We start from the raw sequence: 141398 nt of genomic DNA on the forward strand, positions 1-141398 counted from the left end.
ATCTCATCACCGCTCTCCCTTCTCAGTATCATTTTTACTTACCCACACTGTAGACGTATGTACACAATCACGAGATAAAAGGAGTAGTAGAAAAAGGATATCTTTACGCCATGTTTTAGATATAAAAGCTGTCGTTAATTAGTGGAAAAGAAGAAGAAGAAGAAGAAGAAGAAAATAATATGTTGATCATTCGAGTGGATGATTACACAAATAATGCGTCAAGGAGGTGCAAATGAGGATGGAAGGAAGATTCCAAACCAAGAACCAAGCAAGCTTGAGAATAAAGTTGAGCATTCGTGCATATATTATAGAAGCAACATAGGCCGGGAATGTCGTGAAAGCGTCGGCATCTTTAAAGATTAGCTGAAGAGAACAAGATGAATACTAATTTTAGTTCTGCAACTTTCGACATTTGGTGGCACGTCTCTTCTATTTTTCGATATTCTGATCAAATATTAGCACATCGAATTAGTATAAGGAGTTTATCCAAGTCAACAGATAGATCAGAGGTGGTCTTTCCATCTCAACCATTCCTATAGCACATCGAAGACACATTATTTCTGATCCTACTCAAGCCTCGATATTAACCATAAGCTTCCGATGGTATACAGGTAATCCTCGATGACACCGACCCACCTGGCCATGCAGAACAATTGTTGCCTGCTGCTCATAAGCTCTCGTTATGTTGTTAGAATTATAAGCTCAACTAAATCTGTATTATTAGTTACGTAGAGTTAATATTTTGTCAGTAGAGATATTTTTGATCCTCGCCGATGGGAGCATAAAGCTTTCTTGTAAGGTATATTATAGTCACTGGTTATCTATCTTTTGAGTCTAATATTTTTGAGATCACATCTTTTACTGTGCCTGCGTTGCAGTGATCGCCCACATGCGTGTCGTCGTTAGCATATTTAGTGAGCCCTTACAAGATGAGCTGCCACACCACTCCCGTCGATGCAATCAAAGACTGGACGATCATTAATATGCACGCACCGTTTCATGAACTTGCACCGGACGCCGCCCACATGCCCGGCAAGACAGGTAATCCGGAGGAGGGATGTGAGCGTTCATTGCAGGAGTCCGTCTTAGGATGGTTGGTCGGAGCTCCCCTGCCACATGATAAATTCACCGAAAGAATTGATCGCCACCCCAACCACCTCCTCTTCCTCCTCCTCTCAGAACATTAAAAACAACCTTCAAGCACCATCAATCTCCCAACCACACCAGCTTATCACCAAGCAACATTTTCTGCAAGGATTTACCGCACCGACGATCGCATTTCTAGCTCTCGAGTGCAGTATGGAATCACACTAACATGCACTTCATGTCTCCGTGCATAAATGGTGCTCACCAACTCCCCATTTCTAATTTTTTTCACCTCGACCGAAGCATTGAATAAGGTTAGGTTAACAAGTTACTATGAGCAAATGATTGTGACACCACCAGACGACTTGAGCTGCTCCGCATCCATCCGACTATATAAACAACCCTTTGCTAGTTCATACACCAACCGCAGAGAGAGGCTCCCGACTCAACCGACACGATGGTTGGCTCTCACCCCTCCGTCACCATCACCATCTCTTTCCTCCTCCTCGTTCTACCACCGACTTCTTTCTGTTTCGTTACTGGTTCTGCAACTGGTGCGACGCAGCGGCGACGCCATTTCTCAAAGATCTATGCCTTTGGAGACTCCTTCACCGACACCGGCAACACCCACTCGACCACGGGTCCATACTCCTTTGGATACGTCTCCTCGCCTCCCTATGGCACCACCTTCTTTCGCCACTCCACCAACAGGTATTCCGATGGCCGCCTGGTGGTCGACTTCCTCGCCTCCATGCTCTCGCTTCCGTTCCTGCCACCATACCTCGACAGGGCTGCTGATTTCTCCCACGGCGTCAACTTTGCGGTTGCTGGATCCACAGCGATCGAACATGACTTCTTTGTGAAGAACAACGTCACGATCGATATCACCCCCCAGTCTCTAATGACACAGCTCATGTGGTTTGACAAATACCTCGAGGAGAAAGGCTGCAAGACGAGGGGATCACGTCGGTGTCGAGCAGCGACAGCAGACGCTCTCTTCTGGGTGGGTGAGATCGGAGCCAACGACTACGCTTATGGTTTTACATCGACCCTGTCCCCCACCGTCATTCAGCAACTTGCCGTCAAGAAGGTCTTCGACTTTGTAGAGGTTTGTACATTCCGACCCTTTTGTCTCGTGACCGGTAAATAGCCTTTTAAATCTTTTTCTTACACAACACCATCTATAAAGCAAGAACAAATGAGAACAACAACTATTGTACACAGCATACCACCACTCGTTTAATACTAGCACATTCATATGTACATATCCTAATAAAAAAATATTGGTTTGAGTTTTTCTCTCTCTTTTGTTTTAGAAGCCTACAGAAAGGATATTTCATCTGTTTCTCCATCTACCTACCGGTACTTGCAGAAACTCTCTCCGCCCACCAACACAAGCTACTCTTTTTGCTAATGAGCAACTTCCGATATTAATATGAGATAGAAACAACTGACCACTGACCATTGAATTCTTCACCGGTCTATAAAATGCTGCCTCTGACGGTCAACAAAATCAAACTATGGAACTGTCTCATCAAAAGAAAAGAAAATCTTATTAAGATCGTTACAGCAAAGAACATTCAGATGACTTATTTGGCTAAAGAAGATGAATGTGGGTTTTGTTTCCCAACTCGATGAAGATCATGAACTCTTCTTCTTCTTCGGAAAATGAACATATATTCTCATATTTTTATTTTGCATTGGTCGACAGGCTCTGCTAATCAGAGGCGCCAAGTACATTGTGGTTCAAGGTTTGCCATTGACAGGGTGTCTACCACTAACCTTGACGCTGGCACCGTCAGACGACAGAGATGACATTGGCTGTGTTGCAAGCGTGAACCGCCAAAGCTACAACCATAATGCCATTGTTCAGAACGAGTTACAAGAACTAAGGGACCGATTTCCTGAAGCTATCATCTCATATGCTGACTTCCTGGGTGCACACCATAACGTGATGAAACACCCAGCAGCGTATGGTTTTACGGAGAAGTTAAAGGTTTGCTGCGGTAGCGGGGGTGATCCTTATAATTTTGACCTATTTGCCACATGTGGCTCCCCAAATGTTACCACAGCCTGCCCTGAACCTAACAAGTTCATAAACTGGGATGGAGTCCACCTGACCGAAGCAATGTACAAAGTTGTGGCCGACGTGTTCTTCCACCATGGTTACTGTAAACCATCCTTTGATGTGCTACTTACTGCCAAGAGTCTGGAGAGTTGAGTGGAACATCTGTAATGCTTGATATGGAGGCCCTTAATATTGGTTGATGCATAAGTTGCGACCGGATAAATCTTAGAGCTAGGTATGTTCTCCCGGTTAATGCTTGCAACCATGCCGAACAGAAAAGCTCAGAACCTACGTCACCCTAACACACCATACTATATCCCGACTTTCATGTTGGGCTGACAGCACCCAAATTCAGCCTACAGTGACAACTCACCTCTTCTTAATCTAACCCTAATTAATATTAGGGGGTGTGATGGTTACGTTTTGGATGCAGAAAAAGGCATAAATCGGGTAGCAATGTGTGTGAAGAAAACAGCCACGAGATTCCAAAGAAAATAAGGAAAACAAGACATAAAAGGAGAAAAACAAGACATAAAAGAAAGAGAAAGAAACGAAAGAAGACAAGGACAACGCAGAGAGGCTGTTCTCAATCATCTAGTAGTGTTCTCATCTCAAGTTAGATCAAATCTACAGACTCTTGCTATGATTACTTGGGGAGGTTTTAGATATCGTGGACAATGACATGATCATTGTATCCCAGTTGTTCTCTTGTGATTTTTGCTAGGGTTTAGGGCAAGGGATTGAGATTTATATATTCATTATTCTCATAGTGGATTATCTCTAGTTTGCCCCGTGATTTTTACCCTTCATATTAGAGGGGTTTTTCACGTATATCTTGGTGTTCTATTTGATTATGATTTCATTTAATTCTGTTGCATATCATGGCCTGCTAGTATTTATTCATATACAAAGGTTATTCTATTTTATATCCCCATCATTTCATAGCATTAACACCTCCTGATATGCCATGTAAACTATTGACCGGAGTCAACCCGATTATTTTATTATCAAATGTGCAAATGTATGGTTGTCTCCTCCTCGCTTATGTGAGGGGTTGACGTGATAAGCCAATATAGGAGGTCTACTAGGGAGATGGTTTGCTGAGGGCGATGTCGCATTAGAACGAAGATGTCGGAATAAGGGTCTTTCTTGCTGTGAGGTCATCTCCTAACTATCAGTCATCTTGTGGCAGCATGGTCGTCTCCTAACAGCGAGGTCATCTCCTAGCATTGGGGCTATTTCCTGGCCGCCAATGGTCCTGCACAAATAGGTCTATGCCAGGAGCTTTCTAACTCGGCCCCTTTGATGCTTAAGTCAACGCAAGGTTAAGGGGGAGAAAGACTATAGCATGAGATGTATAAATGAAAGAGTAGAGAGATTATTACCTGCTTCCCCCTCCTAGCGCTTAGCCATGAGCATGGTTTTTATACCTAGGCCTCGAGCGATCTGGACATACTTTTAATCAAGGCCCATCGTATTTTAAATGAGAGGCATTAATAAGAATGACTTGCTGTCAGCTATTTATGCAGAGGCATTAATGAGATGTCAGCCAAGAGGTGGTTAGGGAGGCTAGGGCATGCTATCATTAGGGAGCTAGAGGGTACCAATATTATCCCTATCACCTCATCACGAAGACCCAAAGGGTCGTGTCGAGAAATCATCCCCTAGCATTGACCTTTTATGCAAGGTCCATGAGGAGACAAGGCTTATCTCGGCTTAACCCTAGAATCTTGAGGAGGTTAGAGCATACCTCAGTTCGACTTAGGAGCTACCTCGGATGCTCACCTACCACCTTGAGATCGCTCTTGCTGAACTCTCCGTAACTCTTAACCCTTTCTCTCAACTTGCCAATCGAAGACATTAGGTACTTTTGAGTCAACAAACTTATCGGGTCAACAAATCATCTAAAGATATAGATGACTTACTGTCAGAGGAAACAAGATCGCATTTAATAAAATTTTAAGGGTGAACTTTACTCAGCGAACTTGCCTTATAATGATCTATTTCAATTATAATCATTCAATCCAAACTTATTGTGATTTCACTATAGTGTCATTATGCTTTATAGCACAATATCATTATAATTAGTATTATTCTAAAACTTAGTGGAACTTAGCATGCATTTATCAAAACTAAAGAAAATAGACATGTTAAGTTGTAGGTCTAATTCATGTTGTCTCAATTGGTATGCCCTGATCTCGATGGGAGATTAAATAGTTGGCTCTAGAACATATTGGCTGCAAGTGCCAACAAGTTAATCACATGTGAAGGCACGTGTGACACGTTGTATAATTTTTTTAGTTATTATTATTATGATATTTTCTTACTTTATATATATATATATATATATATATATATATATATATATATATATATATATATATATAATGAGAATTGGATCATTATGAGATTAATTAGCCTTTAAATATAAATCTTAGATATTCCCGGTTATAGGTTACTCGAGAGGAATATTAAGATAATTAGACAAACTGGTATGCTATATACCCATCTATATGATAGAAATAGTTGGTCTCATAGCTGCTTGTGTGGGGACACTAGGGATATAATATAGGTACTCATTGAAGAATTAGTTCACTGAATGTTCCGCTTACGAAATATTGGATGGTTAATGACACATCATTGTCAGACAACGATTTTATGGTCCTAATTATGTATATGGTCATTAGACTTGAGACACCAAGGATGCCTTATTTGAGTACTTCATTCTTTAATACTAGACTCATATGTTTGAAAGTTTCATATCTAACACAATTTATCATTAAGAGTAATAGTAATCGACCTTACGAATGCTATTGGGTGTTAATAGAGAAACATCCACTATCGGTATCATGAGATGAATACCCTAAGTACTCTCAAATAAATCCCTAGCTAGGGTCGATCGGATCATGATGAATCCAATAAGTGTGAGACTTGGATTGAGAGAAAAGTTCTCTAGGAGAATCCAATGAGAATAAGACTCGGATAAATTCCATATAGGCTTGACAGCACCAGACTCGGTATATGATATCTAGAATAATAGATAAATGATGAACTTTATATACACGGTAATTGAGAGCAGATAGATCCAATGGATTATATCCCTTTGTACCATTTGAGGACTATAACATAGTGGTCTAGTATATCCATAATCGATATATTGAGTGAATTATTATGAGGATAATAATTCACTGAATCAGGAGTTTTGATAGGTGCAACTCAAGCTAGCTCGATATTGGGACTAAAGGGTCACACACATATGATACACAATATGACCTATAGATGATTGGATATGAGATATCCAATAAGTCCTTGTTTTATTGGATAAATTGGGCGAGACTCGGTAGGGCTTAGAGTGGTTATTGGATAAGAATCTAACATCCATTAAGCAGGATAATTTGATGGGGATCTTACTAGTAATAGGTGCCCTGTAGGCTAATCACATGAGTGATGACACGTGTGACACGATGCATAGTCTTTTTAGTTATTATTATTATTATTATTATTATATTTTTTATTTTATATCGCCTAACTAATATATGTATATATATTTGTACAATAGGAATTGGATCACGATAAAATCATGATAATAAGATCAATTCACCTATAAATAATGACTATAATTATTCTCGGTCATAGGTTACTTGAAAGGAACATCGAGATAACCAGAGAGATTGATGTATTATATACTTGTCCATATAATGAATGTAGCTGGTCTCGCTGCTTGTGTGAGGACACTGTGGATATAGTGCAAGTGTTCATTGGAGAATAAGTTCACTAAATGATTTACTTACGGAATGTTGGATAGTTAATAATACATCATCATCAAACAACGTTTCCGTAGTCCCAGTTGTATAACTGATCCTTAGACTTAAGATGCTAAGGATGCCCTGTATGAGTACTCCACTCTTTGATACCATACTTATAGGTTTGAAAGTTTCAAATCTAGCACAATTGGTCATCAAAAGTGATAGCCAACCTTACGAGGGCAATTGTGTATTAATAGAGGATCATCCACTCTTGGTGCCATAAAAAGAATGTCACATGTGTTCTCGCTCAGGAAAATCCCTAAACAGGGTCGTTCGGGTTGAGAGAGAATGAGTTCTCAAGAAGAATCCGATTAGAGGGAGACTCGAGTAGATTTCGGATGGGCCTAATAGCATCATGCCCAATATATGGTATTTTAGGATATTAGATGTATGAAGGACTATAGATACATGATAATTAAGGGCAGACAAGTCGAGATCCCCCTATACCGTTTGAGGACTATGGCGTAGTGGCCTAGTGCATCTATAATCATGAGTTGAGTGAATTATCACTTATAGTGATTAGGCAAGAGCTTTGGATGATAGAATGAGTACTTCAGTTGATATTTTTAACCTCGGATCAAGAGCTATATCTTAATAAGCAACAATTGTGTTATCGACATCGGAAGCATAATATGTAATTACAACATCAATAACTTATCAAGCAATATGGCTTAGAAGACTTCTTTGAGAACTTCATTAGAAAAAAAAAAAAAATTAAAATAATTTGTGACAATAAAGCCACACTTATAAAGATGAAGAATCTAACATTTCATAGAACGAAGCATATAAAGATATATAATCATTTCATCTAGAATATTATAGTAAGTGGAGCAATATCAATGAAAGATTGTAGAACATATAAACAAGTTTTAGATATTCTTATCAAGTCACTTGTATTTCGGAATCATGTTTATTTAATATCTCAAATCGATATATGTGACTATAAATCAAGATAGAGTATTGAGAATTAATTCATAGGTAGTTATCATGTTTTCGGTAGTTCTAATCATATTCTAAGTAGTTTTACTTAAATGATACATGATCTAAAAAGTTATAATCTTGAGATAGTTCTTTTACCTATCTTAATCATAGATAATATGTTAGGATGGGATAATTAACATTTGATCCTATAAAATAAGATCATAATTTATGAAGTGAAAGTGTGTCCTTAAAATTTTATAAGTGTTCTTAATCTTACCCTTTGTTTAATATTATTTTAATACTCTATTTTTATCATTTTCTTATCCTCCATCCCCAAATCTTCTTCGTTAGATAAGCAAGCTGGCATGGCTTCGACTTCGAGATGCACCACCACCCACGGTCACCAAGTCTGAAAGCTTAATGCTAGTTTGCACATGATAACATTCCCACAATAGGAATACGGTAGATGCAACTTTCAAAGTGAGAACGAGAGCTGGGACCTTGGTCTCTTTCGCCAACTCCGACGAGCAACAAGGTAGTGTGGTGGGAAAGTGTGTGGCCTCAGAGCGAGGGACAGCCCACCAAGCAACACTGTGTGTACTGCGGGGGGGATATCATGTCGACACCATGTGTTCATCTCCCATTAATTGAAGTGGACTGCTTATATCTTCATTCCAGTACAAAATATGTCATGCATTGACCTCGTCGAAATAAAAGAATGAAATAATGGTTGGTCACTTGGTCTAATTCTCGAACATGGTTTTTGATATACGTGCCACCATCTTTTTCATGGATGCATGGATGTACGTATTGCCTGAGTTAGCAGACACCGAGAAAAATGACGTCTTAAGCATCACGCCATGCTCCGAGTTGGATCAGCTGATGAACTAATCATCTTTTCTTTCGACTTTCCAAGTGATCAGCCTTACTTTTTTTGGTCCTTTCTTTCTTTTTGGTTTCCCTAGGACTACGACTGAAAAAACACACTGCTCAAATACACATATTATGATGGCTCACCATGATGCATACTATTGCAAACTCTTTCTTTTGTACAAACACCCAAATAGATTATGTGAATCGCAGACTTCCTTAGGTCACTAACTTTCCGGTGTATCTGCAATCCTCGAAGGATATTATCTTAGAAAAACTCAAATCGGAGAGGAATATATAAATATATATATATATATATATAGTATTTTTAATCTTCCAACATATATAGACCATAGCCTGTCTGTCCTCAGGATAAAAAGCCATTGATGCGATGACAAACTTAGATGAATATAACAACAATAAGCTGCGCTGCAATCACGTCTGACAAGCTGGATTTCGTTGCTCGAAGCGCTTACACAGCTGGTGGTCACCAAAGTGTGGCAGATGCTGCTCGTGCATGCGCCTCTCCTGACGTGCGCTGGGCCATGCAGGATGTGCAGCGCTGCGGGCGGGCAGGCTGTATGCGTGCAGGGTGGGCAGGTGGACGTTCGAGCCCGCCAGCGCAGGCAACCAGGCATACCCACGCCGACGGAGAGCGTCAGGCCGGCGTGTGTACGTCCGAGGCATGCACGTGCCTTCCTCCCTCCACTTGCACTGCAGTGACTGAGCAGCTCCAACACTGTTCCCACTGCCAAGTTCGTAAACTTTTCTCTCCCCCTCATCGTTTTTCTTACAGCCAATATTATATATCTGAGTTGCTCGCAGGCAGACATTGGACCATTTCGTGAGGGAATAGTGGTCATAATCTATCTCGTATGCTAAGGCCAATTAGCTGGCTCTGTAGACCAACCTGTTAGTGGGTGTTCGAAATGCACATAAAAAACGAGGTTGAGTTCGATGGAGATATAGGCGTAAGTAGGTAGTGCAGTCTAATCAGGGATGAGGTGAAGCCAAAGCACGTCAAACCATGTGAATCATTGTCCTGTGGCGTCCTCTCGCATATGCATGCACAGTTCTTCCAGCAACAACCTGCGAATGTGCAATTAGGGTGCTGGTCTGATATCACCAGCAGCAGACTTGGCCTGCACTTATCCGCCTTTAGTCTTTGATCCTTAACGAGCTGATAAGATTAATCTACTCGATGAAGATTAAAGTGTGTGTCGCGTTAATGATCTCAGCAGTGCATTTAGTGCGGCATGTACATCTCCAGCAGAATTGTCTCCGTCAAATAGTGTCCACCTTGCGGGAGGATTCACGGATATACGTACGTACACAACCTCGGAAGGTTTAATGGCCGAAGCGGTAAACGACTCCAAACAAAGTGAGGTAGTAGATTTAGTTTAATATGCTCGTTTCAAACAAAGTACCGAGTTCGTGTACGCTTATCCACACAACCTCGCAAAATAATTTCTGACACCATCGCCTGCTGTCTTGTCCTGTACCGAGCTCAAGAATCTTGTTCTCAAACCAAACCCACTGACGGGTGCAATTTGTCCGTATCCTCTCGGAAAAAGAAAGCATTCAGTGTTGTCATCGTTCATCACTCACTTTCTGCTCATTAGTTGAGCTGGGCGAAGAGAAACAAACCATGGGTGGCTCAGAATTTCTAATACAACTACAACTCAAATCGGGTTCAGCGTGCTGAGTTGAAAACAGATCCAGTAACTCGAGATAGAAGAGATACGCTGCTGTGACTCGATTAATGTAACTTTGTGGAATCTTATGCACAAGTGCCGAGGCATCTCGGTTTATGGTTTCATCCATACGCAAAAAGTTGAACCAGGAAATCGTCCCAAAGCGGCACATCCAAGTACTAGGATCGGTAATTCATCTCAAAGGATGCAATCAATCCATGATGGTGAACTCATCGACTCCGGGCACTCACTTTCACCTGTTCCATCCATACGACCAAGATTTGATTTCCATTTATAATCCCATCACACAGGAATTTGGAACTTCCTTCATAGTTCATATGGGACCTGTCAAAACTCCTCTATTCTGACCGCTACCAGGAGGAGTTCCAGCAGCGGGCACATCCACCACAAGTTTTGTGTGCGAGGCCTGCTCTTGTTCTTTTTACCTTCTCTTCTCCGTTGTCTTTCAGGAAATTGGAATTTGAATGTTTCCAGCCTTCTCTTTGCTTGCTTTTCTTTTCTTTGGATTAAGACTTGCATGTCCGACCCATGAACACATGGATGATGACATCTTACACAACATTGTTGGCAGCTTTTACTCCCCAAAGATGCCTGGACTTTGTGCCCGTCTCTAGGCGGTGGATGGTGTGGACAGAGAGGCCGTGACTCAGCAGTATAAATAAACCAACCCGCTCATGTAGAGAGCAAGAGCAGCCCCCAACTGTTGTGCGCAGAGCCACGTGCTCTCCTTCTGATAGAACTACTAGAATAGAGCTACTCAAAGATTCAAACCACCTAATCACCTTGGTGGTTCCTCAACACTTCTCCTCTTTTCATCTTCTTCAATCTACTCCTGTCAGCTTCGCCAATAAACAATTTCTGCGACTGCCCGATATTGATTTCCTTGTTGAACGATGAAGCTTTGAAGTTTGTCTTCTTACTCCTTTGTTACTTCTCTGTCACTGCCAATTCTTCAAGGAGATGATGCTCATAGAATACCTTCACATAGTCACTTTCTCACTGCTGTTCTGTTGGATCCTCCTAGACTTTGTAGAATTAAGGAGGTCCTCCATGGTAGCTGGAGAGATTGGGCAAGTGTTGGTGCACAAAAAGACAAAGATCATGGCTGAGATTACAGTTGCCTGTAACATCTAAATCTCCATTCTTTACCTGGGTTTTTGCATCCATGGAGTTTGGAAACTGGAGAGGATTTCTTTGGGATATGTTCTCTTAACAATGTCATGGCTTCTGGTAACTCTCTATGCAACTTACTGCAAGCAAAAAAGAGCAGGAGCAAGCTGCAGTTGGCCTCTAGTGCTCGTTTCCTGGTGGGTCTTCTCTAGCTTACTTGATCTCATCTCCATCTCGGTCTACCTCATCAGCCTTTGGAACAAAACATCATTGCGTAATACTATTCCAGCTGCAAGCATTGTGGAGTTCACTTCCTTCCCCATATCTGTTTTCCTCTGCTTCACTGCTCTTTTCATGTGTTCCTCGAAGACAAATCTGGACCTGAAACAATATCTACTATTGAATGACGAAGATTGTGCCGGTAGAGATAACTTCTCCAGAGCTGGCTTCTGGAGCCGCCTCACATTTCGATGGATGAATCCAGTCTTTGAGAAGGGTCGAGCTGAAAGGCTCGAGCTTTCACATATACCCAGAGTTCCTCCATCTGAGACTGCAGAAAGTTCCTTTTCTTTTTTGCAGGAATCACTTCGTGACCAGAAAACCGAATCAGCTTCACTTTTGAAAGCAATCATTCATGCTGTTTGGAGGCCTTTGGCTGTGAATGCAGTCTTTGCTGGTACAATAACTTTACATGCTTTGCACTAACATTCTATTTGTGCCAATTCAGAGTAAATGATCTGACTGTGTTTAGACAATCATACAGGCCTCAACACATTTTCTTCCTACATCGGTCCTTTCCTGATCACCAACTTTGTGGAATTTATCTCTGGGGAAGATTCCAGCCATGGACACTACTACGGGTACATACTGGCTTGTCTATTCTTTTTTGCAAAGACAGTGGAATCACTAACTCAACGGCACTGGTACTTCGGTACACGCCAAATCGGTGTACGGGTTCGAGCAGCCCTTATGGTAGCCATTTATAACAAGTCTCTTCTGATGAAGCACTCCGGCAGGAGCATGGGAAAGATAATAAATTTCCTCGATGTAGATGTAGAAAGGATCGGTGACTTCTTCTGGTATATACACGGTATTTGGTTGCTCCCCGTCCAGGTCTCTTTGGCTCTACTTATTCTTTACAGAAATCTTGGTGCAGTAGCCTCATTCTCGGCACTAGCTGTGACAATCCTAGTGATGGTGAGTAACACACCACTGGCAAATCTACAGGAGAGGCTCCACTCTAAGATCATGGAAGCAAAAGACTCGAGGATCAAAGCGACAGCAGAGACATTAAAATGCATGAGGATATTGAAACTGCATTCCTGGGAAACCGCTTACTTGAACAAGCTCCTCCAACTTAGAGATGTGGAGAGGAGTTGGCTCAGGAGATATCTCTACACATGCTCTGCTATTGCCTTCCTGTTCTGGGCATCTCCAACTTTGGTTTTGGTCATTGCCTTCGGTGTCTGCATTTTGGTGAATACACCCCTGACTGCTGGCACAGTCCTCTCAGCTCTAGCGACATTCAGAATCCTACAAGAGCCAATTTATAATCTTCCTGAGCTTGTCACCATGATCACGCAAACAAAAGTATCGATCGACAGAATCCAGGACTTCATAAAAGAAGAGGAACAGAAGCAGTTGAGGCCAAGCTACAAAATGAAAACCTCAGGCATTGCTGTAGAGATTGAGCCTGGCGAATACAACTGGGATGCTGATTCTAAATCGAAAAAACCCACACTCAAGATTAATAAGAGGATTCAGATCATGAGAGGAGAAAAGATAGCAGTGTGTGGGACTGTTGGATCAGGTAAATCAAGTTTCCTGTGTAGTATCATGGGAGAAATTTCGAGAACTAATGGCAGAAGAATTAGTGTCTTTGGGTCAAGAGCATATGTTCCACAAAGTGCTTGGATCCAGACTGGAACAATTCAAGAAAATGTGTTATTTGGGAAGGAGATGGATAGGAGATGGTACCAGCAAGTGTTGGAAGCTTGTGCTTTGGATAGAGATATTGGAAACTGGGCTGATGGGGACTCAACTGTGGTGGGAGAGAGGGGTATTAATTTGAGTGGAGGGCAGAAGCAGAGGATTCAACTGGCAAGAGCAATCTATAGCAATGCAGATATCTATTTGTTGGATGATCCCTTCAGTGCTGTCGATGCACACACTGGCACGCACCTCTTTAAGGTATGAGTATCTCCATATTTGTTTGGACATCTTCTGACTGCACCATGGTAGATAATTTGGTTAACTGGTCATATAATTTAGTCCTGCATACTCACATGATAGTGATTACACAATCTGAATCGGTGCCCACAGTTCAAATGTAACAGAGATAACAAGATATCAGAATATATTTATTATTATCACCATTTGGTCCATACATTGCAAGGATTTTGCAAGAACTAAAATTCTTGTTTATGTAGTTTATGTTGGTCTAATGTCCAATTTCAAGCTTTCAATTTTTATTTATGATGTGAATCTCTATGTTAATAATTAATCTACAGCACTATCTAGGTTTCTAGATCTGAGCTAAACTGACTAACCATTTTGCTGTTAGGTTACAAGCTAAGTAGAAGATTTCCATGATAGATATCCCTGCATTTTGATATAACTCATATATACAATTGCTTCTTTTCCCATGACTTCTTCTGAGAGTTACTTAGTACTTAAATACATTGTGCAATAATTCTTAACCCCAAGTATATTCATTTCTTCACACCTACTAATACCAAAATATTGCCCAAAAATTTGATGATCACCTACATATCAAACTAAAGAACAGGAGCAGTATATTTGAGGAACTCAACTATGATTTTGCTCGTCTTAATTTTTGTATTTTGGAGCAAAAGGAGTAGAGGTTCCCCATTGATTTATGCATGATAACCGTTTGTTATTGACAATTTTACCTGAGCCTAAATTACAACATGTCATAATTTTATAATAATTCCCTAAAAAATATTTGATGTGAACAATTTAGCAGATACAAGAAAATTTCTGGTTGATATACTTAACCCTTCCACTTTTATCCATTCTGATATTGAATATATGTCTTTTACTTCCAGTTATTGCATTTATATTTCTGCAGCAAGGTCTGCATAATGAAAGGACCTGTACAAGGGAAAGCTAAGGAAAAGATGATTCAGTGATGATCCTTGTAAGATAGGATTTCAAAGAATATCCAGTTTCTTCAAATCATAAAGCAAAAATTACTTTTGCCTCTTGCTTTTTTTGTTTTCTTGATATGTTAGTTTATATTTAATGGAAGAACTATCCAAGTTCATTCAGAACTTTCCAAAGATGGTGCATCTGATGAAGGCCAGGATTTGTGTGCAGGAATGTTTAATGGGGCTATTGTCCAGTAAGACCGTCATTTATGTCACGCATCAACTGGAATTCATAGATGCAGCAGATCTAATTCTGGTAAACTTCAATTTTTTCATAACATCGAGCAAACTATTTGGTTGGCTAATCACAAGCCAGTGTATGCCTTTTGCATCTGGGGTAAATAATAGTGTGAATGTGGTTGTAGTAGCACTAATATAGTATTCCATTTTCATGATTAAGTAGAACTGGCTTGAATAACTAATTATGATCCATGAGGATCTTATTTTTAACGAAAATGTGTAGAGTAAAATCTGCAGCAGGACAAAAGAGTCCGAACAATGTCCTACCTGAAAATACTGACTAGATTTTCCTCAAACACTAAGTCCTTTACAAACATTTTTCAGGTATTGAGAGATGGAAAGGTGGTCCAGTCTGGTAAGTATGAAGATCTGCTGAAGGACACTAATGGGGACCTTGTACAGCAAATAGCTGCACATAATCAGTCATTAAGTCAAGTCAGTCCATCAAAAGAACATGGTCTATTGATGAGCACCAGATATAGGATGAAGCAAAAGGATCTTAGAGAAGTAAAATATTTTGAGAATAGTGGAATCTCCGAGCTTGCAGAGAGATCATGTGAAGAAGAAAGGGAATTTGGAAGAGTGAAATGGCATGTTTATCACACCTTTATGACTTCAGCATATAAAGGAGCTTTTGTCCCGGTACTACTATTATGTCAAATTCTCTTCCAGGGTTTCCAGATGGGCAGCAACTACTGGGTTGCTTGGGCAACCCAAAAGGAGGCTCAAGTTAGTAGAGAACAACTAATTGGAATTTTTGTTCTACTGTCTGCCGGCAGCTCAATGTTTATCTTAGGAAGGGCAGTTCTGCTTGCAACCATTGCAATTGAAACAGCTCAGCAGCTATTTCTTGAAATGATAACAAGCATTTTAAGAGCACCCATGTCATTTTTTGACTCAACACCTTCCAGTCGCATTCTTAACAGGGTCAGTTCCTTTCTGATAATTCCTAACTTACTATACTAATTTTCATCTAAACAAACAGTTACATTAACTTGCAGAAATTTCAAACTGTAAATTTAACAATTTACCTTTTTCAGTCCTCAACAGACCAAAGCACTGTTGACACAGATATTCCATACAGACTGGCTGGGTTGATATTTGCACTTGTTCAGCTTCTTTGCATCATCATTCTCATGACTCAAGTGGCCTGGCCAGTACTCATTCTCTTCATTATCGTATTTGCAATCTCCATCTGGTATCAGGTAAGCTAAATTAGGCTCTTGCAGAATGTGTAGCAATAACATATACGAGGAACTATCTGTTACCATCTTTTGGAGCACTTAGCAGAAACTGTAGGAAAAAAGTAGTGAAGGGAACATTTTGGATGATGTTTTTTTCACAATTTGGTCAATGGCTGCTAAACCTAGACATCAAAAGTTCATCAATCATGTATTCTGTGACTGTAAAGCATAGAGCAATCACTAAATGTAATAGCTTTTAATAGTCCAATGCCTAATGGAGTGATTATCTTTCTGCAGAATTACTACATCAGTGCTGCTAGAGAATTAGCTAGAATGGTTGGAATTCGAAAAGCTCCTATCCTCCACCATTTTTCTGAATCACTTGCTGGAGCTGCTACCATTCGATGTTTCAATCAGGAAGAGCGCTTTTCTAAAAGGAACCTCACATTGATTGATGATTATTCTCGAATTACCTTTCACAACTATGCAACTATGGAATGGCTATCAGTTCGAATCAACTTTCTATTCAACCTTGTATTCTTTGCAATGTTAACCATCTTGGTCTCCATGCCCAGAAATGATATTGATCCAAGTAAGTCCTGTTTCAACCTTGACAACACTAGATATATTGGGGTATGACCACAGAGGAAATAACTAACTTGATTTCATTTCAGGCCTTGCAGGACTTGCTGCAACATATGGTTTGAACCTAAATGTACTACAAGCTTGGGTTATATGGAACCTCTGCAATGTAGAGAACAAGATGATCTCTGTCGAGAGAATTCTGCAATTCTCAGTCATACCTAGTGAGGCTCCTTTGGTAATTGAGCACTTCAGAGCACAACAAGGCTGGCCCACATCTGGAACCATTGAACTTGATGATCTCAAGGTTCGTTACAGCCCTAATCTTCCTATGGTCCTAAAAGGTATCAATTGCACTTTCCCTGGGGGAAAGAAAATTGGAGTTGTAGGCAGGACAGGAAGTGGAAAGTCGACGCTCATCCAAGCTCTTTTCAGAGTATTAGAACCATCATCAGGAAGGATTGTGATTGATGGCATAGATATTAGCCAAATTGGTCTCCATGATTTGAGATCTAGGTTGAGCATAATTCCACAAGAACCAACACTTTTTCAGGGAACTGTGAGGACAAACTTGGATCCTCTGCAGCAGCATCCAGACTCCGAAATCTGGGAGGTAAAGAACAAAGTATGGCTCATATTTATTTGGTACTTTATGAAGCTATAAGTCATCTAACTCATATCATATCAGGCACTCTATAAATGTCGACTTGGAGAGATAGTAAAACAAGATCAGAGACTGCTTGATGCACCAGGTAATCTAATGTCTTGACAAGCAATTGCATACAAGTTTCACACAACTAGCACATAAAATGTGTCACTTTTTCCCTCAAAGGGGAATAAGTTAACAATATGGGGAGTTACAAAAACATTGTAAGAAGAAATCATTACTGGGATACTTCATACAATGTTATCACAGTGTGTTAGGATTACATCTATGGTAAACTTAAATAAACGCAACTGTTAAACTTTGTGGCATTCTGCTAACACAGTTTTTTTAGTATCTTCTAGCAACCATGCATGTACTACAAACCTACTGCTGCACAGCATACATTCACACTCCATTGAGAAAACTAGCTTATAGTTTAGTTCCCTCTGTTTTTGATGTTTGTCTTTAATATGAGATCAAGGATTATCATGCAGTTGCAGAAGATGGAGAGAATTGGAGTGTTGGGCAGAGGCAACTGGTTTGCCTGGCAAGAGTACTGCTGAAAAGGAGGAGGATTCTAGTTTTGGATGAGGCCACAGCTTCAGTAGACACCGCAACCGATAATTTTATTCAGAAGACCATAAGAGAAGAAACCAGTAACTGCACTACCATTACAGTGGCACATCGAATACCCACTGTCATTGACAGTGATCTGGTTCTGGTGCTCGATGAAGGTATACAATAGAACTCGAGTAATACTGAAAAAAGGGAATTCACTCCCCTCAAAATAATTTTTAAATTTGGATTTCTAAGAAGTATAAAACATCTGAGATTCCCATTAGATATATTTGTTGTATAGCTCTATCTACATAGGATTTTTGAATTCTATGGCATGAAACAAAAGAACTTATCATCACTTTTCTCTTTTGCTGTGGTTGGTGCAGGGAAAATTTTGGAGTTTAGTTCTCCTCAAGATCTTCTAAAAGATGAATCATCAGCATTCTCAAGATTGGTGGTGGATTTCCTGGGGAGGTCCAAGAACCATCATGCAGAACTTGAATTAGAGTAACCACAAAGGTGGATCATGGATTAGTACATGAACATGAAAATTTTCTCTATTCATTCCGGAAATGCAATCATCAAATCCACATGAGGATTTGTGTGGCCAGAGAAGAGTCAGCAACAGCGATACTGCCACAAGATACATGAACCGACATGTATAGAAAGAGAGGAGAAAAGGAAGAAAGAAAGAAACAACGAAAGGGCTATGAAGTGTACAGGATTATACTCTGAGAAATCATAAATCTAGAATTAATGATATCAAGTATGTTTCTGCTACTGATTGTACCTCGATCCTAACAAAAAGGCAGTTCAGTGCATGAAGTTTCTGCTAATTTTGAGGTCTGAGGGAGGTCAATCAACCTGGTCTCACCCCTGCAAGAAAGGTAATTATATCCATGACAAAAATTTTGCTTACCCAGGTCGCAGAAAAGCAATTTTACCATGGCACTGAGGGTCATTTTCACACTTATACTACAATGAAAAAGATCACATTTATTCTTTCAATTGCTGAGATGATCATCAGGGTTTCTTTTCATAAAATAGTCAATTTAATAGCTGAAATCATGTTTAAGCATTTGGATATTCAAGTCCTGGAAAGAATATTGAAGTGGTAATGAACAAATCCATGATATAGAACAAATTTTGTAATTGCAAGTTCATGTCAAATTGATTAATGGGAGGTTTTCGTAAGTTCATATGGTTAGTTGCTTCTTTGTTTGTTGTTTCTTAGATATGTCCTACAATTGAGAAGGCATGGAGGATTTGAACCTTTTGATCTAATTCTAGTCATTATGGTTAGTTGTAGTTATCCCGATACCATTATTTTAAAATTAAATGTTTCTCATTCATCAATCTTTTCTATGATGGAATTACTTCCAGAAATGAGTTGACAAGTACAGATAAGCAAAAAAGAGAAATTTGATCTTGATGCTAATATTTTGTAAACATGTATGATGTGATGTTTGCATGTGAGTTAGTTGTTAAGTGATATTGACACAGGAATAATGAAATCCATGGAGTATTATAACTATTTTGGTCAATGTAAGTTAACCACACAAATGATTGAATAGATGCAACTTCAATAACTATCCAAGCTATGCATGATGGGTTTACCTAATGAAAACTTTGTAAAGCAATGAATGATGGCCACTTTGTCACGCAGGCCAACTAGGAGAATCATGAATATATTATTCCTTTCGGCAACGATTAAATAAATGAATAATTGATTAGTAAAAACCCACCAGGCATATATCTTAAATGAGAATAAACTAAATCTACCAACCCAAACATTTTACGTTATCCACAGAGAACTTGAGATACTGAGTGAAAGCTAAAGATACTACAAGAATAGAACTTCATTAAATAGATGTAGGGACAAAAGATAACTCCATTTGTCGGTATATTTACCATAACAACATAAACAATTCTTCGAAACAACATAGAGTGATACAGAGTTGTACAAAAAATGGAGATCAATCCAGCATAACCCTTCATTTTGGATCTGAAAAGAACTTGTTCACAGCAGGCATGATTTCAGGGGCTTTGTTCCTGACAAATTTTTGCAGGCTATGTTCTGCATACTTCTCCCCCTCACCAAAATTCTCGAGCACACCTGCAGCTCTGTTTTGTTTGTTAACCCTGTTGACAGAGGCACCATGGTTAACAATGCTATTCTTTTATTTTTTTTACTATTAAGCCCGTTAATGACTTGGAAAGTGCAACCAAAAAGCTCCGTTACTGCATATGATTTATTCTCCCACCATTCGTAAAACAAAAGGCAAATGTTCATCCAGAATCTGAAAAGCTGAGAACCAACTAAAGAATGAAGCACGGACTGGAAAAGAGAAGAACACCCAAGCATGGAATAAAGTGAAACCGCTGATATAATAAACAGTGTCAATTAGCTGAAAATGTATAAAATTATGATTAGGTCTTCAAAAGAGATATTGTGACACAGATAACAAAAGATACCTAATTATATAGATTTACCCTTGTACCTCAAGAGCAAAGCATTCCCCACTTCAAGAAGCTCAAAAAGATCAATGGAAACGGATGCGTACCTAACTTGGGGGTTGGTGGAGATGTTTCGCACCAGTTGCACGCCACGGATACCAACAGCAACACCAACTGCCGCAAAGAGTGGGTACACCTGCACAGCCCAATGCAACAAACGGCATGACATCTTATCTTACCGAAAGTTAATCTCATGCATCCAACGGTAAGAAGTTGTCAATTTTACAACACGGGCAAAACCACAAACAGGTCTTCGGCAACACTTGGTTGCCGGAGAAGGGCTCGGCAGCGTTATTACATCTGGCCTCAACCATCTGCTGAACGTGGAAGAAGCCATCGGAGCTACAGCACGCTGCGGAGAAGGTCAGAGAGGCAGCGCAAATGCAGACAAGCCAAGGCTTTTGCCCCTGCCATCTGACTCCACCGATAACCCCATTATATACTGCTACGATGAATCCAGCCCAAATTTGGTGCACCCTAAAATGGTGAAAGGCGACATAGAGAAAGCAAAGCAAAGGGAAGGGAAGGAAGCTGGGCTGCACGCCAAGAATTCTTTCGAGACTCTTGGAAGATGGATCATTGTGGGGAAATGGATGGCAGAAAGGAGGAGAAAAGCTCTACCACGATCGACCCAAAGAGGAAAAAATAATGAATAGCAGCAATAGGAAAAGTTCGATACATGTTTCTTTGTGTAAAACAAAAAAAACAAACAAAAAAATTGATGATATGATACCACCAAGCCAGTAGTGCATGATCATGAAAGACTCGGTGAGATCACTAGTGCTGTTCGAGTACGGAGGGCCTTCCTTTCACTCCAATGACGGCACTATGGTGTTGCAGCTTCCTTTGAACAAGCAACCCTCCCAAAAGGAGGCTCAAGTTTCACTCCAATGACAGCACTATGGTGTTGGCAGCTTCCTTTGAACAAGCAACCCTTCACTCCAATGACAGCTTCCTTTGAAGTGCTGATGACACCATTGGTTGCTGCCATTGTTGTTTCCCCGCTTGCTACCCCTATTGTTAATTTTCATACTTATTTTTTTTTATATATTATCAACGATGCCTGAGAGCCTTTCAACGAAATCTATCTATGTAAAAAAATAAATTAAAAATATAAAAAAAATCAGAGTTCAAAAATAAATATGAGCCTCGATAAGATTGAGCTTTACTATACATGGGATTAAGATTGCAATCAAAATTCAAAAATAGAACTTGTTTATTCTTTTTATATTATCAACCATATAGGAGGTATTATTCAAAAATATGAGCTCGATACTACTCAAACTTTATAACCATTTTGATTCGAGCTAAATGAAAGTGAGTTGAACCCTTGAAGTATATATTATAACATGCATGCAATAAGGTGAGCGTTAGGTAATGTTAGTTGACTAATATAAGATAACACTATAAATTTGGTACCGAGCTCGTCTCTGGTGCATTCATATAAGTATAGTAGTTATGATTCAATATTATGGCCAATCATCAAACTATAAGCTCAAACTATAGTAGAATGAAATACTCATGCCAAACATGATTCATGTCTTCAGCATTGATACGAGTAAGACTCAAAAGAATTAGGTGTAGATTATTGGGCTCCACTGTCCGAAGAAATCATTTCAAAGAGGATAGCATCCCTCATCATAATGACTCTGATCTCTTTAGAGGAGGAAGTGAGGCTAGCAAAAACTAAGACAAGGGTGGAAAATCGATGATTGACACAAAGTCAAGAAGATAACAACGAAGAAGAAAACAACTTAGACCTTTCAAGAGAGAGGGGGGCAGGAAGTGCTCACTTATATAAAGGTCAAGTGACCCTGAGTTGAGTTCCGATGCTAGTCCCTTTGTTTGTCTCATGATTCAACTAAGGTAACGATGTATCAATTATATTATATTAGTTATTGAAAATCGATCAATAAGATCACTATTAAATATCAATGTGAAGCTCTCTAATTAATCTATAAAAAAATAATAATTAATCATAAATCGTTAGATAGGTCACACATTTGGACCAACTACCATAAATAAATTTGAACCACCATGACGCACAAATAAATTTGACAGGTCACATTAACGCCCATTATGCAAGCTAAATAGAACCCAAAGTGATAAAAGACCAACTACCACATTTGGCTCACAAGTTGATGAGACATGTATAATCCCATTAGCATGCAATCTAACTTATTCGTGATGCATCATTAATGATGATGTGATAGAACCTAATCATGAAGCATCGTTCGATGATAATGTGATTGATTTCATCCATAAACTATCTTTTGATCATGATGTAGTCGAATTCAATGCATAAAATATCGTTTGATGATGATGTAGTCGAACTTGACCATGATGTATTATTCGACATGACAACATAATCAAATCTAATCATAAAGTATTCCTCAACCATCAAATATAAACCATGAAATGTCATTCAATGATGATATAGTTAAATTTGACTATAAAATATCCTTCCACTACGTGTGATCGAACCCGACCATCAAGATCGTGTGACGATAATATGATCGAACTTGATCATGAAATATCTTTTGACAATAACATGATCAAATCATGTCTCTCGATCATAATATAATTAAATTAAATTATAAAATAATATTCGACGATAACACAATCGAATATGTATGTACAGTGATCTGCACCCACATACTTAGTTATTAATATATATATATATATATATATTTTTTTTTCATTCAAAAATATAAGTAAATCATTTAAGGGATTGTGATAACCAGAGAGTCTTAGACCTCAGATTGAATAGAAGTGGAGTTGGAAGTAGCTTTTTATCTGATAAGGTCTGACAATGTTATAATCTTTTTAAGTTGGAGAAAGAAAAAGATGACAGGGCCAGCCACCTACTTATCGCCGGAGCCGAGTGCTGTCACGGCCCGGTTTGACTGTAGTGGAGGTCAAAAAGGCTTCTTAAGATAATTTGTGTTGGCGGGCTGCCGGTAGAAAAGTCAAACCAAGCAAATAGTGCGCGCATGCTTCGGTCTCCATCTTTGACTAATTCTCCGTTAGCCGCACTTTCCACGGTCTTCCCTTCCTATGGTGAAACCCTCCATGGAAATAGGAATGAATAGCGTCTCTTTCAAGTTTTATCTGAATTTAATTATATATCTAAATCCCCAAATCAGTTTGAAACCCGACTCCAATACTTACTATCTTTTTTGATCGGTGTGTATGCTCGTATCTTATCAACAAATATCTTAGATCTGACACTAATTGATTGAACTGATGTTGGATTCTATATTTTCTAAAAAGTTCAAAAAATTAAATTATGCCGATCTGATTTCAAAATATGTACGAATATTCTAGTCAACCTTATGTTATGATGGGATTCAAACATCACCCATCATCATCGATTCTATGGATGTTTCAGTTGCCATTACAATGCACCATCTTTATGACTTCCCTTCAAGTAAATGATCCAAACTACGACGTGTGTCCACCATACCAGCCAATATTATCATCCGGTCTACATCTATCTACCTATTTTATCACTATCTGTCCACATTGTTTCCGCCACTCCTCTCTTCCCCTCTCATCTTTCACATCTTTATCCAATAGCTTCGATGTGAAACTGCATACAGCTGATGCATTAACTAGCAATATCGGTCTAATTTTTCAGAAGAAGAAGAAGACGAGAAAAGCTTGTCATTGGCTGGTGTTATGATATATGGCAAGAGAATTTGACGGTCTTCTCTGGCAAGTCAACGGAACCTCTCTCTCCCGCTCCTCTTCCCTTTTTATATAGTGTAAGTAGTCTCCGCCTCCACTCTCAGGCATCCCATTCCCACAGTCTCTGCAATCTTTTGTCTTCCTCTGCGGTGCTAGTCTAGTTCACCAAGGTGACCATGGGAACACAAGCTCCTTCACCCCCCGAGGCCTACCACAGCAGCAGCAACAAGGCATGTACAATCGATCTCACTCTCCTGATTCTTTCTTTTCTTCTTCTTTTGATCGAGCATGAATCCTTGCTCCCTGCTTCTTCATCTTTCAGTATGACGGAACATAAATTATGAACTGTCACAAGCCTATGTTTATGGTCTTACCTCTTTTTTTTTTTCCTTCTCTGTTTTCCCGTTAATTCTTATTATCTTTCCATTTTTCCAACTCTTCACTATGCACGTACGCATGAGTGGTTACATGTTTTCAGGACTCGAACAGCAGTTTTTTCCTTGCAAACTTTGAATCGCTTAAAACCAAAGTAGTAAATGAGTTCGACCAATCTTACTCTTGTGATATAAAAAGGTAAATAAAAGTCGCTGTTATCATCACATCTAAAGCTTAAAAGTCATTAGATGAGACATGATCTGTTCCTTTGTCTATTCGATAAGAAAGATGCCTTGATGATTCTTCAAGTAGTAGAGAAGTTGCAGGGTTTTAATATAGGAAAAAAAGAAAAGTTTGAACACAACGGTAACTGACATAGAGAACTAAGGTTAAGTGTCTCTCGGGTGATGGTCTCTCTGATCCATCGATGGCGAGTTTCTTGAGGACTGCACACATAAAATTATCCAGAGGAAACTTGCATCACAAATATTAATTTCTATTTTTTTGGTGCAACTCATGTGATCCTTGAATCCGGACAAATCCAGAGTCGTATGTCGCCTAGAAAGCAGTGAATTATTTTATCAGTTGTTCAACACTTCCAGTGAATTATTTTATCCCAGATGACCCTGCAAATCATATTCCGGCCACGAGTACCAATTAGTTCTGAAACGTGTGGAGGCCGAGAAATTCGAGTCGTTCTTCTCCTCATCCTTAAGTTTGAGATATAGCTTGTTGTTCATAGTGTGGCCAGAGTCCAGGACATCGTTGCTCTGATTACAGTCACCGGAAAAGGTAGACTTGCAAGCACATCATGTAGGAAGCCTCATTTGTGCAGAAGCATTAACTGTTCATTAAGATATCATGTGGTAAGCATCAAAAGAAGGGTTTCCTTTTATTTCTTTCTCGAGATGATTGTGTGGAATTGCGACTCTCAAGACATATCACCTAACGAAGAACGTGTCTTCGTTCCTCTGCATGGCCACTGTCTCTTGGTTGTTAGTCGAAATGTTTCTTGTGATCCGTCTCCGCAGTTGGTTTCTCTACTTGGGCCTAATCGGTGACGGATTGTGCAGACTGAGAAGGAGAAATCGATCGATGACTGGCTCCCCATCACGTCGTCTAGGAATGCCAAGTGGTGGTACTCAGCCTTCCACAATGTCACGGCCATGGTTGGAGCTGGCGTCCTTAGCTTACCCTACGCCATGTCTGAACTTGGATGGTAAGAAACAGCAAAGATGTGACCGATTTAACTTTGCTCTCGAGACGTATTGCAACCGTGCAAACGAAAGAAACGCTTTGCTCCTGTTTGCTTCAATCAGTATATATGTATATATAAGGAAGGAGAAGTAAGATGACGCAACTTGTTGCCTTGCTACCGTAACAGGGGTCCCGGCATCGCGGTGCTGATCCTGTCGTGGATCATCACTCTGTACACCCTCTGGCAAATGGTGGAGATGCACGAAATGGTTCCCGGCAAGCGCTTCGATCGGTACCACGAGCTCGGGCAGCACGCCTTCGGCGACAAGCTCGGCCTCTGGATCGTAGTGCCCCAGCAGCTGGTCGTCGAGGTCGGGGTCAACATCGTCTACATGGTGACCGGCGGCAAGTCCCTCAAGAAGTTCCACGACGTCGTCTGCCCCGACTGCAAATCCATCAAGCTCACCTACTTCATCATGATCTTCGCCTCCGTCCACTTGGTCCTCTCTCAGCTCCCCAACTTCAATTCCATCTCAGGAGTCTCCCTGGCCGCAGCCGTCATGTCCCTCAGGTGCTTGCTCCGTCGGCATGCTTGGATCTCCCAATATAATCACGCTTGCTGTTTCGGCTGACCCTTTCTCCTCCTTCCCAGCTACTCCACCATTGCCTGGGGAGCCTCGGTGGACAAGGGGAAGCAGGCGAAAGTGGAGTACGGCTACAAAGCTCGGAGCACGGCGGGAACCGTCCTCAACTTCTTCAGCGCGTTGGGGGACGTGGCCTTCGCGTACGCCGGGCACAACGTGGTGCTGGAGATCCAAGCGACCATCCCGTCGACCCCCGAGAAGCCGTCCAAGAAGCCCATGTGGAAGGGCGTCATCGTCGCGTACATCGTCGTGGCGCTCTGCTACATCCCGGTTGCCCTGGTCGGCTACTGGGCCTTCGGCAATGGCGTCGACGACAACATCCTCATCACCCTGGAGAAGCCGCGGTGGCTGATCGCCGTGGCCAACATGATGGTCGTGGTTCACGTCATCGGGAGCTACCAGGTAAGGAACTTACGATCCATATGTGGAATCGCTTCCGCTTTCTCAAACACGTTTGTATCGACGTCGTTCCGATCATCCGCGCGCAGATCTACGCCATGCCGGTCTTCGACATGATAGAAACGGTGCTCGTCAAGAAACTTGATTTCCCACCGGGTCTAACTCTTCGTCTGATTGCACGCACGGTTTACGTCGGTAACGTGGTGTCTCGAACCATTATTCTATCTATCTTCACCTCCTCGTCGTACCAAAGAAACATATATATATATAGGTGACACTAGTATTTCATATATATATATATATATAATTCCATCCTGCATGCAGCATTCACCATGTTCGTCGCCATAACATTCCCCTTCTTCGGAGGACTACTCGGATTCTTCGGAGGTTTCGCTTTCGCCCCAACCACGTACTTCGTGAGCATCGACTTCCCTTTGGCATTTGCAGCGTTACGTCTTACGGCAATCATTGTTCGTAGCTGACAATAAATAAATACATGTGCTCTGAATTATTTTCACAGCTTCCTTGCATCATGTGGCTGGCTATCTACAAGCCCAGAAGGTTCAGCTTATCTTGGACGACTAACTGGGTAAAATATTCACAGAACGTTCTTTATTTTTGTTTTCTTTTCCTTCCTTTAGAAAAAAAAAAAAAAGTCATAATCTCTTTGTTTCTGCAGATCTGCATCCTACTCGGGGTCATGTTGATGATTTTGTCGTCCATTGGTGGACTAAGGCAGATCGTTCTTCAAGCAAAGACCTACCGGTTCTACTCGTAGGATGTATGTTTTAAAAATGGATGCACGACTATAATGAGTTTAAATGTGTAATGACATTAAAAATAGTTTATATAAAATTGAGCTAAATTATATAAAAAATGATAATCGCTTATGGTGTCAAACATTATGATCGTCCCTTCTGTTGATTTCTCGAATAAGAGATTATTGTCTTTACAAATCATCGATACATGCTTAAGCTTACATTAGTTTAGGGTTATGTTCCATCTAACTTTATCTAAAATCCATCCTCCTATGATTTAGGCTTGCTCCGCAACTACCATTGATCCTTGAATTACTAGTATTTGTCTTATAGTCATTGCTAAAATTTAAAATATTATGGTGTCGCCACCATCATTCCATAATAGGATTGATGGCTTCGATGTATAACAATAATGAGTCTAAAAACATAATGATATAAAAAATTAATATATAATTCAATCAAATTATAAAATTTTAATCACTTCTAATGTCGAATGTTATGATCGTCCCTTCGGACGATATGTAAAATAGGAGATCGTTATTTTTAAAGACTATTTCTTAGTTCTATTTTATCGTCTTTGTTCAATCATTGATGTATATGCTTGAGCTTCCGTTGATATGGGGGTTATGTTCGATTTAGTTTCATCTTAAGATCTGTTCTCTCGTATGTTAGGCTTACTCCATAGCTTTCATTGACACTTGAGTTACTAGTATTTATCATACGGTCTGCACTAAAACAAAAAATATTGTTATGTTGTGGCCATCATTCTAATAATAGGAAACTCTATAGATATACCAAATTCAAAAAATACATTTGAAGCTTGAATTTGGAGCCTAATGATCCCCTTGATCTTTTTTCTTTGTAATAATATTTTTTATCCCTTCAAAATTTGATTACACCCACTTCATTCATATACAAGTTTCGGAGGTAGAATGTTCTCTACTATAGTTAGTACTACTATAATGGTTATATAAGTTAATGATCAATTTTTAATTTCCCTAATTTTATCACCAATATCAATGTTTACTCCTAAACTTTTATAATAATTAGTTAGATAATCACTTAAGTCATCTAATATAGTACGAGGATAAACAATACAAGCAACTAAACAAACCAATAAAATTAAAAAAAAAATAATTTGTCTATTTTGATTTCATAGCCATTATAGTCGGTCATATTTAAATCATTATCATATTGAGATTGCTCTAATGCACCAATAATATTAATACAAATATCTTAAAAAAAAAAAGGGTATTGGGATAATAAACACCTGAGAAACCAACTTGCTTAACATTAGTTGTAATAAAATATATAATAATTTTTAATATTCAAAATAATCTTTAAGCAATTCGTAGAAGATTTCTATGAGATAGAAACATGAAAATCTTTTAGGTCTCTTATCATTTAATTTATAAAATCTAGCCTGTTCTTTTATTAATCGTGGATGACATAACAAGAATGAAATAGCTTACTTAATGGGAGAAAAAAATTTCAAAAGATCTAAGACCTTTTTTATACATAAATTCAAAACATGACAAGCACATCTAATATGAAAAAGGACACCACTAAAAGCAGGTTGGCATATTACTTATAATTATGAGATAAAAGCAATATTTATTGTCGCATTATCAAAACCAATAGAAAAAAATTTAAAAACCAAATAATATTCTTCTAAAATTATTTTTTGTCATTATATAAATATGTCATTCATTAAAAACTCTAAAATTAATAATTCATTTTTGCATGGTGCAATCACTGTCGATTCAACGACGAGTGATTCTTATGTCAAATTATATTTGCTAGTGATCACTCCAAATATCAACACAAATAAGAAATATGATCATCTAAAAATTTTTAATTTTTTTTATTTTTTATAAAGATCATGTAAAGTGTGAGTAATAGTAGTTTGAGGAACTCATGATTTAAAGCATCTTGATAAAAATCAATAAACTAACTTTTTTTATTGAAAATAAAAGATAAATATTTAACAGAAATTAATGTAGCTAATGTTTCATGATTTCTTTCAACAAAAAAATAAAAATAAAAAATAGGATCAGTAGAGTGCTCAAAAATTTAAATTTGACTTTTCTCAATTTCTTAAACCTAAAAATCGGAATCCAGTAGTTGATGGGTTTAATTCATGATTTTATATCTCGAGTTGGCTTATAGCTTTTCAGGATGGTATCTCAAGTGTATCCATCAAGAATTTCTCTCTTCAAGTAAGTTTCTTAGTGAAGTGAACATTACTTCTCTTGCAACTATTAATAAGAATAATATACATATATAATTGTTTTCTTAATCTTTTACCACTGTGTATTTGCAAAGTCTTACATTTGAAAGAAAATTTCAATAATAATCTTATAGATTCCGATCAATGAGGCTTTCTTCCTAAAGGATGGATTGATTCATAAAAGCATTGTTCTCTTTCGTGAAATAATGCACAAGGGGATTCTCACACATGTGCATTAATATTGATTTGATGATTCTGCCAGACGATCGCGTGGAGGAGCGAGCATCAGGGCGGACTGCACCAAAAGCTTTCACCTCGGCCCTCACTTTTACCATCAACCGGAATGGAACGCTTATCTAAAGGAACAAGAGGAGGACTACGACAAGACCGCCTTGTGGATTCGTACCTATTTTGCATTAGCATGCATGCATGCAACATGCTTCCTCTCAACAAGGAGGAGAACTCACGCCGCATTATCATTATCATCCTTCTTCCTCTCTTGATTCCTCAGACTCTCTCTCTCTCTCTCTCTTTAGTATGTCCACAGCTGAATTTTCTTCTGTTGGTGGAATCCAACAAATCCTACTACAGCGGTGACTCGGAAGTAAGTGGTGATTCATCCGAGTCACAGTAATTGGATTCGCCACGGAATTGACGTCGAGGCACACCCATGGACCCCAAACCTAAACTCGGGTGACCAACTCCAAGTGGTGGACCGGTGGTTGCCCCGTGACATCCATTCAAATCTACAAAATTTGGATCATTGGGGCGATGTCAAAGATCAAGATGCGTAGGGAATCCTCGGCGTTTGACCTGCCAACCGAGGATGGGTTGGAATGTTGTGAGCCTCCCTGTGAATTCAATCCATGGGCGAGGAGGATATCTAGATGCCATCTCGAACTACTAGATTTGATGTTGACCTTTTCCAGACTCGGGTGGTGGTGGTGAGCAGTAATAATCTATGTGTGTTGGAGATGTTTGATAGATCGTTTTCTTTTCTTTTATTCTTGGAAATTAAAATGTTGACTTAGGGTGAGGACTCGAATCAGATCCCTGATGAGATGTGGTGCATGACATCGGGGGGGATGTTTCTACATCAACTATTGTTGCACAGTCTGGAAGAAGGGTACTTTTTGCTGCCTTTTTTTTTTTTTTTTTTTGCCCTCCATATATTATTTATTATTTTGACATCCATAATAATTATACATGACCGATTTAATTAATATATTATTGTAAACCATAGAGGTTGGTTTTTCCCACAGGTGGCTTAAATTGATAGTAATCATTATGGTCACCGAGAGCTTTGTTAACCTCCTGCCTGACTCGATCATAATTGCCGGTAATTCCAAGGAGAGATGGATCGAGATAAGCTCCGCCAAACATTCTTGGTTTGATCGCTACACTAGGCTTATCCGAATAGCATGTAACGATTGTCGGATGTAACATTAATGAAAATGATTAATTGCATCCATCCGAAGCGGAATTAAATCTCCCCTACTAGCAGAATTCATGAAATTTCTAATCATTGCTTGTTAGCCTTATGACTCTCTCTCTCTCTCTCTCGCTCTCTCTCTCTCTCATTCATGCACCTATTATATCCATCCATCCATCTCAGATTTGATTCCGGTGGTTCATATAGATATGGGTATCCCAAAAAATGTGCGCTCTATCCTCTTAATTTCTCTGGTTATCTATTCATGTCTCTGTGTGTTTCTGATCGATCCATTTAAGATGGACACACACATCTGTTGATGGAACAGTTTGGTAATGTGTCACGTACACGTGCATTTGTCTACGTTAAGTGACCGAATGACAACTGTTGGAGCCAATCAATGTAGCTTTTGCGCTGATCTCTCATCCAATCACCCCGCCAGACTTCTTCGTTAGGTCACACGTCCATTCTAAGAGGTATGTGAAATGATAACCACCTTGGACCACACTCCATTGCACTTCCTCTCTCTCCACTAATCACATCAAACTTCTCACCGATTACTTGGCCATCTTCTTCTCGCTAATTACACCCTCGCCTCTCTCTCTCTCTCTCTCTCTCTCTCTCTCTTTTTCATCAGAATTCCCATTAGTCACTTCTCAATCTTGTCTGTTTAACGTACGAGAGTCAAATTTCGTCGATCGATGGATGTTGTCGTATATCTACCTTAGTTTTGTACCACTTCCGTCATAGGAATAGTGTATGGAACAAGCGGGGAGGTCATCTAAATTGCAAAACCTAAATTCAGGCCACACTCGATGAGGATTCTTCATTGCTCAAGTTAAATACATGAAATTATAGCTTGTTTGGAGGGTTTTTTTAACGTAGGAGCTCTTTTTTTTCCTTTCTATATATATAATCATGAGATATATAACTCCTCACATTTAGTTACTAGTTTTTTCATATTATTTGTATAGTTTCGCCAAGACTTTGGATATTATTTGAAGAGTTGCAGGGAGTTATTGTCGACCCAGACGTCCGATTTTTGAATTGGATTAGTAGTACGGATGACAATCATACGTCCATTATTTCCTCTATATTCTTTTATCTTTTTTTAATTCTATCATTAACGGGAATAATCTAATACATGGATGGAGAAGCCGACTAGTCCCAAGACTTAATTAAGCAACCTTTAACTCCTTAATGCGAGGCGTATGTTTCCTCCATTGCCTCTCCCCATCAGATTTAAGATGCTGATTGATTCGTGATTCGACGAGGATGTAGGGTGTACCACCTAAGATGTAGATCATGGTTTAGTTGTCGACTAAGCCATGTGATTTGCGATTGCCATCTTCGTCTCTTTGTCGACGATGGGTTGCGATCGTCCTGTCCATGGCACCTACGTAGATCTTTAGACAAGATTCGTGATCATCAAATCCGCGCTCGGATGGGCAAGTAAAAGTGATCACATTCTCATGCTAATACATATGTATGTTGTAGGTGATCATTAGGAAGCGACACACGGGTGCATGGTTGCAAGAGCTTCCGTAAGTGACGGGGAATTGCTTACGTGCTTTCGTCGATCCTTGGCGTTCTATTCCTTCTCGACGACTACAATGACACGTGTCAACGTTGTTCCTTCTTCCTCTGGGCCCTTGATTCACCATGTCGAAGGGTGTTCATTCTCACGTTAACCGTCTCCGGCAAACTGGCGTCTTGTAAGGTCTGTTCCTCTAACGCGTAGATTATGTAACATTTTTGTATTCCATGTTGCCGTGCACGGCTGACCTTTGCAACTCAGGTAGAGGCCAAGTCGGGAGAGTGTAAAACAGACGAGACGAGCCAACTCGTGCAACGCAGGTTTCCACTGATGAGGACCATCGAAGAGACGTTAATCGGAAACGATAAAACTCTGCACCAAGTTTAAGACATCATTTTTGGACCAGACGTGTAGTGCCTTTCCGAGACAGCTTCGTTCAGCTCTTATTCACATCAGTCGCATTTTTCCGAGGCAGCAGATCTCAATGAGGAACTGACTAGAAACAAATTGAAGTCGACTCTTCATGTGTACTGCTCTCGGGTTCTCTCTTACCGACAGTTCACACACCCAACGAGTCCTATCCATGGCAAATGGCATCTAAATGCCACGTCGGTGGCATACAAACCATGCGAACCTAAGAGAAAAAACTTGTAGCATATTATCGATACGATTTATTTATAAGGCACTTAATCTCACATGTACTTTTTGAATTAAATTGATCCGAATAAGGTTTGTTTGTCTTTTAATGTTGGTCAATGAATTATCCTTGTTATGCGAAGGAAGAGCCTATTCAGGCGGCAGATACGGTTTACTTGTGTTATTTATGTCACATGATACGCGTAGAAAAGTATATGCACCACAGTCAGTCCCTTCTTATTCTGACATGCAGGTTTGTGTGCATACACTTTTACGACGGAGGCAAGAAATCTACTGATCAAACGAGCCTTCTCCTTTTACAATGGAGGAATCGTAACACTTGGGAATTTTGGAGTATCGATAAACAGAATGATATTTTGTCACGCTCCTTTTCCTTTTCACTCGAGCAATAATATCGTACGAAGAACTGAATAATATGGCAAGGTGTGTTTGGATTTTATGTATTAGAACCATGGTGGTGCTCGAAAGGAGAAATATTTCTGGTGCTTTTGTTACATAAGCTCAAGCATACAACCATATACAAAATGCCTTTCGTGCAGAGTACTAGCATACGTATCAATCAATCCAAGACGGGGGGGCGAATGGGATTCTTGCTTATCCTCGTGAAGTGAAGAGGGTCGACATTCATGAGAAAGAGCGGTTGGCCCGCCGCGGCCTCCTCCTCCTTTTTCCTCCTGCTTGTATAATACATAACAAAGACGAGAGAAGGGTAGAAACGAAGGGACTGCAGCAGTGTCATGGAGGTGAGAACATGCTAAAAGCCAAGAAGAGAACAAGCGCCAGGAAGATAAAGGAAGGAAGCAAAGAGGGAAAAGGTTCCCATCACCATCACCTCCGCCAAGTGGGTCGTCTGATCCATGTGCAGTCATGTGGTGGTTTGCCCTCCCATGTCCCTACCGCATCATTCCAGCCTCCTCCTCCTCTTCCTCCCTCTCCTCCTCCTCCACCTCCACCTCCCTCTCCACCTCCACCTCTACCTCCACCTCCCTCCTTCCCATCCACCGCAAATCCCTTCCCTTGGCTTACTAGCTATATTGGCTGACAGATTTGTAGTGTCTCTCGTATTTATGAACTCTGTGCGATCTTTTTGTCAATCTTGCATCCATGTTTTAGGGAAACATTGCAGTGGATCTTTGCATGTTGACGCTCGTGCAGCGTTGCGTTTGCCCTCCCCTTTTTTTTGTTTCGGAGATCACAAGCAGGCCCCTCTTCTTGTGTGTCGGAAGAGCAGAAATCCCATAGAAACCGTACCTTAAAATGACCCCTTACTTCGTTATATATCCCACCACCCTATCCTGTACTCTCATCCGTTTATAACCACCACTTAACACACTGCCATATCCCATCTCTCTCTCTCTCTCTCTCTCTCTCTCTCTCTCTCTCTCTCTCTCTCTCTCTCTCTCTCTCGCTCATGGAATCAAAGAGCTCCGATGAAAACTGTAACAACCCTAATTCGGAGTTACACCCATCCAAGCTCATCATGGCTTCCCACTTCCTTCGAGCCCTCTTTCGTATACAGCATACGACGACCGACTCCTCCTTCGCTGGCCGAAGCCGCAAGATAAGGCGTGCTGCTTATGCGTCGATGGCTTACTCCGTCGGGACAAAGCGAGCGTGGAGCTCTGCTTTGCTCCGTAAGCTCCGCAGCCGCTCTCGGCTCCGGTTTCCCAATCCTCGGAGAGAGAAATATGCGGCACTTCCGGGAAGGCCAAGGGTCGCGAGACCCCAGCAAAGGGAGATGGACCAAGCAGAAGCTCTTCGCGAGTTGGTGCCAGGAGGGACAAGCATGGACGACTGCAGGCTGCTCGAGGAGACAGCGGACTACATACGGTGCCTTAGCACGCAGGTAAGGCTCATGCAGGCGATCATGGAATCGGTCTCTTTTTAGGCTCAGACGATAACTCGAGCCAGAGAGATACAAGACATGAAAAGGGAAGTATATAGTCTGGTGGGTAAGTATAGCTCTATCCACATCTACTTGCTGTTGTAAATTAGACCGACTTATGGTTGTCTGATATATATAGCATCTGATCACGAAGCTTAAAACTCGTACGTAAATGTTTCCTTTCCAATTAAATGAAACTTGATGAGATAAATTGCATATCGCGTCGTACGTAGAGAGATCAAATAGCTACCTCTCTTTGTCCCGGACCGGGGTGCTCGCTTACTTGTTATGATGGATCAGCTGCTATATCTACGTCTTTCTGACGGATATTAGCGAGTGTTGCAGGTCGATCGGAAGATGAGCGGAAGAAGGGGAAATGTTTCGCCTTGGTGGGTCCCCGGATGCAATTGTCTTGAGAGAAGGTAGCTGATGGGTCCACCATCGCGGCCAGAAATTAATGGTTGCTTCATGTTCTCAATGGAATGGTTTCCCTGCTTACGTTCTCGCGATCTTTAAACCCACGATCGGAATTCCTTGCTTTTTTTTTTAGTGGTTTTAAGTGTGATGTCAATCCTATTAATACTAGGCGTTGATTCTCCGGTGGGTGGTGTCATTTAAGCTCGTCTTTACTGCTTCCTTCTTTTCTAGACATGCATAGGGTGAGTGTCACGCATACCCAGGACACCTATTTCTTATATGTTTTGAACATCCTTTTTGAAGTTGTTGTCTTCATCACCGAGAATCCGGCATGGAGTCCCATCAAGCTATCCTATCTTGTCGTGCCCTCCGAATCTAAGCCATTTGAGAGGCCGCCTCTTTGTGGCTACCATAATCTAATCATGAAACTGAAAGCCGAAGTTGAGCGAGATAGGGAATCTTAATTGGTTCGGTGGGTTGGAAATTAGCCGCCGAGTTGAGTTATTCTGCACTGATTAAGTTTGTTCCAAGTCAAATTGAATAAAAATATATGTATAGTCATAAGTTATTTGAAAGATAATGTTATTGAGTTTCTCCTTGAAATGATAATGGATGCCATGCAGTAATAATTTAGCTTGCGTACCGTACCGTACCTTTGGCTGTTGTCCAAATTCTAATTTTCCTTATTAAGCATGCATTTTAGGCTCTAGAAATTCTAGTTATTAATTTTCACGGGGTTAAGTAATGATGGATAGTTTCTTCATCATCATCATCATTTAAGTTGCTATATTAGTGATGATCTCTCAGCTTAATTCACTCTTATGTTGTTATCAGATCCACTTGTGTATTATCTTTCATCTTGTTAAAAGAACATGTATATGCTCCTTGACTTGGATGAAAATGATCAAGACAACTCATACTATTTTCATCTCCTACTCCTATCCTCAATATGGTGGTATTACAATATTTATAGACATGTTTGGATTCAGTGTCTTATGTACATCATAATTTATTTTCCTAATACTTTGGATTCTAAAAAGAAGAAGATCATCCTACATAACTCGGTGCATGAAGTCAAATCGTGATACGCTCATTTAAACCTGAGTGACAACGGGAGTTCTTTTTCGGAAAAGAAAAAGAAAAAAGAAAAAAAAACCTTTTGTTTAAAGTAGATGTTGAGATGTATATATTCTTTTGGCTTCACAAAAGAAAAGAAACAATTTTGTGCCGCTTAATTACATAGCAAATACATCGATAAGGATTGTGAATGGAGAAAGTTACCACTTGATAAACCATCCATTATATGCATCTTAAAACTGTTGATCCTTTGCATCGCCTTTGATGTACTCTCCTGTACCCTTTTGCTGCCAACTGATTGGGTAGACGCGTCGAAATTGCTTCCCACCTTGGATGTTGCTTATATCAATGAATTATTCGTAGTATGAGAGACGGAGCATATATATATATATATATATATATATATATATATATATGTATATATATACTCAAATCTTGTCTCTTTGTCTTCAACTTCATCAGCTCATCGAAAATATTATTTATAAAAAGCACCTATATATATATATATATATATATATATATATATATATATATATATATATATATATATATATATATATATACCCCCTCCTTTGAGGTCAGTTCAATCTCTGGTTGGATCGGAAGGCATTACTTCCAATCATCGGTCCAATGTATGTGTAGCAATGATCTTCAACTTGCTCTTTGCACCTGAATTAAGAATAAAAACTGGGAAGATTTATAGCTTCTGATTCTACAAGCTCTTTTACCTTAATTTATGGTCCTCGAACTTGATCAAAATTACCTTCTGTTTTCTTTTTTTTAACGAGCTCAAATATATTACTTGGTGTTTACACTTCTCTATGTTTTTTGCAAGTACAAGGGTTTATGTGAAGCTTTCCTTCTGAGCAATCAACTTTTTCTTTCCATGTACGTAAGTGATCTTGCTTGCTCAGGGAACAGACGGTGCTTGACATCATTCTAGTGACAGTTCGTCTCGAGATCACTCGACCAGAATGATAATGTGAAGGTATATATGATCTTTTGCCGTAATGTATGTACTATTATTACTTCTTAAGTGTCATACTCGTCACTATCAGCTACTACTCATACACATAATGACATGATGATAAAGCCAATTCTTTTCCGTGACAGCATATGCTGAGGAACAACCTCTATATATCTTCTCTGAAACGATCTCTTATATTTATGTCTCCTGTTAGTGTAAACACCTTTTTTATAGTATAAACACCCTTTTTTCTTAGCCGTGACCCGGGAGGTCGTCTCGGCTCGTTCGGGGGTCCGAATGGCGGGGATCTCCCTGGGGCGGTGCTCGTCTCCTCCGGGGTGGTCGGGTGCGGCCTCGGACTCGGGGCGATGCGGCGACTCTTCCCGAGCGGGGATTACTGGCACGTCCCGGTCGGGAGACCTCGGCTTGATTCCCGCACGATGGTCGGGTGCGGTCTCGGACTCGGGGCGATGCGGCGACTCTTCCCGAGCGGGGATTGCCGGCTCGTCCCAGACGGGAGACCTCGGCTCGATACCTGCACAATGGTCGGGTGCGCTCGACCCGACCCCTCCGACGATCAAGTTAGAGAGATGCGATGGTGGTTGTTCGGGGCTTTTAGCCGTTACCTCTCCCTTCTGGCTTGGGGACGTTTATAGGGGAACTCGGCGTCCTCGGCTGCGCCATCCCGTCGGTCGGGGCCGTATCTCTGATGGCGTCCGACATCGCTGAGGACGTTGCGTATGGGAACGGGGGATCGCAGGGTATGGGCGAGCTTCAACCGCTACCCACTTCTGTCTCGTCCTGCTGTGCTGGGTCAACGGAAGGGGCTGCGGGCTCCGTGAGGCTAACGTCCGGACGCAGACTGTTGCCCTCGTTGCTCCTCCTGGGGCGCCGCGCCTGTCCACGTGCGGGGGAAGTCGCCGGGGGTGGGGTTTACCATTTTTTGCCATATCATATCCCCCCCCAAAGGAAGCCATGACTTGGCATCGGACGGTGGGGGTTCGAGGCATGGCTTTTGATCGGTAGGCGACGGTTCTTTTCGTGGGTCGCGATCGGGACTCATGTTCGGGGCGAGCAGGCTGTAGGTGCTTTGGTCGGGGAGCGCGTCTCGGGCGGGCTGGCCGCACCGAGGAGGTGGTCTCGAGAAACATGCGGCCGAGGAGCACGTCTCGGGCGAGCCGGCCGCGCCGAGGAGGTGGTCTCGGGGAGCGTGTGGCCGAGGAGCACGTCTCGGGCGGGCTGGCCGCGCCGAGGAGGTGGTCTCGGGGAGCATGTGGCCGAGGAGCACGTCTCGGGCGGGCTGGCCGCGCCGAGGAGGTGGTCTCGGGGAGCATGCGGCCGAGGAGCACGTCTCGGGCGAGCTGGCCGCGCCGAGGAGGTGGTCTCGGGGAGCATGCGGCCGAGGAGCACGTCTCGGGCGGGCTGGCCGCGCCGAGGAGGTGATCTCGGGGAGCATGCGGCCGAGGAGCACGTCTCGGGCGGGCTGGCTGCGCCGAGGAGGTGGTCTCGGGGAGCGTGTGGCCGAGGAGCACGTCTCGGGCGGGCTGGCCGCGCCGAGGAGGTGGTCTCGGGGAGCATGTGGCCGAGGAGCACGTCTCGGGCGGGCTGGCCGCACCGAGGAGGTGGTCTCGGGGAGCATGTGGCCGAGGAGCACGTCTCGGGCGAGCTGGCCGCGCCGAGGAGGTGGTCTCGGGGAGCATGCGGCCGAGGAGCACGTCTCGGGCGAGCTGGCCGCGCCGAGGAGGTGGTCTCGGGGAGCATGCGGCCGAGGAGCACGTCTCGGGCGGGCTGGCCGCGCCGAGGAGGTGGTCTCGGGGAGCATGCGGCCGAGGAGCACGTCTCGGGCGGGCTGGCCGTGCCGAGGAGGTGGTCTCGGGGAGCATGCGGCCGAGGAGCACGTCTCGGGCGAGCTGGCCGCGCCGAGGAGGTGGTCTCGGGGAGCATGCGGCCGAGGAGCACGTCTCGGGCGGGCCGGCCGCGCCGAGGAGGTGGTCTCGGGGAGCATGTGGCCGAGGAGCACGTCTCGGGCGGGCTGGCCGCGCCGAGGAGGTGATCTCGGGGAGCATGCGGCCGAGGAGCACGTCTCGGGCGAGCTGGCCGCGCCGAGGAGGTGGTCTCGGGGAGCATGTGGCCAAGGAGCACGTCTCGGGCGGGCTGGCCGCGCCGAGGAGGTGATCTCGGGGAGCATGCGGCCGAGGAGCACGTCTCGGGCGGGCTGGCCGCGCCGAGGAGGTGGTCTCGGGGAGCGTGTGGCCGAGGAGCACGTCTCGGGCGGGCTGGCCGCGCCGAGGAGGTGGTCTCGGGGAGCATGCGGCCGAGGAGCACGTCTCGGGCGAGCTGGCCGCGCCGAGGAGGTGGTCTCGGGGAGCATGTGGCCGAGGAGCACGTCTCGGGCGGGCTGGCCGCGCCGAGGAGGTGATCTCGGGGAGCATGCGGCCGAGAAGCACGTCTCGGGCGAGCTGGCCGCGCCGAGGAGGTGGTCTCGGGGAGCGTGCGGCCGAGGAGCACGTCTCGGGCGAGCTGGCCGCGCCGAGGAGGTGGTCTCGGGGAGCATGCGGCCGAGGAGCACGTCTCGGGCGAGCTGGCCGCGCCGAGGAGGTGGTCTCGGGGAGCATGCGGCCGAGGAGCACGTCTCGGGCGGGCTGGCCGCGCCGAGGAGGTGGTCTCGGGGAGCATGCGGCCGAGGAGCACGTCTCGGGCGGGCTGGCCGCGCCGAGGAGGTGGTCTCGGGGAGCATGTGGCCGAGGAGCACGTCTCGGGCGGGCTGGCCGCGCCGAGGAGGTGATCTCGGGGAGCATGCGGCCGAGGAGCACGTCTCGGGCGGGCTGGCCGCGCCGAGGAGGTGGTCTCGGGAAATGTGAGGCAAGATCGTTGTTCTTTTTAGGCGTTGAGAAGTCGTGGCGGCCGTTCTTGACGTTGCTTCTTGCAGCGGCTTTGGGTCCGCATTTATGATGGGGTGTCCGTTGGTCTTCCCTGACGCGAGCGGGTGTGCGGATGAGCTGTCGGCCGCTAGGGGGAGACGAAGGGACGTCTCTTTCGGCGGGTTTTTCCTTACATAAATGGCGTATCCTGCCCGTTTTGTGACTTCCGCTGCTGAGTCTTGGGCCTCGTCGTTTCTTTCTGCCATCGCTCCTTCTCTTCTCCCACGCTACCATCCCACCGTCGCTCCCTCGTCGTCTCTCTTGTTCGTTCCAAAAGCCGGTAAGGAATGTCCTTCTCACCTGTCTCTTCGCCTTCGTCCCTCGACAGAGTCCGGGGGAGCATGCCTCCGTCTTCCCCGGACGAGGAGGCGGCGCGAGCCCTTGAGGCGCTAATGTGGCCGCACGACCTCGACTCGGTGGTGAGCGGGTCGTCGCTGGAAAAGCTCCGGGAGCGTTATTACATCCCGGAGGAGTTTGTCCTGGTTGCCCCCGATCCGGGGCAGCGGGCATACGACCCGGTCCCCCGAGGTTTTGCGCTGACCCAAGATGCCCTAGAGGCTGGGTTGCGCCTTCCCCTTCACCCCCTTATTGTTTCCTGCCTATCTCTCTGGCGGATTTCGCCTTCCCAGGTGACGCCTAACTCATGGCGGTACCTGGTAGCGTTCTTGGGGGAGTGTTACTATGCTAACATCACCCCTACCCGAAACCTCTTTCTTTCATGTTTCCGCCTTCTCAAGGGGCCGGGGGGCTATTTCGTGTCGGCCCGGACTGGCTTTCGCGTCGGGGGAGCCCCTTCGAGTAATAAAGGGTGGAAGGGGCGGTTTTTTTATGTCAGCTGGCCGAGGGATTGGGGCTTCGGGGTTCGGTGGGCGGTGAGGGTGATAGATAACACCGTCCCGGATTTGAACGACGAGGAGTGTCGGGATTTGAAGAGGCTTCGGGCAATCCTTCCCGGCTCTCAGGCCATCCGAGCTATGACCGAGGAGTGGCTAGCCGAGGCGGGTCTTAGCCCGGCTTTCGGGGGTACGTTTATAGAGGGTGTTCTCCACGTTTTTATTTGTTTCCACAGTTTGTGACGGTTTCGCTTGTTTTCTTTGTAGGAATGAAGCTCCTGTCCCTCCGTGGTGGTCGCTCTTCGTCGGCTTCTTCCCCGCGCCAGTCCGCCGCTTCCCCTCCGCGTTCCCCAGCCGACCTGGTGCCCGGTTCGGCGGGTGCCCCATTGGAAATCCCTGCGGGACGTCCGTCCAAGAAGGCGAGGACGACGGGTCCAGGGAAAAACAAGGCGGGGACCGCTCCTCCAACAGTCGTGGGTGCCAAGCGGACCTCTCGGGAGGAGGGGCCTTCCCGATTTGAAGGGCCTAGCCAGGGGGCGGCCGGGAAGAGGGCGAACCTGCCTACGGTGGATGATCTGTGCGGGCTACGCGCGGGGGCCGACGAGCCCCTATGGGCAGCGGTGATGGGCGAGCTTCCGACAGGGGAGGCCTCCGACCCGCTGGTCGCCCGCTGGAAGGGGCTGTCCCGAGGGGACCGGGTATGGGCCGGAGGAGATCCCTCGGCCGCCTTCCTTCGAGGCGTGCTCCACCCCGACCTGGCTCGGGACCTGTACACTTTGCCCTCAGAGACCATGCTCAGCAAGGCGGGGAGGTTCCTGACATTGGTAAGCATTTCGCTAATCTCCGGGTATTCCGGCGACCGTGCGCTGACCCTTGTTTTCTTGTGGCAGGGCCTCCATTATTCGACGGCGCTGATGGATCGAGTGCGCGACGCTGGCCAGATAATCTGGGACTTCAGCGAGCGCAACTCCGAGTTGTGTCGTCAGCTGGAGGAGATCCGGGCTGGGTCGGGCCCTGAGGCGGTAGCGGCTGCGGAAAAACGCGCGACCTATTCCGAGGAAGAAGTGGCGCGTCTACGAGCAGAGCTCGAGCAGTCGGGCGATTCGGTCAAGGAGCTCCAGGAGTTCCTTCGTTTGGATCGGGCCGAGCTCCGCCAGTCGCGGTCAGAGGCGCTTGGTCTCTCCAAGAGGGCGGAGAAAGCCGAGGCTGAAGCCCGTGCTGCTTCCGAGGTGTTGGCTGAGGAGGTTCGCCTCCGCCCATCGAAGGACAAGGAGGCGATCGAAGCTTACAAGAAGTCCGAGAACTTTGAGCTCGGACTGACCCGAATGGGGCGAGTATCCTACGAGTATGGATACAGGATCGCCCTGGGTCGCTTCGGCTCGTGTCCTCCCGGCTCCGAGGTGGAAAGGGATCCATTCGCCTCTCACCCTGTGGATCTGGAGGTGGATATGCCTGAGGACGTGCCGTTCGACGACCGCCCGAAGACTCCGGGTGAGGAGTGAGGGTCGTTTCTTGTATGTCGGGCCGAGGGTGCGAGGGTTTTGTATATGGGTTTCGACTTCTGTATCCCCTCCTTTTTAATAAGATGATCTTTTACTTCGATTTTCTGTGTTTGCGTATTGTCTATTTCTTTAGACGAAATATTTCCTAAGGTTCTGTATGTTCCAAGTCCGGGGCACGGGGTCGCCATCCATTGTTGCGAGCCTGAATGTCCCCGGTCGGGATACTCCGATGACCCGATAGGGTCCCTCCCACTTTGGGGCCAGTTTCCCCCTTACTTGGGTGGGGTGGCTGACCTCGGTTTTGCGCAGGACCAGGTCCTCTAACTTTATTGACCGGGGTCGCACGCTCCGGTTGTAGACCCTCGCTACGGCTCTTTTGTAAGAAAGGGCTTTCCGGTGTGCGTCGGCCCGTCTTTCCTCGAGCAGGTCCAGGTTCGATCGGAGCCCTTCGTCCGAGGCCTCTTCGCTGTAGTTTGCCGTCCGCGGAGTCGGGACGGCTACCTCGGGTGGTAACACGGCCTCGGTCCCGAACGCGAGGCTATAGGGAGACTCCCCGGTCGGGGTCTTGGGGGTAGTGCGAAGCGCCCACAGGACGCTCGGGAGCTCGTCGATCCAAGCCGATCGGGCAGCGGATACCCTTCTCTTGAGTCCGTCGACGATGGCCCGGTTGGTTACTTCGGCTAGCCCATTCGCCTGGGGGTAAGCCACCGAGCTGAACCTCAGTTGAATTTTGTGCTTGGCGCAAAACTCTTGGAATTTCCTGCCGGCGAACTGCGGTCCATTGTCAGCGACGATGGACTGGGGCAGGCCGAAACGGGTTATGAGGTTTCTCCATACGAATCTTTCCACTTGCGACTCCGTGATGGTCGCTAGGGGCTTGGCTTCGACCCATCTAGTAAAGTAGTCCACTCCCACGATGATGTACTTCCGCTGGCCGGAGGCGGGCGGGAGAGGCCCGAGTATGTCCAGTCCCCATTGCGCGAATGGCCAGGCACAGTCGACGGGGGTGAACAGGACCGCCGGCCGTCGGGTAGTACGGGCGTGCTCCTGGCACGAGCTGCATCGCCGCACGAGAGCTTTTGCGTCCTGGCGCATGGTCGGCCAGTAGTACCCCTGTCGGAGTACCTTGTGCGCCAGGGCTCGCTCGCCTATGTGTTCCCCGCAAGCCCCTTCGTGCATGTCGGACAGAACCGTCCAGGCTTCGCTCGGCTCCAGGCAGCGCAACAGGGGGCGCGAGAAAGACCGTTTGTATAGCCGTCCTCCTTCCTCGGTGTACCACGCCTGCGTTCGACGCAAGCGCCGAGCTGTAGTTGTGTCGTCGGGCAGGGTCCCGTCCTGCTTGAAGCGTAACATCTCCTGTACCCAAGTGGCCGGCGCGCCGTGAGCGACGGTGGCGATGACCTCTATGGCTCGGCGGAGGAGTTCTTCGGTCTCGGGTCGAGCCCGGGGGGACGGGCCGGACGCCAGTTTAGCCAGGGTGTCGGCTCGCTGGTTCTCGCTCCTGGGAACATTCGACAGTTCGAAATGGGCGAACTTGGCGGCCAGGCTTCTTACCTGCGCTAGGTATTTCGCCATAGTCGGGTCCCGAGCCTCGTATTCGTCGTCGAGCTGCCTAGCCACCAACTGCGAGTCGGTGATGATGCGTATGTCGGTCACCTGCATTTCCAGTGCCAACTGGAGCCCCGCCAGGAGAGCCTCATATTCTGCCTCGTTGTTGGTGGCTCTGAACCCGAAGCGGAAGGAGCGCTCGATCGAGCGGCCGTCAGGTGTTGTCAGTACCAGACCCGCGCCGGCGCCTTTCGCGTTGGCCGAGCCATCTACGTGGAGGGTCCAGGTATCGCGCAGCGGCTCGAGTTCTTTGCCGGTATTCGGCGTCAGCTCCGCAATGAAGTTTGCCACGGCTTGGGCTTTGATGGCGGTCCGAGGTATGTATCGTATGTCGTGCTCGCCGAGCTCCACCGCCCATTTGAGGAGACGCCCTGCAACATCGAATTTGGACAGGACAAGCCGAAGCGGCTGATCGGTTATTACCTCTATCGGGTGGGCCTGGAAGTAGGGGCGGAGTTTCCGCGCCGACAGGACGAGCGCCAGCGCCAGCTTTTCGATTGGCGGGTAGCGTTCTTCTGGCCCGCTCAGCATGTGGCTGACGTAGTAGACCAGTAGTTGGTCGCCGGAAATTTCTTTGACTAGAACCGAGCTGACCGCGCGCCGAGAGATGGCCAGGTAGAGACTCAGCTTCTCCCCTGGGGAGACCGAAGCGAGTCGAGGGAGGCTGGCCAGGTGTAGCTTCATCTGCTCGAAGGCCGCCTCGCATTCCGCTGTCCATTGAAAGTTCTTCGGATCCTTCAGGGCCCGGAAAAAAGTGTGGCAGCGATCTCCCGATCGGGAGAGGAAACGCGATAAAGCGACTAGCCTCCCGTTAAGGCGCTGCAGGTCTCTGATCGTCTGAGGAGGCCGCATGTCAATGATGGCCTGTATCTTTTCTGGGTTGGCGTCAATCCCTCTTTCGTGTACGATGAATCCGAGGAATTTTCCCGAGGTCACACCGAAGGCGCACTTGGTGGGGTTGAGGCGCAGGCCGAACCTCCGCAGAGTGTCGAATGTTTCTGCCAGGTCGGAGGGATGAGCCTCCGCCGTTCGGCTTTTTACGATCATGTCGTCGACATATACCTCCATGTTTCGTCCGATCTGGTGGGCGAACATCTTGTTCACCGTCCTCTGGTAGGTTGCCCCGGCGTTTTTTAACCCGAACGGCATAACTTTGTAGAAATATATCCCTTGCTCGGTGAGGAAGGCCGTATGTTTTTGATCTTCGGGTGCCATCCTGATCTGGTTGTACCCGGAGAAGGCGTCCATAAACGAGAGTCGGGCGTGGCCGGCCGTGGCGTCGACCAGCTGGTCGATCTTTGGCAGGGGGTAGCAATATTTTGGGCAAGCATTGTTGAGACTGGTGTAGTCAACGCACATTCGCCAGCTTCCATTAGGCTTTTTGACAAGGACTACATTGGAGAGCCACTGTGGGTACCTTGCCTCTTTTATGAAACCGGCCGCCAGAAGCCGGTTTACTTCTTCTCGGATGGCCAGTTGCCGATCCGGGGCCTGCCTCCTGGGCCTCTGTTTCACCGGCCGGGCGTCGGACGAGATGTTCAGGTGGTGTAGCGCGACTTCTGGGTGGACTCCTGTTAGGTCGGCTGGCGTCCAAGCGAAGATGTCGGCGTTGGCTTGCAGAAGGCCGACGAGCTGTTGTCGTTCCTTTTCGGGGAGTCCCGACCCGATTTTGACTGTTTGATCGGGCCTTCCTTCGACCAGTGGCAAGTCGACAGTGGCTTCCTTTGGCTCGGGGCGGGGGGTTGGTTTTTTTCCCTCCCGGGGGTCTTCCAGCGGGGATTGGATCCTTGCTCTCTTGTTTAATGACACAGCGGTCAAGTAGCAGCGCCTGGACTCCCAGGAGTTCCCCGCCACTTCCCCGACCCCATCGTGGGTCGGGAACTTGATGGTTTGATAGTAAGTTGAGATGACGGCTCGGGTCTTGTTGAGGGTTGGCCGTCCTAGGATGGCGTTGTATGCTGTGGGGAGGTCGACCACCAGAAAGGAGGTCATCACAGTTTTTGTCTTCGGGAAGGCTCCCAAAGTTAGGGGCAGGGTGATGACCCCTAGCGACGAGATTGAGGCGCCGGTGAACCCCGTGAGTGTTGAGCATACCGGCTTCATGTTCTCCTTTACCAGGTCGAGCTTTTGGAAGGCGTCCCAATAAAGTATATCGGCCGAGCTTCCAGTGTCGACCATGATTCTTCTCACTTGCGCGTTGGCGATTCTGGCTGATATCACCAGTGCGTCATCGTGCTCGGCTAGTTCGGATCCCTCGGTCGGGAAGGTGACTTCGGGACCTTTTTCGGGTTTGGAATCCTCAGCCCGGTAGGCCCTGGCGTATGCCCTTCCACCCGCCGCGGAACTCCCTCCGGACGCCGGCCCGCCGGTTATGACATCTATGTGTCGCTCGATGGGGCCCTCCGGGCGTGGCGAGAGCTCCTTGTCTGGTCGGAGGTGCTAGTCATAGGTGCCCAGCAAGCCAATCACGTGAGTGATGACACGTGTGACTTGATATATAATCTTTTTGCTTATTATATTTTGGCGTATATCACTTTATAACTATTGCATAAATGCATATATATTGTGATGTCCTTGGATTTGTGCAATGGGAATCGGATCGTGATGAGATCACGATAATAAGATCGATTCACTTTTAAACACATATCCTAAATAATCCCGGTCATAGGTTACTCGAGAGGGACATCGTGATAACCGGATAGACTGGTGTGCTGTATACCCGTCCATATGATGGATGCAGCTGGTCTCATAGCTGCTCGTGTAGGGACACTAGGGATACAGTACAGGTGCTCATTGGAGAATGAGTTCACTGATTGATCCGCTTACGGAATGCTGGATGGTTGATGATGCCTTATTGTCAGACAACGATTCCGTAGTCCTAGTGGTGTATCTGGTTCTTAGACTTGAGACACCAAGGATGTCCTGTATGAGTGCTCCACTCTTTGATACCAGACTTATAGGTTTGGCTGTTCCCAGATCTAGTACAGCTGGTCATTGGGAGTGGTAGTCGACCTTACGAGGGCTATTGAGTGTCGATAGAGGATCATCCACTCTCGGTATCATGAGAGGAATATCCCATGTGTTCTTGCTCAGACGAATCCCTGGCCAGGGTCATTCGGGTTGAGAGAGAAAGAGTTCTCCGGGAGAATCCGATTAGAGCAAGACTCGAGTAGAAACCGTATGGGTCTGACAGCACCATGCTCGATATACGGTCTCTGGGATATTAGATGGATGAGGGACTATAGGTACATGGTAACTGAGGACAGACAGGTCCAATGGATTGGATTCCCCTGTATCGTTTGGGGACTACGGCGTAGTGGCCTAGTACTTCCGTAGTCGATGAGTCGAGTGAATTATTACAGAGATAATAATTCACTGAGTTAGAAGGAGTTCTGACATGTATGACTCACGGCCAGCTCGATATTGGGCCTAGAGGGTCACACACATATGATAGGCATTGCGATGAGTAGAGGTTCGGATATGAGATATCCGACGGAGCCCTTGTCTTATTGGATGCAGATCCAATACCCACTAGGGAAGGACCCATTAGGGTTTTTGACACGGGATCTCTATAAATAGGAGGGATTCACAGCCTCATAGGCTAGAGTCTTTGCTTGCCCTTCCTATTCTCCTCTCCCTCTCCACCTCAGAGTAGGCCTGGAGTTTTGAGGAGCGTCGTCGCAACCCTGCTGTGTGGATCACCGCTAGAGAGGAGGACGCTTGACCTCCTTCACCCTCTCCTGAGGATCTGCAAGGAAACAGGGATATACGATCTCCCTAGGTAACACAATCTCTATACGCAGTTTTGTGTTTTTGCGGATTTTGCGCACCAATCCTCGCACGACGATGAACATCTTTTTGGGAATCGGGGATTTTTGTTTTCTTGTTCTTCCGCTGCGCATATGATGTCGCCCCCTATGATTTCGCAACAGGAGGTACGACCCGAGGTGTCCTCGGCGGATGAGCTCCTCAATTTGCCTTTTTAATTCCCGACACTCCTCGGTGTCGTGACCGGGCTGTCGGTGGAAACGGCAGTATTTGGAGCGGTCCGCGAGCTCGCGCGGACTCCTCATCGGGTAGGGGTCTTTGAGGAGGCCTTTCTCCTTAATATGGAGAAATATCTCGGTCCGAGAGGAGTTCAGGCCCGGAAGGGGGGACCTAGGTACCGCATCGTTGAGGGCGCCGGCCCTGCGCCGGGAGGTGGCGGGCTGTTGCTGTTGGGGCTGCTCTGGCTTGACCCTTTTGCGCTCGTCACGCTTCCCGACCTTCCATGCCTCGGCAGCGATGTATTGGTTCGCACGCTGCAACATTTCGGGAACCGAAGTAGGGGGTCGCTCCACCAGAGACAAAAAGAATCGGGTAGGGCGCAGGCCCATCATGAATGCCTGCATCATCAAAGAGGGGTGAGCATCAGATAGCCCACGGATTTGTGTGGTGAAGCGGTTCACAAAGTGAGAAAGGGGCTCATCCTCCCTCTGGTTGAGCCCGAGGAGCATCGCCACCGACGGTTTCGGCTTGGCATGAGCCAGGAAGTTAAGCTCAAAGTCCCTGGCCAGCTGGTCGAAAGAGGCGATGGTCGCGGTCTTCAGATTGCTGTACCACGCTCGGGCTGGGCCCCGCAGGGTCGTCGGGAACGCCCTGCACATCAGGGCATCGGACGTCCCGTATAGCGCCATTTGGGCGCGGAAAGCAGCCACGTGGTCCGCCGGATTGGTGGCACCTTCATAGGCATCTAGTGACGGGAGCCGAAAATGCGGCGGGATGGCCTGCTCTTGAATCTCGGGGATGAAGGGGGACCCCTGGTGTTGTTCGGCCCCCGGGTCTCCCCCGGTCCGGCGGACCTCGCGCTGCACCTCGTCCAGCCGGCGGCCTACGAGGCGTAGCTGGGCCCACAGGCCCTCCGTTGAGTCTGAAAGTGGGGCTACGGGCGTCGGGTGCGCCGCTGGTTCCTCCGCTCCTCGGCTCCCAGGTCGGGCCGATCGGCGCGGTGGCGAAGCGGGAGACTCGGGGAGTGGTGCGGCGTTTTGAGCACCGGCGGGCCGTTGCCGCGGTAAGGTTGAGTATGAAGACGTCGGGGGAGAGACCAGCGGGATGATGGTCTGCATTACTCCCGTAAGGACCCGAACCTGGTGCGTGAGGTCGTAGAGGGCTTCGGGTGGCACGTGCGACGGACCACCGGGATTGGCGACGGGAGGCGATAGGCCCGGATCGTTGAATAATCGCCAATATCGCTCCGAGGTCGCGGCGGGGCGCTCGTCCCGAATTCCCTCCTGTTGGGGGTGATCCTCCGTTGCGTCGGTCGTGTGCGACCGGACGGCTGGGGGTTCGTCGGAGTGAGCCTGTGGATCGCTTGACATTCGGACCGGCCCTCCTTCTAGCGCCATTATGTTAGTGTAAACACCTTTTTTTTAGTATAAACACCCTTTTTTCTTAGCCGTGACCCGGGAGGTCGTCTCGGCTCGTTCGGGGGTCCGAATGGCGGGGATCTCCCTGGGGCGGTGCTCGTCTCCTCCGGGGTGGTCGGGTGCGGCCTCGGACTCGGGGCGATGCGGCGACTCTTCCCGAGCGGGGATTACCGGCACGTCCCGGTCGGGAGACCTCGGCTTGATTCCCGCACGATGGTCGGGTGCGGTCTCGGACTCGGGGCGATGCGGCGACTCTTCCCGAGCGGGGATTGCCGGCTCGTCCCGGACGGGAGACCTCGGCTCGATACCTGCACAATGGTCGGGTGCGCTCGACCCGACCCCTCCGACGATCAAGTTAGAGAGATGCGATGGTGGTTGTTCGGGGCTTTTAGCCGTTACCTCTCCCTTCTGGCTTGGGGACGTTTATAGGGGAACTCGGCGTCCTCGGCTGCGCCATCCCGTCGGTCGGGGCCGTATCTCTGATGGCGTCCGACATCGCTGAGGACGTTGCGTATGGGAACGGGGGATCGCAGGGTATGGGCGAGCTTCAACCGCTACCCACTTCTGTCTCGTCCTGCTGTGCTGGGTCAACGGAAGGGGCTGCGGGCTCCGTGAGGCTAACGTCCGGACGCAGACTGTTGCCCTCGTTGCTCCTCCTGGGGCGCCGCGCCTGTCCACGTGCGGGGGAAGTCGCCGGGGGTGGGGTTTACCATTTTTTGCCATATCATCTCCGATATAAATCATATGAGCGACGAGACTTAACATGGCGTTCTTGACTGAGAATGCACATTCCATTGACAAGTAAGTACCAATATATAAAATCTGGATCGGAGTAGAAACATTGTCGAAAAGGAGAGGAAAAAAAGAGTTTAAACGGGTAAATTTTTTATCGATAATATTAATATGTAGATTTGAAATGTGCTTAAAATATGCTAAATCATACATGTCAAAATATGTTTTATATTAATGAAAAAGAATAATAATAACATGATTTAATACCATTTGTGAGGATTAGAGTATACGATGTTAATATTTATACAATTTATAACATTAAATAGTACTCCTCCGGTCCGGTTTAGATGACGGAGGATATGGAGGATTTCGGAGCAGATGGAATCATCTCTAAATCAAAGTCAAGACTCAAATATACGTCGATTCTTGAGTGACCATCTCAAAATCTCAGTCGTAGTATTACTGTGGTTCATAATAGACTAATAAGTTTCTTTTGCTCGGTTCGTGATGTTTATCATAGTATCATAATAAACTTTGTTGGTCATTATGACGATTGTTACGGTGAGTAACTGTTCAGCCGTGGCCTTGGGCCGTCACGGCTTGGTCCGGGTCCGGAAGGCGGTGGTCAACGGGTGGGGGAGCCCCTCGAGCCCGCTGGGTCTCCGAAGGCGGTGATCTCCGGAGGCTTCGCACCTGCACGAAGGTCGGGTCGGGGTGCTCGACCCGACCCCTCCGACGATCCAGTCAGCGAAAGATGTGGAGGAGGTTTAGGAGGAGGAGAAACCTCCGTGTGTTGAGTGTGTGATCCCTCGTGAACGAGAGGGTGGTTGAAGGGCCAGTGTTTCTGTCTCGGTCTCTCCCCTTCTTCTAATGAGCAAGAGGGTATTTATAGGGAAGCAATCTGCTTCCTAAGATGCCCACTTGCAGGGGGCAGGTTGGGATTGATGTGCCTCGGTCAGCGTGTCAGACTTGACTTTTGGCAGGGGACAGGCTGGTATTAATGGTGCCTCGGTCAGCGTGTTAGCCAGTTTGACCAGGTGCTGAGGCGTGATGGGACAGGTGACGTCAGCCAGTCTTGTTGCCATTATTTTCCTCATCATTACGCGACCGAGGAGCAGGACCCAGGCGGGCTGACCGCGCTGGTGAGCCTCGGGCATTACGCGACCGAGGAGCAGGACCCAGGAGCTCGGCGCAGGCAGGCTGCGACCGAGCGGACGCTGCTCAGGAGGGCAGGCCGCGTTGAGGTAGATCTCGGCAGCGTGTTGGCTGCGCATGAGGCCGAGGAGCCGAGGCAGCAGGTTGCGCCGTCAGCCGAGGAGCTGACGCGGGCTGGCCACACATGGGGCCGAGGCAGCTGAGGCAGCGTGTTGGCTGCGTACGTGGCCGAGGGGCCGAGGCAGCGGGCTGCTTGCTGCGCATGAGGCCGAGGAGCCGCGGCAGCGTGCGGGCTGCGTATGAGGCCGAGAGGCCGAGGCAGCGGGGCTGCTTGCTGGCTGCGCACGAGGCCGAGGAGCCGAGGCAGCGAGGCAGCAAGGCAGTAAGGCAGCGTGCTGGCTGCGCCTGAGGCCGAGTGGCCGAGGCAGCGTGCGGGCTGCGCATGAGGCCGAGTGGCCAAGGCAGCGAGGCTGCTTGCTGGCTGCGTGTGAGGCCGAGGAGCCGAGGCAGCGAGGCAGCAAGGCAGCGTGCTACTTGCTGCACATGAGGCTGAGGTAGCAGCGTGTTGGCTGCGCATGAGGCCGAGTGGCCGAGGCAGCGTGTTGGCTGCGCAGGAGGCCGAGTGGCCGAGGCAACGAGGCTGCTTGCTGGCTGCGCGTGAGGCCGAGGAGCCGAGGCAGCGAGGCAGCAAGGCAGCGTGCTGGCTGCGCCTGAGGCCGAGTGGCCGAGGCAGCGTGCGGGCTGCGCATGAGGCCGAGTGGCCAAGGCAGCGAGGCTGCTTGCTGGCTGCGCACGAGGCCGAGGAGCCGAGGCAGCGAGGCAGCAAGGCAGTAAGGCAGCGTGCTGGCTGCGCCTGAGGCCGAGTGGCCGAGGCAGCGTGCGGGCTGCGCATGAGGCCGAGTGGCCAAGGCAGCGAGGCTGCTTGCTGGCTGCGTGTGAGGCCGAGGAGCCGAGGCAGCGAGGCAGCAAGGCAGCGTGCTACTTGCTGCACATGAGGCTGAGGTAGCAGCGTGCGGGCTGCGCATGAGGCCGAGTGGCCAAGGCAGCGAGGCTGCTTGCTGGCTGCGTGTGAGGCCGAGGAGCCGAGGCAGCGAGGCAGCAAGGCAGCGTGCTACTTGCTGCGCATGAGGCTGAGGAGCCGAGGCAGCGTGTTGGAGTGAACAGAGCTTACCTTAACAGGGTTCTTGGGGGAGAAGAAGGGCGACCTCCAGTTGTTGACGAGGCCTTCACCAATGATGACGAAGCCTTCGATGTAGTCGAACCTTTCGCTCCGGTGGGCGCTGTGGAGCGAGACGAGCTGCTCCTGGTCTCTGGTGAAGGCCGCGAAGTCGGAGTACAGTACTCGGATCCATCTCACCCTGTGAGGAGCTGTCTCCAGTGCAATCCGGGCTCTGATGATGATCCCAAACTGTCCTAGACCACCGAGAACTCCATGGAACAGCTCTGAGTTCTGATCTTCTGAGCATTTTATCAGCTCGCCCTTGCCTGTGACCATATCGAGCTCGTGGACATTGCTGATCTGAGGTCCGTGGTGAAAGGCTTGCCCGCTTACGCCGGCGTTGGAGAGAGTGCTGCCGACCGACAAGTAGAGGTAGTCGGTCCACGACTTGGGCGCGAGGCCGCCGTTGGCTAGCGTCCAGTTCAACACATCGACCTGGAGATCACCCCCCGAGGCGTCGACATAGTACTCGCCCGTGGACGGCGAGCACGTCGGCTCTGGGCGGGACGCGATCCGGCCGCGGCTCATCTGGACCACGACGCCATCCGGCGAGAGCGTCTGGCCCTTGATCGAGTGGCTGTGTCCCTTGGCGGAGACCGGCAACCAGCGGGCCGCGCGCGTGGGACCGAGGGGCCGACGCGGGCGGAGGCGCGTGGGGCCGAGCCGCGCGCGTGGGGGCCGAGGAGCCGGGACGCGCGGGCTGAGGCGCGCGGGGCCGAGCCGCACGCGTGGGGGCTGACGCGAGCGAGTCGCGTGGGGCCGAGGGGTCGACGCGGGCGGAGGCACGCGGGGCCGAGCCGCACGCGTGGGGCCGAGGCGCTCGGGGCCGAGGGGCCGAGAACAGCCCCAGAAGTCGCTGCTGCTGGTGCAGGTCGGCTGCAGTGGCGCAACCAAGGAGAAGACTAACCTACCATCATTCCGGGTCCTCCTTCTAGCGTCAAAATGTTACGGTGAGTAATTGTTCAGCCATGGCCTTGGGGCCATCATGGCTTGGTCCGAGTCCGGGGAGGCGGTGGTCAACGGGTGGGGGAGCCTCTCGAGCCCGTTGGGTTCCGAAGGCGGTGATCTCCGGAGGCTTCGCACCTGCACAAAGGTCGGTTCGGGGTGCTCAACCCGACCCCTCCGACGATCCAGTCAGCGAAAGATGTGGAGGAGGTTTAGGAGGAGGAGAAACCTCCGTGTGTTGAGTGTGTTGAGAGTGTCCTCCCCTTTGCTTAGGGCTCATGGGTATTTATAGAGGAGATTAGATGTTACCTGACGCAGCTGTCTACAGGGCAGGACTGTACCTTTGGTGGCGTCTGACATTGCCACTGGGGTTGCGTGGGAGGCTGAGCTGCTGCATGGTATGGTGAACCTTGGGCAACGTGTCGCTCAGGGGATGCTATCATGGCGTGTCACATCGCCACTTTTATCCCTATCAACGATGACATTTGGTGGCATTCTAAGTTTAGATGATAATATCTATTATGGTAAAACTTTGGCATTCTAAATTGTTGCAATCGATATTGGCGGACATGAGAATCACGAGGATAAGGTTAAATCGAAAAATAATAATAATAATAATAATAATAATAATGTTTACCTAGAGGCCGCACAATAATAATAATAAATCTCCTATATATATATATATATATCTTGGAATGTATTTTATTATTATTTATTTATTATTATTATTATTATTATTTCTTTCTTTCTCATAATGTATCCATAAATAATAAAATTGAACAAAGTTTGTATATGATACACAAACATAAAACACATATTGTTATATATGCTATCCCGAAAGTTGCATCTCGAACCACTGTGAATTCTTGAGGATTCGTTCTCACTTACACTCTTTAAATAATATTATACCATGAGGTCGATAGACGTACTACTATGAAGTAATTAACTTAATCTCACTTTATAAGAAATCGAATGTGTTCTTAAATACAAGTTTTCCACTTTATCCCGATGTAGCATCTGAATTATATATAAAAGATTAAAATATGATCTTAAATATGTATGTAGTGTCATAAGAATGTGATAATATCCTATCCGGTGCCACATCGGATGAGAAGCTGATGACAGATGAGTCATCATCAGATGAACACGACTATTACAACAACAGCAACAACAACAATAATAATAATAAGTTCAACGTGGCCACGAAGAGCGAACGGAAGGCCGCAATGTCACCTGCCGCCCGTAATCGCCCGCGCGCATGTCGCCTTCACCTCCGCCGCCATCCTCTCTCTGCTTCGTGGCTCCCCGTTTCCCTTCTCTTTCTTTTGTTTTGACCCATTCTTTCCCTTTCTTCCAAAACGGAAACCCAAAGAAGAAGAAGAAGAAGAAGAAGAAGAAGAGATTGAGAGCGCGCTCGCGTCATGTGCCATCTCGATACGTAGTGTCGAATGACAATTACAACAATCGATGATGATCCAACGAGAGATGTTTGAAATATGGATTATATAGATTGGAGTAATAGTACTGAAAATATTGTCTTCTTCTTCTTCTTCTTCTTGATTAATGGACGAGAGGAGGAGGAAGCAGGAGGAGGAGGAGGACGCCGAAGCCGCGGGGCGGACCAGCGGCGCCCAGCGCAAGGGCAAATCCTATAGCCAGCCCCTCAGCCGCGACGCCATCCTAAGCAGCGCCGCCCGCCGCCACGCCATCCGCAAACACAGCCTCGACGAGGACGCCCTCTCCTCTTCCTCTCCCTCCGACGCCTCCGCCTTTGCCCACTGCCACTCCTCCCCTCCGCCTTCCTACCATGACCGCCATAAACACTCCTCCTCCGTCGAGGACATCGGTTCGCCCCACCTTCGGTCCTTCCCCACTTCCGGTCCCTCCCAATCCCACCACCACGCCACCGCCGCTACCGCTGGCTCCTTCGGCAACGCCTTCTCCCTCGACCTCCGCCGGGGCGGCTCCTCCCTCTCCGACAGCGACGGCTCCCTCACCCTCGAGCGTGCCATGTCCGAGTACGGCGGCGCACCCGGGACGATCCCCGAGTTCATGGGCAGCGGCGGGGGGGTCGGCATCTTCCGCGTGCCCCACCGCGCTGCCATGCACCCCGGCCGCCCCCCGGCACTCGAGGTGCGCCCGCACCCGCTTCGCGAGACTCAGGCCGGCTCCTTCCTCCGCACTATCGCCTGCACTGGCTTACAGCTCTGGGCTGGCCAGGAGTCCGGCCTGCGATTGTGGAACCTCAAGGACGTGTTTGAGGAGTGGGGGGCCGGTGCCATGGTGAAGAGGGGTGATGAGAAAAGTGCCCCATTCTGCGAGTCATGTCGCACTTCTCCCACACTTTGTTTGGTGGTGGACGCTGCCAATGGCTTGATTTGGAGTGGGCACAAGGACGGGAAGATCAGGTCATGGAAGATTGACCAGGCGACCACCGCAAATTCGGCTCCCGATGATGGTAATTGTGCTTCTGCTGTAGGTGGTGCTCCTCCATTTAGAGAAGGCCTTTCGTGGTTGGCACATCACCGGTCTCCTGTACTCTCCATGGTTATCACATCTTATGGTAAATACCACCCAACAACGATAGCTTTGCAATTAGTCCTGTCTTTTTTGGTGAGATTTGATAAAGAAAATGCTTGCATTTTGTGCTGCATTCCTTGGTTAGATTCAATAAAAGAAAAAGTACTTGCATCTAGTCCTGCTTGCCTTGATGAAATTTGCTGCCATATAACTAGTTATCTCAATGATTTTGGCAAGACAAAATTTTTTTCTGTACAACAAAACTCTAGTAGGATTTTCCAAAAGAAAAATGCTATGCTTGTGGGACAAGGGCATGGGAATAGCTTATGGGTTGAGGTGGCAGCATCAGCAGCCATTGGCTGAAGTACCAAAGAATTTCCTTTTTCTTGCAATAGGACTTTTAGTTTTGCCAGTAACTGAAGTCCATAATTTTCATCCATATGTGCAACATGCTTTACAAAAATGTACCACACACTTGTATCGTAAAAGCTCTTTCTAGCTAATAGGGATAATACAACATGTACTGTTAGTTATATATTATGAACTCATAGTCATGCCAGTGCCATTGTGCTGCATGTGCCAGAATATGTGTCCTGCATGTGCCAATGTTCTTAAGAAACTAGGTGCAGTTCTAGTACTTGTTATGCATTGACGTACCACCATTTATGGTACCTATATTTTTACAGGACACACCATATGACAATCATGTGGTATGAAATGTTACTTAGATCCATGTTTTTTAAACTTTGTAGGTGAATCAAGTTTCAATGGTGAAGCAAGTTTCAAGTTGATTTCTGAGACTATGTTGATCCTGAGAGAAAAATGCTTCTCTACTAAAAAAATAGGTAGTTGCTTTATTCCAACAATGCTGAAAGAAAAGTGGTTCTTGCTAAAACACAAAATGTTCTTGCCTTCGCTTTAATAGAGTGCTCGGCTTACAGCAGAAAAATGGAACAATAGACAAAATGAAGGTACCTACTATAAGTTTAAACCTAACATTTTATTAGCTAGAATATGTAGTAAAAAAAACAAGTAGTTGCTTAAAAAGGATGACACCTAATATTCTAATATTTATCTTTGAAGAGTAGTCTTAAGGATATTTACAAAACAGGTCACTGTTACTTCCAAAATCATGCTGTAACCTTACAAAAAATACTGCCATGGTGCATGACCTGTCCTTAATTTTAGCTCCATTACCGAGTCTAGAATTTTTGGAACATGTTTTCATCATCCTGATCTGGTTGACTTATCATTGGAATTAGTGATCGCCTTTACCGGAATTATTCTCCATTTTCTGGATATCCTTTGCTTATCTCAGAATTTGACTATGAGACTAATTTAAAAATTTGTCATCTGTTGCTTCTGGGGTGCAGAGAGAGAGAGAGAGAGAGTTCTAGTGGCTTTTAACCTTAGATATTTTACATGTTAAGGCTTACAAGTTGATGTTTGTAGAAAGTGTTTTATGTTGATGAATTTATAATTTACTACAGATCTGTTAATAGGATCATGTAGGTTCAGTTAAAACTAAATCAATTAGATCACCCTTCTATAATTTGCTAGTGTTCCAGTTATTTCTAGTAAAAGCTATCAACCTGATGACACGCTGAAATTTTCGAAATGTGCACACAAGTACCATTGACAGATCCGTAAATAGTAATAGTAAGGAAGTGCTTACATGAATAGGCATTTTGGTTAATTATAGGTTCTCTTAGAAGATATCTGGTTAAAGAAGGCCAAGGAAGGATAACAAATAGGAGAATATACATTGAAACTATTAGGGAGGAGTAGAAGTTCAAAGGTATCAATTTACAGCAAGTAATGCATAAATGACTTAACAGAAACTAGACAATTATTAATGCAAAAGTGATGGGGTGTAAGCTAATCCTTACTGCAGTGCACAATGTGGACCTACATGACTTCGAAAACTGAAGTTATATCATCTGACCTCCTGTAATTGCTTAATATGCATGCAATTTTGGCATGAGGAGAACCGTGAGTATTTCTGAGATATCTTTAGATCTAATTCTATTTATCAGTTTGTGCACTACTTGCATCAGGGCTGGGTTGAGATAGTCCATTTGAAGGAATAATGTTAGATAGGTCTGATGTAGATGATTTTACTAAATCTTGGATGTTCCTTGGCTTTTTGAATCTTCTTTGTGATAATAGAGTCAGCATAAATCTCATGACTCGTATCATACCTTTTCAAAACTGCTAGCCTCCAAGCTTCCAACCTTTGAGCCATGTGCAAAGCTATCATATGACCTTAAACAAGTGCACATATATCTAAGTAATTATATGCAACCTTCAAATGCAAAACAGTGTCCCCTCTTGCAAAATAAAATTTGTTTGTCATATATTTTAAGTCAATCAAAATTAAGTTTTACAGTTTGTTTTCAGTTTTGACATCAATAGCAGTACATTGATAATTTCTTTGTTATTGTCCATTCCCAAATTCCAAGTATCTGTTTTATGTTTCCTGCTTCAAGTTTCTTGCTTCATAGGAAAATTGACATTGCTCAAGCTAATAGACTGTGATTCTGAGGAGAAGACCTCAAGAATAGCATGTGTTTAATCTCATTTATTGACTTGTTTTTGCAAAGGATCCACTCCACCTTTGCAGTGTCCCTGCAGGTGTTTAGGGATAATATCCACTTCATTAAGAAGTGTTAAAGTAGTTGTTGACAGGATTCAGTGAAGCAGTGGAAAGACACCACTATTGCAGCATTGTACCAGTACAACAAGTCATTTCCGTTCTTCTGTCCTGTAAATCCAATCGATTAATATCTAAGACTTCCATTCTCTATTTTAAAGCATTTTAAAAAGAACAGTAACTTTATTGGCTATTGGACAATGGCTGAAATGTAACTTCCGGATGGTCTTCCATCTATCTGTTTATTTGATTTACGTATAACGGTCTATAATTTAAAACATTAAGAATGGATGCGTTAGTCTTACTTTTTATCTTCGTTGATCTGAGTGAAAATTAATGCCTGAATGATTTTGGAGCTTCACTCATTTCGACATATTATGTTTTAACTTTCATTACCAGGTGAAATATGGTCAGGTTCTGAAGGTGGAGTCATAAAGGTCTGGCCTTGGGATGCCATTGAAAAGGCTCTTTCTCTTTCTGTTGAAGAAAGACATATGGCTACTTTACTAGCTGAGAGGTCATATATTGACCTAAGGAGCCAGGTCACTGTGGGTGGGGTTTGTAATTTGCCTGCTGCAGATGTGAAATATATGGCATCTGACAATTCTAGGTCCAAAGTGTGGAGTGCTAGTAGCCTATCCTTTGCACTATGGTATGTTCACTTGTTTTATGCTTTTGTTGAATTTGACAATGCTGGTCAGTTTTAAGCTTAGCCTTGTTAATGTTTGGAAAATCTATTTCTTATCTTGCAGGGATTCTCGTACAAGGGATCTTTTGAAAGTGTTTGGTATTGATGGCCAGGTAGAGACTCGCGTTGATATACCCTCTGCACAAGATCAGTATGTTGAGGATGAGATGAAGACAAAATTTGTTTCATCATCAAAGAAGGAAAAGTCACAAGGTTCAGTTAGTTTTTTCCAACGTTCTCGTAATGCCTTGATGGGAGCAGCTGATGCAGTTCGCAGAGTTGCAGTTAAGGGAACATTCGGGGAAGATAATCGGAGAACAGAAGCGTTAGCTGTATCGATGGATGGTATGATCTGGACTGGATGCACAAATGGGTCAATGGTCCAGTGGGATGGAAGTGGAAACCGATTGCAGGAAGTTCAACATCATTCTTCTTCTGTTCAATGCATCTGTACATATGGATCACGGGTGTGGGTAGGCTATGTTAGTGGTACAGTTCAGGTTATGGATCTTGATGGAAATCTTCTTGGAGAATGGGTTGCACATAACAGTCCAGTTATTAAAATGGTTGTTGGAGGCTCGTACTTCTTCACACTGGCACATGACGGTGGCATACGCGGGTGGAATATAAGATCTCCTGGACCACTTGATGATATACTGCGAGCGGAGTTGGCCAATAAGGAGCTGTCATATACAAAATATGAAAATATTAAGATATTGGCTGGAACTTGGAATGTTGGACAAGAAAGGGCATCTCACAATTCACTTATATCCTGGTTGGGTAGTGCAGCATCAGAGGTTGGATTAGTTGTCGTTGGATTGCAAGAGGTAGAAATGGGAGCTGGATTCCTGGCAATGGCTGCTGCTAAAGAAACTGTAAGATACTAATGCACTGTCCTTGTGATGCTATCACTCTTTTGTGAGTTTGACCTACTGCAGCATATAAGGACTTGCCCCATATCTAGTTTAAAATATCACCAATACAATGAAAATAGCTGCAATTCCTGTTCCATCTATTTTTGCTAAGTATTATTACATGATCAGTGATTGCTTTTTTATCTTTCTTATTGGTCCATCCTTAGTAGACCACTCAAGTAAATTGATGTTCTTAGAGATGATTTCTATTCTAAGTATTTAGTGAAAGTCACAAACTCACATCACTTCTTTCATATAATTCATTTAGTTGTTTGAAAAGCAATTCAGGAGCCTAATTAAGAGGAAAAATCGATTACATATCTATTGAACATGCCACCATACTTTGCCATCCGTCTTTGTTGACTGAATCAGAGGTTCACTCTGCTGGTTTGATGCACTGTGGTACCTATTGTTACTTTTGTTATCTATAATAGTAGAATGATGAGGAGAAACAAGAGTAGGGCTTGTGCACCAATATTGTTTAATTCTTTGATATAAAATTATCATATTAACATTTTATTGTGGCCAAGGCCCCAGATGTAAACTAGATTCTTGAATCAGTTGGAAAGATCTTGCCAGCTTTTTCTGCCTTTAGAGTTCTTTATATAGAATGCACATGCTAATGCATATTTGTATGAGGAGAGGATCCATGATTTTATTGTAGATATCAACTTGTACTAGATGCTGAGAAACGTAGCCACTATTAACAAAGATTTCTCCACCTAATTAAGAATGACAAGCTAAATTTTTTTTGACCAAATTTTAGCTTATAGATGAAAATAACTTTCTAGTTGTTTACTTGATATTTTCTCATCAATAATGATTTCTCCATCTAATCAACGGCTTTATAAAGTCACAACAAAGTCATAAATTTTGTAAATTTTTTGGTTAATAAATCTACAGAATGTTAGGGTTTCTTGTTATGTTATGAACTGGTTGTGAAAATATGTTAAGGCCTTTATGATTCATAGATGTTCTCATATCACATAATGCTTGGTTGTTATGATAACTTGCAGTACAGCATTGTGACATCAGAAAAGATAAGTGAAGGTCGAACCATTTGAATGTTGGTTCAATACTAGCTTCAATAGCCGCTTGGATTAGTACAGTTCGATATATGAGGCGGTGCACTAACCCATTCTGTTTGGTGTGACTAGAAATTGATAAAAAATTAAACATCAACCAGTGCTGGAGTTTGTTCAGACCACTAAATATTAGTTGATGCATACAGGTCCAGATATTTCATTCCTTCTATGTAACGATTTGTGTTCTAAGGATCTTATATGATTCTAATGTCAGTATGTAAATTTAAAACTCAGGTATCTGAAACGGTTGTCGTTCTGAAAAATTATCTATATTCATCAACTAATGATCTGTAGATGTTTTCAGTCTTACTGATGTTATCAAATTTCACTTGCCCATGGTGTTATTATGCCTTTTATCCTATAGCAGGCAAGTTTCTTTGAACTTATATGTTGTACTTTTCATATGTTTATGACTGTTTTAATGATCTTAGGTAGGACTTGAGGGGAGTGCAAATGGGCAATGGTGGTTGGGTAATATAGGAAAGACCTTAGATGAAGGAACATCTTTTCAGCGTGTTGGTTCTAGGCAGTTGGCGGGGTTACTCATTGCTGCATGGTAAGTTCTCATCACAAGCCATTATGAAGACAAAGTATATTCTTGACTGTGGATTACTTGATTTTTTCTGTTTAAAACTTTTGAAGTACATGATGAGATATCTAATTCACATGTCTTTTTGTCCTTATTAATCCATCATATATAACATAGTTGTTCTATAATCTTATAGGGCTAGGAAGAGCCTTCGACCACATGTTGGTGATGTTGATGCTGCAGCAGTACCTTGTGGATTTGGGCGTGCAATTGGTAACAAGGTACTTCCAAAATCTCTTGCTTTCAGTTTTTCTGATCTTGCCTCTTGTCTTGGTTTAATTTAGGAACTAGGTAAAATATTATCTTAGACATTGTGTGATAACTTGCATGGATAAAAAACATAAACAACATACATGGGATTAAGACTTGGTGCTTCATCAGCATAAATCTGTGCTAGAAAGACAAGTCATGTCTACTACTGTTAGCTGTTTCCAGATTGATCTTGTAAAGTCCATAGTCTAGTTCTATACATCTAAGGCAGTGTTGTTAAAGGTGCTAGGAGCTAAAAGGCGCCAACAGTCCAAATTGCCCAAGGCACTAGGCACCCGCCTATGTGCTTATTAGAGTGAAGCAAGCTGCTCACCTTACGAAAATTATAAAAATATAATTAACAATAAAGATGACAGTTAGAAGTAATCATTTTAACTTGGTTGATATCTACGAGTAAAATATTACTTAGCATAAAAATGTAAATTCATGTAATCTAATGGTATAGGAGTATTTAAGAAGCAACATAAGCTTCCAATTTTCATGGTTTAGCTGAATGGTCAACAAAACTTATATCAAACTTAACAACATACAATACCAATGGATTGGACGTAGCAAGAAGAAGAAGAACAGGAAGTGGGAGAGACAAAAAGGGCACTGTGTCTATGGCACAGGCGGAAAAGTGGCAAAGATTTTGACTTCGACAAGTCCAAATGAGTATGAGGGGTTGGGGCTGCTTGGTTCGAGGGTTTATTACATGGGTTGGCTTTAGTGGTAGAGAGCCAAGCAGAGAGGGCATCGGAGATCCGATGCAGTAGAGTGGAGAGTGGAGGCAGAGAAGGTGGTGGATAGTAGATGCAGCAAAGAGTTGAGAATCAGGGCTTGGGGTCCCTCAGGCCATTTAGAAGGGGAAAGGGGGTGTTGGGGTCGTGGTCGGGATGTGTGAGGGGAATTGATATATATAACATTTAAGTTTACTAACATTAACCAGGTTCCAATAGTAGGGTGTGATTTGGCATAGTTACTGCCGAAACAAGTTTCGGCCCGATTGATACTAGCCCAAGCCTACGCTTTGATGCCCAGCTCTCAGGCTGAGGTTCTCATCTTGGCAGAGCCTAGGCAAGTCTCTTCACTTCAAGACATTTTTGCCTTGCCTCACCCCAGCACTTCATTGTGTGCCCGAATGCCATTTCTGGTCTAAAATGAAGATCCTAGATTCAGGGTGAACCACGAATGCCTCAACTCTCAAAGTGATGTAGCACTTGATTCAGTATGTACTTATCAATTTTATTTGGCTATTTACAACTCTGAAGGTTTATTCGAACCATTATGTTTCTTAGTCTTAAGTATTATATTTTCTTTCCATCATAGATTTATAATTTTAGATTAGTTACAAGCAATAATGCTTGTAGAGTCTAAGTTCAAATTGATGACCATGATCCACAGCTTATTAAACATTTAGAGTCTAAGTTCCAAAGCTCAAAGAATAACATGGGGGATGACAATATGGATGACAAGTACAAATTCAAGGAGGATATTTACTCATTCATGAATCATAGTTAATGTTATCTTATGCAATTTTGGTTCCTTCAAAATTTATTCTATACTGTGGTGTGATTTCCTTTTGCAAATATAGTACCTATTTAAGAATTTTATCAAAAGTAAACAATAATTGGATACTAAAATTCAAGCTTAAAGCATAATTATCCAGATTTGTACAAGTATCAAGATTGAATAGAGATGAGATGATTAAGATGAATCAGATTGGAACAGTTGGATATGATCATATGAATCAGTTTAAAAATAAATGTAAAATACAAAAAAACATTATATGCTAAAAGTTCTTTTACCTTTCATGGATTATCTAATTTTCTGAAAAGGCATATAAAATCAAGATTTAGAAGATAAAAGTTGTACTAAAATACTGGTTAAGATCATAATGAATAAGTCATTAAGATAATTTTATATATTTGTTAGAAAATAAATATTAATCATCATAACTATTATGTGTATCATACAAAAGTGTCAAAACTTCTTTATTTGCAATTCTAAAGTTAGTGATGAGTCCTATTGTAGTCCTGATGTTTTTCTAATTACTATGTGAATGAAGTATTAGGCAATCCAAAGGGAAACAAAGAAAACCTTATTCAAACAAATTGGTCATATAATTTAAAAATAGTGGCAAACCCATGAAATCTTCCTTATGATCACATACTGATTATGTTACAAGGTTAAGGGATTGGTCATAGTATCCTTTCCTCCTTGTTTTACTAGTGATCGATGCAATATAGAAACAGTGGTGGTATAGAGTAAATGTGATGGTTGCAACAAATAACAAACAAAATAGTAGCAATGTCTTCACTATTCCATAGTCATTATTGTAGGTTTCTTTTCTTTCTTGTTTTCCATTTTGACTTGTCTCTTCATCTCCCTGTCTTCCTTTCACTTTATCCTCATCCTTTTCTTCTTCTGAGGCACAAAGTGCTTAGAGATGGTCAAAATTGGCCTACTTTGATGAAGTTTGATCAATTGTAATTAATCTTGACCAACTTATAAACTGAAATCAGCCGAATTTTGATTGGTCTTAGATAATACCGGTATGAATTGGGTGCATCATATCAGGATGTGACTGATACCACAAATTATGGCTTAAAGAAGTTGTTTGGTTTCATCACGGATGATATTTTCTTTGTGGATGTTTGAATTTTCATAATGATGATCTTGTTATCCTTGATATTAACTTAAATAAACCAGAAAAAGAAGAATGATATTTTAATACAAAATCAAGGCATTTGTTATATCATTGAAGAACTTGTAATCTTTAAATTGATTTTGCAGAACATATTTTGTAGCAGTTCCCTTCCAGATTACTTTCTGATTTTGGGTTTCTTTTGGAAAAGCTCTCAATGAAATAGCTTCGCACTAAACATCAACTAAATTTTGCACATCTATAATTTCCTTAAATTATTTAAAGGAACAAAAAAAAAAAGAGTTCTAATTTTTCATTTATCTCATTCTAAGAAAAACCCGTAGGAATCAATAGAAAAGGCAAATCCCCCATGATACACTAGATTTGACTCGGTTATTTATAGAGTGAATAGATCTATCATTTCTTGAAATCTCTCTTCTGATTCAAAATCGTTGTGTAATGTGTATCCCCTTTTGTTCTAATTATGGAATAGATAAAATAAATAAATAATAGATTTTTGTTCAAAAATGAAATCTTATTGAAACTATCTGTATCCGGTTTATCCTTCAGAACCATATCATATCCCGCATCTAATGAAATAAGATGAATTGAGATGGTATTTTATTAATTTGTAATTATCTTGAATACATCAACCATTTCTTTATTTTCCGATCACTTGAAAGGGACAAAAGAAACATCTTGTTCTTTCTAAAATTAAGCATTAATATAGATCAAGGTTCGCCGTATCGTACCGTACCGGTATTTCGACTTGAGCTCGGTACGGTACGGTACTGGTGTACCGGGCGATACATCAGGGTGTACCGAACAATTTTAAAATTTTTTCATACTGTAGCAGTGATACAGTATAGTACTGTAGCACTGCAGCGGTACTGGACGGTCCGCGTACCGGTAACCTGTCGGGCCGGTACGTACCGCCCGGTATGGACGGTACATTTCGGTATGGCAGACCTTGATATAGATAACTATAAGAGCTAGTTTTGTCATGCCTCGATACAAATTAGCTCACATGTCGAGAAAATCGCACCATGCATGAATCTCTCTTCAAAAATCCATCATACAGAGCTGGTGTGATTATTAAGCGGCTCATAAATAATCCATTAGACAAATTAGCTCTGTGTAGCCAATAGATTTGATGATTATCACACATAGCTGCTTAATCTCATAAATAATCATTATATATATATCAGCTACCTAACTATCACCTCATATCAGATGCTCGCCCAATAGCAGATTCAGGTGTTTTGCTAAATCAAAACCATCATCATACTATCTTGAAATATTCTTTACTGTAATCTGTAATAGTAGTTTTGAGTAAGAACAAATGCCCAGTAGGGAATAAAAATCAAAGAAAAAGGTAATAACAACATGCTGATCAAATATCATAATGAATTAACTGTGTATATACTATATAATATGTAAGTCAGATAACAACAAATAAGAGTACAAAATCATTAAAGTAATCAGTGATCATACACAGGTCATAAGAATGTATGCAATATGCTTTTATGCAATATTATTCATAAATACAGTTAGTTATACATATGCATTGCATCAAGATTCGACATTCGAGTCAAACATCTGATGGTTACTTCTCTCAACAGAGGATGGAGAATGACTATCCAATGTCTCATAATTTTCACATGCACTAATGCAACATGATATATATAAAATCTAATTATTAATGCATGTCATCATCGATATCCAAGCATAATCGGACACCCAATAGTGCAATATCCCAACAGCAAATAGAGAGAACCTATATCAAACTCCCAACCAAGGATTGAAATATCGTATCGTACCAGAGTTTTGAGATACGCTCGATACGGTATGGTACTGTGTATACCGAGCGGTATGTTTCAGTATACCGCTCGGTATATACATATATATATATATATATATATATATATATATATATATATATATATAAAGTAAAAAAAAATCTCTTCTCCCCACACGAGGCGACGTCGCCTCTCTTCTCCCCAGGCGGGGCGACGTCGTATATATATATATATATCGCCCGGTAACAGACCCTCCATGTATCGGTCTGCTGACAGACTAGTATGTACCACCCGGTACGAGCAATATTATTCAAAATTGAAGACTTTGCTCCCAACAGCAGATGAACTTGTGTTCCTCACCTGCCAAAGTGGGGATATGTTCTTCCTAATAGTAGATGAAGGAACCATCTAACTGTCATATCTGACAGCTTGTTATATCCCCGAAGGGAATCACTCTTCAGTATACTGACCCTCTTGCAATTGATAGGGATAATCCATGTCCTTTCATTATATCAGAGTCATATGTCATTTCGTAATATGTCATCATATCATTGTATGATCATATCATAATATCATCAACTCAATCAATCAGGCACACAATCACAAGACAATAGATCATACTAGGAGGATAACATAGGGGATTCAATCTAGTGGGTGCTACTTGCTGCATGATGAGCCTGAAGCGCACACAATTACAAGACAATAGATCATACGAGGAGGATCATGCATTGCCACATGATGGGTGCTACTTGTTGCATGATGGGCCCCAAGCTCCTGTCATGTGGGGCACAACCTCATGGAGATCTTACATCTAACCTAGGTAGATCACTTATTTGTCTGTCAAACATGCATCAAGTATGCACATGCATATACAAGGTTCCATAAATGCATTGATAGGGATATAAGAACATTCATCATTTACCATGCATCAAATGTGTACGTTCGTATGCGAGATAATATAGATGTATCAGTAGAAATGTAGGTCAATAGTGTAAGTATCACTCAAAAGGATGACATAATCCTTTTAAGACTTCTTTTTACTTATTCTTTTCATGGGTCAGATACAAGTGCAGTGCGAATCATAAGCCTAGCTAGCTATGGCCACTCACTTGTATAGTGTAGAGTCTGTAGACTACATAATGTGGGTCATGTACAATAATATGCATCATGGATCATGTAGTGGGTCAGTACCTCTGACATGCCACATCTTGTCATCAAACAACACCCTACAATCAAGGACATATGACAATCAATTGTTACAAGCTCAATGCTAGCACATAACAGTACCTGTAAGATAGTTGTGTACCCTAGACATGTAAGCCTTGCGATAGGTGCGAATTGTAACTCTAGGTATACCATGTCTTGGTTGGGCCCACACATCATATGACAAACCTATTTATGATGGTGTACCTCAAGTGACATAGTATTAACAATTAACAAGTTACTAGTCTGCATATGGGAAGTGATACCATATGGGTAAGTACTTGGGTCAATGGGCCAAGTTGGCTGCCTGTTCTACATATAGTGTGAAGTGCAAGCTATAGTAGGTTATGTAACATCTAACTCACACATCGTTGTATGAAGCTAGGTAGTGTCACTTATGCACTCTTGGGTTTAGTCAAGTGGGTCATGTGCTCATGCGGGTAAAGGTAGTGTAGACTTGTGCTTGTGTTGGCTTGTATTTGGAATTGTATAAGTATGGGCCACAACAACTCTAGTGCAAAGGGCAACTTGTGGTGGCTTGTAATAATTGGGGTGATTGTTGATATGATGGGACATGTTCTGCTACAGTTGCAAGGCCAGGTTTTACGTTTTTGTAGGTTCGCAGCCTTCATCCACCACATGTGGACTTATGTCCTACCACCTATTAAATCTTAAAGTTGAATACAAGGTAAAAATACTCTTTTATCCTTAGATATATGTTTTGAAATTAATGGGTTGGGTCAGTGTTTTCTAGGCTTGTTGGTCGTTTGAGCCGCTAATACCTGTTCAATACTTAACAAGTTGATCCTTTGTTAACCTTATTGGGCCTACTCAAATTAGAGTTTGGTTCATGTTACTCTTAGCAAAATCTATATCATTAGATTTTAAATTATATTGTGTAACATATACAGGCTAGTTCTTAACATATTCATGTCATATTATGGATTCAGTTGAAGCTCTTTGCATAGTCCAACAGGTTTTGCTTGAGGATCTGTCCAACTAATCTCATGTTGGTCCTTATAAAGTTTTATTAATTATTTTGTTTTGCTATTTACTATATCCCAATCAGAAGAGATCACTTCTATTGGGTGAGCATCACCTTATAAGCGACAAACCCCAAATCCAGTATGGTTTCGGTTAGAGACTAGTTATTGCTTTTAAAGACTAATTACAAATCCTGTATAGCTAGAGGTTTTCATTTCGTCCTATGGAAGTCTTAAATTCTTCCGTTAAATACCCTATATTACATGGATCATTTTAATGAAGGCTCAGAAGCTTTTGCTTCAGTATGAATTCTTGAAGTCTGTGTCATTGTGGAAGATCTGTTAGGAGTAAAATATTCAGTGAAGACATTTTGGGGCCAAGGATAGGAATAGAATGCAAAACTTCCACTAATTTATGCTTCTTTATTATCAAGTGGACAACAAAGAACCTAACGGGTGGCTTCGGTGCAAACTGCATCATCTTGAGGGAATAGTCCAGCAGTTAACAACTAGTGACTTGGATCTGAAATTTTTGACTGACTCTTGCTTTCATGATCTGTTCCAACATGATTAATATATTGACTTGGGTTGCATCCTACCATCCCACAAGTCTTGGGTTGGTTGCCGCATGCAGTAGTCCACATGGTTTAGGCTGATTCAATAGTGCGAGGTCATGTGCTAGGCTGGTTTCCCAACCATCTATGGCATGGTGCTAGACAGATTTTTGTGGGTTGGTCCACAACTTATATAATATGAAATACAACCATCTCAATTTCTCTTTTCAAATCATAAGAAAAGATCTTATACAAATCTTGATTCGATTATAAATTCACAGATCACGAAAGATAAGTCAATAGAACAATATAGGTTGACACAAAGATAAGAGGTTAATCAAAGGAATTGAAATATAAACGGGCAAAAGAGAAGGATAACTACCAACAAAGGTGATGTCCACCATTCCCTCCTCTCTCCCATCGTCGGCACCTTCTCCGCCACAGGCCTCGCATCCCATGACGGCTTGAGAGAAGAGAGAGATCATGGTGTATTTATAGGATAGATATCCTATCTCTCCAAGGAACTATAATCCTAATCTATCTGGGAATCATAATCTAATTAATTTAATTTGATTTGATTTCCTAATTCAATTAGGATTTTCTTTAGATTTCCACCTTCACTTTTAATCAATATATATTCCTAACCTGATTAGGAGAGATACCATGTGTAAGATAAATTATAAAATTCCCTTAATTAACTTTAACCTCGATTAAATTAGTAAATCCCTAAAATAGCCTTAGGTAAAATCCGTGTCTGACAAGTTTCATCCAAGAAAATGTATTTTGTTTATACATCATCTCAAATGGTGCTCATTAAGTTATAAAAAGATATTAAGTTTTGTCGACAGAAATAAGAGTGACAAATAAGGACATTATTTGTGGAACAATTTTATTACCTCAATTTGGAAACTCATTAGATGGTAACAAAATTTTCTTGTGTACAAATTCAAACATAGAAATTGTCACTTTATTATTTTCATGCAACTCCTTGTTAGCAAGTAGGAATAAAAAAAAATTAGTGAAGAAATAAATTGTCACTTTATTATATGTTCCTTAGACTCAGTAGCTTTTAGTGAAAGAAAAAAAGAAATTTTCAATGCATATTATACCAAAAGCAAAGACTTCCAAATCATATAGAAGCTAGCAAAATATTAATATGACCTCAATCAAATATTTGAAGTAATAAAAATCATATTTTGTAATACTGTACCATCCTACTCGGTACAGGCTGTACGTACTAGTTCGATAGAAGATCGGTATGGATGGTATATCGATACACCTTAGTGTGTCATATTGTCACGGACTTAGTTGGTTTTGCCTAAGTCGTGCAGCACCCTTGCATGTCCATCCGCAAATGTCAGCCTCCCCGAAACCTCCCATGGTCTCTTAGGACCTACAAAAGAGAAAACGGGTTAGAGAAAGCGCCTTACTCGAGATCCACAAGCAAACATTTCCGAAAACACCTTATAGACAATGCAAATTACAAACAGACTTTACAAGCTCTGAACGGTTGCACAAAAAATTGTCAAAATGGTACACTACAGATCGAATATCTCTCACAAGTGTCCACATGACACAACATTTATTTACAAGCCTAAGAAGGCCACCAAACCCAACTAAAATGGGGCTGTTAAGCCTTCGACCGTTCCTCTACATGCTGTGCAAAGCATGAACAAACAGAAAGACACGGGCATACATAAGTATTACATCAAACATCATGTTTAGAACTTTGTCCGTGACATTCTCCCTCACTTATTCCTTCGACGTCCTCGTCGAAGCCTTTGCCAACTCTGCAACTCCTCGTCTTTGCTGAGTCTTCAATCTTCTGCTCCAGCTGCAATGCACCTCTTGGCTCCCAGCTGCTCTCCACTGCTGTTTTTGAGTAGTCAAACATTTAATCCGCTATGATGCTTTAACTCGCCATTGACTCTAACTCTAATGTGGGGTTGGCTGAGTTGTGTTGATCCCTATTGGTTCCTGCGGATCCTCCAGATGAAGGAAAAGACCATCCTTAGTATGCGCTAGTCTCTCAAATGCCTCATGTTGCTTGAACTGGGTGGATGCTTGTTAAAGCTTTAACGAGCATCGCCTCACAAACTTCTGAAGTTTTGGGTCCTTCCTCCACAAAATTTACTCATCAACTCTTCTTTCAATTAGTTGTCACTTCCAAGTAGAATCGCATCACTTCCGTTTTCGATTGGCATTCTGTTGGGAAATGAAGCGGATAATGTACCCTCAATAGCACTGATCATCATTGGTGAGGATTTGACAACTATTGTCTTTTAATATCTTCGAAGGGTCTTTGAACCTGTGCAGAGCTCCTCTGCTAGATAGATAAGAGAATTGGGGTAGTCGGTTTCGCCTATTCTCTTAAGAGTTGAGAAGGCAATGGTTATTTGACTTCGCCTGCCTCCTCAAGGGTTGTTTTCCATGCATCGAGCTGGTTACTAGCCTTCGCCTGCTCTTTGCTCACACTTCTGAAGCACTCAAAGTGTTTTCACTCCTTGCATTGAGTTAACTATTGTGATTCACCTTCTCAATGTCATCGAACTTCTGGAATGCAGGAAGTTTTCACCCCAACTTGGAGTAAGTCTCTAATAGTTTTGGTCGCCTCTGGGATTGTACCGTCTTCTCCATCAACTCGACCGCCTACTCCACTGAGTAGCAAAGGTACAACACCGCGTACTGCCTGCTTTATTCCTTGGTCGTGCACTCTTGCATGACTCGAAGTCCTTCACTTTTGGCTATCTTGATGAGAAGCTCGTTGACACAGGTCTTACGAAGTTCCATGGCCTCTGCCCTTCAGCCTTGTCTCGGTACTTGGAGTTTGTCTCCATCTCCTCGGCCCCTTTCACGACCAAGCGCTCTTCTTCCATGAGAGCAAGGGATCAATGACTTTCACGGAAGTCCCGCCTCTACGGTACTATGGCGCTGTAATGCCCAGGGCCCTACTATCCATCGCCTCACATCTACATCCCTTTTCTTCACGATCAATAGATATATCTCTGTGACACTCCTCCGAGTCCACCTCAATTCTAATTGATGCTTGATTTTGGGTAGTTAAGTCCATCTGGACTCATCATCGTTTCCTCGCCCCTTTCGACCTCCTGCTTCAACACTTTTGTGTTCTCCAAGCAGCTCCCTTTGGTCGATGGAAAGACATATTGCAACTCCCATGCATGACCTCTGCCATCACGTTGTAGGGTTTGCACCGATTTTGTTCTCCTTAGCTTCCTTGGTAGTAACATTCACTTACTCGACCTTGTCCTCTGACTTGTCGGGCTCCCTTAAGCGAATATGGGCTCTGGAGCAGTCCAACTCTCCAACTGCTTCCATCATACCTCTGCATGATCAAGTCCCTCCCATGGGACTCACTGGTACTTGTATTCGAACTTTTCCCTCGGTGAAACACAGCACCCATATGCTGATGACCATGGTTTTCATCCGATGCAATATTCGATGCATGCACGGAAGACCCACCTCTACGGTACTATGACCTTCACTCCTTGAATCCATTGTCCTTCTTGTCGTCGTGTTGTTCACCGAAGTGGAGCTTCCAGTAGCTCCCGATCATACCTCCGTGTGATACAGTCCCTCACGGGACTATGTTGTGTGTATCGCATTGCCACGAACTGTTCCACCACGATCCGCTGCACCATGTCGCCTCCTTGTGATATCTCCATTGCATTCTGATCCTTGTGAGATGAACTCGAATTGTGATCCCTCAATGTGTGGCCTATGCCAATACATCGTAGGGTCTCTTCCACGTTCGATTTTGTTCGCTCCTTCGGCAATCGACCTTCATCCATCCGCTCTTGGGTCACACCTAGATGAAGCACCGCTCTAGGACAGTCCGTCGCCTAGTAGCTCCCGAAGTCCACCGACTTCGCTGAAAATGGTGCACCATTGTTTGGATCCTAGGCCTTTGCCCCTACTAGCATAATCTCCGCTGCGAACCGTTTCCTTCATCGCAACTTGAATGGCAACACTGTGGTATATTCTTCAAGAGTACCCGCCTCCGCGTCCTCTTGCCCTGTGCCAAGGCCTTCTGAACCCAACTTCGCCTCCGCAAGTTGAGTCGCATTAGTTTCTCCGTCAAATGCTTCTCCGAGATAACGTGCATGTGCCTAGAAGCTCCCTTCGTCTTTGACACCATGCAAGATGAGTCCGCTCCGTCAGAATGAAGGACCCATGGAACAACATGATCCTGCTCTTGCCTTTGCAAGAGTTCATGTCCTTGACCTCTGTCCAAGGAAAGCTCTGTGCCTTCGCTCCATGTTCCATCTTCTATGCTGGCTCCCTTTATGCGGCTTGAGTACTTCGCCAAGTTACACCCAAGTTGCTTCGCTCCTCATTTTGTATTGAGTTGATGGTGGCCCTCGCGCCCACCATTCCACTGGTCAGCCCTCCCTTGAGTCCGATCTCCATATCGACTCCAAGTGTGCCTTTATTTGTATTGCTTTGGTCGCTCCCCTACTTGATCTCGTAATGCATCCACCAATACATTCTCTCAAGCGAGATCATGCGACGACTCCTCGTCGCTTGCTCGGTCCATTGAGCTTCGTGGAATTGTTATTTTTGAGGTACTCCTCCTCAACATGTGTGGTTTGTAGTACATGATTCTCCCTCTGGAGAACCGGGACCTATCCCTCCTGGATATTTGTCTCGTTGGAGCAACATCTCTCTATGCTTCTTTCTTTCTAAAAGTTTCGGAGATCGTCATCCCCTTGGACTACTCCGATTTGCTGAACAAACTGTGCATTGTTCTGCCTCCTGCAAACACACTTGCTAGATTGCGACTCCACGTCAATACAGTCCATACTGCACCACTCAAGGCCTAGCAACATGCTGAACTCGCTGCACACTTCAGCCTCCTACAGACGTATCCTTCTCATGTCGAAGAGAAAGTTCCAATACTCTATGACGTCGAGTTTCGATCGCCTTGGGATGGCCGCGAACATTCCATCGTCCGTATACAAGCCCATGTATGAGTACCGAATTCTTCGAGTTAGCAATTCCTCTCGCCTCTATGAGCTTTGCACAACTCTTTCGGACGCTGAGCAACTCATTCCACCTTGCATGGTCTCATCCTTTACCAAGCGCCTCACTTGCCTTGAGCACCATCAAGTATAGTTGTCAACGTCAAGTCGTAGCTCGAACTCATCCATCCCAACCTTTGTGCGCTTCGTATTCTTTCAAGCTTGCTTGTTCTCGTGGTGCCTCTTGCGCGAAGGGTTGGCCATTCCTCTAAATGTCAATCTCAGATGCCCGCTCCTCCGAGTGACTCCTTTTCCCAACATCTCCATGCTCGTTTTCCTCCAAACGGTCGCGCGTGTGCTGACTGCTCTCAACGCAGCCCCGCTAGGTCCCCCACATTTGCATGTCAAGTGTTTCTATGAGTGCTTGTCCCGCTCTAATACCATTTTGTCATGGACTTAGCTGGTTTTGCCTAAGTCGTGCGGCAACCTTGCGTGTCCGTCCGCAAATGTCAGCCTCCTCGAAACCTCCCATGGTCCCTTAGGACCTACAAAAGAGAAAACGGGTTAGAGAAAGCGTCTCACTCGGGATCCACAAGCAAACATTTTCGAAAACACCTTATAGACAATGCAAATTACAAACAGACTTTACAAGCTCTGAACGGTTGCACAACAAATGGTCAAAATGGTCCACTACAGACCGAATATCTATCACAAGTGTCCACATGACATAATATTTATTTACAAGCCTAAGAATGCCTCGAAACCCAACTAAAATTGGGCTGTTAAGCCTTCAACCGTTCCTCTACATGCTGTGCAAAGCATGAACAAATAGAAAGACACGGACATACATAAGTATTACATCAAACATCATGTTTAGAACTTTGTTCGTGACAGTATGTTGGTATGCTCGGTACAGCTCGGTATGTACCGTACCGACAGCTGATCGATATACCAATATTGTACAATATTCAGAACCTTGATAGAAATTTGAGTTATAACTGCATAGAATAATGAATGTCAACACCCAAAATATGTACACCGCAATGTGAAGGTGATAGGCCTACATGCATTGGTTACTTATGAAAAATCAGTAAATTTTTGGTTATTTTCTTGTTTAAAATGGTTAAGTTCTGTGAATGCATATTCTACTATTGAAAATTTCCGAAGATAAAAATCTGTCGAGACCAATTAGAACAGAAATGAGAGGATTAATTTTCATTTAGACAAAGGACTTTCAGTTGTAGATCATTGTTATTTCTAGTGACTACTCTGTGAGGATAACTTACTTGGATGTATTTATCTCATTTATATTACAGAGTTCATATAATCACTAAGGCAATTATGTTAGTAGTGTCTTTTTAACTTTTTGCCAAAATGTTGAAATAAAAACAAAACACTGATTACTTATCAATGCTGTATGTTTGCAAGTTTTGCATCCTAAATTTTCATTTCATCCTAATAAAGTGGTTTAAAAATACAATAGAAGACATTTGTGTTTACAAAGTTGTTGCATCAGATCATTTGCATTGTTGCTCATAAACGTATCACTTAATTATGTTGGAAAAGATTGAGCACTGAGATATCTAAATGGGAAATCATAAATTATGTTAATCATTACATTATGTTTGCCATGACTGTATGAGAGATCTAACTGGGAAATCATAAATTCTGTTCACCATGACTCTTATCAATTTGTTCTTCAGTGCTTCCATGAGTTCATGTATGATGCTTTATTCATTGTTGGAGATATCTAGTTACTGAGTATCGATGTATTAATTAGTATAAATAAATATATAAAAAAAAGATTCATGGTCTAAATATTTTATACAGGGTGCTGTAGGTTTGAGGATGAGAGTCTATGATCGGATGATATGTTTTGTAAACTGTCATTTTGCTGCACATTTGGAAGCAGTTAGCAGGCGGAATGCTGACTTTGATCATGTTTATCGAACAATTTCTTTCAGCCGGCCAACCACTGGACTTCATGGAGCTGCAGGTTTGTCAATTCTCATATCTAAGCACATAGGGGAGATATGAAGTTAGCATAGATATGTAATACATTCATATGTACTCCTGTGCAATTTTTGCAGCTTCAATGTAATATGTATTTTACATCTGTTCTGCAGCTGGTCCTACGTCTGTTCAATTGCATCGTGGAGTGAACGTATGTAGTTAACATAAATCATTTTAAAATCAGTTGACAAAAACTTGCAGCTAAGCATATATTTAAAAAATAAAAACTTGTGGCATTGGCAGGCCATAGGATCTCAACCTGATGATGGGAAACCTGAGTTATCTGAAGCTGACATGGTTGTTTTTCTTGGTGATTTTAATTATCGGCTTCATAGTATCACTTATGATGAAGCCAGGGACATGGTTTCTCAAAGATGCTTTGATTGGCTTAGAGAGAAGGATCAGCTCCGAGCAGAAATGAAAGCAGGAAAAGTGTTCCAAGGAATGCGTGAAGGGCACTTTAAATTTCCTCCAACTTACAAGTTTGAAAGACACCAAGCAGGTTTATCGGGTATGCCTATAGCATAATTAATTTTGCATAGACCAGTTCTTCTGGTTGAGAACATAGAGGTTAATTATTAATTAATTTTGATTAAGTTTATACCTTTATAGTTTCCTGAGAAGACATGATTGGATGATTTGTTGCTTACTCTTTGTTTAGTAAGCAACTGGGGCTGAATGATGTTCCTACAATGTTCAATGAAGCTAATGTATCAATTGCTTTCTTAGGATATGATTCAAGTGAGAAGAAAAGAATTCCTGCTTGGTGTGACAGAATACTATATCGTGATAGCCGTTCAATTTCAGTAGCTGAATGCTCCTTGCAGTGCCCTGTGGTTTCATCGATCACACTGTAAGATTCCGTTTCGAGTAATACACCACAGAAATAAAAATAATAATGCCTGTCACTAACGGACTTGCCATTTTCACTTGCTAGGTATGAAGCATGTATGGATGTTACTGACAGTGATCACAAGCCTGTCAGGTGCATTTTCAGTGTAGAAATTGCACATGCAGATGAGTTGATAAAGAGGCAAGAGTATGGACAAATAATTGTGTCAAATGAGAAAATAAGATCTTTTCTTGAAGAATCCTGTGCTATTCCAGAAATTACTGTCAGCACAAACAACATCATCCTGCAAAACCAAGACACTTCTATTCTTCAAATCACAAACAAGTGTGAAAAGTACAAAGCTGTCTTCCAAATTGTTTCTGAAGGCCACTCAAACATCCAGGGCAGTGCAAATGCATCTGAGCTTTGTGCTAGATGTTCCTTTGGCTTTCCTTTCTGGCTTGAGGTAGATCTCTGGACTTCTTAATTTCTAGTTAATAAAAGTACAAATTTATATCACATTTGGGTGCTATTTATTTTTCCTCACACATATGATGTGCAAGATTAGCAATTAAATGGATGTGTATTAATTTTGATGCATTGTTGGAGTGTCCTGTAATTTACTTAATAGATAAAAAGGTGTCAGATATCAATTTTATTTGGAGAAAAACAACTTTTATTAAGATATGAGACCTTTTTTTTAGATTTAAGTTTAATTGCCATATTGCATTTATAATTTTTTTTGTAGTATTCATTACTGTATTAAATTACATGTGGGTCCTGCATACTAAGATCTGAGATCTTTTAATGCATTTTGAGCTGTGAGATTATGTTATCACAGATCATTTATGACAGCATAACTGAGATCTGATCTGTTCAGAATCAGGGATGGATTGAGATTATGAGACAACAACCTGAATAATGAGCTGATCCAATAATGTCCCTGTATATACCTAAGCGGCCCACAAATGAGGCTCCCTGTCGCATATGTGGGTCATTTTATTCTTGCAAGCAAAGAGGGTGTTTCTGTGAATTGTCCATGGTCACCCAGTTTGCAAAGTTAAAACCTTATCGGCGTGCTTATGCTGGCCCTTTGTCTGACAAATGTAGTAATAATAATTATGAAAGATGCAACATTGTATAATGCTTCATCCAAAACTTCAATCAATTTTTTTTTTGAATGCTATGCTTTTATCCAACTTCATTTTTCAGCATATAATTAGCACAACTAGTACCTTATTTGAATATGAAAATGAGGGTCAATGGTAATAAATTGATTGATCTTTCCATTACAAATCATGGTTGCTAAACAATTAAACAATTTAAACATTCTTGTGTTACCTTCTTGTAATGGAGTTCTGCTAGATGAACACAACTGTTGGGTTTGCCTTTGCCTCTGCATGAAACGTCAGAGATCTTCCAGCTTACCGTCATTGTCATTTTTCTCTAATTAGGTCAATCCAGCAGTTGGAATTGTGAAACCTGGACAAACAATAGAAGTTTCTGTCCATCATGAAGATTTGCACACTCAGGAAGACCTTGTCGATGGAATCCCACAGAATTGGCAGTGTGAAGATACCAGGGACAAGGAAGTGGTAATATTGGTAAACATCACAGGCACTGGCTCAACCGAGAGCAAAAGTCACAGGGTACATGTGCGCCACTGTTTCCCATTCAGGTCGGAAGATAGAAAAGGTTCTTCGAGAAGAAACCAATCAAGCCAGCTACAAAGGTCTGATGTTAAGACTGGAAATTCCTCAGATGCAGATCCTGGGTCGTTTCACTTGCGATGACCATGAGGTTTGTGTATGAAAGATAAGATGGACATTGCTTTCAGTCAGAAAAGAATGCCAGGGTAAAGAAAATAAATTCTGTTTTTTTTCATGCTTGTTCATCACCTGCACAGCTCAAAATACATTTCCTGGAGAAAAGAAATCCATCACCTGCACAGCTCAAAGTTTTACACCTCACCAGCAATTGTAAGGTCTTGGGGATGTACTTTTAAGGAGTTAACTTGTTAGAGGATTTTTCCTTTTTTGTGTATGTTCTGTAGACACAGCATTATGCATCTAGAATTTGCTTTACTTAGATCTGTGAATTAGGTTGATGGGTTTAGTTTTGTAGTGCTCGTTTTATGCTTATTTGCTGATAATGTAACATTGTTTGAGATGTTAACTTGTAAGAATATGGTGTGCTGTGAACAGGTGATTGGTGCTATTGATTTCCCACGGCTGCATTGAGCAATAATAACAGCAGATTTCGATTTCGTCTTGATACTTGTGATTTCATCTATGATCAGTTATTGATGCAATATAAATACTACCATAAACTATCGTATCAATCATAATTAGAGTTTTTTTATTTCTTTTGGCTTCCAGGAACACTTGGGGACTTTTTTTGAACTTTTTAGTGTGTGCTTAGGTAATCGTTGAATTGAGTCATGGTTAATGTCTGGAATAGTTACATGGGTCATCCAACTATCAGAGTCACATTTATAATAATAATTTGCTTTAACATTGGGATTGTCTGTTATCATCCCTACCAAATAGACTATCATGTTGGCATTGAGTCACTATCCTTATCAATACCATGTTGTCAAGATAGGAATTTAGCTAATGTGTTGATCGGGTGGATGTGATGTGTCATCCGATTGCCTATATGTCATACCTTTATATCATTTATCTTTTATTGTGTTTTGACAAAGAATGGGTCGAGACATTATTTTGTTTGGTAGATTATTAACCACGTCACTCATGGTTGCCTATGTTCAATGGTCATTTTGAGGTTGACTATAATGGCATCATCATTGAGCGATGCTTTATGATTAGATTCGTTGATCTTGATTTGCCAAGGTTCAAGATATGATGGTATATGACAGATTTGGTTATATTGCCATAAATAGGTGCTTCATTATTGGATTCAATCACATTGTGTAGATGAATACTTCATGGTCGAATCCGACCGCATCGTCGTAAATAGACACTTCATAACCTGATTTGATCGCATTGACTTAGGTGAACACTTAGTGGTCGAATTTGATTGTATTGTACTAGGTGGATGATTCATGGCTAAATTTGATCACTCATTGTAAGTGGAAGCTTCGTGGTCGAATTCAGTCATGTCATCATAAGTGAACACTTCATGATTGGAATTTGGTTATGTCATTGTTGGTTGATGTTTTGTGATTGAATTAAATCACATTATCGTAGGTGGATGCTTCACATGGATTTGATTGCATTATCATAGATGGATGTTTTATGTTTGGATTTAGTTGCATCCCAATGGATAGACGCTTTATGACCAGATCTAATCGTATTGTCATAGATGGACGCTTCATAGTTGGATTCTATCGCATTATCTTAGATCGACATTTCATGGTTACATTTGGCGACATCATTACATATGGAGGCTTTATGATTAAGTTTGATCGTTTTTTGGCAGGTGGATGCTTTATGGTTCAATTTAGATATATCATTATACATGGATGTTTATCATATGTGAATTTGATTCTGACTTCACATTTAGGGTCAAATTTGGCTATCACAGGGGATGCTCTATTGCTAGAGTCAGCCATGTCGTCAATACCTCTTATTATGTGCGCCACGCAGCATTAGCTTTTGTCACTTGGACTTTGGCTTACGAAATGGACACTATAGCGGTTCATAGATGCTCAAGCAAACCATTATCATCGTATCAAATTTCCTCAAGCGTGCCGCCTTCATATTCCTGATGGTTGGATTTTGATGATTCTCAATGATTGTTTGATGGTTGGTTTTCAAGAGTAAATTGGAGAATTCTACATCAACATCCAACTGAAGTGAGGGGATATACGGAGATAGCAATATGAGGATTAGCCTTCCTTGTTTGACGAGTGAGAGGATCGACATTAGACCTCAAAGGTCACTTGGCTACCATACAAAGAGGTTATCTACCATTCATTCCTTCTATATCTTTATATGAACTTTGAGCTTTAACCTTTCGGATTGAGTGTTCGGCTAATTATATATTACCTTCTATTATTTGTCCATCTATACTTAACTGCTTAGTTTAGTTGGTTTTCAAGGATTAATTAGAAATTTTCATATCAACATCTAACCGAAGTGAAGAGATATAAGGAGATAACAATCTTGACGATTAATTTTCCTTGACTATATGCTATATTATCCGAATTGTTTGGTAAATGAGAGGATCGACATTAAAGCTCAAGGATCACTTGGCTGCCATACAAAAGGGATATTCACCCTTCATTCCTTCTATATCTTCCTATAAATTTTGAGTTTCAATCTTTTGGATCGATCCCTCTATGAGCTTTAGGTTAATTACAAATTATTTTTTATAATTAGCTATATTTAATATATCGATCCTTATACCTTTAAAAATTACATCGAGATCTCTATATTTACGAGTGAAACATTTAGCTTCGTCACTCCAACAAAACCTCTTTTCTCTTGATTTTTAATTTTATAAAATTATCTTTGTAATCCTATATAAGGATTTCAATGTTTCACTTTAGTAAATATATGGATCCCAAAATAATTTTTAAAAGTATAGGGATTAAAATACTAAAGATAACTAATTATATTAGATAATATATAATTATCTCGTGAGCTTCTTAATCATATTTTGAAGGCCTAAGAGAGATTTTTTTTTTTATTCTCTTCCTCCTATCTTATTTAGGCTTAGACTGCTCAATAAGAGTCACACTGGGGTCCCAACCCTTGGGGACAGGCTGGAACAAGCCCTTCTCGACTCCTCCAGGGAGGCAGAAAAGGCTCACCCGACACGCCCTCGGGTCTGCCGAAGCACTTTGGCCCCATTTGTCGAAGCTTCGTTCCACCGAGCAAGACAAGATTACATGCGAGGCTTCGAATGATTGTTCCGACCACACAGAGAGGACCCTCCACTCGAATGGGGGCTCTAAGTGGAGTCACGCTCATGGGAGCTCTCGTTACAGGCCATGTAGTGGAACCGGGGTGATGCACCCCAACTTGGCCAAGGGGCGTTATGGAACGGACACTGAGCCTCTTTTCGGTGGATCTCAGACACAATTGCTCATCGTGAACGCTCGAACTTTTGTATGCTCCAAGTTTTTTATGTTGGACTTTGTCGATGCCTATGTTCTTGATTGCAGGGACACCACCTGATGACTGCGAGACTCGACAGAACCCACATTACCTGGGGCGGGGCATGATGAACCTTCTTTGGGGAGACGACCCGGTTCCGAGCTCAGCTGGAGGTGTCTAAGAGGCAAAACATCTCAGCGGTGACGAGGATCTCAGAAGTTAGAACTACAACAATAGTTGGAGAATAAGAGATGCCAGCTTGATGAGATCAAGATGGACGGATGATGCTTTGTTGGGTTGGTCCTTGAATTGCAGTCAGTGATCAAACACCGATCTCACTCGGCGAGCAGATGAGCTTCACACAGCGGCTCTGCATTGAAGAAACCCTGTGTCCCCGGTATAACACTGCCAAGTACTGGGCATATGTATGGAGTTTGGGTTTGAGGCTTCATCCATCCGATACCATCTCTTAGATAGAAAATTTTTACGGAAGAGTTAAATAAGAACAACTTGAAAATTAATCTATTCTCGTCATAAATTTATAGTGTCTACAACAGAAAATTAAAACAAAAAAAATTCGCGAATGATAATTGCTCGAAAGTTCGAATGTGACAAGTGTAGATAAATCATGCTAGAATGCTTATTGTTAGATTTTCCTCTCTTTCCTCCTTGATCACTCACCGACAATATCCCTATTAGGCACTACCGTAGAGGTTAATTCTATCATAGTTGCTGTTACGTCTTTCAATGTCGAGAACGAAGATGAAGTGCTATTGCGATAGCTCTCCTGCACACAAACGTGCAAGCGACGACTCTCGAAGATGAAGTTTCTACGCTGCCAACCTCCACATGAGGTTGCGGCAGAGGGTTGACAGGTTCAGTATAAGGTCGAGGCTACTAGATGACGTCGAAGAAGATGTTGCTTGGAACGCTGAACAGAATTGGCAACTGCTGGAAACAGAGCAGTAGTGCCACCCTCTCTTCCTCTCCTCTTCTCGACAAGAACACCGGTTCTAGGCCAGGTAGAAAACTTGAGGGATTGTTGATCTTGTTGGCGAGGAAAGTTGGAACTCTTCTTGTTAATACTGATCGTCGAAGAAGGTGCAACAACGCTTGACGTTAGTTGATCTCTCCTGGACTCTCTGATCAGGAAGAAGACAGATCGAAGATGTTGCTACTGCTTGTTGTCTTCTTTTTCTGCTCTACTTCTCTTCTTCTTCTTCTTCTTCTTCTTCTTCTTCTTCTTCTTCTTCTTCTTCTTCTTCTTCTTCTTCTTCCTCTCCTTGATCTTTCGCTCTCCCACTCTTCATCGAGGAGAAGTAGGGTGCCGCTGCTGCGATGGAGAAAAGAAGTGGTGGGGAAGTCGCGAGTTCTACTCGGACGCTGGCGACTTAATGAAGGCTGCAATTCTTTGATCTCTCGATAGATTAGGAGGGGCAGCGACTTCCTTGCCTCGCAGGCTGTGATTGAAGGAGTCCTCGTATAAGATTGGGTGACGAGGTAATTCTTAGGCATGCAAGTAGTTGCACGTACACAACGAGTTGTGCGTCTCCTACCCACGCAGCTTTGTTTTTGGCCATCCATTTTTGCTGGGCCCGAGTCTTACTTGGACTAGGACTTAGCCAAGTGGTGTGGTGATAGAGGGCTGATGCGGATAAATCCCCCCTTGCTTCGACGACTAAGAATGAATATAATATGGATGAGCTACATCTTGCTTCAATGGTTGAGATTGGACTTAATCTCGACTGAACAAGGTTATCCCTAATCATAGATCACTCAATTAGATGATTCATGTCTCGAATCTTATTTTAAGATTTCTTTTCTCTTCATCTATAAGGTTAGAGTTTTAGTTTTAGTTTGTTGATGATGTGGTTGATATCATCATGCTCGACTATGTTGTCTATGCATATCGTTTTGATTGGGTTCTTCTTGTTATCAATCAACGTCAGCCCAAAGGTTTTCTTTCTCTTATTGAGGCTTTGTGATCACTACTATCTCTTTTGGTTTCTCTTTCTCTTTCATCGTGTTAGAGGTAGACGTTGATTTTTGCATGCCAAAATGAGAGCAACAAGCTTTTGGTAAGCATTGATTATCCTTTTTGCTTGGCTAACGGATGTCATCTTCCGTTGAACTAATCAAATCTTAAGTGATAAGGAAATTCTTTCTTTTCTTTTGGAGTTGATACTTCTGAGATGAAAGTAAACAATATCTTGATCCCATAAGCAACGACTCCCAAAGATCACTTAGTATATGTTAACCAGAACCACCTTGCATGTCACCTCATCGACGAATTCTTTTATGATGATAAGCATATCTTGCATTATTGGCTTATCTTTATCTTCACATCATCATAAAGCCATCTAACAAGATGTGAATGCGGATGTAGTGTCATCTTTCGACTGAGCCTCTTGACAAAGCTCATTGAGATGATGTTCTTTTAGCACCTAATGTTGAAAATCACACCAACAACTTCTTGCTTCACTTGGAACTTTCTGATGAAGAATTCTTCTCAAACCTTTGGACTAGGGATCAAACTCGAGTCCATAACCTTCAATCTAGTCATTAAGGATATACTCGAATTTGAGTGTGAGACCGGTGAAAGTTCGATGGACTTGTCACTTATAGTCGTGGTTGCGACTCGTTGACTTTGATTGTTTTTCAACCATTTTATTGGGAAGAGTTTCGAGTGAACATTTTAATACTTTACTTTGAAGTGACCAACAATTTTATAATGTTTACAAAAAAGATCATTTCGTTTCAAGAAAAAAAAAGTTCTATCATCCCCAAGTTCTCTTGGGCCTTCGAGTGGCTTCTTTTCACTTTCTCTATGGTCTCGTTATAGGTGTAATTCTTTCTCTTGATCATCATCATCATATTGCTAGCAATTGAAATATCATATACTTTAAAGAGACTCAACTCTTTATAAATTTATGCATAAAGTTTGAAGGTATATTTCATCACCATCGAGTGATTGTTGAGAGAGATTTTGCTTGTCATCAATGATATACTCTTACACGGATTGGTCCCTTCCTTAATAATAGGTAATGTCACTTCCTCTATCTTTCTTTGAAAACTCCATCCGATAGAATTTTTATCGTATAAATATTTGAATTATGTTCATTATATGTCTTCATCACCGTTGGTTTGGAGATATACTTTCAACTATATGAGTGTGTATCCCGTTATCTAGTCATGCAAGTATCACTCTATTCCCGTTATTGTAATCATATAGATCAAAGTAAATGTCAAGTTAATCTATCCAGGAGTTTAATACCTTGGCATTGATCTTCCTGGGAGGATATGTTCTATTTGACATCTTGGCTACACATCTCGAATAGAGATAGCTCTCCTTTACTATGATATTTTTTACTTGATTGTTGATTGTTGAAAGGATAGCTAGGGTTTGCATCGAATCCGTCATGATCTCCATCCGTTAGGTCAAAACTACCGTTTAAACAATAAAGTCAGCCAAAGCTATTAGGATGTTGAAGCTTTGGCAAAGGAGTTATACTTTTTTCTACAATAAATGTAACTTGGAAAGAAAAATTAATCTACTCAAAACAAAGAGCTAAAGCGAAAGAGTTTCTAAGAGACAATTGCTCATAAGTTCTCATATGTCAAACGCGGACAGATCATGACAGAATAGTTGTTGCTGATTCTCCTTTTCTTTTTCTTTGTTTCCTTTTTAATCTCTAAACAAACAGCACCCATGTTAGGTTCTATAGAAGAGGTTGATTTTAACATAATTTGCTGATAGAGGACAAAGATGAAGCGTTATTGCAATTGCTCTCGTGCACGGAAATGCGCAAGCTGTGACTGTCAGGAAGAATATTAATAGAGGGTTGATAGGTTTAGGATGAGGCCAAGGCAGTTGGACAACATCGAAGAAGATGTTGCCCGTGGAGGGAATAACTTCAGCACTGGTTGGAAGATTGAGCAGAATCGGCAACAGCTGGAAACAGAGTAGAAGTGCCACCCTCTCTTCCTCTCCTCTTCTCGACAAGAAAACAGGTTCTAGGCCGGGAAGAAGACTTGAGGGGCTGTTGATCTTGTTAGCGAAGTAGGCTGCGCTTCTTCTTGTTGCTACCAAGCATCGGAAAAGGTGCAGCAGTGCCTGATGTTAGCTGATCTCTCTTGGAATCTCCTGGAAGCTCCGATCAAGAAGAAGGCAGTTTGACGGTGATGCTACTGCTTGCTGTCTTCTTCTCTTCCTCTTCTTCCTCTCCTTGATCTCTCCTCTTCTGCTTTCCGTCGAGAAGTAGGGCTGCCATTACTGCGATAGAGAGAAGATGAGATGGGAAAGCCACGGGTTTTGCTGCGACTTGAGGAAGGCTACGATTCTTTGATCTCCTAATGGATAGAAGAGGGGTTGTGGCCTCCTTACATTATAGTTGGGAGGCTTTTTTTTATAGTGTATTAGAGTGATAGTAGTGATTGACATTGAGAATGGTTATGAGCGTCATTCGACTATCATTAAATCATAGGATCGTATATAGAATCACTGTGGTTATCAAATAACGACTTAGCTTTAACATCCAGAACTACCCGTTGTCATACAGTCCGAATGGACTACCATGTCGATGTCAAGTTACCATATTTGTCGACGCTACATTGTGATTCTGACAGAATAGAAATCCAGCTGACGTGTTGGCTGGGTGGATACGACGCGTATCGCGAATCAAACTGCAAACATGTAAGTGAAACCGGAAGGGTTTATCTCCTCCATCTCTATGGGCTGATGATACAAACTGAGGTCACATACGAAGTGAAAGATGAAGCCCGCATATGTACATCCAGGAACAGTCAACTTAGACAGCATGACAAAGAAGTAGGGAAGGGACTAAAGACGAACTAGGGGACAGGCCACAAATCTTGGATCTCGAGTCAAAGTTAAGTGAAGCGAATCATTGATGGGCAGTTCGGTAAATGAAGTCGTGTCGGGAGTCACAGATGATGATGAGAGCTCACAGTGTGGGGGACCTGACTCTGCTTTTGGTGCATGAACGGGCTACATAGGGACATGAGGCCTATTACATCACGACAGTGTCGTACCAGTATTCATCCTTATATGCTTCATCACCTTGTTCCTATCCACTGGACTCCCACCTCTCCCTTGCTATCTGCTTCAAGTTGAAACTGCCATGGCCTTGGCAAACCCCACCAACGGCACCTTGCTTTTCTTCTGCTTCCTTTTCTCCTCCATCGTAATGTGCGCTCTCTGCCGACCAGGTGACAATTTCTATCCATCAGAGCTCACGCTAGTTCTGCAGTCTTCGGATATCTTTGGTTACACCGGATCCTGTTCTTGTCTTTTGAGTTTGCTGCAGTAGCGTCTGATGTGCAAGTAATCGTATTGCAGATCCTGGAGGAGTATTTTCTCACTCGAGTTTTCCACCGCTAAAGAGGGGCAGTCAATCACCGGTAAGACTGAAACACCGTGCGTATTTTCATGTTGCGCTTGCTGTGACAAGTTGCTTGCGTTTCGAGTGTTCAGAGCATAACAAACGAAGAAGGATCCTGGAGATGGAGGGATGCAAGCGGAAGGAGGCTGCTGATAGGCTCCACGGCTCCAATTTGCACTTACAACGAGTGCAGAGGTTGTCGATTCAAGTGCAGCGCTGAGCAGGTTCCGGTGGACGCCAGCGACCCCATGAACAGCGCCTACCATTACAGATGCGTGTGCCACAGGTGATGCAGCTACCCAAAGTTCAGACGAGTTTTGGATGGTCAACTCAAACGAGACTGTAGTTGGCTTTTCTTGTCCATGTACTTGTTCATCAGGATCGAGGATCTCCATCTCCAGAGTGTTCTTCTTCACTTTGCTGCTCCATGATTTTTCGTGTTCTCATATTCCATGGTGTTGATAGTATGGTAATTGATAGCAGCATTTGGTCTTACACGTACGCTTCGGCTCAGAGTAAAAAGTCATCTTAGAAGCCTAGGTTTTCAACCTTACAGGTCGGCGTACTGACGGGCAGTAAATCCATCTGGGGAAAAGAGTCTTTCTTTACTCCTACTGCAACTCCCTCTGGTTCTGAACCAAAGGGATGCATGTGATACCTCGTAACGGTGGCGATGTAGCCAAAGCAATTTCTTTACCTTACGACTGTTGCTGCAAGGATGAACATAAATCGATTCAGTACCCGTTTTAAGAGCTCGTCAACTTCCGGACATCAATTTGCTCACGAAGCATGGTAGAAAAGAAAAGAGGAAAGCCAAGAGTAAACGGAGGGAACACCAAAGACGTGGAGACAAGTCCCAGTGAATTGTTTTGACATTACAATTTTTTGTTCCCCCTATGAAGCATAGCGTATGAAAGAAATACGTGCGTCTCTCAAATCTATATCAACAACGACAAAATCATACGTCTCTGAAATCTCTACACAAAAAATTTCGACACGGTTCAGCTCTTATTTTTCAGTACCAATATTTTCAAGATCAAGTAAATGGAATCCTATAAAATTTTCATACTCTCTAGTTATACATACAATAATAAGATTTTATTTTATTTTTTTTCACATTAATATTGGTGATCGGAAGTCAAGTTACGAAAAAAATCTCTTGAACTGGAAGGTAACATTGAGTGCATTTTCTCTACCCCACTTGCAATTCGATCCCACGGATAAGGAAAAAATAAATTATAAAAAAAAGAAAAAGAAAGCATTTGCACCAGAAATTTCCCGCGGACTTCCTTCAACACAAGTCAACAGACACGCCAAGCACGAGTTATGTTTATCCTCTAACCCTTCTTCATCGTGCAATACTTTTGATCTAATGTAGCCACCAGCCAGCAGTGGAACAAATGTTATTGGAAGGAACAGCAGGCCGAGTACAGGTAGTAGTAGTAGGTGCACTGATTGTTCTGGGGCGAGGAGCAGAAACATCTAAGACCAACATTCCAAAGAGGGACTCGGAGAGCCATGCATGCATGCACGTTTAGTACTGGGGGAGCGCGCTCTCTCGCTCGCTCTTCCTGAACGCGGGAGGCCATGCACGAGAGTGGTGGTCCTCGTGGAGCAGAGAATCGTCACCATCACATGGGCAGCCCCCCCAATGTTTCTGAAAAGCTCCAGATCTCATGTCTCGCCTGCACCATAAGATGCCTGTCGTAGGGCATGCGCGTGGGTCATGATCTCTAAGGGACTTCCCCGGTGCCCCATCTCCATCCTCATCCTCACCGTCCTCGTCTGGATTCTTGGCATGCACTCAGCCACTTGTTCTTGGAAGCGGCAGTGAGCATGCTTCGAGCCACTGATACCTCCAAACTTCTGTTCATGGACGCAGAGGACGGGGCCCGCTTCATACTGTGATCGTGTTGCTTATGGGATGAGGATTCGCGCCCTTTGGCGTTATCTGCTGCTTTTAGTTCAGAAACCCTGCCCAAGCTTTTTCTAATAATAGAGATTCCATGGTAAAACAGTGGCATGCAGATAAGAAGAGTTCTTGTCCGGTAGCAAAGCAGTCGTGTAGTTACTAGAACCTCAAGGCACGTATCTTCTTCACCTTGCAGATAACTCTTCCACGGTTTTTTACCATACAACATCATCAGGCTGAGCTGCCCTATATATTTGTCTTCTATTCTAACCACTGATTCACCTCACCAAATATTTGGACACCACCACCATCACAAGATAAACAGGAAACCCATCGCTACTGTGGACACAAAACCTTGGCTCGACAGCAATTATGCTGCATGCAACAGCTGGGCTCCAGATTGTTATTGTTCTCAATATATTATTATATCCTGCTCTTTCCGATACCCCTCCCCCTTGTAAGCTTGCTGTTTCCACAAAACCATGTCAGATATTTCGAAAGATACCGAGGCGATGCATCCTTGTTTGTCACATATTTCACGCGTGGACATCATTCTTCCGGTGCTTAATCAAGAAAAAAGGAGTTCTCGTTCCCTCCCTTCCCTACAAGACTCTGCTCAATGGAGCACACATCTCAGTATGAAAACTACATCATTAATCATATAGATAAACGTCCGGTTAAGAACAAAACCTAGTTCAGCATTCACCCACATTAATGATCAAAATGAAAAGTTTTTGCCATAAGACCAATCAGATTGTTGTGATTTATCTCAGAATGATTATATAACAACGTGAAGTAGCTGCACGCAATGATTATATAATTATTATATAATAATGATTATAGAAAAGAGAAAAAAGGGGAAAAGACGGTCGTTGTTCAGCGCGCGCAATTCGAGCTACGTGCGTGTGACTGGCTGGCACCACCCACGCGGGCAGGTAGGCAAGTGGCTCGGCCAGCCCCGATCTTGCGCTGCAGTTCCAAGCCCTCGCTGCCGGTTCGTTGCGGCCCGTCTCTGCCCATACTATTAGTATTGGGCTTTTTCCTACGCCCTACAATTGATTTTTGGAGCTTGGAGTCTCCTTCTTAGAATTTATATTTTTTTATTTATTTTATATTTTTTTTAAAAGTTAATAAAAAAATATTTTATTATTTATAATCTTTTTAATTTTAATTTTATTCTCTGTTTTTTCTTTTTCATAATCCTTTTTGGTGTGTGTATTATTTCTATCGACTTCCTTCACGTCTGCATATCTTATTAAACAGTTTGCAAAGACCTAAAATATATTAATACAACTAAAATATATATAATATTAAATATATTAAATTATTATAATAAAAATTAAAGATTAATTTAATCTCCTTCTTTTCGATATTTGATTTATCTTATTTTATTATTTATCTTGTTTTATTATTTTACATCGAGTGGAAGAAAAAACAATATTTAAAATTCTTAATGTAAGATTATAAATAATAATAATAATAATAAAAACTATAAATAGTAAACTCCTTGTTTTTTTACTAATGGTGCTCCTGATTGAACAAAAATACCCATCACACTCCACCAGCCATCAACCGTGAGTGGCGCCGCCGTCGCCTCCGCCTATCACGAGCAGCGCCGCCCCTCCTCGCCACTACCGCTGCTCCTCCTCGCCCCTCGACTTCCAATGTCGCCTCCGCGCCGCCAAACCCCACCCCTTCCTCCCTTCCCTTCCCCATTCCCCTCCCTCCCCGTTCTCCTCCTCCCTCCCTCTTCCCTGCCGCCCACCCTTCCCCGTCGCGGTGGGAGCAGTGGGCCTCCACGGAGGCGCCCTTGCTGAGGGAGGGAGCAGTCGCGGGCAGAGCTGCACGGCCATAGGCGGCGTTGCATAGCGGAGGGCGACGGAAGGGAGGAGGGTGTCAGCGGCGAGGGGTTTTCCGCGGAGGCGGCCTTGCTGAGGGAGGAGGCAACCGTGGGCTGCGCTGCACAGCGACGAGGGCGGTGGAAGGGAGAAGGGCATCAGCGGTGAGGGCCTCCGTCGCGGTGGGAGTAGCGGCGAGGGTGACGGAGGCCCTCGTGGCTGATGCCCTTGCCACCCGCCTCCGCTCTACCCGCTTCACCCACCGCGACGCGGAAGAGTGGGTAGGGGGGAGGAGGAGAACGGAGGGAGGGGAAGGGAAGGAAGGGGGCGACGGCGACGGCGGAGGAGGGGGCGGGGGGAGCCAGAGGAGGTGGTCGCAATGCTGCGACATTGGCGAAGAGGGCCAGCAACAGTGGCCTGTAGGGTGGCGCTGCTTGCGATGGGTGGAAGCGACGGGCGCCGTCGCTAGTGATGGGCGGCCGGTGGAGGAGTATTTTTATCCATTCGATGAAAAAGGGGCACTCTTTATCACGGACGGTTGCCCCAACAATACCTTCTATCATTCGTCATTTTTATTTATTTATACATATATTTGATAATATATTTTATCTTATTTTTATATTTTTTTTACTTAAAATTAAGTACCAGAATAAGTAAAGTTATCCTAGAATTACTTAATTTTCACATACCATTGCATGTGGTTTTTGCATACTGGCATGTATTATAGAACTTAAGGCCATCTCAATATTCTAAAAACTATTTGGGTGACATAGGATCGGATTAAGATTTAGGATACTGGTATAAGAATTTATAAATTCATGGACGTGCTTGACACTCAATAAGTAATCATTTATAGACTTATAATTATTCATTTATTATCTAAATTTTTTTTAATTTTTTAATTTTTTTATTTTTTCTCTTGCACACAAGTGTTTACTAAATTGCTTGTAAAGTTATCCTCTTTGCGAGATGTTAAGACTTGTTTATCGTTTGTTTTTGGAACTAATTAATTTTCTTTTTTATAGGTTCTCGAGGACATGAGAGAAGTTGTAACTAGGATGATCTTATATGGACGGAGAATGCAAAGATGCCTCACGACTTAAGCAATTTCAGTTAAGTCCGTGATATTTTGGTATTAGAGTCGACAAGCAATTGGAGCAAACAACGAAAGTTTACAATCTTATTATAGCGAAGTATCATGGTGAATCAAGTAAGGTTAGATGAGCTAAACTATTAGCCCAAGTAGTCATAGATAGATTACAAGTGCAAGCTCACTCTTAGGTTATTAGAGCTGCTTAAGAGGAGTGTGATAACAAAAATGACGAGTGAGAAGTTGGCTATTTTCCGTGAGCAAAAGAAGCACAATCCAAAGTATCAATCAAAAAGAGAAGCTATAAGAAGAGGTTTACAATTACAAAAACCTACATTAATATTCTCAAAGCGAGTCTAGAGGAAATCTACCAAGGCCAGCAAAAGATATCGTAGTTAGAGAATTTGCAAGAGGAGTCAAAATCTAAGATTGATAAGGTTTAGTCCCAAGTTAATCGATTGATAGAAGACACTAAAGATTTTGTGCCGCACCTGCATAAAGTTATAGTGGAACTCATGTCCAAAATTATGTTGCTCACGATAACTCTTAATGTGGGTAGGAATAACACCCGTATTGCTCCGCCATAAAACTTATTCGGGCATCAAAATAATTGGACAAACTGGTGTGTTATATATCCATACATATGATGGAGGCGGTTGATCTCATAGTCGCTCGTGTGAGGATATTGGGGATATAGTGTAACTGCTCATTAAAGAACTCTCTCAATCCGAATCTCACGCTTATCAAATTCATCACTATCCGATTAATCTTGACTAAGGATTTTCTTGAGTAAGAACACATTAGATTTTTTTTTATGATATTAAAAGTGGATGATCCTCTATTAATACTCAATTACCTTTGTAAGGTTGATTGTCATTCCTAATGATCGGTTGCGCTAGATTTAAAATTTTCAGATCTATAAATCTGATATCAAATAATGAAGTACTCAAATAAGGTATTATTGATGTCAAGTCTAAGCACCAAATACATAACTGGAACTATGAAATTACTATGAGGTATCATTAACCATCAAATATTTCGTAAGCGGATCATTCAGTAAACTCATTCTCCAATGAGCACATGCACTATATCCTTAGTGTCTCCACACAAGCAACTATGAGATCAACTACCTTCATCATATAGATATATATATATATATATATAACATATCAGTCTGTTCGATTATCTCAATGTCTCTCTCAAGTAACCTATGATCGAGAATATTTTAGGTCGAAGACGAATTGGTCTCATTATCATAATTCAATTCTCATTGTACAGATTCAAGGATATCACAATATATTCATCTTCTAATATAAAGTAAGAAAATATCATAATAATAACTAAAAGAGATTGTACAATGTATCACACGGATCAATCCTGATGATTGACTTGTAGAGTACTAGTAATTAGCAACATTGATTAAGAAAATAAAATTTATGAATATCATGCAATTGAAAGGTGAAGGTCAAGTAAATTAGTAACCCTGATGTAATTATTCAGTGCTTTTTAAATAGTAACCCTGATGTAATTATTCAAATAAGACAAGACATAATGATTTGTCAAGTCATGCAACGTTGACTAAAAAGCTAACTCGATAAGTGATTACTATGTATTCTCAGTTCAATATGTGATTTTATAGTCCATCGAGGGTCAAATGATGTGCATAATCCTTCTCTATATTTACTATGCTCTTAATCTAATGATCACCTATAATATTATAAAAAGTCAGATATATTTTTAAGCTAAAAATTTTAAGATTACTTTTTTTTATCAATATTTAAACAAAGCGTGAAAGACTAAAATATAGATAATAACTTTGAAATGTCAATAATATCATGTAATCTCAAACAACTTATAAACTCGTACAACTTAAATTTAAAATGATACAATGAACTAAATTTGTAGGAGAGCTTAAAATAAGATACTGATAGCACTATCCACATATGTCGATGGTATCATCACCTAGACAATGCGATGTCATCATCCTAAGGACGAGTAAGCTTAGTACCACCATGAGTAAGAACTTAAAACAACCCTAAAATCAGTCGACAATGATATAGTCTCAACCCATTTTAAAGCTAATTAATAACTTAATATATTAAAGTTTATAGCATGTTCTCAACATCAACATATGGCTGGACAAACAAGTTTGTGAACTAGAGTTGCGAGAGATATCGGCCATGATATATGATGATAGAATAATTTATTATAATTTACATCATAAAATTTTAGTAATATATCGTAAGATTTTGGATTTGAATCGTGTCTTCCTCACACATTTTTCTTGTTTAATAAAAAAAACTTGTCTAGTAGGACATATGAGTCATTTTAGCGATGGATCGATGGGAGGACAAAATAAGTCAAAGCGGAAGACCCATTCCCGTTCCCGACAACTGTCTCCACCACCATCCGCAGAGTGAGGAGAGGGCGGAATGGCCAATGGCGTACGTCTCTGTCTTCTCTCTCGCCGTAGGATTTAGAACGAGGTAGAAAGCCGAATGAGATAGGGAGGAGGAGGCGGAAGGCGACGGCTGGAGACAGGAGGAGAGGGGCCAGAGCCGCTCTTGGATCGGTCGACGCCGATCCCAAGAGCGCCACTTCATATTATCTCATCTCCTCTCTCTCTCTCTCTCTCTCTCTCTCTTCTTCTTCTTCGGACAGAGAGGTTCGAACTTCCCCTTTCTTTCTCTCACTCTCATCCCTTCTTTTGTTTCCTTTCGTCCTTCTTGATCTCTGTTGTTGTCGTTTTCTTCTGTTGGATGTTGAAAGGACGGATTTCTTTGGCACTTCTTCTCAACGAACCATCGACGTCGGAATTCTTCGCTTGTAGACTGAATCGGCACACATACGGTCTTTGTAGATCCAGACTCATCGATTCCCGGTTCTCGAGCTCGATCGTTGGCTTTTTGTTGTAGATTTTGAATTGCTGGACATCATCGTTTCAAAGGCCACAACTTTTTGGAGAATTTTGTTGCAAAGATCGGATCTTGATATGGAGGGCAGGGAGCTGCGGCGAAGCGTGACGCTCCCGGAGCAGTTATCTGTCACCGATTCCTCCAAACTCGAGGACCTCCTCAAGGTCCGGGAGGAGGACGATGTGCGTGTTTCTCGCCGCCGGGGCCGCGACTCGCTGACTCTGCGATCGATTATCGCGGGCGAGAAGAGGGAGGACTCCGCCGCGGGAAGGACGCTGCTCGAGATCATCCAGCAGGATCGCGCGGCGAATGGAAACGCGGCGGACAGGAACTCCAGTAACGGCGACACATGGAAGTCGCTAAGGGACCTCCTCCGTCACGGCGACGGCGTGGCCTTGGGAGCAGCGACACCCGGCGACCTCCAACCGGTCTCGGCAACCGAGCTAGTCATCTCCACTCGCCCCAACCCCGTCCTGGCCCTTTCAGTCTCCGTTGGGAATCCCGACTTTGCCGCCTCAGAATCCACCGCCGTGGCGGCGACGGCTGCGACTGCGACTGCGACCACAACGCCGGTGGAGCTACCTTTAACCAACGAAGGAGAAAGTGAAGAAATCAATGGCAGTGAAAACTCCAATCCTGTGGGCGCCGCCGGGTCATCCTCGCCAGAGGCAGTGCCGGCGGCGGAGGAGCAGCAGTCGGCGAGGGTGTCCCTATTGGCGTTACTGGAGCAGACGGACAGACAATGGGAAGGAAGCGGACAGGAGGGGCTATCGTTGGTCGCAGCGGCAGTGGACGAGGAGGTGGTGGCGGAGGACGAGATGAAGGGCAGCGGAGGGGTGTCGTACATGTGCTGCGTATGCATGGTGCGACACAAAGGGGCGGCGTTCATACCGTGCGGCCACACCTTCTGCCGGCTTTGCTCGCGGGAGCTGTGGGTCAGCCGTGGCAACTGCCCTCTCTGCAATGGCCACATCCTCGAAATCCTTGACATCTACTAGTGCCGTGCCACCTTCCATTCTCCGGCTCTGGCCACCGCCACCGCTCGTTATTTGATCTTTCTGAAGAAAACATTGCATGACGAGTGATTAATCATTAAAGAGGACATTATTGATGCCGAACTAGATTTCTGGATATGCTCGTCCGATGGTAGAGAGACTACTGACTGGCTGGCTCATCAGCAAGTTCCAAATTATCTAATGTATGTCCATTTTGATAGACAAATTTTATATTTGTGTTTCTGCGTTGTCTTCCTCATACAGAGATCTCACCAATTGCCATATTCAAAATGCTCTCTTTCTTTTATCGAACCACTACAGAGACTGATGATAGAGTACCAAACCACCACCGAGGAATTTGTATACTGAAGTTCTTTCATATTTCGACAATTACATTTTATTTGCATCCTTTCTTTGTACCCTTTTAGAAGGTGCAAGTGATCTAATATGCCCCACTTGTCATTCATCCATCGTTTTCCTTATTTGGGCGTCTACTACAACTTTCTCTTTTCCATCCTCACACGTCAATTATACTATCTTCTACTGCATATCCTTTTCACCAGCAACCATTGCACCGATCGCTAGGTTATAATGCAGAAGAGAATCTGAGTTCATTTTGGGAAGCGAGTTGATCAAAAAAATTGGCACATTTAATAATGATATGAGGATAGAGTAAGTAGTTTCTTGCAAAAGCACTAGTATTATGTACTTCTCCCGTTCGACCTTATGATCGAGATGGCGTTCTTCGATACGACTCTGCACGTCTCCGATAACAACCGTGCTTTGTTATCCCACATGGCAAGTTTGGTTTGCCGGTACAACAGACAATGCCCAAGCCGACAAAGATCCTACACTTGCAGTGCTCCAAACGACAACATACATTAGCGTACTCCAAACGACAACATACATTAGCGTACGTACCTTCTTGGTATTCCTCAAGAGTGCACCACGAAGACGAGTCATCCAGGAAAAGAAGGCTACAATCGAACGTTCCATTCCACAGTGGAGATACCAACCGGAAGATTATATAGAATTCAGGGTTGCACTAATCCGCATCACCAGGCTTGAGGTTGATTTCTTTTACAAAACCAAAAAAACAAATGACATGGCCACTCTCAAGTAAGATTATCCATCGAGATTTTGTAGAACGCACATAACCAAACTCTAGTGATGATAAACCAATCTCCAGTAATAAAAACACTAGCCCTTTCTTTAATTTGGAATTAAGAATTCAAAGTTCACTCGTTGCAAAGCCAACGCAAGAACAACACTTGAATATTGCACATGCGAAAGTAGTAGTCAAAATTAATCAGAAAAACAAAGGAGCTATACTTATAAACCAGAACCACGCTAGCTTTTGACATTACCAGAATGCACCGACTCCTCATGAATTATAAACAAAAAATTTATGTATTCATCAGAAACAAAAGAAGATGCTAGCTTAGAAACAAAAAAAAAACTGGAATTTGGCGATTAATGTGGAGAATGCATACCACCAAGCATTAAGCCTGATATGCTAGCACTGCAAATTTAATCTGATAAAGAAACCTCAGATTACTGACTAACTAAAGAACATTTTAGTTTCAAACGATGAGATATGGAATTAGGAAAAGTTCCCTAGAGATCGAAGAGTTCAAATTTACCAGAAAGATAACTAAATTACACCTTTCCAGTGAATCTGTCATAAATATTGAATGTTACAACTAAACAAACAATAGAAGATCTGAAATACAAGTTAGATCGACAACAAGTGTTACTAGGGTTAGTAGAAAAAGAGAAGGGTTGCTTTAAGGTATTTGACCACTTTTCATCAGAAAGATTAGAATTATTAATTGAGAATGAGAGATGACGAAGAGAGAAATGATAATTCTTGTATCCCACTTGAAAGAGCCCTTTATCATTCAAATTCAAGAATTATTTATACATACCCCTTAAACCAGTCACCAATCCACATTGTCAAATCATGATCCAATGATCCATATTTGGTACTTGAATCTTGAATGCAGAGAGAACAAGACCTACTGAAGTAAATGCATACCAAGTATGGCAATCATGATGAGTTGAAGATTGATCCAAATGCAGGACAAGATGGGACAAGATCATTTTGGTGGTTCTAATCTGTCATTACAAGAAAACTGAATGAGGAAACAAGTAATAGTGCTAGGAGGAAACAAGAACAAGAGGAAACCTGGATAGATCAATCAGCATTGCCCTAGATAGAATTTCTTTACCTGCATAATAAACAATGCAGGTAAGCTTGTGCCCCGGTTCTTAACTTCAAGGTAAAAGAACAAGTACTATTTCGAGTTCAAGTGACAAGAGAACATCTGCAAAAATGTCCTCTTCCCAACAAACAACAACATCTGCAAACTGGACTCAGCAGTGACCTGCAAGAGGACCTCAAATGAGGAATATCACAATATGCCGTTAAAGTCTTTTTGCAGTTAGAATTAGTCTTAAGCCATGAAGAAATATGATGTTTTGTGAAGCATGTGGTACCTATTCACATCAACCTCTAATATCATGGGCTGCAATAGTCAAACAGTGCAGTGCATGGAAAACTTATAATTCAGCACAAAGCAGGTTGCACTTGCAAAACCATAATGCGGAAAAATTGTCCAGAATATGGTAGAAAGGCAGCACTAGATACAAGCAAGTTTATAATTCTCATCTCTAAAATAGCACAAAGTAAATATTTACTCTTATTCTAGAGAGGAAATTGCAGTAGTAGGAAAACAATTGACAAGAAAATTTAAATGACGGTAATAAGTTCAAATTTGACACACTCATCCAATTCAGATAATTTACAGAACAAGTTAGCAGAATTATAAAATAATCTACAAACTAGTAATTTAATGCTGCATTTTCGCCAAGAAACATCACCTACTAACTCATCATTTCTTCTCTCATTCTTAAGGTTCACAGAATCTGGATCTGGCAGATACAGTCCAACCTCAAACATCTGATTATTCAAAGGTATCAATATTGCCAATTCTGCCCAACTCATGGTCAATCTTGTGCAACTTTGTAATTAATCCCATTTGATTTCCCATTGATCCCACTGTTCCATCCAATTAATGACTGATAATGCCATGTGCAGCTGGTTTTGTCTGATTTGGTTATCTAATCAGAGACTAAATCTTATGACTAGTACCAAATTGGATCCAGGAGTATATTTTATCCTTAACCATGATCATACATAACTGTAGTAGGTGAAATTATGATGAGTCAGAAAAACTAGGAAAATAAAATAGACAAGTGTAAATCGTACATAAAACCAAAAAATACAACAGATTTTGTATACTAGTTTGTAAAGAGAGAAAATGTTCTTCATAACTCTCTCAAACAATAACTAATCACTACATCCAAAGCGTCAGTACTGCAACTTCTGTGCTACAAGTGATGATGAAAGTCAAAAGTACTAGATATATGAAACAAAGGCACCAAACTTACAGGTACTAGTTCCTTAGGCACTGAAAACATACATCTGTAGAACTTAGAAATCAAAAGAACACTAGAAGCAAGCAAAAATCAGTCAGTAACAAGGTCGAGTCATTCATCATCAGCAAACCGATTATGCCATGACAGTGCAGAATCAAAATGCTATATCCATTCAAACTCAGAGATGGAATCAGCCTCTTCAAGAAACAAATACCATGTTAGCATCCAACCTCCAACACAACCCCAACATCAATTAGTCTACGCCCAGTTCCTTTAGGTAGTTCAAATTAAGACTACCACATGCTCAACCCTTCCTTGGATTGGCAATTCCTTGTTCTCCATTCTTAAGAAGCAGCTGTGTGCAACCCATGATATTTTTACTGACAATGGTATTCTGTTCATACAATCCACCAACATAAAAGACTAGTAAAATTCCCCAAACTCAAATCCTAGTGGCCTAGAGGAAGCCCTTAGTTTCAATGAAATTAAAATAGGACTGCAGAAAACCATAGAATACCAATTTAAAAAATGACAATAATAATATCCAAAAAATTACCTAAATTCAACATTCTCAATTCTACATTTAGACAAGCCTAGACTAGGAATGACCTGAACCAATCTTGCATCAATGATTGCTGCTATATCGAATCATGTCCTCATTATCTTCCATGAACCAGGTCAACAACTCATATAATCTGGATTAAGATATTGTAACACAATAAAAAAAATATATGCTTACCGACATGCTACACAATGCAACTCAAAAGGTTTTAAGAACAGCCAACAAAATGCAAAAGAACCAAATGCAGTTGATCCAACCAAACCAACATAAAATTGACTTCTGTGACTTATTGTATGACTAAGGATAAGACTTAAACATCTAGAAACCTCATACAACTTCAAAATTGATTTCCTTGACAGAAGTTGCCAGTTAATTTCACTTTTGATGAAACAAATGACTTCTAAGAGGATGAAGAGTTTTGACAGATTCTTAAAGTGATCTTCATCAACTAATTATTCATCAAAGAGTCTCATCCATGAAAAAGTGAGGACGAGGAGAGTACAAAGGATGGGCTAGAATATATTCATAGAGGGTTCAGATTGGACTGGAGAAGGTTAGGATCTTTTCTTAAAGTAAATATTAATTTTGCTATTGTTCTTTTTATTTCTTTTCAACCCTGATTAGTACCAGCCAATATAGAAGGCTTAGCCATGAAGATAGTCTTTCATATATTCTCGATGAGATTGAATGATATAATCCCAACAAATACAGCATGGGTTTGGGATACTTATGGTTTTATTGGGAGGAACCTTGGATTCAATGGTTGGGCCACCACTTCTCATAGTAATACAATCATGCATAGAGTACATAGATGGTGGAGAATTAAGAGAACAGAAAACAAGAGTAATACACTGAATACAAGACATAATATGATCAATGTCCAACAAAACTTCAGCTTCAAATTTTCAACCCAGCTATATATTTGGGTAGTCTGGCCATAAACCTAGCGATCATTAAATTGCATATACTAGGTCTAGAACTACATGACCCAAAATGTTTGATTCAAGTTATAAATAGTAGACTTGTCTAGATACTTATACTAATCCAATCCACCATATGTATAACAATTTTCACCGATTCAAAAACTTAACACGATATAGAATGACTCCCTATTAGGTGGCAATGGTGACTCTACACCATTGCCACCGAATAGTGACTCCACACCATGATGCCCCTCTTGCCTATGGCACCACCCATGAATAGTCCTTTTCTAGAATGATTCACTCATCACATGAAGTAATATATCCACTCTAATACTAGTCAAAACCCGGCCGATAGCCTACTAGACAAAAGATTTGGATATACTGAGTAAAAACATGTGACTAAAAATGCTTTAGCCCAAATTGTTAGTACTAGACTAATCCTACCACATGTAATAATCCACAACACTACCAACTCTTGATATTAAATTACTATTGTATCACAATATGCCTTTATTTATATAATTACTAAATCTGCAATGCCCCCAACCGAGCAGAAAGCTAGGGACGATACAGCGTTGCAATCCTATAAGTTCCCTATATGAATGTAAGGCCAAAAACCAAAACAGATAATTTTCATAGAACATTTATTATATAAGTCAATCAATAATCAATTCCCCCACAGGATATTCATTTCTATTTAAATAGATTAACTACATAATTCAATCAATAAACGATCCACCATGCTTCCGCTATGCCACCCTGAAAAATTGAGGGGTAATCATATGAGCAAACCACAACTTAGTAAACACTGTGACTCACATGCTAGTCAAAACTTATTATAAATAAATATTTTCTTAAAAACATATGAATTATTTATGAATTCAGCACATGCCTTCGAAATATGCATGTATATCAAATACTTTCTTTATGCTCATACAATTTATAAAAACTTAAACTTTATATGCATTTCAAAATCATGACTTGTTAACATAAAATAATTGAATACTTTTCATAATAACAAATATGCATTTCAAATCGCATACAATGTTTATGATACCTTTTGAATCAAGATACATTTAAATACATTTTCATAATAAAAACATAAGTATAGCTAATGTCACATAGCAGAGTATAAAACATTGTAGTGCAAAGAAATCATTCATATAAATATGGTTAAGAATTCATAAACACAAATATAGCTAAGGTGTACATGTCAGAACATAAGTCGTAGTAGTATCAGACAAGGCCTTAGAATCATGTTTAACCCCTATGGTATAAGTAACACATATATCCTTGTGTCAGGGCCTAGAAGAAACTAGTTTTAGAAATATATTACAACGTATAACCCCTATTGGAAGGGTCCAGATCATAATCATGCTGACCAAACAACTGTAATGTTACTAAAAATAATATATCAATGATTTTTTTACAAAACTAAGAGTTTTAACAAGTCTTTTAGCATATCATTTCAAAACTTATGCAATCATATATCATTTAAAACTAACAATACTCACATATTTTTCAATTTTTTTCAAATATAATGTTGAACAGTTATTTTCATATGAATCAGATAACAAATAACTATTTAAATTTTAAACCATATGCTTTTCCAAATCATCAATATAGACACCCTTTTGTAATTCCTGTAAATAATAAAATGTCATAATTTATGTAAATCATATGCATCAACAAATTTCAAACACATGCATTAATATTTTGGAAAACAGACTAGAAAAAGTCATCGGATACTTTCCCTAATCGCATAACCTCGACATAATCATATAATTTCAATGCCTCCTTTTATTTCCTTATTTTTCCAACATCACCATTTTTCATTCTTTTTTTTCCTTCGCCATACAAATATCAAATTAACTAAGAACATTAATATTCAATAATCTATAATCCAAAACACAAATCTAATTGATAAGAATACAAGATAATTCAAAATCATATCACATATAATTTTCCTAAACTTAATCTGAATTCAGTTGATATCAAACCAAATCCTCAATACAATTTGCTCTTAATTTTCTCCTATTTTCTTTCTCTTTTCTCTTGTTTTCTTATCTCTGATGCAGATCACTTCTCACTTCCTTCCTCTGTATTTCTTTCTCCTCTGCTCGAATTCTATTTTTCTTTCTTTTTTTGTCTTCCTTTCCTCTCCTCTCTCTTCCTTCTCCCTCCTCTTCTAATTTTCTTTTTATCTTCCTTTCCTCCTCCCCTTTTCTTCTTATCTTTCCTTCTCCATCTCCTTCCCTCTTTTCCCTTCTTGTTCTGTTCTTCTCCTCCTCTTCTGTTCTGTTTTCTTTTTTTTTCTTGTTCTTCTTTCTGCCGTCTCTTCTTCTTATCTTTCCTTCTTCTTCCTCTCTCTTTTCCCCTCCTCTTCTGTTCTGTTTTCCTTTTTTTTTTTTTCTTTCTTCTTCTCTGAGCCGAGGCCTCTCTCTTTCTCCTTCCTCTTCTTCATTTCTTTCTTCCTTCCCTTCTTCTTCTTTTCTTTCCCTTTCCAGTTTCTTTCTCTACCTCACGCTCCCATGCAGTGCCTCTTTTACTTGTGAGAAAGGCAGCTGAGAGGTGGTGGGAAGCGAGGGGGTGAAAACCCTTCTCTTAACCATTTTTCGGTTTAGCCCCTGTAATTTTTATACGTAGAATTAGGTCCTCGAATTACATTTGGGGTATTACAAAATCCTAGCTAAACCTATGAAAAGAATTTTCTTTTCAGAAAATGTGTAATCACACAAAACCTCATGTAAAGAGAACTCTATCTGAAAACAACTCAATAATGACAAATAATTTTGTTGTTGTTGTTGTTGTTTTTATTATTATAAATTCACAAAAAGCCAAACCTAGACTCAGATTGGCTTGATGAAGATTTAAGCTGAATCTGTCCAAGATCATGCTAGTAGATGAACTTTTTAAATAAAGCTAAAGATAGACTGAAGTATCCACTACAATGAAGCAGTCAATACCCCAATTACCCTGCCAGTGTATAACCTCCAGGAAACTGCCCATACTCCTTAAAAATAAGACAAATGTAAAATTTATCAGCACAGCAAAAGCATTAGAAAATGATGACAATCAGTGAGATTATGTATGATATAGTAATACTAGGCCTTAGCATGGACAATATAGCAGTATCAAGAAAACTGCACAATAGTCCATGCACCAGCTGATTATTACACACCTAGTTAGCTTTCACTCAATTTCAGCAAAACCAGATATATTTACTATCAATAATGTCAATAGACAATATTCATGTCAGTGAAAGTGTTATCCCATTTCTACCAGTGGCTTAAGAACATCATCTTAAGCAGACAGTGATGAGTACAACCTAGTAAAATTTTCAGTGCAGATGAATCTGAATGACCTTGGATTAAGATGAGCTAGTAAAATTTACCAAAGAGTTCCATATGTAGCATTCAAATCTACATTTGTCTTTACGAATTTGGAACAACAGATGATAATAGAGGCCCACATATCAGCAAACCACGATGATCAGATTTTCTGCAGTACGTATCATTTAAACAAGACAATTAATTCTGCACGAATCCAATCGCAACAGTATTCAATATTCTTGACAATGTATGCCATGATCAACTAAGGAAAGTTTACTCACTAAAACAGTACCAAAAAAAATGTAAATAGATAAATGTAGGACATTAGGAATTTAGAATTATCCTATCATCATCTGCACAACAGAGTAACAGATATCATTAAACACCTGGAGGCATATAGCTTAAGCCCACCCAAAGAAATAAGTTCAATGAACAAAATCCAACATGTATTCAACATCACAAGAAGATTGCAAATGCCTTAGTATCTCTACAGTATATAGCCACAGCTCAATGTGCAGATCATCATAAGGTGATCTGTATGAGGCTAGAGACAAAATATTTAAGAAGTCTTATTTACTCAACCTTTTGTTCTCATGACTGTAATACTACATTGTCCCCCTTCGGTGCGAACTTTTGTTTTGACAATTACAGGCTTCCCAGAAAAAGCTGATGTGGGATTAAAAATGGATGGATCCTCATGCTTCTTATGCTTCAATCTTGATGGTGGCGCAGCATGAATTCGTTGATTTATGTCATTCAAAGTGACATCACTGTGAACTCCACAAGGTTCAATGAGAGCAAAAGGATAAGCAATTGAGGTATTCAACTTCCTTGGAATTTTAACGTAAGACTTCTTGCCTGGCTGAGAAGAGGACAACAAACAAACTGATTATGGGGAGATTATGGAAACTAATTGAGTACACGAACAACAGATTGCAAATGCAACAGAACAAGAAGAGTGGAGTCAAGTACCAAGTATACCTTGAAAAACATTCAGATGCACTGGAGCCGGAGTCTCTGGCACCATATCAGTTTCCATGGAAGGTGAATTATGGTAGTACTCTAAATAGCCAGATCAGATACAAGAAGCTTTTCATGAGAGGCTCGTTTTCAGAGTAAAGAACTTGTTAGAGTTGGAGAAAAGGATAAGCACATAATAAAATTACTTTAAAATCAATAGTACCAAAGAAATGTCTGAAGCACATGCAAAAGTCTATGTTCTACTGACCCGTAACATCAACTAGTTGAAAGACCACAATATTCTTCCTGCAGGAAGCCACATAATGGCATAAAGACACATGTGAAAATAGAAAACGTGGTGACTAATAAAGTGATAAAAGAGCCGTGACAGACATTTCATCAGGGCTGCATTGTATCTCGCTATCATTCAAGAAATCTGCTAGCCACTCATCTGATGACTGATCCAACCCTCCACAATTAAAGGCTGACCTATCATCTAAAATAAAGATGCAGCCTTAAAATAACTGTATAGAAAATTGTATCATTTCTTCACACAACATTATATTACTACAAACCAGAGAAGCCCAAAGTACTGCACTCTAAGCTTTTTGAAACCCCGTCTTCCACCATTTGAACACTCCATCACCTGTACCAAAAAAACAAACAAGCCAACAAAAGTAATGATGCAGTTTACTCAGCAGGGTGACTTCACACAAATGGACCTTAGATGTCAAAAAAGCAGAGTTCATTTGCTCATTTGCAACCTCAGTACTATCAGATGTGAACTGCAGTGTGCGCCACCTTTTAAGCTGCAGGGGTTCCCTACATTCCTCTAACCCTTTGGTGGTGGCATCTAAAATAAATGTCCCGCCAGTTATGAAGAGTTCAAAAAATCACCAAGTGCCGCAGAGAAGCGACCTACCTCTGACATCAGTAATTTGGTGGCCCAGATTTGAACATTTTTTTATGGGAGTATGCTCGTTCAGATTGCAAAACAAATGATCCTCATTTTGGCTTACTTCATCCCAGAATAAGTGAGAGAATTCTGCGGAATTAAGAGTCTGTAAGAAACAACTCCTTGACAGGCTCTTCGAGAATATAACAATACCAGCAACAAACCATTTTGTGAATGTCTGGGCAGACAGTACTCGACTCCTTGCCATTCCCATATTTCACTGCTACTAAGAACACGAAGAAACAATAGCATTACAAGTGAGAAAAAATAGTCAAAGAAAATAAAGTTCTTTGAACAAGGTGCAAAGGCAAATGACAATGCCATGATATACACTAATTCCTTTTGTCTCCCAATAGAAACCTAATTCCTTTGACGCCCAAGGTTAACTATGACAGAAAAGGTATAACACTCAAATTATCATAAGAGTTAATACAAATGGGACGAGATTCATTAAATTTGGTGACAAATTTTAAAGAAAATTTCCAGCACCCAAATATGTAGGGACTAAATAGTTATTCAAAACAAATACAAGATATAACTTTAGGAGGAAGAAAAGCGAATCAGAATAAGAACATAATAATAATAAGAATGAATCATAATCCATTTGTGAACATCCAAACTTCCCATACTTGTGAAAAGATCACTGCAAAAGATTATCCTTTTAACAGAGACAATATTAGAAGAAAGAACTCAAAGATCGCCAAAAAATAAAACAAAAAAGGAAACCCGAAATCTCAATGAAATCACCAACGCCCCAAATCAGACATCACTTCCCGACGTTCTCAGACTTGAAGTTCCATCAAACAGTATCACATACAAGTTAATAAAAAACAAAACAAAACAAAAAGGGCAGAAAACCCCACTTGTGACTCATGAAGTCGATTATTCTCCAATTCCAAGCCTTCAAAATCCAAAACCATTCGAATCCAACGCAGACCACAATCTATGCAAAGAAGGAACAAAAAATAATCATCGTACAAATTGGCCTTGAGTGGGAGTCGCGCCATGACACTGCCACTCGTCTCCCCTCGCATCTGCGTCTTTCTGCGACAGTGACTGTTATTGGACAAGAGAGTAATGTTAAAAGGGCAAAAAAGAAACACAAACCGTAAGGCTTAGAGTGAGAATAATTCACATTTAATGCCATTTATTTCCTTGAAAAGCTTTTCCTGGAAGGCAATATCGTAAAATCAATCAAACGATTGGGCTTGTAGTAGGTCTGAGTCCGGCACGACCCGGGATTGGCGAACCGACACTGTTGACCGCCCCACCCTCCCTTGACTCGGAGCTCCTTCGGTTAACAGGTTCTCCGATCCAATAATTTAGCAGCTGCAGTTGAGGTTGATTCCCAGCTAATTTGATTGAGCCCGACACCAGTACGAAGAATAGTTTGATAAATATTGAACAACAAGACAGGATTAGTTGGCTTGATATTTAAAAGATTTTTTTACAAAAAAAATAATTAGTGGATGAAGACTGATTTTTTGTTTTTTTAAAGTCAAGCTAACTAGCATCTTCAAAACTAAATTCTTTTGATATGAGTATCAAGGTACCACCATAATGCTGATCATATATATATATATATATATATATATATATATATATATATATATATATATATATATATATATATATATATATATATATGTGTATATGTATATATATATATATATATATATATGTGTATATGTATATATATATATTACTCGGATAATTTCTTTTAACATGAGACTTGGTCTGATTCGACTTTCCAGTTCTCATCTGATCGATAACAAGTCGAGATGATCTGACGGTTGAGCTATGAGGTGAGCATGCATTCATGCGTCTTTGAAGCTGGAAACGTTGCGGCCTGGCTGGTTTGGTCTCAGAATCATGTCTAATGTCTCCTCATCGGTCTTCCCCAGTCGCCATGGACGACCTTTGCTCAGCCTCAGCACCCACACAAAACACTAACACTGTTATAATGCTCTCTTCTCACGATATGCGGAGCACTCTAATTGCTAGCTTTCTGCCTGCTTTCCTACTTCTCTTATCCATTTCCTGCACAAAGATCAGATGTGCCAGCTGCACAAGTTGGAACTTGGAATTTTTTTTTAAAGATGATTATTTTCCTCTTTGAAGTAATGTTTACTCTTTCCTTTATAAAAAAAGAAAAAGAAAAAATAAGATTATTTTAGCTCCATGACGAGATGCATACACAGTTGAAGGTTTCCTTTTTACTTTGAGCTCTTCTTTCGATATCTTGTTTGCTTTTTTAGCTTTGACCTCGATTCCTGTTTCATAAGAAGCTGCAGAGGAAAGAGCCAGATCCCATGAATTAAGTTTATAGTTCCCTCTCAAAGGAAGTCAATTTTCTATTTGATTCTCACGCAAACCTTACAGCGTAGCCATGGATGAAGTTGACATTCCCGAGAGAAGCTTTTGGACTAGGCTTTGGTATACCGACCAGTGTCCCTCCTCTGTTATGTGGCTCTCTCTCACTTCTAAACCTTCATTATATGTGATTGATTTCTTTCTGTCATCTAATTGTTTCCTTCATGCACAAGTTGGCGGGCACGGCGGGTGATGGTGGTGGAATCAGCTTGTATCGTTTGCACAACCCCCCACGATTTGCATCCACTAGTTTACCTTTTTCGATAAATAAAAAAAAAATGCTTGCACTTGTTTGTTTGTCATGAAGTTATATAGCTAGAAGGAACCTTTTCTTTTGCCGGTGGCCGTGGCTGTGGTGGTGGCGGTGGCGGCAGTGGAATCCGATTGGAACAGGTTGCTTGGACATGGGTTGACGTCAACTGTTTTGAATTATGAGTACTATTTACACTTGCAAATCCTGTTTTGAATTAAGAGTACTATTTAAGAAAAAAAAGGAGAGTATTATTTGAGAAACATCCAAAATATTAATATTTTTGAGAGAAATCGTTCAATTTAAAATATATAAAAGCATAAAATAAAATACATTCATTTCATTTCTTTATTTATAGATTTTAGGTGTTCGTCCTTGTTAAGTTGTGTAAGAATATACGACGAACATAAATTAAGAAGGGATGACTGCCAAAAGAAACACTTTCTGGTCTGTGTGCAGCTCTGCCCAACTTGTTAGGTTGGTCAACTGCAAGATTCAGATACGCAGTTCCTTTTCAACGTATCCGATTTAGGTCATGGCCTCGATCCGATAGAAAGTCCAACAGTGGTCGGCGTCACCTACGGTGAACACGATGCTGCCAACCCTTTATCTTCGCGGAAGGCCCTTCGAGCGTTTGTCATCTCAAGCAAGGAGGTGCGCGTATATATATATATATATATATATATATCTATCAATATCTAGCTGCGGAATGAGTCCTCAGAGCATGCGCCAGAATCCTCCTTCACAAACCAAAAGCAGGTGAGAGAAGTCCTAACTTTTGTTGATTAAGCTTGCTTGGGTGTCGAAGTTGGTTTGGATATGAATCATTCTTGAATTTATATAGTGATTTCACATTTATGTTGATACCCAGCCACAGTTCCATGACACTAAAAAGTTTTCTGGTTCATATACTTCAGTTTTGTTTCTTTCTTTCAAATATACTTCAGTTTTGTTGAAATTCTAACAATCCCAACTCAGTCAAACTATTCAGAATTAACATTCTTGATTGTTTGTTAGATACAAGTATATTTAATGTTTAGGTTTATCATTAAACTTTAATATGTATTTAGGACATATATATTCCAACCTCTCTTCTCTTTCCTTGTATTTGATGGTCCTCCCTTTTCTCTTTTAACTCCTCTACGCAATCCGATCTTGGTTCCAATTCCTCCATCGTATCTCCTCTTTCCCAACTCTGGTAAACAAAATCTCTTCAATGCCCTACATCTTTCACTATAAACTATATATACCTTCTCTCACTCCGAAGGTAGAGGCTTGCAAACATAGAGTGATGAGTAGAAATTTGTTTTAACTAAAAAACAGGAGGAGAGAGAGAGATTTTTACCTCGAAAGATTGCATTGACCCCAGTCCCCTTCACATAACTCAGCGATCGGAGATTTTAAGGGATAGCTGACTCTTGATGCTAAGGCGAAGGGTTAGAGGGGCCACTACGTTTCACTCATTCTAAATTCAGTTGGGCAAGCAAATCAAATCCAACTTCGATACTTGGAAAGATTCTCTTTCCGCCTTCGCAACAAAATTCCACTAGTGTGCCCAAGGCTGGTGAATGCATCACTGCCTAAATTCTTGGCACACTATTTGACCTGATGAAATCAGTTCCAGATTCATTTCTCCTTCTTTTTAGTTCCGAGAGAGAGAGACAGAGAGTTGTGTATACACGCGTGAGAGCTTCATTTCCCAATGCATATTTTGTTGGACTGGCAGCCCACAAATTCAGCCCATAGTGGGCTTAGCAACTCACAGCTCACTCCCTCTTAATCTAACCCTAATTAACATTAGGGGGTGTGGTGACTGTGTTTTGGAGACAGAAAAATACATAAATAGAACAACAACGTGGGAGAAGAATATAGCCACGAGATTCCAAAGAAAAGAAGGAAAACAAGACAGAAAAGGAAGAAAGAAAGGGAAGAAGGTAAGGACAACGCAGAGAGACTGTTCTCGATCATCTATCAGTATTCTCATCTCATGTTAGATCAAATCTACAACAGACTCTTGCTGTGGTTACTTGAGGATGTTTTAGATATTGTAGACAGTGACGTATATTCATTAAGATTTGTATATTCATTATTCTCATAGTGGACTATCTCTAGTTTGTCCGTGATTTTTACCCTTCACATTGAAGGGATTTTCCACGTATATATTATTTGATTGTGATTCTATTTAATTCTGCTGCATATTATAGTTTTTTAATATTCATTTATATACAAAGGTTATTCATGTTTATATCTCCAGTATACTTTTCCTTCGTCGAATCCACCGAATGACGTGTGTTCATGTGTATCTTTATATATATATATATATATATATATATATATATATATATATATATGCTTCTGCTGCTCGCTTGGAAGTGGCAGTACCTACGAAAAGGAGCGCTTCATCATTTCCCCTCCCCCATCTGTTCGGCTAACTGTGTATCTTCATTATCACCACGAACTTCTGATTTCCCTTTTGTCTCAGTTTTCTACTTCAATTAAATTTCCTCCTCGTGACTTCGTTTGAAATCCATCTCTCATTCTAAAGCTTCTCTTATGTGGGTGCTTCTGTTCTCTTCCACAACCCCATGAAATTTGTGCTCTCATGCTCGCATGTCTTTGTTGGTGTTTTTTATTTTCTCCTCTTATCCTGATCTAGTTATGGGCTTTAACCTTCTTTTCTCTCTGGTGACTGTTCTACACAGTTGAGTTTGCATGTAAAGAAGATGAATTCATCTGAATCCGTAGGGATTTCTGACCCTTCTCTATTTTTTCAAAATAGGTTCATTTATGTATTTTTGCTAATGTGATTTTACTAGATTATTTCATACGTTCTTCTCTTCATGATAATGAATGGTAAGAAACCTTAATTTAATCCCTATTACTCCCCTTGTTGACAGCTTCAATTTCACTCTGTTAACCTGTACAAAAAAATCTTGTTTATAAAATATCAGATTAGGATATTATTTACTTTATTATTGGTATTTATATCTCTAATGACTATAACTTCTATTTTAGAGATTAATTTATCAGATTATGACATAATAAACTATCTTTGTTATGGTGTCCAAACTGATGGTTCTGTTTACTTTTTGGTTTCAAATCATGAACATTAACATACATATTAATGACAATGCAGAATTCCTACAATGTATTGATGCACTTTACATTCTTTTTCTATTTTCAAATTCTTGCAGGTTTCTGTCGGTCTAATGTCCATAAATCAGAAAGTTTGCAATTGTAACTTCTCCGCTGCAGCTGTTTTCTTTTGTATAGCATTATTTATTGGAAGCACATTGATTACAGTCGATGTGAAGGAGGTATGTTTTGTTTTACTAATTAGGCTGTTCTTATTCATCTTTTTCAGAATATGCTAAGAATTGGTCATTTGATCGAGAGGGTTGTCATAGAATCATCTCTCTACTCCATTTCAGAAGATTTCCTATGTTGCAAAAATGATTCAGAAACACTCATCTAAATATATTCTCTAAACATATACAATTCCTTTGGAAGTAATCTTTTCTGCCTTAGTCACCGGTTAATGGCATTGCCAGTAGAAATCTATTTCCCCGCCTGAGGATATCTTGATTCGTTCCTGATTACTCCTTTTCATCTCTATTAAGCTGTCAAAACAAATATGTAATTCTACTGCATAGAAGATTAGAACACTGAAGAATCAGTATCCTTACCGCCTGCTACACTAACAATTTTTTGCTTCATTTGCAGAAAATAATGGCATGGTTGCCAACTGATTCATCGCAGAATTTTCAATTTGATTTGAACAATAACACAGCAAACTCGAAGCCCAATGAATCTGACCCATGCTCGGTATTTACTTTCTGTCTTCCATGCTTCTTTTTTGTCATTGCAAAGCTAGTTCAAGATCTCTGCAACATGTTATATCTGAGTAATTTGTTTTAATCATCTTGTGCTTTTGTAAGTAACTTTGTTTATTATCTTATTATCATTGCCTGTATGAGTTTAGAATCAATGCAGACCTTCAGGAATTGAAGCATTGCCTAAAGGAATGGTTTCCCAAACATCAGACTTGGAAAGGCAGCCATTATGGGGTTCTATAGAGAAAAAGGTGGTTTGATTTTTCTCATGATTCATTTACAATTTAGACTATTATAATCATTAAAATGTTACTCATAGTTACCACCCGTAAGGTAATATAATTTCCTGATTGCTTGTTTATGTGAATGCAATTTGTGTTATGACCCTCCTTCTACAAACTTTAGGGGCTTATAGCCTTTCTCTAATCTTAGTTAATTCCAGGGAGATTCAAGTTCGTTCAAGAACTTATTAGCAATTGCAGTTGGACTAAAGCAGAAACAAGTTGTCAATGAAATTGTCAAGAAGGTATATAGATGTGACTTACTTTAAACTGTATTCATTTTGAAGCATGGTCTGAACAAAACACTTACAGATAGTCAATTGTTTTCTAATTCTTTTGTGCATTATATACAGTTCCTTTTCAGTAATTTTACCATAATTCTTTTCCACTATGATGGGGTGGTTGATGAATGGAGCGACTTAGAATGGAGTGACACTGTCTTGCATATCTCTGCAATCAATCAAACAAAATGGTAAATTCAGAAAATGCACATTCCTTGTCTCAAAGTGTAACTGGGATTCTATTCTTGAGATAAAATTATAAGAAGTATGTGCATGTGTTGCAGGTGGTTTGCGAAACGTTTCTTACATCCAGATATAGTCGCCTTGTACAGTTATATCTTTCTCTGGGATGAGGATATTGGAGTTGAAAATTTTCATCCTGGAAGGTTGTTAGTTCATTTTTCTTTCCGTGTTAAAATTGAATATGCAAGATATGCTTCCAGATCTAAGCAACCAAGCTATGAGAATGCCTTTGTTTTTGTATTTATATTTCGTTTTCCATCCATAATCTGACTGTTCACCTCATTTTAATATCAAATTTAGTCTTGCCTTTGTTTATATATATATATATATATATATATAAAGGGATGCTAAAAGCTATACATCTTCTTGGCTCTATAATAATAGTATAAATATTTGGGTCTAGTGTTCTTTTAAGTAACAAATCTAATAGTTGCAGATACCTGGAGATTGTTGAAAGGGAAGGATTAGATGTATCACAACCTGGACTTGATACTGAGAAGTCAAAAGTTCACTACCGATTTACAGAACGTCAAAGGGAAGGTGATGTACACAGGTATTTTCTTGTCTATTCAATGAAAGCACTTATTTATGTTTCTCTTTATTTCATTTCATATAGTCTTTTTCATGGAGGTACAATGTGTGACCAAGTCCCAATTCTATTGGTATTGGTAATCTTTTGTATAAAATTAATTTGTTCTTTCAACAGAAGGATTTATGATTTGGCACAAGGCTTGAGATGTAATGAGAACAGTACTGGTTTTCCATGCGCTGGGTGAGTGACCCTTTCAAAACTTGCTATCCTATCCATGTATCGATATACTGATCTTAATGTAGAAATATTTCTCTCTTTTCTCTGAAAATAATTGTTTTTTAATAAGTTATATGCAAATTTACAGTCAGATGCCACCTTTTTACCATCTCTAAGATTTGATGACTCATTTGTATAGTTTCCACTGCCGTTTGGGTGCTTGATCAGATTATATGGAATGTTCATAAATAATGGCAACTATCATTCTCCAGAAACAACGTATAGTTATTAGAGTAACGACCTTGATAATATAGGAGTGAATGGATCTCTAGGGAGCACTCATCTCGATGTGCATTAAGTAATCTCAAGAAAACACTCATCGACACAGACGTTGTCAAAGATTCCCAAAGAACCTGATATTTTCTTTTGGTTTACTACTTTGAAACATTGCATTCATCATTAAACTTGAAAGAATAGGGTCTCATCCATGTGGATGAAAATGCTTGAGCCATATTTACTATTGCAGGTCTTTCGAGGAAAATAAAATCCAACATCATCTTGAACTTCTGTAAATATACAAGCTTAAGATGATCTTAAGTTTTGTTTAAATATTTCATCCAAGTCTTAAGCAAATGCACTTCTGTAATCCTATAAATTAGTGGATCTGACCATAGTTTTTGAGATTGTTATTGCTCATGGTGCTGTAATTAAGATTGCAAATCCTAGTTTATGATCCTGTTGTGTCAGATCACAAGTGACCAATATTGTCAAGATTATTTGTGAAGCAAGAGGAAGTGAGGGAATGGCAAACACTGAATGGCTTCATACAACTAAATAAAAGAGAAGAGAAGTGAGGTTATCATAGAAAGTGAAACTAAATCTTAGATAGTAATGGTAAATTAATTTTTTTAGCACTTTTTTAACCAATTAACAACTAGTCTTTATTCCCTCTTTAACCATATATTCACTGTCACTAAATAACATCCCAAGGCTGCTTAGATTGCAGGGGTTATTCTCAAATGGTTAATCCAATAGTTAGACAAACTGTATGTACATTTCAAGGGATACTATGTCCAGAAAAATTAATTAAATTTAGATACCTTTGCAGCATATCAAAAGAAATGTAGCTAGGGTTCGTATGGTTCATTTTATATGGGCTTTAGGAAATTTTTGAGCCAAACTTAATCGAATAAAATCTGTTGTCAAAAATACCAAAACGAACTAAAGCAAATAAAAACAAAGCTTGAACTCAAATTGGTTGGTCTGATTCGTTTCTAATCTTTATCTATATTGTGTTACAATTATTTGGCCATAATTGTAAAGTGCATAAATTTTTAAATACATCGAGTTCATGAGGATAAAAATTGTCCTATTTGTTTGTATATTAATCTGGTTGAACAACATCATCTACTACAGTTATATTGTTGTAATATATGGATTTATGCTCTTATAAAGATATGTATTTGGTGTACCATTTCTTTGTTTATTTTTATATTTGGATTGTTCTTTAAATTGCAAACTGAGTGAAACTGAGACTTATTTGATCATTTTTTTTTCACAGAATTGAGCTAATTAATCTAATAAAAATCCATAAGATAGGACCAGATGTCCTGGTTTGGTTCATTTGCATACTACCCTTAACTGTAGTATGTCTTTACCTTCATAAAATGACAAAAAATTGTAGTGCAATTCAGGTAAGTATAATTGTGAGCTTGTTGCACTTAAACCTGCATGCATGGAATCTTTTATAGAGTTTTGACGTCTAAATAGGTATTTTATTTTAAAAAAGAAAAAAATAAACTAGATTCTGAGCTTTTTTGTTTTTTTTGCTTTCAGTTTCCACTTTCTTTCATAGCCCTTTAGCAACACCTGCTTATTTAAGCAGTATAATTAGTAGCTTTTTCCCTGAAGAAAATCTAATTTCTTTTCCACATTAAACTTGTTTACATGTAGGTTTGTGGAAATGATGGCTCCTGTTTTCACATGGTCTGCATGGAGATGTGCATGGCATATGATTCAAGTCTGTCAACTATGCTTAATTTTCACATATTCATCCAAATTAATAAAGTTTTGAAGCATGCATATCAATGCATTCCTATCATATGAAAATGTAGTCATATTTATCTTTATCTGCTGCACCTGTCTGCAGAACGACTTGATTCATGCGTGGGGTTTAGATATGAAACTTGGTTACTGTTCTCAGGTAGCATTTTCATACCAGGTATTGCCGGTTAATATATTTTGAAAAGATGACATCTAATAATATTGTTCCTTATTAGGGAGATCGGACCAAAAAGGTTGGCGTGGTAGATAGTGAATACATCACACATATGGGGATTCCGACTCTTGGTGGATCCAATGTAAGAAAGGCAAGTCAGTAGAACAAATATACACGGTTTTTACATTTCTGATGCTATCTACCTCGTTGTTTGTATCTTTGATCATGGTTCAATTCGAATTGGAATTAGAATCGAACCGGTCTAGTGATTCATTAATTCCAAACTGAACTAGAATCAGACCTGGGCAGTTTGGTTACGGTTCCTGGCTTTTGGGAATCAGTGGTTCCTAAATCAGCAGTTTGGTTCCGGTTCGAACTAAGGATTCACAATTAAAAAAATATTTTTTTTCTTCTATTTTTAAATTATTTTAATAAAAAAATAAAAACTGGCAGTTCAAACTGAAATCGGAATTGGGTTCCGATTTCATTTTCAGAACTAGCTCTTATGTGGTTCAGTTTGATTTTCCAAAATTTAAGAACCGGAGCCGTCAGGTATAGTTATTTGCCCGTCATGTGATGTTAAAATCTATCCTACATATGAGATAGATGCACAACTAAGATGTACTAGTTACGAATTCTGATTTTTATTTGCATATCCAAAACTAACTGCCAATGATCTTGATTAATTTACAGCTTCAAGAAAAAGAAAAACTTACTACCAATGATCTTGATTAATTTATTGTTGGAAACCGATATAAGTTGTTGCAAAATCCACTTGACAAAAGGTTTTGTTGTTAGTCAATAGTTTGCAATTGCCTTAAACCTAGTAGTACATTGATGTGGATCGCTTGTCTGGGTGGTCAAGCTACAGAAAGCGACATTTGTTCATTACTTGTGTAGGGCTTCTTGGTTTGTTCATCAATCTGACTGATGTTGTGCACTTGCAGGACTCAAATGGATCATCTACCACAGATCTCAGAGCTGCAGTATGTATCATAATTTGCTTATAATAATTGCTTTCTGATCTGTTGCGTTTCTTCTGCACTGTTTATTCACTGGACTGAGCTGTCTTGTGCAGGTGGTAGACCGCTGCTATGCTGAACTGGACATGTTCAATAAGAGATGGCAAGATGCTGCACAAAAAGATAAATGCTGGACTGACCGATACCCTCAAGCCTGAAAGACCATGTCGCTCCACCGTCCTTTCAACTCCACCACCATCAGAATCCCAAGTGCAGTGGGAAGTCTTTGAATAAGGAAGCAGAGGATATCACTCACCTACCATCCACCACTAATTGTACATGAAGACTTGCTAGCGCTACCGAGATCACTTTTTGAGGCTATTTTAGGTGAATCTCGCATTTGTAAGTCAAGACGATTGGCTCTTTCGCAAAGATCATTATTTTAGGTAATCCTATTTAATTTTGCATGCGTGCAATGAGTTTTTCCTCTCTCTTTTTTTTTTTTTCCGGACTATAATTTCCCAGAAAATTTTCTGTAGGAATGCTCTATGTTCCTCCATATGCTTTCGGCTTTGATACCAATGGAAGCCGTGGTTTTCATGTGCTGATTAAGAGACAACAGAAAGGATCCTTAGCGATTCGACGTTGTTTACTAGTGCTTTAGTTGACAACGTAGGCCTCGCTTAGACAACCAATGGGGAAGGCCATCTTCTTCGGTCGGTGGCTTTGCCGATATGACTTTTTTCTTTTATTTGCGTTGAAATCCAATAGGTTTTGTCATGTATGGTCGAATAATCCAATGTTACACATCTGTATAATCCAATGTTACACATCTGTGACTAGCTCTTCTAAATGGACATGTATCCAGATCTTGTTTAGAGACCGTGCAAGCCGAGGGTTTCAACTTTGCACAAGCTTCTCTACCGTAACACTTCTGGAGTCGTGTGCCATGTATTGACAGTGTAGGTAAAGATTTATAGATTTTACTCACCGATTTTTTTTAAAGTAAAATTATATTAACTAAAATATAGAAATACAAAAAGAATTATATGATCAGAGATACAAAAAAAGGAATCAAAATCCTAAAAAAATATATATTATATATCTTCAATCAAGATTCTTATTGCCCAAGGAGTGAGAATCATCTTGACTCTATAGGATCCACACCAATATCTTTAACTATGATTCAACATGAATCATCTTGACTCTATCTTAAGCAATAATTCATAAATCATCTTTGATAGTATTTGTCTCCTAATAGAGAGAATGCACCCTTTTCCAACACACCTATACCCACCCAGTAAAACGGAGTTCACGAGTATCATTTATTAATATAAATCCTACTCCATAATCTCTATCCTTAATAGAACTATCAAAATTGAGTTTTACTCATCGAGGCCTCCTCTAAGATACTTTTATGCTCTTGAGTTGATCATGTCATAATATTTGATTAATGTAATAATTTTATAAAAAAATATCATACATAAAACTAATCATACACTTAAAAGAAAAACTCTCTTTTAAGTGTATGATTAGTTTGATCATTTGAAGACATTATAATACATCATTGTAAAAGCGAGTATTTTGATCATTTGAAAAAAAACATATAATCTCAGTGGACATGATGAAAAATGAATGGCTTCCTTCATCTTGGGAGACTCCCGAGATATGCGAGACTTTCTGGAGATGCCACCCTTTATTTTTTTAATATTATTTTATTTAGTAATGTCGAATGATACAGACGAGTGGACCAACATGTTGGCTGCTCGTGAATCACGTCGCCACCGTCCCATCCCAAGGAGAGGAGCTTCACAATCCCTGGACGCCCGGGTTCCACGGGCGAACCCGCCGCGAGGCCGCTGTGGCTCCCGCTCGGACCCCTGTCGCAGCTGCTATGGTCTCCTTTGCAAATCTCATCCTCCGCAACTCCTCGCCGCAAGCCAGCTATCAGATCCAACGGCAGCAGATCAGTTTCGAGTACTTGAACCCACTCGCTCGACATCTGACTTGCCCTTGCAAGATGGTTCTTTCGAGGCTCCCCTTTTAGCCAATCCCCATGAAGCGTGGCCCAGGGAGCACCTCTGTTCCATCATTTCCTTCTCTCTCCCATTGTGGTTCCCATTGACCCTCTCCCTCTTCCCTCTTCCCTCTTCTCTCTCTCAAACGCATCGAAGAAGTAAAACCAAATCGAATAAGGAGTAGTATTTGTGAGGAAATATTGGGCTTCTCCTTCTTGCATCCACGAGGTACGAGAATACCATTTGTAATGTTTACTTGCCAACTCCTGTTTCTGATACGTAAATTTGCAGGTAGATTAGCCGGTTTATGAGACCAAGAAAGACCTCTGTTCGAGTAACCATAGAATTTCTATTCAGAGAATCATATAGTTGTCGATCGTATTTAACTATCGTTGGATTTTTCAGATCCCTGATCTCATAGAGTTTTTTTCTGACACCAATGCGAGGCATCAATTTCTTTAAATAATCATGGTGAGCATATCAGTGGATTTTCGTACCACTCATTGCATCGTTTCGTCGTATATTTGTGTTCGAATTTTTCGGTCTTTTAAAAATACAATTGATTCTTGTTGTCACGTTTACATTGGAACTCCTTGATGAATAAGGAAAAAGATTGAGTCGTATACCACCATTGAAATATTCCTACTGATACATTCTTTTTAGGAGCTAATTTGATTCAGGTTCAGTTTGACTAAAATTTTCTTCTTTAATTTTACATATCAGGCTTGCTATCTCAATTATTATTATTATTATTATTATTATTATTATTATTATTATTATTATTATTATAATATATATATATATATATATATATATATATATATATATATATATATATATATATATAACCAGATGAGTACAGACAATATATATACATATATTCCTGAGAGTGTGCATTCTGTCGCTTCATTTGCCACTTTTGCAGCTTTGAACTCAAGTATGCATTAATTTGAGATATGTATTATAACTTACGCTTTCAAGTAGAGAGAATTGGAGTACAGTGCAACAAGAGGTCAGAGAGCTAAGCAAGACATTTGATGGACTGTGTGCATGGGGATGCAGAGAGTAAGCATGAGCATCTGAAAACACATCCCGCGAAAGCTGTCGCTGAAGATGGTGATCCCCCTCCAGGAAACGAAAATGAAGTTGAGAAGGAAACAACTTGCTCTTCCTCTGCTACTTCCGATGACTCGTCCGAGGATTTCTTCCAGTTTGATCCAGCTGAACTCAGCAAGTCAGTCGTGGCGAACGATCAAGAGATGAGAAGCCACTGTGGTGCAGCTACATCAAGCACGAACGGGTTCCTAATCCTCATCGATGATGACGATGAGGATAGCATCCTTGCAGAGGCCCAGCCGGTGGGTATAGCTGACACCGGTACCTCCTGCATGGTGGCTTCGAGACAGTCACCTCCAGTTCAGGTGATGGAGAGATTGGACGTCCCCGACACGGGTCGGATTCCCTCCCCCATCTTCACAAGGGACAGGTCCACGATGACGCCGATGGAGTGGAGCGTGGCCTCCAACGAGTCTTTGTTCAGCATCCATGTAGGGACTTGCAGCTTTTCCAGAGACCATCTCATTCTGATGGGCAGGTCAGGGGAGTTCACCCCCATCGACTCCGGTAGCCCTGTGGAATCCTGCCGACTGACGTCTGCTGTTCCAGGCTCAGATCCTGTAGGAAACGAGGGCGCCGGCGCCATGAAGGGTGCGGATCTGGAAGAGCAGCTTTATTCGACGAGTGAGGGTGCAAAACTGTCCACCAGACTATCTCACCGATCAGCTATTGGCAGCGCATCCAGCTTTCAGTCGTTTGCGTTTCCAGTGTACGCTCTCCATGTCCATTACTCTCATTAGGGCAAATGTTTTAGATTATGAGAATTAGGATAAGGCTTTCATGTTGATAAGTCTCCATGCATATCGAGCGACTTCTAATCCTGCTGCTTATGTAGATACGTGCAAGTTTATGTGACATAAGAGATTTAGTTTGCTCCGGGTACTTTTCTTTGTCAATGAAAATGCTGAATATAAATGTGAAACAAAAAATGATGATACAGATTGACAGGTAAAGGAAGTAGTAGCTCAATGAAGGTGGAACATGGGCATCCACTTCAGACTGATACACCAAAGGAGGAAGAAGCTGCTGCTGCAGGAGAGAATAAATGGTGTCCATGCTTTTCTTGTTGCTCATCCTGCTGCTGAGAGGGTAACAAATATAGCAAATCTCCATATTTGCAGTTTTTCCGGTGATGCAGCCTTCCATGTTGAATTGCGTTTTGTTTCAATCGTCCTGCAGCTTTCGCAAATGAAATTTTGTTCAGACAGAGAGAAGCGCATATGTTCATGGTCATCAGTTCCTCCACGTCTGTGCCTTGGAAGGCTCGGCATGATGAAGGAGGCCGTCTTTTGCTCGCCTGATGATAACGTATTATGCCTTTTTTTTTTTTTTTTCTTTCTCTCTATCATAATGCAGATATGCACTAATTCTTTCAAAATTTAGTTATCTTCGAATGCTAATGCTGGATTTAGAGAAATCATTACTAAAAAAACTGGGAGCAACCAACCCCACAGCGGAATGCAGGACTTGCAACTGAAGTCGGTCGGTCTTTTACCTACAACACATACGAGGAGGCTCTCACAATCTGGCTAGAAGCAACGGGATTTGTGTTAAGTTTGTAGCGAGCGCTGGCTTATTAAGTAACTTAAGCTCATAATGTGACAGGATTAATTTTTTTCATATTCCCGAGAGTTTGCGGCCTGGTTTTTGTCCAGTCGAAATCGAAGCTTTTAGCATCGCTTGATGTTTGGCGCACTTTTACAAGCAGCAAAACAAAACAGAATTTTAAATAGAAAAAAAAATGTAAAAAGACTTTAATAATAATTAAAGAAAAAGACTTTTCATTCTAACTCAATTAGGTTGTATCAAATCTTCAACTGAACATGATCGGCTGTTGCTCTTTTTCATTATCATTCTTCAACAATAACTGATCACAAATATTATAAAGTCTTTCAATGTCGGATATCTAAATTTAAGATTAAATAAGAAAAAAAATAAATGTTTTTTTTTTAATTTTAAAATATGCTAAAACCTTTATAATTTTTATTCAAAATCGCTCAAATTATTTTACACTTTATTTTATAAGACTTGAAAACATATAATAAACTAATGTAATTGATAATTATATTATTTTTAGTATAGTGGTCAAAACATTGTAACAAGTCAAATTTTAATGTTGAATCGAGTGATGTTGTTCTTAAACTATTATAAATATCTATTTGAGTTATAATATATCAAATGGTTTCTAGTGTGTTTTGATTTTATTAACTTATTTATAGTGTTTTCAAGTAAGTTTTGTAGTGTTCTTGTTGTTGTGGTGATCAAAATGCTATAATAGGCGAAAATACTATAACAGACGAATTTTTTTTTAAAGGTAGTTTGCGTATTTTTTTTTAATTAGGAGTTTTATTCGAATAAAAAATAAAATGGGACACCAATCGGGAAATACTCAAAATATAATTATTTTTAAGAAAAATCATCCTAGAAACATGTTTGTATCATTGAAATGAGAATATAAATTGAGGATAAATAATCCAATATGACATGGATGTTTTCTAAGTTTACTTGCAAATGTTGCGGTTAACAACTTAGGACAATTAGTATTAGTGCATGAGAGACATAAGAAGACTAAAGAAAATTATATAAAAATAATAATAAATAGATATATATATATATATATATATATATATATATATATATATATATATATATATCCTCTTGACTTATTAATTTTTACGAGTCTCAATAAAAAAACGTGTAGTCGATATCAAGTTGTTGGAATATTAGGGCTTGTGATGACTGGCAACGTCGTCTTTCTTTCCTCAAGATCTTTCGAGGAATAAGATGTTATTTAGAACCGTCATTTCACGGATCATGCATTACAAGTAAATCATTTCCCAATTCCGTCGAGTCTATTGTCACTACGAGCAGTAGATCAACATGTGCAGATCACCTTAATATTCACTCAGCCTTTCCTTTCATTTCTAGCTTTATTTCTTTTCTGATCGCTTATATCCCATCAAAAACAAACCAAGAAGATGCAGCGCATCACATGAAGACGACACCTGACTTTGTTAATGTGCTATAGTATAAAAAAGTTGCAAGGTGAGTTGTCATCGTGAGTGCTTAAAACAAAGTTTACCATCACATCAACTGGAGAGTGTTTAAAGGCCACAATATTCCATCTCGCAAGCAACAGACTTTTTAACTCAATTATTTGCCTCTCATAGGACGGCTCATGTATTTTGAGGCCAAATCATTTCGATGGTTCTCTCAAAGGATTACAAGGATAATTCTTCTTTTCACTGCAAACCGCATCTTTCCAACGACCGAGGAGATGTCTGATATATCAGCTAGCTCTGTGCATAATTATTCAACCCATACATGTAACATTTTCTTCTTTTTTTTTTTTGTTTAAATATACCAATTTTACAATGAATCTCAACTTTGGCTGCGCTGAGCATGTGCAAACACAGGCATATCACAAGCAATAAAGTGGGTATTGTCATTCGAGTCTCATCAATGATGGAGTGATTGGCATTTCTTGAAGCAAACTAGTGCATGACATTCTTCACAAGCAAATCAGCTGATTCCAGAGACTCGAGTAAATGGAGCTGATCCACTTCTGTGCCAACCCATATGTTCCCTTGGAAAAGAAGACAAACATTTGTAAAGCTTTACCAACACATTAACCTTCAGATGGAAGCTTCCAGTAACACGATCTACAAAAGGTGCGAAGCGCTTATCACATGAATGAGAAAACTCAGCTTTATGATAGAGAAGAAAGAAAGAGGAGAAACTTACATGTCAACAATTGAAAGCAGTGAGGAAGATTGGCCCTTCAAAAACAAGGGAACCAGCGAGCTTGTGCACTTGTATTTGATATATATATATATATATATATATATAATTATTTTTCTTTGAAGCTCATCAAAGGAACCATCACTGTTGTGCTGCGTGTCTTCAAAGCAAAACCAACTTGGAAGGCCACTTTCACCATCCATCACAGCTTTGCCACCTTTCTCCTCCTTTTATACCACACCTCTAATTTCTTCCTTGAATAATGCTTGATCAGGGGAATCTGCTCTGTTTTACAACCACTTGAAGAACTTACATTGACAAAACTGTTCCCTGAGACTGTTCCAGAATTTATGAGATGGGATCCTTCGGAATGTTTCCCGGTTTCCCAAGTTCAGCAATCCCTGAATCATCCTGCGGCTATCTACTGCAAGAGCTAAAGGTTTGGGTTGGGGTTTTTCCATATCAGTGGTTCTTGAAATTGATACTAGCTGAACTTTCTTTGAACATTTTATCAACTGCTAACAGCTGATTTGGGATGAAGTGGGGCAAGATCAGCTTGAAAGAGAGAGGATTCTGCTTGAACTGGAACAGGAATGTATCGACATGTATAGAAGAAAAGTTGATAGTGCAAATATCTTGAGAGTTCGTCTGCATCAAGCACTGGCTGATTCAGAAGCTGAGTTCACTAACCTTCTCCTGTCCCTCGGGGAACGATCATTCTCAGGCCGGGTGAGATATAGATGACTTCTTTTGATAGTATATTTAATAAGAAAAGAATAGCACCAAATGTGCAGCCAGCTTAAATTCTCTTGGAGCAGCCTGAAAAATTGACAGGTACACTGAAGCAGCAGCTTGATGCAATCACTCCTGCACTTCATGAAATGCAGCTAAGGAAAGAAGAGCGGATGAACCAATTCCGGGAGGTTCAGACACAAATCCAAAGAATTGCTTCTGAAGTAGCAGGTCATCAACCGGATTGCGATGTTCTGGTAAACGAAGGAGATCTCTCACTTAAAAAGCTTGATGAGCACCAAAATGAACTCCAAAGACTTCATAAAGAGAAGGTAGCTTTAACCTTGGTAGCGTCGGTTTTCTTCTATATATCATCCAATTAATTTTCACCCATTCTTCACTCTGAAAGAATGATAGACTCCGGAAAGTAGAAGATTACATAAAGGTGGTGCAAAACCTTGCTGAAACAATGGGAATGGATGCTTCCATGATCATCAGTGACATTCACCCAAGCTTACTAGGTGGTTCAACCGCACAGCAATCCAGGAACATAAGTGACACCATCTTAGAGAGATTAAACAGCAAAGTGGAACAACTGAAAGATGAGAAGCGTAAGCGAACAGAAAAGGTATGAGTTTATTTTCCAACATAGGTCCATTGCTACAACTAAATCTCAGAACCAGGAATAACAAAAAATGAATGTGCACAGAATTGCTGTTTCTAAATGCATCACAAAGCACCCTACATTACCACGTTATGCACTTCATAAAGCATGTCTCACCAAAGAAAAGAATTTGAATAAATATAATTAATCATATCGTAGAAAGATTCATATGTTGGCCATATACATCAAACCTATTCAAGAAATACAAAACAGGATACCATAAAGCTGATCATAGATCATAGAATCATGCTAGAAAGTATACACAAGGGGGTTCCAGGGTCATAGCATCATGCTTGAGAGACATCCCCTTGAGCCATCCACCAGTATGCCATCTCTTAGTTTAACAAAAATTAACACCTAGCTTATTCACCATAAGTGACCAGATGGACTTACCAAACTAGTGATAATGTAAACCAGATTATCACTTTCAAGCTCACAAAGATACACCTCGTGCTCCATAAACTTACACAAGCAAGATATTCAGAGGCAGGTAAACAGCAATTCAAGAGATCTTGATTGTACAAGTTGGATGTATGCTATGCACCAATGTAATATTAGTAGAATTATAAGCATAATAATAGGAAGATTTAGACAAATATTTTCCATATCTGACACTAGCATCCTTTGCAACAAAAGAAAAGTACACTAACATCCACAAATTTTGAACTTCCAAATATAATAAGTTTGCAATTTTTATTTATTTTGTGTGAGAAAAATTGAATTTTTATTAGGATATTAGGAGTTAACCCATGGTTGAACCTTAGTTGGACATTGATCACCCATGAAAATAGAGCCATTTTCTGGATTGAGTTTAACTGCCACAAATTTTGAAATGAGCCTCTCTCACATATAATTTAGTAAATTAATCCCCAGACAGTTATACCAGACATTAAAAGAAAAATGATTCGTATTATACATGTTTAACAAATGTAATTAGGCTACAGAACTGCTGCAATAGAGTCAATGATGTTTCAAGATTAAGAATTGGTGATTTTATGACAATGCTCACAACATTAGGAAAGATGATTATTGAATTAGAAAAGACAGCACAATATTGGAAAAACAAGAGATGCAACAAGAAAATATAAAACGAGCCTCTAAGTGCTCTTTAATTAGTTTCAAACAAATACTACCTTATGAACTAAACAGAGGATGCAGATATCTTTTATGCATCAGCATTATTATTGCACCTTTTGTACACTTTGCATCAACTCCACTAAAACTACAGATACAATGATTTTACAGCTTTACAAGCTTGGGAAAGCATTGACAAACTTGTGGAATCTCATGGATACAACGATTGAGGACCGGCAGAAGTTCTATTACATGAATATATATACGTCATCAGCTCCAACAGATCACATATTAAGACCAGGAAGCCTTTCCATTGATATAATCCATCAGGTAAAGAAAGAATTAAGCTAAGAAATCAAACTTCAGATAAAGCATTTCCTTTTCCGTATTAAAAAGACAAATTAGGTAGTCTATAATGGTTCCTTAACTGACACTGCTGCTTCAGATAAAGCATTTCCTTTTCTGTTTTAAAAAGATAAATTAGTAGTCTGTAATGGTTCCTTAACTGACATTCCAGGTTGAGTCCGAAGTGGAGAGACTGGATCAGCTAAAAGCAAGCAAAATGAAAGAGCTTTTTCTCAAAAAGCTCAGTGAGCTTCGAGAAATATGCAAGAAATCTCATTTGGAAGTACCTTCAGGATCAGAGATGGACAAAATCATGAACCTCATCATGTCAGGTGTGCCTCTTGCTTCAGTTAGATGCATCATTAAATGATTCTTAATGGTAGCTGAACTTATTGACACTCAACAAAACCTTGAACCAAAGGTGAGATGGACCATGCTGACCTCCTAGTGATTATGGAAGAGCATATATCCCAGGCAAAAGAAGAAGCACGCAGCCGGAAGGACATTATGGAGAAGGTCGAAAAATGGATGGCTTCATGTGAAGAAGAACAGTGGTTGGAAGAATACAGCAAGGTCATCTCCAAATTCATCAACTCATATGTCAAAGCTTACAATTCTATTAAATATTGCTGATGAGGAATCCTAATTTTGACATATGGATGTTTACAGGATGAAAACCGTTACTCAGTGAGCAGAGGGGCTCACAAGAACTTGAAACGTGCAGAACGTGCTAGAATTATTGTGAACAAGATTCCAGGTAAGAATTGACTATAGCTAAATAAGAAATATGATGTATGATAGACTAAAACGAGAAAATGCAGATTTGGTTGAATTGTTGATGGCAAAGACAGAGATATGGGAAGAGGAAAGGATGAAAAATTTCTTGTACGATAAGGTTAGGCAAGAACCTATTGCTTTAATACATTTATGAATTTATCCAAATATTATCTTATTCATCATTGTTCTACCGGAATAAGTACCATATTTAAGTTCACATTTTACTTCAAAATATTCTGCTAGAAGGATGCAAAATGATGCTCAAGAAGACTTGTTCTGGGAAAAAAAATACCAAAGACAAACTTAAATACAATTAATTAGTTTTTGTTTCCTTTCTCATGATAGCATAGCCACCACTTTTACTGATGAGCATGCAAATTTAAGCAATTAAATGACTTTAATAACTTGCAAAGGACATTTTATAGATCAAGTTTTGCAACTTGCAGAATCATGCATGCAAGGATCAAGTATCATAAAACCTATTATCTTCTTGTTGCAAAGCCTATAAGCATCTAAGACAGCAAAATAAATTAACCACTAAAGTTCAAACATGAAAGCTAAGCTAGCTACACTTGAAGTAGATGCATAATTTTGTAATATGATCAAACATATATTCAATTATGATTTCAAGTATTGGTCGTTACTGTGCTTGATTTCAAGTATGGTCTGTATGCACCAGACCAACCAGTATTTATTGGTATGATCAAGGACCGGTGTCAGACCATATATCTCAATAATGTTCAGGTTTTTTTTTGGGTGATACCAGGCTGTATGGGTGGCATTTCACCTAGTACATACTGGTACTGTACCATTCTAGTAACTGAGATTTAAACCCTTGTATCCAAATAATTAAATTTTCTGTTTTTTTAACCAAAATGGACTAAGAACTTTACATGAAATATGCCTGACATCTACATAAATGGGTTGCATGAAATAAATCCCAGGTTGGTAGCATAACCTCGCTGATATGGATTTACCACAACATGCTCCACACCTGCCGCAAATTTCTTTTTTCTTTTTCCTTCTTTTCTATGTGCAAGACAAGCTAACAAAACCATGTCGATCTGATTCTCTCACTTAATTTCTGCAAAAGCAAAGCAAATCAAATCAAGATATTCTCTTTTATAAACGTCTTGCTTTTTTCTTTCTCCTAAATTAGTTGCTGCTAGCACAGCATATGTTTCCAGCCTACATGAGCATGCAAGACCAAGATATTGCTCAGGTAAGGAAAAAGAAGAGATGAAATTATCCCATGTTCAGATATCGGATTGTACGGAGGTATCATTTCCAGTTGGAAATGCAACATTCTTTCGTAGGACCCTTTTAAGGAAAAAAGTTTAATTTAGCAGTTAATAGAGACAGTTGCTGCCTTGATGCTGCAGTTGCATAAATTCACCTCAGAGATTTTACAACAACAAAATTACCAGGAAAACATTGTTGTCATTGAGGTATTATGGAAAACTGTAGACTTATAGAACAAGCGATGAAATTTAAGTTCCTGAACTGAACTAGGAAAAGAGGATTTGTCAACATATAGGATAACTTCCATATACAAGACCAAAATGCTTATACAAAATTAAAGCCCAATCATCACATTTGTCATTAACACCATGATTGCATTACCTACCATTTGACAGAGTGGAAGGCATATATGGAGAAAAAAAAAGAGAAGAATAAAGAATAATCCTAGATATCTTGTAATAAGATTCAGAATTAATCCAACAGTTTTCTCTTGATTTGTTATGATATATTATGGATCTTTTATATGATTTATATAATTGTTATTTATTATAAGAGTCTTGTACAATATGATTGACATTTATTTTCTAAAAATATATACAATTGTTATTTCTAATGAATTATTCTCTAGCATTTTCATTATTATTTTTTCAACAACTTCTTATATTTTATATAATAGTTTCATATGTTTTTTGGGAAAGACAGACACGTTATGAATTATGATGTTAAAGAGGTTTCTTAACAAAAAATATATTTATTTTCTCATAATTTATTTTGTGTTTTGTGGTGCCCTACCATTTATATTATATATAATTCTTATAATTTTATGATTACTAAATTATTTTTTCATCCGAGTTCATTCCCATCATTCTAATTCGATCGATCCCAAGGCCTGATCATATCATCCCAGCCAATTCAAATCTGCTTTCAATCTTACAACTTATGTGCAAGAGCACATGTAGTGCTACCCAATAGCCTACGAGTCTCATGCAGTGTCAACGCAAGTTGAATCAAAGGCTAATCCTGAATACAAACCATAAAATAATCCTCTCCAAGAATTTAAATACCGGACAACTTACCCTTTAATAACCATTCCCGTTGTTGGCATGCACCATATAGATGTCAAGGCAAGTTGTTAACATAGACAGTTTCTGGTAATCATTAGGTGAAAGAGAAAGAAAAAGGACCGATATGGAGAGGCAAAATGTGAAAGCATAGTTGGGCCCTGGTGCTGCTGCTAACATAGATAGTTGCTGGGACTTATTCGGTGAAAGAGAAAGAAAAAAAGACTGATATGGAAAGGAAAAATGTGAGCACAGTTGGATCTATAACTCTGATAGTTGACAGAGAATCTTTGAACTAGTGAAGTTCAAGAAGAAGGCTGACATGAATAAATACTCATGTTAGCTTTCCTGCTTAGTTGTTATCTTGCTCGAGTTTGATGGGCTTTACAATGTGAATGGCACTGAGAGAAAACCTAGGAACAAGATCTTGGTTTGGATTTTGTCAAATGACTCCATCCAGTGTGATGTCGAAGAGGTTTCACACAGTTAAATATGTGTTGCACCTCAGTGATGCACGTCAGTTTGGTTCTCATTTTTCACATGAATAATATATCAGTCCTAGCAATCCTTGGCACCTCTTTCACAAAAATCCATGCTTTCCTCCACATAGAGAAATACACTAATCTTTACATAACATATCATAAATTTAACGTTCACTTTGCTCTACAGAGACATTTGAAACATACTTTAAGCTTGTAAGCAGGACATAAAGTATGCTTTTTATCAGTCAATTGAATAATCAATTCAGAAACTATACTTTGATTTCTTTTATGTATCATGCACAGTCAATTTCTGTAACAAATTCATTTTTTCTTTCTATAAACTTCCACAAACCAATCAAAATTGTGGTAATTTCAGGCACCAAACCAACAAACTACACACCATGATATCATATGTATCTTTTATTAATACCTAAGACTTCTATTATCTCATACTACAACTAAAAGAAATGCAACTGAAATTTTTCATCCCATATATAATCAATCTTTATAAAATTACAGGTACCTCTAATGGCAATGCTTAAAGAGTACACTCTGTTAAAGCAAGAAAAAGAGGAGGAGAAACAAAGGCAAAGAGTAAGTTCTAGTGCAATTCGATGAAGGATACAAGAATATCTAAAGAAGTTCTGCAAAGGATTGTTCTGAAGAGCAAACAATTTTTAACCCCTTGTTTAGAGGATTTGTTCCGGATTGTCAATAACATCTTTTCTCTCTGCAGGAAAGAAAAAAAGTGCAAACTCAGATTACAGCAGAACATGAGAATTCATTTGGCTCAAGGCCAAACACAAGCACTACTCGTCCTTCCAACAAGATTCTAAATAGCAGTTTCGTCAGTGGTCCTTCGAGCAGGAGACTGTCCATCATCAGCCAACACCAAAGGTCAAAGAACAATTATGCAAATAAAGGAGCAAACTTAAACAAAGGGAGTATAAAGTTGCAAACGCGGAAGTTATTAAGCAATTATAGCCATGCCCCTAATTCTAAAGAAGATGCAGCATCAGAGATCTCTATAACATTTTCAGGCTGAAATCATGACTCTTCATTCGATATTAAACAATGTAAAGAATCATAAGATCAGGCAATCAATGTGTGAATGGAATGGTACAGTTTTTGGATAAAACACAAGCATGACATTGTATAACCACTATTATGATATATTTGATCTTACATCCTGCTAAAAGAACCAGACTTCACCGAGTTCTTCGAGAAAGCAGTAATTGCGGAAGAGCTGGACTGCGGACTGTAATTCAAGGTTTAAAATTTTGTTATCTGGTGTCAATACCGATAAGCGGCCAAACTAGTACGCTTTCGATACAGATCAATATCCTGACACTGGGTATGGACCGATGCTTTCCAGACCAAGAAAGGGGGGAAAAGGAGCGAGGAGGACTTGCATAGGGGCAGGAATATGTGGAGCGGAGAAGGAAGATGAGACGGGGTAGGAGGAAGAGATAAAGAAAGGCAGAGAAGAAGGAAGAGGAATATGAGGTGTAGGTGGAGGTGGAGGCGGAGGCATCTCGGAGGTGTCTGTCTTTGTAGGTTCACTCGGGGCGGTGAACGAGGCGTCGACAAGAGGCAAACGAGTCTGGGTAAGAGACAGAAGAGAGAATATATATATATATATATATATATATTCTTAAAAATTCTTTTTTATCCAAATTCAAAAATAATTTCAATCATTTATAGTATTTTAAAAATATTATCTAGAGTTTTAAAAATATTATATAGCATTTTTTTAAACACTATATGGTGTTTTTTTAAAACACTTTACAGTGTTTTTAAAACACTATACAATGTTTTATGGATAAAAAAATAACCCACAAAATATTATAAATAATTGGTGAAAAGATTTGTTTGGATTTGGATAGAAAAATACTATGAACAGCTTTCGGGGGTTTTTTTTAAGATTTTTAAAATAAGGGCGATGGTTTAAAACTTTTGAAAAGGGAATACTCTGGAAAAAACTCAAAAAAAGAATATTTTCTCATACAATCACCCATATATATATGTATATATATATATGTATATATATATATATATGTATATGTATTTATATATGTATGTATATGTATATGTATCTGTATATATTAGTTTTTATCTCTATTTTAATTTTTTTCAGCAAAGTAGTTCTGTTTTAAGCCAACACTAGATAAGTTTAAAATAAATAAAAAAAAGATAATAACGTAATATCAATATATATTAATAAAAATAAAAAAATTTATATAAAGTATTAATACATAAAAATTAAAATAATAATATTGAAGAAATTTAAAAATAAAATAAAAATCATATAATTATTGTAGAAATATAATATAATATTATTTAAAATTTCTTTAAAATAATTTTTGAATGAACTAATGAATATTAAATATTAGTTATATATAGTTTGATAACTAAAACTAGAAAATGGGCTTGATTCGATAGAAATATCGAATAGTTAAAGATATAATTGACAACTAATCATGATCGTAAGAGATGTAATAATTTTTTAGAAAATATAATAAAAAGTTATATAGCTATGTGAAAGTACTATTATTCATCTTGGGTTTGACTTTCTACAAATCTGATTTATCTCAGATTTGGACGTGACAATATCTACCTTATTTTCTCTTGATTCAGATCCACTCCTCTCGATCGTCTCCTCTCCATATCTACCCCTCTTAGTGATCAATAGTGTTTGTAGGTGAATTTCCAAACACTATTGAGTTCGAGCTAGGAGACACCATCTCAGCAGGAGGAGTCAAGATAGGGTTCGAGATCTTGCTATCAGAATTTAGGTCAGGATTCACTGCACCAACCTTACGGGACGAGCCCGAGTTAGAGGGGTTGAGAGTTGGTCTTAGTTACCTAGCTTGACGAGGGGCCTAACCCATTAAGTGACTCTTATGTCCCTTGGCTTTTGTTCGATCCGAACCTTAGGTTCGAAGGTTGATTTTACAACTGTTCTCTTAAGCTATTTGTAGGTTCCCCTTGTGCATCGATCATCTCACAAGTGTCAGAGCTTGAGGTGATCGAGGGACAAAAATCTGACGAGTGCTCCCCCACTCCACAACGATAGTATATATTCAAAATATTTTTATACGTTATGGTTTGGAAGAATATGGAGGTCCCCTGTTTGATCCAGTAGTCATGCAACAAAAGTTTACTAAAGTCAATTAGAACACAGATTTGGGCAAAAATTATCTCGGCGAGAGTAATCTCGTCTATTTTGATGACTCTTCCGCTCCTAGGATCAATTTTGTTGAGAATTTTGGAGTTTAAAAGGAGTTCAAGTGGAAGGGAAGGAAGTTGCATCCAAATTGGTGCAATTTCGATCCTCTCTTTCAATGGTTGGAGGTTGTCCTTCCGGGGGAGGAGAATGAGCGCCTATCCCGTGAATCCTTGAAGAGATTAGTCTAAGTCGTCAAAAAAGGCAAAACCGACATAGAAGAGCCTCGAGTGGGCAGAGTCGAGGAACGTGAGTGACCATGAGAATATAGTGAGACTTTGTTCGGGGGCTCGGGTTGAGGGGAAATCGAGGAACTCTTAGGAGGAGGAGGAGGAGGAAGGTGCACGTTGTCACCCATCCTGCCGCTTCTTGCCTCTTTTGAGGTGGAGTTAAATGAACCCTAAACCAAGCCTCGATTCACTGAGCCGGTGTCCACATTGCTTTGTCCACCAATGTCACTCTCTCTCTTAGATAACTCCACTTGGTGGAGTTGACACCCCTATCATCCTGCCGCTTCTCGACCAATCTCTCTCTTTCTCTCTCTCTCAGAAGAGTCAAATGAACCATGAATCAATTCACTAAGCCGGTGTCCACATTGCTCTGTCAACCAATCTCTCTCTCTCAGATAACTCCACTTGGTGGAGTTGACTCCCGTATCATCCCCAACTCCACATGCTGACTCTTGCTAGTGCTGACTCCGTCGAGGATACGACAGCATACGTGGGGAGTTTTATGTCTTTTAAACTGCATTCTCATTCTTCCGATGAAAAGCAAAAACAAAGGAACAAGCTTGGTTGATCAATTTTACACTGACATGGGACCTCCAATTAGTGACTCGAAGATTTCATTAAAGAGCATCATTCTTTGCGGCAGCGTAGATCATGGTGATATGGATCATGATGTCGAGGAGTCAGAGTTGATTTGTTGTTCACGGAGATGAGCCCAACACAGCAATGACTTGAAATCGAAGCCGTGTCATGCTTTTTTTTTTTTGAAAAACATAATATACAAGATAAAGTGCAAGTCTGGTAATTCAGCTTCGAAGTCGAACGACTCGAGGAAAGAAGGATTTCAAATCAACCAAAAAAACACTCAGCCTTTTATAATATTGCAGGCGGAATAAAATGGAAAAACCAGCCTTAACAGAGAAGAGTTAAAAGTGGTAAAATCTCTGCCCTCTGTCAGTCGGCGCCTACGCCTCCTCAATCACGACGGCGTCATCGTCTCCGGCGGCCGCGCCGACGCCGCCATCGAAAGCCTGTGGATTCATCGGGAAGCACTCCGCCTTGTGCGACAGCTTCCAATCCAGAGCTTGACATGCCCTCGAGCAGTAATTGACTAAGCCGCACACCGAACAACGCCGAAACTCGTGCCTGCGTGTCTCAGGCCGCCCGCAGCCGCGGTGGGAGCAGAGCCTCAGACCCTCCGCCGCCGACCCTGCCCTCGCCTCGAACCATTCCTTCAGGAACTGGTTGGCTGGATGCGGCTCCGGCGCCGGCAAATTCCAACCGTAGTCGCTGAGGAGGGGGCAGCACCCTGGTAGCGTTTCACCCGCCACCGTGACCCCCGCTGCTGTGGGCGGGCGACGCTGCTTCTGCCATGCAGGCAAGAACGAGATGGCGGCCGCGAGTTCCCGGGCGTTGGCCTGGACTAATAAGCGGCGGCCCTCGGAGACGTTCTTACGGACGCCATAGCCGTCCTGGAGGCAATGCCCGAGCTCTCGCAGGGCGTCAACGTGGCCGTGAAAAGCCGCACGGGCGCACAGGGCAACGCCAGCCCGGGGATCCTTGTCATTCTTCGACCCTCCGCTGCCATTGAATTGGATTACCGCCAACGAGTACAGCGCTGCCGGGTTCGATCCGATGGCCGCCCTAGCCATCAACGACGCGCCGCTCCCTCTTTTCTCCAGAGCGTAAAATCGTATCTGATCCCATAAAAAATCAATTTCTTAAGCAAACTCGAAGATTTCTTCAGTCGAACAAGCAAGCGCACGAGCCCTACCATTCCCAACATGTAGCAGGCATCAAGATTTCCGCAGTCTACACAACGCTTGAGGTATCCATGAGACGAATCGGACCACGTCTTCGCACTAACAGCGAGGCATCTGGAGCTGGCCATAGACAAAACCAGCGGATGTTGCCCCAGAACATGAAACCGCTTACACCTGTTGCAGATACCCGAAAAGAATATATTTTTACTCACAGTACCCAGGAAAGATCCAATCTTCAGAGGATTAAAGCTTAAAACCACAATAAAAAAAACTCTCTATTTTATAAAACAGGGCGACATTAGTGTTCGTACGTCAACATGGAGCTGAAAAGATCCGAAGGACTATCAGCGGAGGAGCTGAGCTTGGAAAGCACGGACACAATGATGTCATCCGGCAGCCTTTTGAAGTAATCGACCCTCTCCTCCTTTGCCGGCAACTCCGTCGCTGCAACCCGCGGCCGTTTCCGGCAGCACGATCCGGCTTCTCCTTGCCCCGTCGGTGTTCTCTTCCTCTCCGCCCTCCGAACTCCTCTGTCGCCCATCTGTGGTTGGGGTCTCAGGCATTGCGAAGCCATTGTACGTATGCGTCGCTGGCTCGGCCGCGCTGCGATGTTATTGTGGGGAAGACCAACCCCGAGACGGGAGGGCACCCTGAAGTCTGAATAGGAGAAAGAAAGGCAAGAAGCTATTTATTCGTAATCAAAATGCAAATCTGACGAACACACTCTTGCTATATTTTGCCTTTTCCCATTTAGGTTAACTTTTACACCGAGGCCTACGCTCGGACGCCGCTTAACCCAACGGTTTTCTGTGGACGATCCATTTTGGGACTCCCGCAGACTCAACTTGAACGTCCGAATGCTATTACCATGCACGAAAACTAGGTATTTGGTCACGTGCAATATAATCTACCTAGCGAAACAAATTACTATTAGAATCGACAATTAGTTTAAGGAAATAAAGTTGGTGAATAGGATCATACTCAACTCGAATTACAATTGGATTCTGGTCTTAAACTCGTTACCATCTTAGGATTTTAACTTTCTTATGATTATATCCATATAATTTATCACACATCACTCTCTGTTTAGTACTAGTGAGGGCTAACTTTCAGGAAATCATTCTACCAACTATATTTAAGATGTGGTAGTTAGAATTATAAGGGTTGGACAAAAAAGTCTGTCAATTTTGATTGAGGTCAATTTTGGGCCCTCAACATATTAATAGACAAACAGACCACTCCGTTCTTGAGTTAGTCTTCTACTTAATGTTAGTGATAGCTTAAAAAAGTTCCTCATAATTCTAAATTTGAAACGACAATTATAGCGAAAGAAGATTTAAGACGTTTTAATGAACTCAAATGCGAGATACATGACCATACTTTTTACTCTCAGAGAAAAATTGGTTGGGTTTACTATATCTAGGCAGTGTACGATCCTCCTTTATCAGTGGTCAATGCGTAGCACAAGCTTTCCATTCTTAGTAGGAGGTCGTTGGGTTTCACATGCTTCTCGTGGAAGGCATGGGAATTTGCTGATTTGTATTACTAAAAAAAAAATGATGCCTCACCTAAAACGCACAAGTTCTTAGGAAAAATCATTTTAACATGTACCTCACATTTTCATACTTTTTTTATAATCCTTACCATTTTCAAATATCGACAATGATCTTATAGCATTTTTCAAATAAACTTATCGTATTTTATTTTATCGAACTCGTTTTGAATAATTTTGAATGAAAATTAGGATTATTTTGATATATTTTATACTAAAAGATAATGTCATAATAATAAATTTAGGTTAAATAGCTGAGAAACTTTATAATATTTGTGTTTATTTATTATAAAAATAATAGCAATAAAGGATAAAATATTATCCAAATACATTATTTTTAATATATATTTCTGCTACTGTACCAAAACCTCAACCATGATATGTAATTAGATAGAGTTTTTGAAACAGTGTATTACAAACATTGTACCCACACATTAATTAGTTCAAATCTCCACAAACCTTGATTATCAATCTTATTATAAATTTTGATATTTTATATAATGAATTGTATGAGTTTATAGACTCCTCAAAGATAGTTATTGTATTTCAACAACCTCGATGATCATAAGAAAACATCTAATTTCCTATCAAAAAGCCTGACAGTTGAACGATAGCATCCAAGCGAACAAAGAGTACACAATATTAGTGATAATAACATGACCAGAGCGCGTTAAAAAACCTGAGCTCTTGGGAGAGCATCGATGCGAGATATGAGGATCAATGTACGTAATCTTTCCTCTAAATACAAAGAGATTATTTCTATAATAATTTATATATTTCTAGTATAATTTTTTCATATCTCCCTCCATCTTTGTGACTTAAGCATTTCACGTATGTTGATTCTTGATTATCCACAATTAAATCCAGAACTTAATAAGATATAGCCTGCAATAAAGAGAGATAGAAGCCATTAAACATTCTCCATGAACCATTTCAAGGCACGAAAGAGATGAAGATTTAACAAGTCTTTGAACCATTTGAAGACGGTCCACGAACACGTAGTTCCCAATTGATGATTTTTGGTAATTCAAAATTTGTGATCTGTCCAAAATTCTAATAATATTTCGTTATGGAATTTGAACCAATTGATCACAAATATAACTCAGTACAAAAAAATAATTCAGAAGAAATTGGGGCTGCAGGTCGTTGGTCATCGAACACCAACCGCCAGTCACCATTGATTGCCGATCATCCATGGTGCAGACCTCATGGTAGTAAGGTATTGGTCATGTCATTATTCTCACGTCATAAAAAGAAAATATTAAATTACTATTACTAGTAGTTAGAGGGGGTAGAAGAGAACTATTAAAAGAGGGAGAAAAAGTCACCCAAAGTGGAACTTTCAACCGCCAGTCACCATTGATTGCCGATCATCCATGGTGCAGACCTCATGGTAGTAAGGTATTGGTCATGTCATTATTCTCACGTCATAAAAAGAAAATATTAAATTACTATTACTAGTAGTTAGAGGGGGTAGAAGAGAACTATTAAAAGAGGGAGAAAAAGTCACCCAAAGTGGAACTTTCAAATGATAGTAGTGGCTACAGAGGAAGTTGCAGACGACAATAGTGGCAACGATAAAAGTTGCGGATAACGACGTCATGGGTGGAGGAAGCTTCAAAGGTGTCCGTTGATGGCGGAGGAAGCTACGATCCTCTCCCTCGAAGGTGGAAGGAGTTGCACACGGAAGTAACAACAATGGAAGGAAGTAGCGGACGAAGGCTAAGCCATCCGACCTATTCGTCAATGATAAAGGAAGCCTCGATCCGCTATATTTGCAACGGAGGCAGCTACATAAAGCATTGAAGACTAAGGCAAAAGCTACACTAAGGTTGTGGCTCAGGGTCACATAGGGGTGTGAGGGTGGCTTTTGCGAGTAAGACTTAAAAGTCTAGTTTGGTTGCTTCATTTGAATTGCGCCGACGAAGACGTAGATATGGTCCACAATGAACTTTTACAAGGTGATAGCGAGGGCTGAGGGGGAAAAGGAGGATAACAATCAATGAGCAGAAGCTCATCCTTGTGTCTCCATCGAGATGATGGTGGTGCCATTCATGGCAGATATAAGGCATTTAAAGATAAACAAAGGTATACAACATATGGAGTGAGGAAACCCTTTTCTAAAGCCCAAACCTCTTGCATGAGGTAACGAGTGTTTGTGTGTTTCTCTTGTCACTCCATAAACTTGATGCGGATCGTCTGACATAAATCCCAAGGGTTTTGACCTTTGTAAATTTCTTTATCGATTTTGTATTACATCACTACGATTTAGTAGGTTGTGATATTTCATTACATCATGTCAACTATCTTAATTATAAAAAAAGCTTCATCAAGAAGCAAATCAATCTATTTAGTGATGATGAGAAAGTGTACTTTTCATATAATAAAATGTTCATCATCCTTATAATAAATGTCTCTTGTTGACTACTTTTCATATAATAAAAAATTCTTTATCCTTAAAGGAAACATCTCATATTTGCTTATTCAAAGCCCTTTTTACACTACTAAATTTCACAAAAAGCTTTTACTTACACTAATAAATGTGGATATGATATGCCTTTTCTAGGGTCATGTAGGACATTTTTATGGTGTTGATTTTGTAGAGATGATATAGAGGTTGAAGCAATATAACAATATTCTTGAGGTAAAATTTTGCTGAAACCACTTGCTCATAGTTCCTTTATTTCTTGTTAGCCATTGCCCTTCACTACAAGGATTGCTGTGACAATTGCTTTCTTGTGGGATATCAGTGGCACAGTTCAAAAGTTGTTAATGTGTTGAATGTGCATATATATACTCTTAGGGGCCATAATTTTAATCTCAAAAGTAAGAAAGGTGGGGAAAATGATTTCACATAAGCCAACTTTGTATATATGTACTAATTGGAGCCCTAATTATTGTCCAAAAGGTAAGAATGGTGGGGCAAATAGTTTCTTAGAAGCCAACTCCATGTGTATATATACTCATGGGTGCTTTGATTATGAGCTCAGAAGCAAGAAAGGTGGGGAGAAAGGTTTTTTTATAAGTCATGGGTG

General features: G+C 41.3%; 13 protein-coding genes and 2 long non-coding RNA genes across 31 annotated transcripts in view; 10 read left to right on the top strand and 5 right to left on the bottom strand.

The window, feature by feature from the left end:
* The first annotated feature begins 1523 nt into the window (after positions 1–1523).
* Positions 1524–3388, top strand: LOC135596688 (GDSL esterase/lipase At3g48460-like). The gene is made up of 2 exons (XM_065088745.1): positions 1524–2194; positions 2798–3388. Exons 1-2 carry the CDS (start codon positions 1544–1546, stop codon positions 3305–3307), a joined length of 1161 nt encoding a protein of 386 aa, XP_064944817.1. The 5' UTR covers positions 1524–1543; the 3' UTR covers positions 3308–3388.
* Positions 3389–11167: 7779 nt separating this feature from the next.
* LOC103972506 (putative ABC transporter C family member 15) lies at positions 11168–19163 on the top strand. The gene is made up of 10 exons (XM_009386864.3): positions 11168–12252; positions 12340–13766; positions 14916–15002; positions 15311–15913; positions 16027–16191; positions 16468–16762; positions 16845–17365; positions 17441–17504; positions 17893–18132; positions 18343–19163. Exons 1-10 carry the CDS (start codon positions 11682–11684, stop codon positions 18465–18467), a joined length of 4098 nt encoding a protein of 1365 aa, XP_009385139.2. The 5' UTR covers positions 11168–11681; the 3' UTR covers positions 18468–19163.
* Positions 19164–19737: 574 nt separating this feature from the next.
* LOC135597831 (uncharacterized) lies at positions 19738–21471 on the bottom strand. Its single transcript, XM_065091365.1, has 3 exons — positions 20772–21471; positions 20521–20609; positions 19738–20098 (listed from the first exon to the last, which is right to left on the bottom strand). The coding sequence occupies exons 1-3, from the start codon at positions 20808–20810 to the stop codon at positions 19951–19953; spliced, it is 276 nt and encodes a 91-aa protein (XP_064947437.1). The 5' UTR covers positions 20811–21471; the 3' UTR covers positions 19738–19950.
* A 2705-nt stretch (positions 21472–24176) lies between these two features.
* LOC135597830 (lysine histidine transporter 1-like) lies at positions 24177–30565 on the top strand. Of its 2 annotated transcripts, XM_065091364.1 has the most exons (9): positions 24177–24393; positions 25612–25757; positions 25923–26306; positions 26388–26781; positions 26868–26973; positions 27103–27194; positions 27299–27367; positions 27458–27559; positions 30029–30565. In XM_065091364.1, the coding sequence occupies exons 1-8, from the start codon at positions 24340–24342 to the stop codon at positions 27554–27556; spliced, it is 1344 nt and encodes a 447-aa protein (XP_064947436.1). In that variant the 5' UTR covers positions 24177–24339; the 3' UTR covers positions 27557–27559; positions 30029–30565. The 2 variants fall into 2 exon arrangements, with proteins under 2 accessions (XP_064947436.1, XP_064947435.1); XM_065091363.1 differs by lacking the exon at positions 30029–30565 and having other exon boundaries at positions 24178–24393; positions 27458–27678.
* Positions 30566–41514: 10949 nt separating this feature from the next.
* LOC135596689 (uncharacterized) lies at positions 41515–43092 on the top strand. Its single transcript, XM_065088746.1, has 2 exons — positions 41515–42316; positions 42383–43092. The coding sequence occupies exons 1-2, from the start codon at positions 41762–41764 to the stop codon at positions 42992–42994; spliced, it is 1167 nt and encodes a 388-aa protein (XP_064944818.1). The 5' UTR covers positions 41515–41761; the 3' UTR covers positions 42995–43092.
* A 12181-nt stretch (positions 43093–55273) lies between these two features.
* On the top strand, positions 55274–80040 carry LOC103972511 (type I inositol polyphosphate 5-phosphatase 13). The gene is made up of 11 exons (XM_009386869.3): positions 55274–56621; positions 59631–59883; positions 59984–60794; positions 62350–62474; positions 62644–62728; positions 76752–76917; positions 77048–77085; positions 77178–77445; positions 77664–77787; positions 77872–78232; positions 79221–80040. The coding sequence occupies exons 1-11, from the start codon at positions 55622–55624 to the stop codon at positions 79557–79559; spliced, it is 3570 nt and encodes a 1189-aa protein (XP_009385144.2). The 5' UTR covers positions 55274–55621; the 3' UTR covers positions 79560–80040.
* Positions 80041–87877: 7837 nt separating this feature from the next.
* Positions 87878–88726, top strand: LOC103972512 (uncharacterized). Its single transcript, XR_010481423.1, has 3 exons — positions 87878–88058; positions 88189–88250; positions 88324–88726. It is a non-coding gene; the product is annotated as an uncharacterized LOC103972512 (long non-coding RNA).
* Positions 88727–95461: 6735 nt separating this feature from the next.
* On the top strand, positions 95462–97222 carry LOC135597832 (putative E3 ubiquitin-protein ligase XBAT35). Its single transcript, XM_065091367.1, has 2 exons — positions 95462–95736; positions 95841–97222. Exon 2 carries the CDS (start codon positions 96064–96066, stop codon positions 96982–96984), a length of 921 nt encoding a protein of 306 aa, XP_064947439.1. The 5' UTR covers positions 95462–95736; positions 95841–96063; the 3' UTR covers positions 96985–97222.
* An 8446-nt stretch (positions 97223–105668) lies between these two features.
* On the bottom strand, positions 105669–108267 carry LOC103972514 (protein XRI1-like). 9 transcript variants are annotated; one of them, XR_010481425.1, is made up of 9 exons: positions 108133–108267; positions 107319–107380; positions 107122–107244; positions 106964–107052; positions 106775–106845; positions 106593–106695; positions 106423–106505; positions 106221–106301; positions 105669–106097 (listed from the first exon to the last, which is right to left on the bottom strand). XR_010481425.1 is itself a non-coding variant. In XM_018820509.2 (9 exons), the coding sequence occupies exons 5-9, from the start codon at positions 106827–106829 to the stop codon at positions 105817–105819; spliced, it is 558 nt and encodes a 185-aa protein (XP_018676054.2). In that variant the 5' UTR covers positions 106830–106845; positions 106964–107052; positions 107122–107244; positions 107319–107380; positions 108133–108267; the 3' UTR covers positions 105669–105816. The 9 variants fall into 9 exon arrangements, 7 of the variants coding, with proteins under 7 accessions (XP_018676054.2, XP_064947445.1, XP_064947442.1 ...); XR_010481424.1 differs by having other exon boundaries at positions 105669–106101; XM_018820509.2 differs by having other exon boundaries at positions 106468–106505.
* Positions 108268–110408: 2141 nt separating this feature from the next.
* On the top strand, positions 110409–119139 carry LOC103972515 (uncharacterized). 2 transcript variants are annotated; one of them, XM_018820368.2, is made up of 14 exons: positions 110409–110536; positions 112972–113094; positions 113501–113602; positions 113760–113861; positions 114053–114136; positions 114245–114363; positions 114457–114558; positions 114852–114968; positions 115122–115187; positions 117117–117183; positions 117313–117366; positions 117443–117523; positions 118329–118367; positions 118460–119139. In XM_018820368.2, exons 2-14 carry the CDS (start codon positions 112987–112989, stop codon positions 118559–118561), a joined length of 1143 nt encoding a protein of 380 aa, XP_018675913.2. In that variant the 5' UTR covers positions 110409–110536; positions 112972–112986; the 3' UTR covers positions 118562–119139. The 2 variants fall into 2 exon arrangements, with proteins under 2 accessions (XP_018675913.2, XP_009385148.2); XM_009386873.3 differs by having other exon boundaries at positions 110410–110536; positions 117443–117532.
* Positions 119140–120221: 1082 nt separating this feature from the next.
* LOC135596690 (uncharacterized) lies at positions 120222–123094 on the top strand. Of its 5 annotated transcripts, none has more exons than XR_010481001.1 (5): positions 120223–120589; positions 121287–122186; positions 122426–122566; positions 122657–122785; positions 122861–123093. XR_010481001.1 is itself a non-coding variant. In XM_065088747.1 (5 exons), exons 3-4 carry the CDS (start codon positions 121399–121401, stop codon positions 122560–122562), a joined length of 933 nt encoding a protein of 310 aa, XP_064944819.1. In that variant the 5' UTR covers positions 120223–120589; positions 120653–120832; positions 121346–121398; the 3' UTR covers positions 122563–122566; positions 122657–123094. The 5 variants fall into 5 exon arrangements, 3 of the variants coding, with proteins under 3 accessions (XP_064944821.1, XP_064944819.1, XP_064944820.1); XM_065088747.1 differs by adding an exon at positions 120653–120832 and having other exon boundaries at positions 121346–122186; positions 122418–122566; positions 122657–123094; XM_065088748.1 differs by having other exon boundaries at positions 121346–122186; positions 122418–122566; positions 122657–123094.
* Positions 123095–124550: 1456 nt separating this feature from the next.
* Positions 124551–133191, bottom strand: LOC103972517 (uncharacterized). 3 transcript variants are annotated; one of them, XR_010481427.1, is made up of 4 exons: positions 132782–133191; positions 129769–129894; positions 125222–126545; positions 124551–125139 (listed from the first exon to the last, which is right to left on the bottom strand). It is a non-coding gene; the product is annotated as an uncharacterized LOC103972517 (long non-coding RNA). The 3 variants fall into 3 exon arrangements; XR_010481426.1 differs by lacking the exon at positions 129769–129894 and having other exon boundaries at positions 124552–125139; XR_670795.3 differs by lacking the exon at positions 132782–133191 and having other exon boundaries at positions 124552–125139; positions 129769–130467.
* LOC135597834 (65-kDa microtubule-associated protein 8-like) lies at positions 125517–132752 on the top strand. Its single transcript, XM_065091374.1, has 11 exons — positions 125517–125657; positions 125744–125947; positions 126037–126282; positions 126360–126578; positions 127860–128018; positions 128206–128365; positions 128455–128606; positions 128703–128790; positions 128855–128928; positions 132115–132189; positions 132332–132752. The coding sequence occupies exons 1-11, from the start codon at positions 125574–125576 to the stop codon at positions 132638–132640; spliced, it is 1770 nt and encodes a 589-aa protein (XP_064947446.1). The 5' UTR covers positions 125517–125573; the 3' UTR covers positions 132641–132752.
* Positions 133192–135946: 2755 nt separating the features above from the next.
* LOC135596691 (F-box protein At5g50450-like) lies at positions 135947–137498 on the bottom strand. Its single transcript, XM_065088750.1, has 3 exons — positions 137123–137498; positions 136823–136985; positions 135947–136745 (listed from the first exon to the last, which is right to left on the bottom strand). The coding sequence occupies exons 1-3, from the start codon at positions 137383–137385 to the stop codon at positions 136014–136016; spliced, it is 1158 nt and encodes a 385-aa protein (XP_064944822.1). The 5' UTR covers positions 137386–137498; the 3' UTR covers positions 135947–136013.
* Positions 137499–138974: 1476 nt separating this feature from the next.
* LOC135597835 (uncharacterized) overlaps positions 138975–141398 on the bottom strand; it is a 22223-nt gene continuing 19799 nt past the window's right edge. Inside the window, exon 7 of the mRNA XM_065091378.1 lies at positions 138975–139248. Coding sequence (XP_064947450.1) covers positions 139234–139248 — 15 coding nt within the window. The 3' untranslated portion in view covers positions 138975–139233. The remainder of the gene's footprint in view (positions 139249–141398) is intronic.

Source organism: Musa acuminata, chromosome BXJ1-11, assembly GCF_036884655.1.
Source record: "Musa acuminata AAA Group cultivar baxijiao chromosome BXJ1-11, Cavendish_Baxijiao_AAA, whole genome shotgun sequence".
NCBI classification, from domain to species: Eukaryota; Viridiplantae; Streptophyta; class Magnoliopsida; order Zingiberales; family Musaceae; genus Musa; species Musa acuminata.

Coding starts and splice junctions, on each gene's coding strand:
- LOC135596688 (XM_065088745.1), top strand. CDS start 1,544: ATGGTTGGCTCTCACCCCTCCGTCACCATCACCATCTCTTTCCTCCTC. Junction 2,195..2,797: donor AGGTCTTCGACTTTGTAGAG/GTTTGTACATTC, acceptor ATTGGTCGACAG/GCTCTGCTAATCAGAGGCGC.
- LOC103972506 (XM_009386864.3), top strand. CDS start 11,682: ATGTCATGGCTTCTGGTAACTCTCTATGCAACTTACTGCAAGCAAAAA. Junction 16,763..16,844: donor CAGAAATGATATTGATCCAA/GTAAGTCCTGTT, acceptor ATTTCATTTCAG/GCCTTGCAGGACTTGCTGCA. Junction 18,133..18,342: donor GGTTCTGGTGCTCGATGAAG/GTATACAATAGA, acceptor TGGTTGGTGCAG/GGAAAATTTTGGAGTTTAGT.
- LOC135597831 (XM_065091365.1), bottom strand. CDS start 20,810: ATGGCTTCTTCCACGTTCAGCAGATGGTTGAGGCCAGAT. Junction 20,610..20,771: donor GCAGATGGTTGAGGCCAGAT/GTAATAACGCTG, acceptor TGGGCTGTGCAG/GTGTACCCACTCTTTGCGGC. Junction 20,099..20,520: donor TCCACCAACCCCCAAGTTAG/GTACGCATCCGT, acceptor CTCTGTCAACAG/GGTTAACAAACAAAACAGAG.
- LOC135597830 (XM_065091364.1), top strand. CDS start 24,340: ATGGGAACACAAGCTCCTTCACCCCCCGAGGCCTACCACAGCAGCAGC. Junction 25,758..25,922: donor GCCATGTCTGAACTTGGATG/GTAAGAAACAGC, acceptor CTACCGTAACAG/GGGTCCCGGCATCGCGGTGC. Junction 27,195..27,298: donor TCGCCCCAACCACGTACTTC/GTGAGCATCGAC, acceptor TTATTTTCACAG/CTTCCTTGCATCATGTGGCT.
- LOC135596689 (XM_065088746.1), top strand. CDS start 41,762: ATGAAGCTCCTGTCCCTCCGTGGTGGTCGCTCTTCGTCGGCTTCTTCC. Junction 42,317..42,382: donor CGGGGAGGTTCCTGACATTG/GTAAGCATTTCG, acceptor TTCTTGTGGCAG/GGCCTCCATTATTCGACGGC.
- LOC103972511 (XM_009386869.3), top strand. CDS start 55,622: ATGGACGAGAGGAGGAGGAAGCAGGAGGAGGAGGAGGACGCCGAAGCC. Junction 56,622..59,630: donor CATGGTTATCACATCTTATG/GTAAATACCACC, acceptor TTTCATTACCAG/GTGAAATATGGTCAGGTTCT. Junction 78,233..79,220: donor GCTTTCCTTTCTGGCTTGAG/GTAGATCTCTGG, acceptor TTCTCTAATTAG/GTCAATCCAGCAGTTGGAAT.
- LOC135597832 (XM_065091367.1), top strand. CDS start 96,064: ATGGAGGGCAGGGAGCTGCGGCGAAGCGTGACGCTCCCGGAGCAGTTA.
- LOC103972514 (XM_018820509.2), bottom strand. CDS start 106,829: ATGGTGGAAGACGGGGTTTCAAAAAGCTTAGAGTGCAGTACTTTGGGC. Junction 106,302..106,467: donor TCAACTAGTTGATGTTACGG/GTCAGTAGAACA, acceptor CTGGCTATTTAG/AGTACTACCATAATTCACCT. Junction 106,098..106,220: donor GCATCTGAATGTTTTTCAAG/GTATACTTGGTA, acceptor CTTCTCAGCCAG/GCAAGAAGTCTTACGTTAAA.
- LOC103972515 (XM_009386873.3), top strand. CDS start 112,987: ATGTCCATAAATCAGAAAGTTTGCAATTGTAACTTCTCCGCTGCAGCT. Junction 117,533..118,328: donor GTGGATCCAATGTAAGAAAG/GCAAGTCAGTAG, acceptor GTGCACTTGCAG/GACTCAAATGGATCATCTAC. Junction 118,368..118,459: donor CCACAGATCTCAGAGCTGCA/GTATGTATCATA, acceptor TGTCTTGTGCAG/GTGGTAGACCGCTGCTATGC.
- LOC135596690 (XM_065088747.1), top strand. CDS start 121,399: ATGGACTGTGTGCATGGGGATGCAGAGAGTAAGCATGAGCATCTGAAA. Junction 122,187..122,417: donor CAGTCGTTTGCGTTTCCAGT/GTACGCTCTCCA, acceptor ATGATGATACAG/ATTGACAGGTAAAGGAAGTA.
- LOC135597834 (XM_065091374.1), top strand. CDS start 125,574: ATGGGATCCTTCGGAATGTTTCCCGGTTTCCCAAGTTCAGCAATCCCT. Junction 125,948..126,036: donor AACGATCATTCTCAGGCCGG/GTGAGATATAGA, acceptor CTCTTGGAGCAG/CCTGAAAAATTGACAGGTAC. Junction 128,791..128,854: donor TATTGTGAACAAGATTCCAG/GTAAGAATTGAC, acceptor GAGAAAATGCAG/ATTTGGTTGAATTGTTGATG.
- LOC135596691 (XM_065088750.1), bottom strand. CDS start 137,385: ATGGCTTCGCAATGCCTGAGACCCCAACCACAGATGGGCGACAGAGGA. Junction 136,986..137,122: donor CTTTTCAGCTCCATGTTGAC/GTACGAACACTA, acceptor TATCTGCAACAG/GTGTAAGCGGTTTCATGTTC. Junction 136,746..136,822: donor CCTGCTACATGTTGGGAATG/GTAGGGCTCGTG, acceptor TTATGGGATCAG/ATACGATTTTACGCTCTGGA.